The sequence below is a fragment of the Oncorhynchus gorbuscha genome, linkage group LG22 (genome assembly GCF_021184085.1).
Source record: "Oncorhynchus gorbuscha isolate QuinsamMale2020 ecotype Even-year linkage group LG22, OgorEven_v1.0, whole genome shotgun sequence".
Classification (NCBI taxonomy): domain Eukaryota; kingdom Metazoa; phylum Chordata; class Actinopteri; order Salmoniformes; family Salmonidae; genus Oncorhynchus; species Oncorhynchus gorbuscha.
In genome coordinates this window covers 9529004-9673182 of record NC_060194.1, presented here as the reverse complement: position 1 = coordinate 9673182, position 144179 = coordinate 9529004, and the positions used below count along the sequence as shown (strand labels likewise).

General features: G+C 42.9%; 1 protein-coding gene across 1 annotated transcript; it reads left to right on the top strand.

The window, feature by feature from the left end:
* Window positions 1-22985: 22985 nt before the first annotated feature.
* Window positions 22986-139244, top strand: LOC124009836 (vertebrate ancient opsin-like). Its single transcript, XM_046322023.1, has 4 exons — window positions 22986-23490; window positions 60316-60644; window positions 120966-121199; window positions 136486-139244. The coding sequence occupies exons 1-4, from the start codon at window positions 23121-23123 to the stop codon at window positions 136840-136842; spliced, it is 1290 nt and encodes a 429-aa protein (XP_046177979.1). The 5' UTR covers window positions 22986-23120; the 3' UTR covers window positions 136843-139244.
* Window positions 139245-144179: the final 4935 nt, after the last annotated feature.

The following is a 144179-nucleotide window of genomic DNA, read 5'->3' as shown; positions in this document are numbered from 1 at the left end:
TGGTGTGTAGATTGATGGGGAAATATTTTTATTTAATCAGTTTTAGAATAAGGTTGTAACGTAACAAAATGTGGAAAAAGTCAAGGGGTCTGAATACTTTCCGAATGCACTGTATTACATGGTTATAAGAGCAATGAAATTAATGGTGACCATGAAGGTGTTTTCTCTTCGTCATTATGGGGTATTGTGTGTAGATTGATGAGGAAATGTTTTTATTTAATCAGTTTTAGAATAAGGTTGTAACGTAACTAAATGTGGAAAAAGTCAAGGGGTCTGAATACTTTCCGAATGCACTGTATTACGTGGTTATAAGAGCAATGAAATTAATGGTGACCATGAATTTAATGAATACATCGCCAAATTAATGAATATATAATTATACCACAGAATTACACATATAAGGTTTCACATGTGCTCACAAAAATAATCAGATTCCACTGACAAAACTACTGTCAATTTGAATGCAGACAATTTCCTCTGAGCAAATATAGAGCCAAGATAAAAATGTATAAAAACCTATTTTCACTTTGTCATTATGGGGTGTGTAGATTGATGAGAAAAATACAGAATTTAATCAGTTTTAGAATAAGGCTGTAACATATCGAAATGTGGAAAAAGTCTAGGGGTCCAAATACTTTCTGAATGTACTGTATATGTCAAATCAAATCAAATGTTATTGGTCACATACACATGTTTAGCAGATGTTATTGCGGGTGTAGCGAAATGCTTGTGTTTCAGACCCTTTCAGAGACTTGTCCTGAAGCCACTCCTGCGTTGTCTTGGCTGTGTGCTTAGGGTTGTTTCCTGTTGGAAGGTATTGGCTCAATCGGATATTAAAAAGTATATTTCAACAAATGTCACAGAGGACTTATATACATTCAATTATACACATAAAATCAGGCTGCAATGAGCTTCAGGGTACGTTTGTTTTTACAAATCTTAAAGATTGCACAAAAAATAACAAGCTCTCTTTCAAAAACTAATAATAAGGGGGTAGTCTTCAAAGGGTTACCCTATGGGGGCAGCTGAAGAACCCTTTATGGTTCTACATAGCACTTTTTTGTCTGTAGACAAACTTTCCATTTTTGTCAGTACAATTCTTCTAAATATCAAATAAAATGTTATTGGTCACATGCGCAACAGGTGTAGACTTTATTGCCCACATGAAGCCATACACACTGTCTGCCATCTGCCCGGTACAGTTGAAACCGGGATTCACCTGTGAAGCGCACACTTCTCCAGCGTGCCAGTGACCATCGAAGGTGAGTATTTGCCCACTGAAGTCGTTTACGACGCCGAAATGCAGACAAGTCAACATCCTGGTGAGGATGACAAGCACACAGACGAGTTTCCCTGAGACAATTCCTGACAGTTTATGCAGAAATTATTTGTTTCTACAATCCCACAATCAGTTTCATCCCACAGTTTCATCCGGTGGCTGGTCTCAGACGATCCCGCAGGTAAAGAAGCCGAATTTGGAGGTCCTGGGCTGGCGTGGTTACACGTGGTCTGCGTTTGTGAGGCCGGTTGGACATACTGCCAAATTCTCTGAACATTCAATTATGGTACATAAATTAACATTCAATTATCTGGCAACAGTTCTGATGGACATTCCTGCAGTCAGCATGCCAATTGCACACTCAGTTAAAACTTGAGACAATCTGTGGCATTGTGTTGTGTGACAAAACTGAACATTTTAGAGTGGCCTTAGCACAAGGTGCACCTATATAATGATCATGCTGTAATAATCAGATTCTTGATATGCCACACCTGTCAGATGGATGAATTATTTTGGTAAAGGAGAAATGCTCACTAATAGGGTTGTAAACAAATTGTGCACAAAATCTGAGATAAAAAAGGTTTTTGTGCATATGGAACATTTCTGGGATCTTTTATTTCAGATCATGAAACATGAGACTGTGTTTATATTTTTGTTCAGTGTAGTTAATGATAGAAGTTATAGGACTACTGCGGCATTTCTCTGAGTTCCATGTGCTAATTTATTTAGCTGCCAATGGAACACAGTGTAGGCTATCAATGTGTCCATATGGCAAAGGATGGTGCTCTTGCATTAGATGCATTTTAATGAGATTTTTACCATTTAATTCTTATATGTATGATTAACCATGTGACAATAATTTTGAGAAACAAATTCCAAATATTATTTCTGAATATTAGGAAGGCCCAGGCCACTTCTATTTCTATCCATTGATCATTTTTACCGGCTTACTCAGAGGTTTCTCCCTCAAGGAACTTCCTGAACAAATGATTTAACTTCTTGAATCAGTCTCCCAAAAGCAGTAGATAGATTGCACTTTATGTTATACATTTTTATTGCGTCTATTTTACCCCAACGTGAGAGAGGGAGGTCTTTCCATCTTTCAAGGTGATCAGATGTATTTTCAATTAGAATGTTAAAGGGAGGGAACTTCATGTATTTTGGGTTTTAGTGTTACTCCAAGGTATTTAACTCCTTCTGGAGACCATTTGAATGGAAGGGAGGCAATACTGTCTTTGTGACAGTGTATTTTTAAAGGTATTGCCTCCGATTTGCCCCAATTGATCTTATAGCTAGATAGCTTGCTGGGCATTAAGTACTGTTAGCAGTATGTCATCTTCTCAGAGGCTTGGTTTGACGGTCTCTTTACCTTTATTAATTCCTTGTATCCTTTTATCATCTCTCAGTAAGCAGGCTAAGGGTTATGAAGACAGAATGAAGAGCAAAGGTGAGAGAACGCACCCTTAGTGTGTTCCTCTGTGGAGGGTGAAGGCGTCTGATATCAGACTATTAGTGCAGATTTGGGCTGTTGGTTACTTGTATAAAATTGATATATTCTTAATAATGTTTGGCCATAAACCAAACTCTGATTGTGTTCTAAACAAGTGTGACCATTCTATGTGTTCCAATGCCTTCTCCGTGTCCAAGGAAACAGCCATTGTTGGGAAATAGGACTCTGGTGTTTGGGACTCAATTCAATTTTCAATTCAAGGCCTTTATTGGCATGGGAAACATGTGTTAACATTGCCAAAGCAAGTGAGGTAGACAACATACAAAGTGAATATATAAAGTGAAAAACAACAAAAATGAACAGTAAACATTACACATACAGAAGTTTAAAAACAGTAAAGACATTACAAATGTCATATTATATATATATATACAATGTACAAATAGTTAAAGGACACAAGATAAAATGAATAAGCATAAATATGGGTTGTATTTACAATGGTGTTTGTTCTTCACTGGTTGCCCTTTTCTCGTGGCAACAGGTCACAAATCTTGCTGCTGTGATGGCACACTGTGGAATTTCACCCAAAAGATATGGGAGTTTTTCAAAATTGGATTTGTTTTCGAATTCTTTGTGGATCTGTGTAATCTGGGGGAAATATGTCTCTCTAATATGGGCATACATTGGGCAGGAGGTTAGGAAGTGCAGCTCAGTTTCCACCTCATTTTGTGGGCAGTGAGCACATAGCCTGTCTTCTCTTGAGAGCCATGTCTGCCTACGGCGGCCTTTCTCAATAGCAAGGCTATGCTCACTGAGTCTGTACATAGTCAAATCTTTCCTTAATTTTGGGTCAGTCACAGTGGTCAGGTATTCTGCCGCTGTGTACTCTCTGTGTAGGGCCAAATAGCATTCTAGTTTGCTCTGTTTTTTTGTTAATTCTTTCCAATGTGTTAAGTAATTATCTTTTTGTTTTCTCATGATTTGGTTGGGTCTAATTGTGCTGTTGTCCTGGGGCTCTATAGGGTGTGTTTGTGTTTGTGAACAGAGCCCCAGGACCAGCTTGCTTAGGGGACTCTTCTCCAGGTTCATCTCTCTGTAGGTGATGGCTTTGTTATGGAAGGTTTGTGAATCGCTTCCTTTTCGGTGGTTGTAGAATTTAACGGCTTTTTTCTTTTTAACGACTCTCTGGCATAAAAAAAGACTGTGCATGAGTTTTGCATGTTGTCTGCTTTTTGTCAATTTTTTTACAAAGTCAATTTTTACAAATTAAATTTGGTCTTTGTGGATTAGTTTGTGTAACTTATCTAAGCTAATATCTTACAAAATATTTTATTATGCACGTTGAATTGGTCTGTAATTGCTGTAATCTACCGAGTCTTTATTTTGTTTGGGCAATAAGGTTATTATCAAGTTCAATGGTTTTGGAAAGGTGCTTTGAGAATTGTTTTTAAAACATTTTAACAATTTCGATGATCGTTGCTAATCAAACACTCCAATTTGTGAAAATCACATTCTAAAGATTACAACAACTGTGATGCAGTACGTCCTGTTACCCTAACTAACCAAATTAATGCCCCAGTTCTATTGCTATTCAGGCTTTGCACTGACTGTTCATCTAATGAGATGGTTCCCTCTCTCTGTTTCACTATCTGTCTGTTATTCCATTTCTCTTTGTCTCCTTCGTTCCCTCCCTCTGTCCCTGAGGATATGATTAAAAGTGTAGGCCGTCCCAGTGGGAAATCGTTCATGTCACTGCATGGTGTGTCCATGGTGGACTGTTTTTCCTGCTCACCACATGCTAAATTACTGTGCAGACTGGGGTGGAGGAGGAGGACAGATGCTATTTTAAAGAGACTAGAGAACAGCACTAAAACCTTAACACCACTCTGTTCCATCTCTCCACCATGTCCTCTCCATGTGGCTTTTATGGAACACTTTTAACAGTGCTTCTAAACTTGAATTCCTGGAGGTCTTTGTGTGCATGTCTGTGACCGCTGTAGTACATTCCTAAGGTAAATCTTCACTCAAAGGGAAATTGGGCAGATTTATTTAGACCAATTAAAATGTTGCTCTTATTGCCAAACACCTATGAAACAGATTAGACTTAAGGCCGGGATTCAATCCGAACTGTGTTATAACTTGCTTGAAATGTAAAGGTAAATTCCAATTAAACCGTCAACTTGCTCTGTTAATGAAAGAACATTACCTGAAAGAACATGCCCATATCAAATCATTTCTGGGTAACAATTAAGTACCTTACTGTAATAGATCTCTGATAAAATTGGCAAAAATGGCTTATAAGCAAAAAACTATTTCTCAAACAAGAATTTTGCAGGGACTGTCTAGAGTGGTCTGAGCAGAGAGGAGGAAACTGAAAACCAGCTGTTATTGGCAGAGTGGTTTGGAACTCCTTTTGTTATTGTTCTATTAACTAATTTATCGCATGGTGATGTCATCATGGAAATCTGAATCTCACGCCTATGCAAACCTTATGATTAGAAGGTCCTGTGTAAATTGTATTTTCAACCAGCAACTATTAGGAAATAACACTGATCCATTGGGAAAAACATAATAGTTGGACTATTGGTCTGCCCTTACAAAAATACATTTGTTGCGGCAAACTTCCGGCAAGTTTGTGACAAATTTGCTACAAACTAAATAGTGTGGTGAATCTGCAGCAAACCTTTGGCAACAATAGCATTTATTGCCACAGGCAAACAATTCTCTCAATAGTATGTTTGAATATGTGGCAAACCTACAATACATCCCCAGAAGGTATGTGGACACCTGCTCGTCGAACATCTCATTTCAAAATCATAGGCATTAATATGGAGTTGGTCCCCCTTTGCTGCTATAACAGCCTCCACTCATCTGGGAAGGCTTTCCACTAAATGTTGGAACATTGCTGCAGGGACTTGCTTCCATTCAGCCACGAGCATTAGTGAGGTTGGGCACTGAGGTTGGACACTGATGTTGGGCATTTAGGCATAGCTCGTAGTAGATGTTCCAATTAATCCCAAAGGTGTTCGATGGGGCTGAGGTCAGGGTTCTGTGCAGGCCAGTCGAGTTCTTCCACACCGACCTCAACAAACCATTTCGGTATGGACCTTGCTTTGCGCACGGGGACATTGTCATGCTGAAACAGACTTCCACAAACTGTTGCCACAAAGTTGGAAGCACAGAATCATCTAGAATGCCATTGTATGCTGTAGAGTTAATATTTCCCGTCATTGGAACTAAGGCGGCTAGCCCGAAAAATGAAAAATAACCCCAGACCATTATTCCTCATCCACCAATCTTTACAGTTGGCACTATGCATTGGGGCAGGGTTAATCTGGGTTAATCTGCCAGATAGTGAAGCGTGATTCATCACTCCAGAGAATGCATTTCCACTGCTCCAGATCCAATGGTGGCGAGCTTTACACCACTCCAGTCAACGCTTGGCATTGACATGGTTATCTTAGGCTTGTATACGGCTGCTCGGCCATGGAACTCAATGTCATGAAGCTCCTGATGAACAGTTATTGTGCTGCCATTGCTTCCAGAGTCAGTTTGGAACTTGGTAGTAAGTGTTGCAACCGAGGACAGCACTTGGTGGTCCCATTCTGTGAGCTTGTGTGGCCTATCACTTTGAGGCGCAGCCGTTGTTGCTCCTAGACGTTTCCACTTCACAATAACAGAGCTTAGAGTTTGGGCAGCTCTAGCAGGGCAGAAATTTGATGAACTGACTTGTTGGAATTCTATGAAAAAACAAAATATCACAATGCCCCAGGGCAGTGATTGGGGACACTGCCCTGTGTAGGGTGCCGTCTTTTGGATGGGATGTTAAACAGGTGTCCTGACTCTCTGTGGTCACTAAAGATCCCATGGCACTTATCGTAACAGTAGGGGTGTTAACCCGGTGTCCTGGCTAAATTCACAAGCTGTCCCTCATACTATCACGGTCACCTAATCATCCCCAGCTTACAATTGGCTCATTCATCCCCCTCCTCTCCCCTGTAACTATTCCCCAGATTGTTGCTGTCAATGAGAATGTGTTCTCAGTCAACTTAGCTGGTAAAATAAAAATAAAAAATACAAATGAATGACGGTGCAACGTTGAAAGTCACTGAGCTCTTCAGTAAGGCCATTCTACTGCCAATGTTTGTCTATTGAGATTTTAATTGCGGGGTGCTTGATTTCATACACCGGTCAGCAACGGATGTGGCTGGAATGGCCAAATCGACTAATTTGAAGTGGTGTCCACATACTTTTGCATTCAGTATACAATATAGTGTACAGTGCATTCGGAAAGTATTCAGACCCCTTGACTTTTCCACAGTACGTTACAGACTTATTAAAAAATGTAACAGAAACCATGGATTGATGGCAGAATTCGCGCAAAACTGAAAGTGTGAAACACTGCTTTTAATCAGGGCAAGGTGACCGGAAACAAGACCGAATACAAACAGTTTAGCTATTCTCTCCGCAACGCAATCAAACAAGCTAAGCATCAGTATAGAGACAAAGTAGAGTCGCAATTCAACGGCTCAGACACGAGAGGTCTGATCAGGGAATACAGTCAATCAGGGAATACAAAAGAAAAACCAGCCCCATCGCAGACCACGATGTCTTACTCCCAGACAGACTAAACAACTTCTTTGCCCGCTTTGAGGACAATACAGTGCCACTGACATGGCCCGATAACAAAACCTGCGGGATCGTCTTCACTGCAGCCAACGTGAGTAAAGCATTTAAACGTGTTAACCCTCGCAAGGCTGCAGGCCCCAGACGGCATCCCCAGCCGCGTCCTCAGAGCATGCGCAGATCAGCTGGCTGGTGTGTTTACGGACATATTCAATCAATCCTTATACCAGTCTGCTGTTCCCACATGCTTCAAGAGGACCACCATTGTTCCTGTTCCCAAGAAAGCTAGGTAACTAAGCTAAATGGCTACCACCCCGTAGCACTCACTTCCATCATCATGGAGTACTTTGAGAGACTAGTCAAGGACCATATCACCTCCACCCTACCTGACACCCTATACCCACTCCAATTTGCTTACCGCCCCAAAAGGTCCACAGACTTCGCAATCGCAATCACACTGCACACTGCCCTAACCCACCTGGACAAGAGGAATACCTATGTAAGAATACCTTTAATCGACTACAGCTCAGCATTTAACACCATAGTACCCTCCAAACTCGGCATTATGCTCGAGACCCTGTGTCTCAAACCCGCCCTGTGCTACTGGGTCCTGGAAATCCTGAGATGGGCCACCCCAGGTGGTGAGGGTAGGTAACAACATTTCCACCCCGCTGATCCTCAACACTGGGGCCTACACAAGGGTGTGTTCTCAGGCATCTCCTGTACTCTCTGTTCACCCAGGACTGTGTGGCCATGCACGCCTCCAACTCAATCATCAATTTTGCAGACAACACTACAGTGGTCGACTTGATTACCAACAACGACAACATTTTACATTTACATTTAAGTCATTTAGCAGACGCTCTTATCCAGAGCGACTTACAAATTGGTGCATTCACCTTATGACATCCAGTGAAACAGTCACTTTACAATAGTGCATCTAAATCTTAAGGGGGGGGTGAGAGGGATTACTTATCCTATCCTAGGTATTCCTTAAAGAGGTGGGGTTTCAGGTGTCTCCGGAAGGTGGTGATTGACTCCGCTGTCCTGGCGTCGTGAGGGAGTTTGTTCCACCATTGGGGGGCCAGAGCAGCGAACAGTTTTGACTGGGCTGAGCGGGAGCTGTACTTCCTCAGTGGTAGGGAGGCGAGCAGGCCAGAGGTGGATGAACGCAGTGCCCTTGTTTGGGTGTAGGGCCTGATCAGAGCCTGGAGGTACTGAGGTGCCGTTCCCCTCACAGCTCCGTAGGCAAGCACCATGGTCTTGTAGCGGATGCGAGCTTCAACTGGAAGCCAGTGGAGAGAACGGAGGAGCGGGGTGACGTGAGAGAACTTGGGAAGGTTAAACACCAGACGGGCTGCGGCGTTCTGGATGAGTTGAAGGGGTTTAATGGCACAGGCAGGGAGCCCAGCCAACAGCGAGTTGCAGTAATCCAGACGGGAGATGACAAGTGCCTGGATTAGGACCTGCGCCGCTTCCTGTGTGAGGCAGGGTCGTACTCTGCGGATGTTGTAGAGCATGAACCTACAGGAACGGGCCACCGCCTTGATGTTGGTTGAGAACGACAGGGTGTTGTCCAGGATCACGCCAAGGTTCTTGGCGCTCTGGGAGGAGGACATAATGGAGTTGTCAACCGTGATGGCGAGATCATGGAACGGGCAGTCCTTCCCCGGGAGGAAGAGCAGCTCCGTCTTGCCGACGTTCAGCTTGAGGTGGTGATCCGTCATCCACACTGATATGTCTGCCAGACATGCAGAGATGCGATTCGCCACCTGGTCATCAGAAGGGGGAAAGGAGAAGATTAATTGTGTGTCGTCTGCATAGCAATGATAGGAGAGACCATGTGAGGTTATGACAGAGCCAAGTGACTTGGTGTATAGCGAGAATAGGAGAGGGCCAAGAACAGAGCCCTGGGGGACACCAGTGGTGAGAGCGCGTGGTGAGGAGACAGATTCTCGCCACGCCACCTGGTAGGAGCGACCTGTCAGGTAGGACGCAATCCAAGCGTGGGCCGCGCCGGAGATGCCCAACTCGGAGAGGGTGGAGAGGAGGATCTGATGGTTCACAGTATCGAAGGCAGCCGATAGATCTAGAAGGATGAGAGCAGAGGAGAGAGTGTTAGCTTTAGCAGTGCGGAGCGCCTCCGTGATACAGAGGAGAGCAGTCTCAGTTGAATGACTAGTCTTGAAACCTGACTGATTTGGATCAAGAAGGTCATTCAGAGAGAGATAGCGGGAGAGCTGGCCAAGGACGGCACGTTCAAGAGTTTTGGAGATAGGGATAGCGTCAAGCGGGCAGGTTGTTGGGCGGCCGGCCGTCACAAGACGCGAGATTTCATCTGGAGAGAGAGGGGAGAAAGAGGTCAGAGCACAGGGTAGGGCAGTGTGAGCAGAACCAGCGGTGTCGTTTGACTTAGCAAACAAGGATCGGATGTCGTCGATCTTCTTTTCAAAATGGTTGACGAAGTCATCTGCAGAGAGGGAGGAGGGGGGGGGATTCAGGAGGGAGGAGAAGGTGGCAAAGAGCTTCCTAGGGTTAGAGGCAGATGCTTGGAATTTAGCGTGGTAGAAAGTGGCTTTAGCAGCAGAGACAGAGGAGGAAAATGTAGAGAGGAGGGAGTGAAAGGATGCCAGGTCCGCAGGGAGGCGAGTTTTCCTCCATTTCCGCTCGGCTGCCCGGAGCCCTGTTCTGTGAGCTCGCAATGAGTCATCGAGCCACGGAGCGGGAGGGGAGGACCGAGCCGGCCTGGAGGATAGGGGACATAGAGAGTCAAAGGATGCAGAGAGGGAGGAGAGGAGGGTTGAGGAGGCAGAATCAGGAGATAGGTTGGAGAAGGTTTGAGCGGAGGGAAGAGATGATAGGATGGAAGAGGAGAGAGTAGCGGGGGAGAGAGTGCGAAGGTTGGGACGGCGCGATACCATCCGAGTAGGGGCAGTGTGGGAGGTGTTGGATGAGAGCGAGAGGGAAAAGGATACAAGGTAGTGGTCGGAGACTTGGAGGGGAGTTGCAATGAGGTTAGTGGAAGAACAGCATCTAGTAAAGATGAGGTCGAGCGTATTGCCTGCCTTGTGAGTAGGGGGGAAGGTGAGAGGGTGAGGTCAAAAGAGGAGAGGAGTGGAAAGAAGGAGGCAGAGAGGAAAGAGTCAAAGGTAGACGTGGGGAGGTTAAAGTCGCCCAGAACTGTGAGAGGTGAGCCGTCCTCAGGAAAGGAGCTTATCAAGGCATCAAGCTCATTGATGAACTCTCCGAGGGAACCTGGAGGGCGATAAATGATAAGGATGTTAAGCTTGAAAGGGCTGGTAACTGTGACAGCGTGGAATTCAAAGGAGGCGATAGACAGATGGGTAAGGGGAGAAAGAGAGAATGACCACTTGGGAGAGATGAGGATCCCGGTGCCACCACCCCGCTGACCAGAAGCTCTCGGGGTGTGCGAGAACACGTGGGCGGACGAAGAGAGAGCAGTAGGAGTAGCAGTGTTGTCTGTGGTGATCCATCTTTCCGTCAGTGCCAAGAAGTCGAGGGACTGGAGGGAGGCATAGGCTGAGATGAACTCTGCCTTGTTGACCGCAGATTGGCAGTTCCAGAGGCTACCGGAGACCTGGAACTCCACGTGGGTCGTGCGCGCTGGGACCACCAGAGTAGGGTGGCCACGGCCACGCGGTGTGGAGCGTTTGTATGGTCTATGCAGAGAGGAGAGAACAGGGATAAACAGACACATAGTTGACAGGCTACAGAAGAGGCTACGCTAATGCAAAGGAGATTGGAATGACAAGTGGACTACACGTCTCGAATGTTCAGAAAGTTAAGCTACGTAGCAAGAATCTTATAGACTAAAATTATTAAAATGATACAGTACTGCTGAAGTAGGCTAGCTGGCAGTGGGTGCGTTGTTGACACTACACTAATCAAGTCGTTCCGTTGAGTGTAATAGTTTCTGCAGTGTTGCTATTCGGGGGCTAGCTGGCTAGCTAGCAGTGTTGTTTACGTTACGTTGCGTTAAAAGAACGACAATAGCTGGCTAGCGAACCTAGGAAATCGCTCTAGACTACACAATTATCTTTGATACAAAGACGGCTATGTAGCTAGCTATGTAGCTAGCTACGATCAAACAAATCAAACCGTTGTACTGTAATGAAATGAAGTGAAAATGTGATACTACCTGTGAATGCGACCGGGTTGTTGAGACGGCCTACAGGGAGGAGGTGAGGGTCCTCTTACAATCGAGAGCATCCTGACGGGCTGTATCACCGCCTGGTATGGCAACTGCTCCGCCCATAACCGTAAGGCTATCCAGAGGGTTGTGAGGTCTGCACAACGCATCACCGAGGGGATAAACTACCTGCCCTCCAGGACACCTACACCACCCGATGTCACAGGAAGGCCAAAAAGATCATCAAGGACAGCAACCACCCGAGCCACTGCCTGTTCACCCCGCTATCATCCAGAAGGCGAGGTCAGTATAGGTGCATCAAAGCGGGGACCGAGAGACAGAAACTGTTTTTCAATCTCAAGGCCAAACAGCCATCACTAAAATTGAGTGGCGGCAGCCAACATACTGACTCTACTCTAGCCACTTTATTAATAATGGAAAAATTGATGTAATAAACGTATCACTAGCCACTTTATATAATGTTTACATTACTCATCTCATATGTACATACTGTACTCTATACCATCTACGATGCCATTCAGCCATCATGGCCTATGCCATTTTTTTTTAACCTTTATTTAACTAGGCAAGTCAGTTAAGAACAAATTCTTATTTTCAATGACGGCCTAGGAAGTGCGTTAACTGCCTGTTCAGGGGCAGAACGACAGATTTGTACCTTGTCAGCTTGGGGATTTGAACTTGCAACCTTCCGGTTACTAGTCGCCCCATTCCTGCCGCCCCATGCAGCCATCACTCATTCAGCCATCACTCATTCATATCCTTTTCTTTTTAAATTTTTTTTACCCCCTTTTCTCCCCAATTTCATGGTATCCAATTGTTAGTGATTACTATCTTGTCTCATTGCTACACCTCCTGTACGGGCTCGGGAGAGACGAAGGTCGAAAGCCATGCATCCTTCGAAACACAACCCAATCAAGCCGCACTGCTTCTTAACACAGCGCACCTCCAACCCAGAAGCCAGCCACACTAATGTGTCAGAGGAAACACTGTGCACCTGGCTACCGTGGCTAGCGAGCACTGTGCCCGGCATGCCACAGGAGTCGCTGGTGCATGATGTGACAAGGATATCCCTACCGGCCAAACCCTCCCTATCCCGGATGATGCGAGGCCAATTGTGCGTCGCCCCACAGACCTCCTGGTCGCGGCCGGCTGCCACCCGGGCCTCATTTATATTATTTTATGTATGTATTCTTATTCATTCCTTTACCCTTGTGTGTATCAGGTAGTTGTTGTGAAATTGTTAGGTTAGATTACTTGTTAGATATTACTGCATGGTCGGAACTAGAAGCACAAGCATTTTGCTACACTCGCATTAACATCTGCTAACCATGTGTATGTGACAAATAAAATTTGATTTGTCAGTTTATGCTACAGTAGCTACATTGTTTGTTTATATAGCATTTATACAAATCACAAACATTTAGAATGCTGGTGTCAGTGAGAAGCATATTAATTTCAAGACAACTTTGTAACAGCTGATGTTGTTTTCCCAAAACCTTACCTGCAACCAATTGATTCCAACATTACCCCAAAAATAGAGGAGGCAGGTGGCAGCAGGAGGATGCAGGGAACTGGTCTGTCTGCCTAATATAAAGGCAGAATAAAACTGGCAGAAGAATAAAATGAGCATAAATAGGAAAGCATGCCATTTTCGTTTGAGGACCAGTATGTTGACAACTGTGTCATACAGATTGCAAAATAGTTGGGATGAGATGTTGGTACCGATTCCACTGTACAGGGTGTAAGAGTTGATATATAAAACAACCCCAAATTCAAGACTTTGTGCTTTTCAGTGAATATTATTATATAGAATTCTTTCTATCAAGACAATATTGAATATTTGGTGCATAACATGATCGAAACTCTGCAGATTTTGTTGTGAGGATACAGAATCAATAGACCAATTATTTTGATACCCTCAGGTAGCCTGTTTCTGGTCTCAGGTTGGAATGGAATGGCTGAAAATGCTTAAAATGCATTTAAAATTGACCCTAGAAATAGTACTGTTAGGAGATCTGGAGAGACCGGGTCAGTAAATTACTAATATACTAATACTCTTAGTAAAAGTATTTATCTTCAACTCGCAATCTGTGGATTCTATTCGATTAGATACCATTTCAATCTATGTTAAACATCACAGCATAGTTGAAAGATATATTTTGCGTAGATATCCAGAGGGAGGCCAGCAGAGATAGATGGGATGGGCTGGGGGAAGCTCAGGGTTGGGATGTGGAATTGGAGACAAGTGGGAGTAGAGTTGCTGGGCGGGAGATAGAATGATAGTCAAAATAAAACATAATAAAAAGTATGTTTGAAGGACACTGAGGGGCAGTGTTTTTACAGCTAATGTCAGTTTGCCTGGGGCTGATACAGTGCAGGTGTTTGTACACATGCATATACACACACTTTCACTCAAATACACACATATGTAAATAGTGCCAGACATGCACTCAAACATGTACAGTTGGCCTGGCTGTTAGGATTTTAGTTGTCCTTGATGTCCTTTTGTTTTGCATTGTTGTTTTCTGTTTTCTTTTGTCTTCTTTTTTCTAATGAGTTGCAAGATATTGCTCAGTCATCACTTGGCTCATGTAAATTCTGTAGCTGCCCCTTTAAACATCCTAAGGGCAACATCCCTTTAGAGTTCACATTTCTCTCATGTAAATGTTGTAGCTACATACAAATATTACAGAAATAATGTATTTGGGAAATACAGTCTTTGCTCTTTTCTTCATTAGCACACTAATGATTTCAAGTTATATTGGATTTATTTTTGTCTGTTTAGAATATTTAGTACATTTAGTATGTTTAGTTTTCTTTGTGAGAAGCAAGTTCATTTAAAGTTAGATGTTTTATTCATGTAGATAAAACATTTCAATGTTGTTAATACAAAAAGTAACCAAAAATCGGGTCTAATTTGCATATTCATAATGAGTTTGCAGCAAACAGTAGAATGTTCGTCACAAGTTTCCCAGAATTGTTGGCCAGAAGTTCACAAGTCGCTGCAAATTTGCCACAACAGTTTGCCAAAAAACTCATTTTCGCCGCGACTTGGGAACTCGCCACAACTGTTTGCCAGAAGCCTGTTGTTTCAGTAAGAGTGAGCTGGGTCTACATGATTATACTGGGAATGGTCACAATGTTCTGTTATTTGGTCTTTTATTGGACTCACAAACATATTTAATGGGACCATCCAACATCCAGTTGGGAATGTCCTGGATAGAAGTTAAAGGTTAAGTCTTATGACCTTGTGACCCTAGTAGCGCCCTTGTAAAAGGAAAGCTCTCTGAAGTCAATCTACGGTATTAATCTAAAAAACCTTTACGAAATACCATGGAAGTCCCACTGAGCTTATTAAATGGAACAGATATTCAGCAGAATACCTAAAATGTCTTAATCCAACCCAATTAGGGCTGCATGTCTGGAAGACCTTTTTCATATTAAATGTCGCAATGCTGTTTTTAAATTGGTGATTAAGCTTGAAAAGAAAGTTTGTGTCGGAAGTACTTTCCATCCGTCTCCTATAGTGAAAGAGCAAGCATTTATGGCCATGCATGTGAATAGAGTAGTCTTACAATACAGCAATGAGTTTATAACTACCAAACCAAATGCGGCCTTCTTCCTCATAAAGGTAAAGGAGTTCATGCGTGGGTTACAATTACCTACACTGACAAATAAGGTTTGTAAAAAAAAAAATTGGACTGGAGTGGTCTGGCTGCCATCAATTTGTCTCACGCAGGCGACTGTTAGCCAGCCTGCCAACAAAGTGGAGTCTGCCACTAGCACAGTCAGTGTAGTCAGCTCAGCTATCACCATTGAGACCGTGTCTGTGCCTCGACCTAGGTTGGGCAAAACTAAACATGGTGGATTACGTCATTTCCGGTCACAACTTGCAGGCTTGTTTTCGAGTTGCTGTGCGTTTTGTTGCCAACCTATTTTGCTACCTGACAACTTTACGGTTTTCACTTTTTAATTACCGTTCATATATTTATTTATTTTTTCCTCAACTTTTTCACTCCGGACGCTTTATCTGGACACGATTCGTCAGGACCTCCAACAGCCGAAGCTAAGTAGTAACATTAACATGATGCCTTCTAATTGTAGTCGCTGTACTCGCCTTACGGCGAGGATAGCTGTGCTACAAGCCCAGCTTCAGACACAATTGTTAGGCAAGGGTAATTTCAGTGTAGGAAAGGATGAAACCGCGTCTGTGCCACCAGTAAGTACAGATAGTAGTATAAATCCCCTGGCACAGTCCCCGCAGCCGGACATCTTTCTCACGGTTTCTGGAAGGAAATGCTGTAGGAAAGCTCAACCGGTGTCGTTCATTCAGCCGACAGAAACTTTCAACCGGTTTTCCCCATTAAGCAGCAGGTCGGAGTCAGAGGCCGAGTCTTCTCTGGTCTCTACTCCTCCCGTTACGGGGTCTGAGACGCCGAAGCTTCCCACCATTAGCTCTGACAAATTGAAAACTCTAGTCATTGGCGACTCCATTACCCGCAGTATTAGACTTAAAACGAATCATCCAGCGATCATACATTGTTTACCAGGGGGGCAGGGCTACCGACGTTAAGGCTAATCTGAAGATGGTGCTGGCTAAAGCTAAAACTGGCGAGTGTAGAGAGTATAGAGATATATATTGTTATCCACGTCGGCACCAACAATGTTAGGATGAAACAGTCAGAGATCACCAAGCTTAGCTTCTGCGTGCATATCAGCTAGAAAAATGTGTCTGCATCGAGTAATTGTCTCTGGCCCCCTCCCAGTTAGGGGGAGTGATGAGCTCTACAGCAGAGTCTCACAACTCAATCGCTGGTTGAAAACTGTTTTCTGCCCCTCCAAAAAGATAGAATTTGTAGATAATTGGCCCTCTTTCTGGGACTCACCCACAAACAGGACCAAGCCTGGCCTGCTGAGGAGTGACGGACTCCATCCTAGCTGGAGGGGTGCTCTCATCTTATCAACCAACATAGACAGGGCTCTAACTCCTCTAGCTCCACAATGAAATGGGGTGCAGGCTAGGCAGCAGGCTGTTAGCCAGCCTGCCAGCATAGTGGAGTCTGCCACTAGCACAGTCAGTGTAGTCAGCTCAGCTATCACCATTGAGACCGTGTCTGTGCCTCGACCTAGGTTGGGCAAAACTAAACATGGCGGTGTTCGCCTTAGAAATCTCACTAGGATAAAGACCACCTCCATTCCAGTCATTACTGAAAGAGATCATGATACCTCACATCTCAAAATAGAGCTACTTAATGTTAGATCCCTTACTTCAAAGGCAATTATAGTCAATGAACTAATCACTGATCATAATCTTGATGTGATTGGCCTGACTGAAACATGCCTTAAGCCTGATGAATTTACTGTTTTAAATGAGGCCTCACCTCCTGGCTACACTAGTGACCATATCCCCCGTGCATCCCGCAAAGGCGGAGGTGTTGCTAACATTTACGATAGCAAATTTCAATTTACAAAAAAATAATAATAATTACGTTTTCGTCATGAAATCTATGCAGCCTACTCAATCACTTTTTATAGCTACTGTTTACAGGCCTCCTGGGCCATATACAGCGTTTCTCACTGAGTTCCCTGAATTCCTATCGGACCTTGTAGTCATAGCAGATAATATTCTAATCTTTGGTGACTTTAATATTCACATGGAAAAGTCCACAGACCCACTCCAAAAGGCTTTCGGAGCCATCGTCGACTCAGTGGGTTTTGTCCAACATGTCTCTTGACCCACTCACTGTCACAGTCATACGCTGGACCTAGTTTTGTCCCATGGAATAAATGTTGTGGATCTGAATGTTTTTCCTCATAATCCTGGACTATCGGACCACCATTTTATTACGTTTGCAATTGCAACAAATAATCTGCTCCCCCAACCAAGGACCATCAAAAGTCGTGCTATAAATTCACAGACAACACAAAGATTCCTTGATGCCCTTCCAGACTCCCTCTGCCTACCCAAGGACGCCAGAGGACAAAAATCAGTTAACCACCTAACTGAGGATCTCAATTTAATCTTGCGCAATACCCTAGATGCAGTTGCACCCCTAAAAACTAAAAACATTTCTCATAAGAAACTAGCTCCCTGGTACACAGAAAATACCCGAGCTCTGAAGCAAGCTTCCAGAAAATTGGAACGGAAATGGCGCCACACCAAACTGGAAGTCTTCCGACTAGCTTGGAAAGACGGTACCGTGCAGTACCGAAGAGCCCTTACTGCTGCTCGATCATCCTATTTTTCTAACTTAATTGAGGAAAATAAGAACAATCCGAAATTCCTTTTTGATACTGTCGCAAAGCTAACTAAAAAGCAGCATTCCCCAAGAGAGGATGACTTTCACTTTAGCAGTGATAAATTCATTAACTTCTTTGAGGAAAATATTATGATTATTAGAAAGCAAATTACGACTCCTCTTTAAACCTGCGTATTCCTCCAAACCTCAGTTGTCCTGAGTCTGCACAACTCTGCCAGGACCTAGGATCAAGGGAGACGCTCAAGTGTTTTAGTACTATATCTCTTGACACAATGATGAAAATTATCATGGCCTCTAAACCTTCAAGCTGCATACTGGACCCTATTCCAACTAAACTACTGAAAGAGCTGCTTCTTGTGCTTGGCCCTCCTATGTTGAACATAATAAATGGCTCTCTATCCACTGGATGTGTACCAAACTCACTAAAAGTGGCAGTAATAAAGCCTCTCTTGAAAAAGCCAAACCTTGACCCAGAAAATATAAAAAACTATCGGCCTATATCGAATCTTCCATTCCTCTCGAAACTTTTAGAGAAGGCTGTTGCGCAGCAACTCACTGCTTTCCTGAAGACAAACAATGTACACGAAATGCTTCAGTCTGGTTTTAGACCCCATCATAGCACTGAGACGGCACTTGTGAAGGTGGTAAATGACATTTTAATGGCATCGGACCGAGGCTCTGCATCTGTCCTCGTGCTCCTAGACCTTAGTGCTGCTTTTGATACCATCGATCACCACATTCTTTTGGAGAGATTGGAAACCCAAATTGGTCTACACGGACATGTTCTGGCCTGGTTTAGATCTTATCTGTCGGAAAGATATCAGTTTGTCTCTGTGAATGGTTTGTCCTCTGACAAATCAACTGTAAATTTCGGTGTTCCTCAAGGTTCCGTTTTAGGACCACTATTGTTTTCACTATACATTTTTCCTCTTGGGGATGTTATTCGAAAACATAATGTTAACTTTCACTGCTATGCGGATGACACACAGCTGTACATTTCAATGAAACATGGTGAAGCCCCAAAATTGCCCTCGCTAGAAGCATGTGTTTCAGACATAAGGAAGTGGATGGCTGCAAACTTTCTACTATTAAACTCGGACAAAACAGAGATGCTTGTTCTAGGTCCCAAGAAACAAAGAGATCTTCTGTTGAATCTGACAATTAATCTTAATGGTTGTACAGTCGTCTCAAATAAAACTGTGAAGGACCTCGGCGTTACTCTGGACCCTGATCTCTCTTTTGAAGAACATATCAAGACCATTTCGAGGACAACTTTTTTCCATCTACGTAATATTGCAAAAATCAGAAACTTTCTGTCCAAAAATGATGCAGAAAAATTAATCCATGCTTTTGTCACTTCTAGGTTAGACTAATGCAATGCTCTACTTTCCGGCTACCCGGATAAAGCACTAAATAAACTTCAGTTAGTGCTAAATACGGCTGCTAGAATCCTGACTAGAACCAAAAAAATTGATCATATTGCTTCCTGTCAAAGCAAGGGCTGATTTTAAGGTTTTACTGCTAACCTACAAAGCATTACATGGGCTTGCTCCTACCTATCTCTCTGATTTGGTCCTGCCGTACATACCTACACGTACGCTACGGTCACAAGACGCAGGCCTCCTAATTGTCCCTAGAATTTCTAAGCAAACAGCTGGAGGTAGGGCTTTCTCCTATAGAGCTCCATTTTTATGGAACGGTCTGCCTACCCATGTCAGAGAAGCAAACTCGGTCTCAACCTTTAAGTCTTTACTGAAGAGTCATCTCTTCAGTGGGTCATATGATTGAGTGTAGTCTGGCCCAGGAGTGGGAAGGTGAACGGAAAGGCTCTGGAGCAACGAACCGCCCTTGCTGTCTCTGCCTGGCCGGTTCCCCTCTTTCCACTGGGATTCTCTGCCTCTAACCCTATTACAGGGGCTGAGTCACTGGCTTACTGGGGCTCTCTCATGCCATCCCTGCAAGGGGTGCGTCACCTGAGTGGGTTGATTCACTGTTGTGGTCATCCTGTCTGGGTTGGCGCCCCGCCCTTGGGTTGTGCCATGGAGGAGATCGTTGTGGGCTATACTCAGCCTTGTCTCAGGATGGTAAGTTGGTGGTTGAAGATATCCCTCTTGTGGTGTGGGGGCTGTATTTGGCAAAGTGGGTGGGGTTATATCCTTCCTGTTTGGCCCTGTCCGGGGGTGTTCTCGGATGGGGCCACAGTGTCTCCTGTCCCCTCGTGTCTCAGCCTCCAGTATTTATGCTGCAGTAGTTTGTGTCGGGGGGCTAGGGTCAGTTTGTTATATCTGGAGTACTTCTCCTGTACTATTCGGTGTCCTGTGTGAATCTAAGTGTGCGTTCTCTAATTCTCTCCTTCTTTCTTTCTCTCTCTCGGAGGACCTGAGCCCTAGGACCATGCCCCAGGACTACCTGACATGATGACTCCTTGCTGTCCCCAGTCCACCTGGCCATGCTGCTGCTCCAGTTTCAACTGTTCTGCCTTACTATTATTCGACCATGCTGGTCATTTATGAACATTTGAACATCTTGGCCATGTTCTGTTATAATCTCCACCCGGCACAGCCAGAAGAGGACGGGCCACCCCACATATGCTCTCTCTAATTCTCTCTTTCTTTCTCTCTCTCGGAGGACCTGAGCCCTAGGACCGTGCCCCAGGACTACCTGACATGATGACTCCTTGCTGTCCCCGGTCCAACTGACTGTGCTGCTGCTCCAGTTTCAACTGTTCTGCCTTGTTATTATTCGACCATGCTGGTCATTTATGAACATTTGAACATCTTGGCCATGTTCTGTTATAATCTCCACCCGCACAGCCAGAAGAGGACTGGCCACCCCACATAGCCTGGTTCCTCTCTAGGTTTCTTCCTAGGTTTTGGCCTTTCTAGGGAGTTTTTCCTAGCCACCGTGCTTCTACACCTTCTACACCTGGAAAACATCCATGTCATGTGATTCGGAGTACATCAAATCAAATGTTATTGGTCACATGCACCGAATACAACTGGTGTAGACATTACAATGAAATGCTTACTTAATAGCCCATTACCAATAACGCAGAGTTAAAAACAAGTGTTTGCTAAATAAGAACAGGAAATAGTAACACAATAAAAACAATATCGAAGCTACAGTGTGTATACAGTACCAGTCAAAAGTTTGTACACGCCTACTCATTCAAGGGTTTTTCATTATTTTTGAGATGGTTTGGGATGAGTTGGACTGCAGAGTGAAATAAAAGCAGCCAACAAGTGCTCAGCATATGTGGGAATTCCTTCAAGACTGTTGGAAGGCATTCCTCAAGAAGCTGGTTGAAAGAATGCCAAGAGTGTGAAAATATGTCATCAAGGCAAAGGGCAAAAACTTTGAAGAATCTGAATTTTATTTTGTTTCACACAGTTTTGGTTACTAAATGATTTCATATGTGTAATTTCATAGTTTTGATGTCTTCACTATTACTCTCCAATGTAGAAAATATACTTTAAAAAACCTGAATGAGTAGGTGTGTCCAAACTTTTGACTAGTACTGTATGTAAAGGAGATTTCTGTATTTAATTTTCAAAGAATTTGCACATTTTCTAAAAACATGCTTTCATTTGGTCATTATGGGGTATTGTGTGTCGATGGGTAAGAGAACTAATCTATTTAATCCATTTTGCATTCAGTCAACACAGCAAAACTTGGAATAAGTCAAGGGGTATGAATACTTTCTGAAGGCATTGTAAAATGAGATATGTTGTAATGTCTAAATCAAAGACAGGAAGTTGCATGAATAAGAATCAAATCAAATAACTCAAGTGAGTATGTTTTTTTTGTACTGTACTGCTGATCATACTGCAAATTAACTTCCAGCCTTGAGTCACTCTCGTATTGTAGTGGTGAATAAAACCGACATTAATATAGAATTGTTGTTTCCGATCAACGAAACTGTTGTAATTAATGTCGACAAACAATAATCCAATGGGTTGATTAAGAAAAAACGTTCTAAAACAATTATGATTGAGGTGACAATATCCTACAAGAATGATCAAAAACCTATGGAATCTAATAGAATCATGATAGAGGTGACACAAAATCCTATAGGGTTGCAAGAATCGTATAAAGGATCCAATATAATTACTTTCGATTTCCAATAGGAAAACATTGTCCAATAGGATTCCGATAGGATCGTGAGAAACCAATATGATTATTTTAGAACAATCGCAAATTATATAGGAATATTTTTATTTTTTCTAAGGTTTCACCCGTCTTTATCCAAAACCCCACTGGCTGCGTTAAGATCAGAGCTCTGTACAGCAGCTAATCTTAACAAAAATTGTATGAAATGTCATATCTTCTCGGTCTGAAATCATCCATGACAACAATACACAGCTTGAAAATGAATAGGCTTTATTGGATTTGCAACTTCACCTTCGTTTAGACAGAAATTATAAATTACCTTAACAACGAAGAAGGCTTGATAGCAAGCACAAAACAGGCACAGACTGTCATTGTGTAGTTTATAACCGATTTACATGTGTTCTTGTCTTTTAAGGAGTGATTAAATGCTACGAATGAAAAGGCGAGTAAAACAAAAGGAACAAAAGTATTGCTCTGAAACAGAAGAGTAGCTCCTCTCTCATGGGATGCTGACATTCGTAAAGGGAACTATTTTCTACGAAACTTTTCGCACCGTTGATTGGTGGATATATTTGATGTAGTGATGTAATTCAATTGGCAAACATTTCAGGACCATGGACCGCGCCTGCACGTTGTGGTTACTAAGGTACAGAATAACAGTTTCAGTGATAGGCTACTAATCACAGCACTTAGCCTAAATTTGGTTAGATTTTAGTAAAAAGAAGTTGAGAGTCGGCTGCATATGGGTTGTGTAGCCAACTGTACCCTACTTTTTCTGTAGTGGAAGTGGCAGCAAAATAAAAGGTGGAAGTGGCAGAGTTCAGGCAGTATATTCGCTATTCGCTCGCTTTCATCTGCGTTGGCCTTTTAACCCTCACTGCATTTTCAGGTCATTTGGACCCCCTGCGAATACATTTTGCGCTCAGTTCCACGGCGCTCACGTCATCTGTGAAAGTAGTACAATAATATCAACACCGACGGAGAGAGTCTAGTTCTGCGGTGTGTGTGGATTTTAACTACCACATGGTGGAGCTCAGCCTTATCAAACTTTGTTCTGGTTTTAAACCATGAACTGGGAAACAAAGTTCTACATTTGGAAAACATATTATTCAAAACAAAATGTTTCTCTGCAATCAACCTTAATGGATTGTAACTCAGAATCCCACATTTTTCGTCTCTACTAAAAATGCCAACCACACGCTTGTGCTGAGAAAACGGATTGCGATGATTGTGCCCAACGTGAGCGTCGGAGGCTGCACAAGGACCAGTAGCGCGCTGTGTGCGGGTGCTGGAGACAGGAATCTGGAAGCGTCATACCGCACCACCCTAAGCCCGACCGGGAACCTGATAGTCGCTGTATGTTTAGGCTTTATTGGTACCTTCGGATTCCTCAACAACCTCCTAGTTCTCGTCCTTTTCTGCCGCTACAAGGTGCTGCGCTCGCCTATCAACCTGCTACTAATGAACATTTCCTTCAGCGATCTGCTTGTGTGTGTGGTGGGCACTCCGTTCAGTTTCGCGGCAAGTACGCAAGGAAGATGGCTCATAGGAAAAAGTGGATGTGTATGGTACGGCTTTGCCAATTCACTATTTGGTAAGTGTACTACAGAGTTGCTTCATTATTAGCGTTTGGTTATGTTTCAGATGTGGTTGTGAAAGAGATATAGGCTATCCTCGATGTGGTGTGCGCTTTTGGAATCTGGCCAGCACAATGCGTAGAGGGGATATGCTTGGTAGATTTTTTAAATAGTTTAATTTGAATATCACAATTGCATATCGATTGTCATCAGTTCCAACCGTAGCATGCAGGCCTAGATGAATGATGGGTTCTTTCTATTGAAACTTCCATATATCATCAATGAATATCTTGTTTCGACATACCCTTCTGAAGTCTCTGACTCATTTGTGATAGATAATGTGATATATATATCACATTATCTATATAATATATAATATATATAATATAATATATATATATATATCTTGTCATACACATTAAATCAGGCTAGTTAAACATTATCTCTGCTTGATTAAACTGCATTATGGTGTTCACTGTAGGTAGGCTACATGAAAATAGCTCTGGCATCAAAAACTAATCTTATTTACAGTGTTTGGACATTTTGTTTAGTCTTCATTAGTGTTTAAAGTGCACGCCCGACTGTGTTGTGAGTCAAATGGTTATTTAGTCTGTTAAAATATAATAGTTTTCACACGATTCATATGCGGTCTTCGAAGGATAATGAAATGCATGTGAGGGCACCAACAGGTCGGCTATCATGTCCTTTCAACGACCAGATTGTTTTAACAACAGTGTGCTGTCTGTCACATGTTTTGTTGGGAGACTGTAGCAAGAGTGCAAGATTGTAAAGTCGAAGATAGACTCACCATAGGCTTCCTCGCCAAGAATGAGAGTATAGATACAATTGTATTGCACGGGAGATGCTTCAAGAGCTTTAGTCACAATCAACTGTGGCGGTGTGTGTGGATTCATAGCTGTCTATTTACTGATAAACCATGCAGTGATATGGTCCGATGCCTCTAGTGTAAAACCATGACATCTGACACGTTTATAACCAAAACGTCAATGTTTAAAACTTAAACATTAGGCATTTAGGCACATTAGGTATTTTGATTTGCTAGTATTCTCATCTTAAACACAGGCGCTCAGAATACAGAATGAATCATGATAGTCAGCATTTTCCAGTCAGTTCCAACCAGGAGGACATCTATATCTCCTGAGTGTTTCGATTTTAAACACAAGTGTTTACTTTCCTAACATCCTGTTTTGAGTGCATCTAATCATTAGAAATGTATGTGACCTTCCATGTTTTTTTATTCAGTTCAGTGTTAGGAATGTATGTCACCTTACCTACATTTCAGCACAACTGAACATGACATTTTTTTTTTTTTTTTAATGAGTGGTGTTATTACTCCACCTTGTTAAATGTATTTCTGTTAACTCAGAGTGAAAAAGATGTAGGAGGGGTCTCATAATTTTTCCCAGTATGCTTTGTTGCAGGGAGAGTTTTAGAATAGTTTGTTTTAATATCTATTTTATTTCCTCATGCACATTGATTAATTAATGAATCTATACAAAGATAAATAACTGACATTTTTCTAAACTAATCCAATCTGTTAGCTAGTCTTGTTTATTAATTCCATCACCATAGTAGTCATTCAGGCTACAGGTTGAGTGTGATAAAATATTCAAATGATTGAATATCCTCCCTTACTTCACAAACCAGCGTATTGTGACATGCAGATCTGATGTGGCCCATGAGCCAGGATTTTCAGACCGCAATGTCGATGATAACTAGGCCTAAACTAAAGGCATTATGTAATGTATAAGATGTTGCCATAAAGGGTTTACTTTTAATTGAAACAAATTCACTAAGGCAGTCACTTGGTGAAAGCTTCAGGAGTATAATTTATGTAATGCAGCAACCAGGTCTCTGTCACTAACAAACACAGTCATTGGTGGGTATCTCTCTCATTCACTCAAAAGGCACGCTGGGAAATATGAAAATACGTATTTTTACACCCCACGGTGTAAATACAACACTCCCAGTGTTTTGTGTTTTAAACCGAAGCACATTATGAGAATAAATGTGTTAATGTGTTTATAAAGTGTTACAGCGAATAAACATGTTCTGGTGTTTACGATCTAAAACCACTATGACATGGTTTCATGGAAATTCTAAATCCCTTGACGCATTTAAAAAGTGTTCCAGAAAAGTATTTAGTTATGTGTTCAGATCATAAACACCTAGGCTTTACACTGTACCAGAGATTCAGGATACCAATGACTTAATTTCCTGTGATTTCAAACTAACTGAAATAATCATTTCAACAGTGACTCCGAGTAATTTTATCAGTCCTACTCTGTGATGCTGCTTCAGTCCCTCACAGATGTCTGGAGTTTGGAATTGTGCCATATTGGCTTCTCATGAGTTAAGTTGTCTGAGTGTTAGATCATGAAGGTTATGTAAATACTCCACTGGGGCTTATTCAGAGATATCAGTCTGCCTCTTTGTGTGGTTTTTACTGTTGTTTTTGGAGTTGGGCACCCTCCTGATCTCTCCTAATTGCCTGAAGCCCAGCTCATTTGCTGCCTTGCACATTAAACTGTCCAAAGTGCATTAGTCCATCCAACCAGGCCTCAATAGGCTGTAAAGGAAGATTCACCAATGTTCCTGTGATCTTTTTCCCGATATAAACACAAGTTTATTGAAACTGGCCATATGTGGGCTGCTCGGGTTGTTCTAGGCCAGAACCAGTGCATATCCTCTTTTTTATAACATCTCAGGCTCTCTGCTATCTTTATACAACAGCATTTAGCAGCTATAGCTATTTTTAATAGTCTCCATAAGCCTGTTTAAAACACCACTGGCAAATGTGTCCAGACCTGCATTAATACGCATTGGCACCATTTTAAAATAAAATGTAATGTATTGTACATACATGCACCCAGTATTGTACATCCAAACCAGTTTTATCTGCCCCAATCACACCCAATACCCAATACTAGTCTCTCTCATTTGACCACACATTATAAAAGCTAGAATATCAGCCCATAAGACATGTTGTCACGAAGATATATACGTGTTTTCCATCTGCCCCTTAAAAGAGATGCAGGCAGTGCAGAGACATTCAGTGGGCTAAAATCTAAAAATGGCACATCCAACTTTGTATCATGAATCCATTTTTTTCAATTGAATTTTGCTAGACAATGCATGTTCCATTACAAAGCTTTTCCACACTGGTTTGGCAGTGGCGGTGAGCCATGGCGAAATACAGAATACAACCATCATTTAGGCCTATTAAATACAGATGCATTTTTCATAAAAAAATTATGTTTAGTGATACTCCTGCATGGTTTAATTCATTCATTTTTGGGGAAATTAATTAGAAATTTACAGAATTGTTTTATTTTCTTCTCTTCAACGGCTTACTTCTAAAACAAAAAAAGGGTGCTTTTCGGTAGAGCTATCGGCAGTATCATAAAATATTTACAACTTAATTTCATACAGAAACATTGTTAGTGCATCCCTTCAGGTTATATAAGTGGAATCCTTGTGACATTGTTAAAACTTTTTATATTCACAGAACTATCTTGACTTTTTCTCTTCTAAAATATTTTTTGCCTACAACTTGAAAGGAAGCTCACATAGCATCACACCAGCTCCCGGAGTTTTGGCTGGGACATTTCATTGTGATCATTTCAAGACTCTTAGTCTTGATTTATTGCTTACTAAGTTACCCACTATATGAGACATTCAGTGGTTCCGCATTACTTATCCGAAGTGATAACAGTATGTTCCACAAGGAGCCAATTTACTAACCCTTTGACAAGTTTTGGTATCTGAATCTGAGGCATGGTGTGTGGTCGCTAGGCACGGTTGCTCCCAGACATCAACAAGGCTCGATTTTCCATTGGCTGTGGCTGAGGAATTACTCAGAGTCACCCTTGAAGTGATTATTTGTAGGATTGGTCTTATGCAGGCTTGTCAGAAAAATACTCAGTGGAAGAACAATCATAAATGTATCATAAATCATGCTTCTAAGAAATAATCACTTAGAGGGGAACAAAACAGAAAGTATACACATTTATAGTATACACACAATTTAAATGTGTTTGGTATCAAATATTTACGATAGTGTAAAGCAAGAGGCTGCAGTAGTCAGCACCCACACATATACTGTTAAGCATCTTTCCATATACACAAGCGTTCGCTAAGCTGAGCTCTGCTGCAACATGAAATCAAAATAAAATAAAATGTTATTGGTCACATACACATGTTTAGCAGATGTTATTGCGGGTGTAGCGAAACTTTCGTGTTTCTTGCTCCAACAGTGCAGTAATATCTAACAATTTCACAACAATACACACAATACACACACATCTAAGTAAAGGAATGGAATTAAGAACATATAAATATTTGAACGAGCAATGTCAGAGCGGCATTGTAACGACGTTCTTCGTTTGTCAAAAGAGAGTCGGACCAAAATGCAGCGTGGTAGTTACTCATGACTTTAATGAATGAAGAGCGTAACATGAAATAACTATAACATATACAAAAACAACAAACGGAACGAGAAACCTATTACAGCCTATCTGGTGAACACTACACAGAGACAGGAACAATCACCCACGAAATACAAAGCGAAACCAGGCTACCTAAATACGGGCCCAATCAGAGACAACGAGAATCACCTGACTCTGATTGAGAACCGCCTCAGGCAGCCAAGCCCATACAACACCCCTACTCAGCCGCAATCCCAATAATACAAAAACCCCAATACGAAATACAACAACATAAACACATGTCACACCCTGGCCTGACCAAAAATATAACGAAAACACAAAATACAATGACCAAGGCGTGACAGAACCCCCCCCCCCTAAGGTGCGGACTCCCGGATGCACCTCAAAACCATAGGGAGGGTCGGGGTGGGCGTCTGTCCATTGTGGCGGTTCCGGCTCGGGACGTGGACCCCACTCCATTAATGTCCTAGTTCCTCCCCTTCGCGTCCTGGGATAATCCACCCCCCCCCGACCATGGCCTAATAGTCCTCACCCAGAACCCCACAGAACTGAGGAGCAGCTCGTGACTGAGGGGCATCTCGGGACTGAGGGGCAGCTCGGGACTGAGGGGCTGCTCGGGACTGAGGGGCAGCTCAGGGCTGAGGGGCAGCTCGGGACTGAGGGGCAGCTCGGGACTGAGGGGCAGCCCGGAACTGAGGGGAAGCCCGGAACTGAGGGGCAGCCCGGAACTGAGGGGAAGTCCAGAACTGAGGGGAAGCCCAGTACTGAGAGGAAGCCCAGTACTGAGAGGAAGCCCAGTACTGAGAGGAAGCCCAGTACTGAGATGAAGCTCAGGCAGGTAGTAGGCTCCAGTAGATCCTGGCTGGCTGGCGGAACTGGAAGATTCTGGTTGACTAGCAGATCTGGACGATTCTGGTTGACTGGCAGATCTGGAAGAGACTGGTTGACTGGCAGATCTGGAAGAGACTGGTTGTCTGGCAGATCTAGAAAATCATGGCTGACTGGCGGATCTAGCTGCTCTATGCAGACTGACAGCTCTGGCTGCTCCATGCAGGCTGGCAGCACCTTGCAGACTGGCAGCTCCTTGCAGACTAGCAGCTCCTTGCAGACTGGCAGCTCTGGCTGCTTTATGCAGACTGACATCTCTGGCTGCTTCATGCAGACTGACAGCTCTGACTGCTCCATGCAGGCTGACAGCTCTGACTGCTCCATGCAGGCTGACAGCTCTGACTGCTCCATGCAGGCTGGCAGCACCTTGCAGACTAGCAGCTCCTTGCAGACTAGCAGCTCTGGCTGCTTCATGCAGACTGACAGCTCAGGCTGCTCCGAACAGGCAGGAGGCTCCGGCAGCGCTGTAGAGAAGGAAGGCTCTGATAGCGCTGAACAGGCGGGAGACTCCGACAGCGCAGGAGGGAAGGAAGGGTCTGATAGCGCTCAACAGACAGGAGACTCCAGTAGCGCAGGAGGGAAGGAAGGCTCTGGCTGTGCTGAACAGGCGAGAGACTCCGACAGCGCAGGAGGGAAGGAAGGCTCTGGCTGTGCTGAACAGGCGAGGCGCACAGAAGGCCTGGTGCGTGGTGCTGGAACTGGTGCTACAGGATCGAGGACACGCACAGGAAGCCTGGTGCGGGGAGCTGCTACCGGAGGACTGGTGTGTGGAGGTGGCTCTGGATAGACCGGACCGTGCAGGCGCACTGGAGCTGTTGAGCACCGAGCCTGCCCAAGCTTACCTGGCTCGATGCCCACTCGAGCCCGGCCAATAGGAAGGGCTGGTATGTGCCGCACCGGGCTTTGCACCTGCACTGGAAACACAGTGCGCTCCATAGCAAAACACAGTGTCTGCCCGGTCTCTCTAGCCCACCGGTAAGCACAGGGAGTTTGCGCAGGTCTCCTACCTGGCATTGCCATACTCCATTTAAGCCCCCGCCCCCAATAATTTTTTGGGGCTGCTTTTCGGGCTTCCATGCCAACCGTGTTCCCTCGTATCGTTGGCTCCCATCTCCGGCTGCCTCTGCTGTCCTTAGTGCCTCCACCTGTTCCCATGGGAGGCGATCTCTTCCGGCCAATATCTCCTCCCAAGTGTAACAACCTTTACCATCCAACACGTCTTCCCATGTCCATTCTCCAAATAATTCATCCTCCTTTTGCTGCTCCAGCTGTCACTGCCTGTTTATACTAGCGCCTCTCCGCCTTACCCGGTCTTTTTTTTTACTCCATTCGCCTATAGCCCTCTTCGCACTGTTCCAGCGAATCCCAGGCGGGCTCCTGCACTCTCTCTGGGTCGGCCGCCCACCTGTCGATTTCTTCCCACGTCGTATACTCCATGCCTCTGCTATCCATAACGTCCTCCTTTCGCTGTTCAAGCTGTCGCTGCCTGTTAACACGCTGCTCGGTCCGTGTGTGGTGGGTGATTCTGTAACGGCGTTCTTCGTTTGTCAAAAGAGAGTCGGACCGAAATGCAGCGTGGTAGTTACTCATGACTTTAATGAATGAAGAGCATAACATGAAATAACTATAACATATACAAAAACAACAAACAGAAAGAGAAACCTATTACAGCCTATCTGGTGAACACTACACAGAGACAGCAACAATCACCCACGAAATACAAAGCGAAACCAGGCTACCTAAATACGGTTCCCAATCAGAGACAACGAGAATCACCTGACTCTGATTGAGAACCGCCTCAGGCAGCCAAGCCCATACAACACCCCTACTCAGCCTCAATCCCAATAATACAAAAACCCCAATACGAAATACAACAACATAAACCCATGTCACACCATGGCCTGACCAAAAATATAACGAAAACACAAAATACAATGACCAAGGCGTGACAGGCATATAGTAAGATACAGTAGAATATAATCAAATCCAATTTTATTTGTCACATGTGCCAAATACAACAGGTTTAATCCTTACAGTGAAATGCTTACTTACACGCCCTTAACTAGCAATGCAGTTTTAAGAAAAAAAGTGTTAAGATAAAAATAGAAGTAAAAAATAATTAAAGAGCAGCAGTAAAATAGCAATAGCGAGGCTATATACAGAGGGTACCGGTACAGATTTAATGTGCGGGGGCACAGGTTAGTCGAGGTAAAATCTACATGTAGTTGGAGTTAAAGTGACTATGCATAGATAATAAACAGAGAGTAGCAGCAGCACAAAACAGGGGGGACACAATGGAAATAGTCTGGGTAGCCATTTGATTAGCTGTTCAGGAGTTTTATGGCTTGGGGGTAGAAGCTGTTAAGAAGTCTATTGGACCTAGACTTGGTGCTCAGGTACCGCTTGCCGTGCGGTAGCAGAGAGGGCAGTCTATGACTAGGGTGGCTGGAGTCTTTGACAATTTTTAGGGCCTTCCGCTGACACCACCTGGATGTCAGGTAGCTTAGCCCCAGTGATGTACTGGGCCGTACGCACTACCCTCTGTAGTGCCTTGCGGTCAGAGTCCGAGCAATTGCCGTACCAGGCAGTGATGTAACCAGGATGCTTTCGATGGTGCAGCTGTAGAACCTTTTGAGGATCTGAGGAACCATGCCAAATCTTTTCAGTCTCCTGAGGGGGAATAGGCGTTGTCGTGCCCTTTTCATGACTGTCTTGGTGTGTTTGGACCATGATAGTTTGTTGTTGATGTTGACACCAAGGAACTTGAAGCTCTCAACCTGTTTCACTACAGCCCAGTCGATGAGAATGGGGGCTGGCTCGGTCCTCCTTTTCCTTTAGTTCACAATCTTCTCCTTTTCTCTTTATTGCATTGAGGGAGAGGTTGTTGTCCTGGCTCCAGGTCTCTGACCTCCTCCCTATAGGCTGTCTCATCGTTGTCGGTGAACAGTCCTACCACTGTTGTGTCATCAGCAAACTTAATGATGGTGTTGGAGTCGTGCCTGGCCATGCAATCATCAGTGAACAGGAAGTACAGGAGGGGACTGAGCATGCACCCCTGAGGGGCCCCCGTGTTGAGGGTCAGGGTGGCGGATGTGTTGTTTACCTACCCTTACCACCTTGGGGCGGCCCGTCAGGAAGTCCAGGATCCAGTTGCAGAGGGAGGTGTTTAGTCCCAGGGTCCTTAGCTTGGTGATGAGTTTTGAGGGCACTATGGTGTTGAACCCGAAGCTGTAGTCAATGAATAGCATTCTCACATAAGTGTTCCTTTTGTCCAGGTGTGAAAGGGCAGTGTGGAGTGCAATAGAGATGGCATCATCTGTGGATGTATTTGGGCGGTATACCATTTGGAGTGGGTCTAGAGTTTCTGGAATAATGGTGTTGATGTGATCCATGACCAGCCTTTCAAAGCACTTCATGGCTACAGATGTGAGTACTACGGTCAGTAGTCATTTAGGCAGGTGACCTTAGTGTTCTTGGGTACATGCTTGAAAAATGTTGGTGGTATAGACTCAATCAGGGACAGGTTGAAAATGTCAGTGAAGACACTTGCCAGTTGGTCAGAGCATGCTGGGAGTACACATCCTGGTAATCCATCTGGCCCTACGACCTTGTGAATGTTGACCTGTTTAAAGGTCTTACTCACATCGGCAACAGAGAGCATGATCACACAGTCGTCTGGAACAGCTGACGCTCTCATGCATGTTTCAGTGTTACTTGCCTCGAGGCGAGCATAGAAGTAATTTAGCTCACCTAGTTGGCTCGTGTCACTGGGCAGCTCGTGGCTGTGCTTCCCTTTGTAGTCTGTAATAGTTTGCAAGCCTTGCCACATCTGACAAGCTTTGGAGCCAGTGTAGTACGATTCAATCTTAGTCCTGTATTGACACTTTGCCTGTTTGATGGTTCGTTGGAGGGCATAGCGGGATTTTTATAAACTTCCGGGTTAGAGTCCCGCGCCTTGAAGGCGTCAGCTCTAGCCTTTAGCTCAGTGCAGATGTTGCCTGTAATCCATGGCTTCTGGTTGGGATATGTACGTACAGTCACTGTGGGGACGACATAATCAATGCACTTATTGATGAAGCCAGTGACTGATGTGGTGTATTCCTCAATGCCGTCGGAAGAATCCCAGAACATTTTCCAGTCTGTTGTTAGCAAAACAGTCCTGTAGTTTAGCATCTTCTTCCTCTGACCATTTTTTTATTGACCGAGTCACTGGTGCTTCCTGCTTTAGTTTTTGCTTGTAAGCAGGAATCATGAGGGCTAGCTTTGTACGCATCTCTGTGTGTGGAGTAAAGGGGGTCTAGAGTTGTTTTCCCTCTGGTTGCATAATTAACATGCTGGTAGAAATGAGTTTCCCTGCATTAAAGTCCCCGGCCACTAAGGGCCCTGCTTCTGGATGAGCGTCTTTTTTTTTACAGCTAATTGAGTGCGATCTTAGTGCCATCATTGGTTTGTGGTGGTAAATAAGACAGCTACGAAGAATATAGATTAAAACTCTCCTGGTAAATAGTGTGGTTTACAGGTTATCATGAGATACTCTTCCACAGACGAGCAAAACCTTGAGATGTCCTTTGATTTCATGCACCAGCTGTTGTTTACAAATATACATAAAGGCTGCTGTTCTATCTTGCCGAAAACACGTAAAACCCGACAGACGACTCAGTGAAACACAAGATATTACTGTTTTTAAAGTACCGTTGGTAGGATATACGTGCTCGTAGTTAGTCTCTTTCATTATCCAATGATTGTACGTTGGCCAATAGGTACCGATAGGAAAGGCAGATTACCCACTCGCCGCCGGATCATTACAAGGCACCCAGACCTACGTCCCCGATATCTCCGTCTCTTTTTCCTGCGAAGGATGGGGATGAGGGCCTTCTCTGGTGTCTGGTGTAAATCCTTTGTGTCCAACTCGTTGAAGAAAAAATCTTCTTCCAGTACTGGGTGAATAATCGCTGTCCTGATATCTAGAAGCTCTTTTTGGTCATAAGAGACGGTGGCAGAAACATTATGGACAAAATAAGTTACAAATTGTTGAAGGAATTCTAAATTCCTCTGTTTTATTTCCCTCAGAATTAAATACTCTGTCAATGCATTCAAAAGGTTTGTAAGACCCTATATTTTTATAAGAATGGACAGAGCCCCGGTCTCAAAAGTCAGGTAACAGCGTTTAATTCAAGAGAGTACATACACATTTTCCCACAGGTTATAAACTGAAAATGACGTCAGCATTTTCTAAATGTTCTATCTCTTCATGACACTGGTAGAGAGGCCCTATAGTTCTCGAGCCTTCCCTCCTCGCCTGAAGCCAAGGTCAGTCAGTATACATAATTAGTCTAGTTGGACTCCTTTAATTTACTTATTTTAGATAACTTCCATCCGTCCCGGAATGAAGAATCCTACTTAAACATGCCAGAATACAATGTTTACCTAAATTAAATCAAACTCCAAAATTGACCATAACCAGTAAACAAATAAACAAACCACTTGTATCAGCTAAAAACAAACTATTCGAAAACTCACTACTTATAATGCTTCAGATGGCAAAATTACTCACGTTAGTTCCTCAAGAAGAAAAAAGAAAAAAACAACTTGCCCGTGTTACGGATGTCTACGTATCAGGGGAAAAGCTTGAATAACCAAATTCAACCTAGCTAACTAAAACATATGCAGTTATGTTTTTCTAAAGAGGTTGCTTTTCAAACTTTAAATACCCTAACATGGTTCCACACAATGTTACATAAACAATCAAACCTGGAATCGACAACCATCAGAATCCATTGTCACAATGTTTTACGATTCCGACAACCCGTCTCCCTCTCTCATAGTCTAATTCAATCCAAATAAACTTCACAAATCTTATGATGCCCACCTAACGTATCAGCTGCTAGTTTTTAGCATCTTTCCTGACTATCCTGGCGACTCAAATTACTTTTAAAAAATGTATTTTGTAATTTTGATCAACTTCTGAAAAGTGACTCGAAACTAATGCACCCATTTTCCTTCTAACAGACAAACAATTTTCTCCGTTACCCCCCAGTCACAACGTAATTTCCGTGGCGACCAAAAGTGCTTTGCGAGTGACGTCATCAACAAGCGCTCAACCTCGGCAATGAATTAAAATAATTGTTGTTCGATAAACCAAACCTAATTTATCACCTCTGTTCGAATCTTGAATTATAATTTACAACACACAACCAATATCTCTAAATTCGCAAATTTTATAAAACATTTAGATGGACATAAATCGTAATTGTCTTTTCGTTGTTTTTTTTAACAGGGAAATCCCCATAACCCAAACTTTTACTACAACAACGAAACCTAATAATTCTGATAATCCCTTCACATCATTTGTTTTAAATCTCTCTATGTTTTATGTAACTCATTCAGTCTATCTTCAAATTGTCGTCCCAAAATAGTTTATACACTGCCATACTCTCAAACCACTGTGATAACCGTGCACTGTCCCTTTAAGATAAATACTTTTTTTCCCGCAATAAAAACGGAAAACAGATCATGTTTAGAATACGTTACTTTTTGTTCGAATTCACTGGCGTTACCTAACCAAAAATCAATACTTGGGAAAACAATCACAACTTTTTACGATTAAACTATTCTTACCTATTTTATAGTCCAAAGCGTTGCACTATATAGCCCCTTTTGAGTGTCTAGCAATTCCGTTGTTGGCTGTAGCATCTTTTCAGAAAACGACGCCACAAATCTGCCTGCCTCTCTGAAATACTGTACCTTGGTGTCCCGCTATTAAAATGATTGTGTTTCCCCGCCAATTATTATATTATTATAATTGTCCGTAGTCGCAAAACTTCGACACCGGGAATTCCAGAAAATCGTCCTAATTTAAGACCCTTCCTGGCTATATTAGTTATATCACCTTCCATTCAGGTTCTTTGTCTGAGTCAGATTTTGGACGCCTCCCTTCCATTCTCTTTGTTCTCCTATAACGGTAATCTCCCGCTAGTTTCCGACACTTCTTTTTGTTTAACCCGATTGTCGCCTCTGACTTTCCCCACAGTTAAATTAAAACCTTGTTGACGACGTCCCGGGCGAAATGTCCAATTTAATTAAAATTAAAACATCTTATATTTTTCTTTTGACTCACCTTATCCACTTTTCTCGACTTTATTCCCTTCTCTAACTCCATTATACCTCCCTCCGCTTCAGCGGGATCCACATACTTGGGTGGTAATTTCACAGGTAGCTCCTGCAGCCGTATTCTTATAACCACTATTTCGTTGACTGGATTATCTCTGTATTGTTGGTATAATCGAGGAAGATATAGTTTGTTACCCTCACGCCCACCCAATTGGTTAACTTTTTCATCTGCGGGAGTGGAGGGCAGCGCCTCTCGAGTCTTGTCAGATTTAACCTTTTTTCCTGCGCGTCCAATTCTCTTTTTTTGCTTCCGAAAGCCAAACTCCAGCTGTGTATAACCCCTGTTTATTCTGCTTTTTCACATTATTTCCACATTCCTTATGTATCTGTTTTATAAGGGATTCCAGCTTTTCTACATTTAGACGGCCATCAAAATTGTATGTCTTTCTCCATCTTAGACCGAAATCGATGTTTCTCTTGTCTTTCTGTTCCATATAACGCTCGTCTCCCGTTAGTTCCGGGGCTTCTTTTGAGGCATTTCCACCCATTCTTAATCCTTACCGTTACTAGTAGCTATGGTATTTAATCCCTTATCTATGCCTTACTATATTTAATTTTAAATCCTATGTGTGTGTGTCTTTCTACGAATTTGCAATTTACCGTTACTCAGTTACTTTCAGTCCTTTTCTGTCTGACTATGTGTGTGTCTCTTTAAAAATAATCCGTATGTATTTTCCTTCCTGTGAACCTCGTCCATAGAAGACTTTTGATCGGACATTTACATTTCACCCATAGGATATTATTTTTGGGACTTTCAACGTTAATGTCTCATATCTCACTACTCTAGACTAAGTTAACCTCTCCTTTTTTGGTGAGTTACCGCCGCTCTGATATCCAAAATATCTTCCTGTCTGTATGTAATAACACAAAAAATATTCTGGGCTAATAATGTAAGAAATAACAAATAAAAAAACAAAATACTGCTGCCCTATCTATCTGCACCGTTTTCTTGGTTGTTTTTCTTGACAGCTGTTTGACAGCAAATACTGACAAGGATAACCTCTCACTTCATATTCTCTTTCAGGCCAATTCAGAGGTGAGGTAAGTGTACACAACTCAGACTTTCATGTAAAATCATTAATTGACGTCAATGGGTGACTTATGTGGAAATGTGTGTTAAGTGTGCAGATCTCAAGTGGTAACACCGTCTTTATTCTATGTTGTTAGTTGCCCAGCATAGGAACATCATATCGCTGAATAAGCAATCTACCTAAAGAAAAGCACACTCACTTACCCTCAAGAGGACCCTCAAGAAGCTGTGCTCATGACATTAGCATGACATTATGACATTAGCTTTGGTTTTGAGGCTGTAAAACAGTTGAATGTTGCATACATCAGTCTCGCCTTTGGACCTGAACGGCCATTATTGTAGTTAAGTGATGTCTGGAATGACTTTAGAACCTGCTGCCTCAACTTAATGGCCTGAGATGAGAACTCAGCAGGTTTAAGACCGGAAAACATTATTGCAGTCACACATCTTATTTCACATTAAAAGGGGTTGCTTAGTTAGCAGCCCTGGGCAACCATTTAACCAGTCCAACTCCTCTTTGCATTTGTATCCTTATCTCGCAGTGTCACTGTCCTCTATTATATTGAAAATCACTTCCTTCCTCTTTTTGAACGTCCTGTCCCCCATCATTGCTTCGTGATCCTGCATACGGTAATGCACTACATGACCAAAAGTATGTGGACACCTGCTTGTCGAACATCTCATTCCAAAATCATAGGCATTAATATGGAGTTGGTTCCCCCTTTGCTGCTATAACAGCCTCCACTCATCTGGGAAGGCTTTCAACGAGATATTAGAACATTGCTGCAGGGACTTGCTTCCATTCAGCCAAATTAACATTAGTGAGGTTGGGCACTGATGTTGGGCGATTAGGCCTGGCTCGCAGTCGGCATTCCAATTCATGCCAAAGGTGTTGGATGGGGTTGAGATCATGGCTTTGTGCAGGCCAGTCAAGTTCTTCCACACCAATCTCTACAAACCATTTCTGTATGGACCTCACATTGTGCACAGGGGCATTGTCATGCTGAAACAGGACAGCCTTCCCCAAACTGTTGCCACAAAGTTGGAAGCACAGAATCGTCTAGAATGTCATTGTATGCTGTAGCGTTAAGATTTCCCTTCACTGGAACTAAGGTGGCTAGCCCGAACCATAAACAATAGCCCCAGACCATTATTCCTCCTACACCAAACTTTACAGTTGGCACTATGCATTCGGACAGGTAGAGTTCTCCTGGAATCCGCCAAACCCACATTCGTCCCTCGTACTGTCAGATGGTCAGATGGTGAAGCGTGATTCATCACTCCAGAGAACACGTTTCCACTACTCCAGAGTCCAATGGCAGCGAGCTTCACTTCCGGTTCCGGTTGGAGCGAGTGGTCGCATCTGCACTTCGCTCCCACGGGTAGTATAACTTTTTCATTATATTTCATTATATCACAACGGTTTGATTTGTCTTATCTTAGCAATTTCTTCTCAGCTAGCTACATAGCCGTCTTTGTATCAAAGATAATTGCGTAATTATCGTATTTCGCCGTCCTAACGTAGTCTTCACTAGCCAGCTAGCTAACGTCCACTGATTAGCTGCACTGGAGAAACTATTACACTCAACTGAACGACTTGATTAGTTTAGTGTTAGCTAGCTACATAGCTGTCTTTGCTGTCTTCGTATCATCGTATCCAAGATAATTGTGTTGTTTAGGTTTAGAGTGTGTAGTCTTAGAGTGATTATCTTAATTTACCGAGGTTAGCTAGCCAGCTATTTGTCGTCCTTAACGTAGGTGACTCTGCTAGCTAGCCAACGCTAGCCAACGTCTTCTGTATAGAACTCAACTACCCGGTCGCATTCACAGGTAGTATCACATTTTCACTTCATTTCATTACAGTACAACGGTTTGATTTGTTTGATCGTAGCTAGCTACTTAGCTAGCTACATAGCCGTCTTTGTATCAAAGATAATTGTGTAGTCTAGAGCGATTTTCTAGGTTCGCTAGCCATCTATTGTCGTTCTTTTAACGCAACGTAACGTAAACAACACTGCTAGCTAGCCTGCTAGCCCCCGAATAGCAACACTGCAGAAACTATTACACTCAACGGAACGACTTGATTAGTGTAGTGTCAACAACGCACCCACTGCCAGCTGGCCTACTTCAGCAATACTGTATCATTTTAATCATTTTAGTCAATAAGATTCTTGCTACGTAGCTTAACTTTCTGAACATTCGAGACGTGTAGTCCACTTGTCATTCCAATCTCCTTTGCATTAGCGTAGCCTCTTCTGTAGCCTGTCAACTATGTGTCTGTTTATCCCTGTTCTCTCCTCTCTGCACAGACCATACAAACGCTCCTCACCGCGTGGCCGCGGCCACCCTACTCTGGTGGTCCCAGCGCGCACGACCCACGTGGAGTTCCAGGTCTCCGGTAGCCTCTGGAACTGCCAATCTGCGGTCAACAAGGCAGAGTTCATCTCAGCCTATGCCTCCCTCCAGTCCCTCGACTTCTTGGCACTGACGGAAACATGGATCACCACAGACAACACTGCTACTCCTACTGCTCTCTCTTCGTCCGCCCACGTGTTCTCGCACACCCCGAGAGCGTCTGGTCAGCGGGGTGGTGGCACCGGGATCCTCATCTCTCCCAAGTGGTCATTCTCTCTTTCTCCCCTTACCCATCTGTCTATCGCCTCCTTTGAATTCCATGCTGTCACAGTTACTAGCCCTTTCAAGCTTAACATCCTTATCATTTATCGCCCTCCAGGTTCCCTCGGAGAGTTCATCAATGAGCTTGATGCCTTGATAAGCTCCTTTCCTGAGGACGGCTCACCTCTCACAGTTCTGGGCGACTTTAACCTCCCCACGTCTACCTTTGACTCTTTCCTCTCTGCCTCCTTCTTTCCACTCCTCTCCTCTTTTGACCTCACCCTCTCACCTTCCCCCTACTCACAAGGCAGGCAATACGCTCGACCTCATCTTTACTAGATGCTGTTCTTCCACTAACCTCATTGCAACTCCCCTCCAAGTCTCCGACCACTGCCTTGTATCCTTTTCCCTCTCGCTCTCATCCAACACCTCCCACACTGCCCCAACTCGGATGGTATTGCGCCGTCCCAACCTTCGCTCTCTCTCCCCCGCTACTCTCTCCTCTTCCATCCTATCATCTCTTCCCTCCGCTCAAACCTTCTCCCACCTATCTCCTGATTCTGCCTCCTCAACCCTCCTCTCCTCCCTCTCTGCATCCCTTGACTCTCTATGTCCCCTATCCTCCAGGCCGGCTCGGTCCTCCCTTCCCGCTCCGTGGCTCGATGACTCATTGCGAGCTCACAGAACAGGGCTCCGGGCAGCCGAGCGGAAATGGAGGAAAACTCGCCTCCCTGCGGACCTGGCATCCTTTCACTCCCTCCTCTCTACATTTTCCTCCTCTGTCTCTGCTGCTAAAGCCACTTTCTACCACGCTAAATTCCAAGCATCTGCCTCTAACCCTAGGAAGCTCTTTGCCACCTTCTCCTCCCTCCTGAATCCTCCGCCCCCTCCCCCCTCCTCCCTCTCTGCAGATGACTTCGTCAACCATTTTGAAAAGAAGGTCGACGACATCCGATCCTCGTTTGCTAAGTCAAACGACACCGCTGGTTCTGCTCACACTGCCCTACCCTGTGCTCTGACCTCTTTCTCCCCTCTCTCTCCAGATGAAATCTCGCGTCTTGTGACGGCTGGCCGCCCAACAACCTGCCCGCTTGACCCTATCCCCTCCTCTCTTCTCCAGACCATTTCCGGAGACCTTCTCCCTTACCTCACCTCGCTCATCAACTCATCCCTGACCGCTGGCTACGTCCCTTCCGTCTTCAAGAGAGCGAGAGTTGCACCCCTTCTGAAAAAACCTACACTCGATCCCTCCGATGTCAACAATTACAGACCAGTATCCCTTCTTTCTTTTCTCTCCAAAACTCTTGAACGTGCCGTCCTTGGCCAGCTCTCCCGCTATCTCTCTCTGAATGACCTTCTTGATCCAAATCAGTCAGGTTTCAAGACTAGTCATTCAACTGAGACTGCTCTCCTCTGTATCACGGAGGCGCTCCGCACTGCTAAAGCTAACTCTCTCTCCTCTGCTCTCATCCTTCTAGATCTATCGGCTGCCTTCGATACTGTGAACCATCAGATCCTCCTCTCCACCCTCTCCGAGTTGGGCATCTCCGGCGCGGCCCACGCTTGGATTGCGTCCTACCTGACAGGTCGCTCCTACCAGGTGGCGTGGCGAGAATCTGTCTCCTCACCACGCGCTCTCACCACTGGTGTCCCCCAGGGCTCTGTTCTTGGCCCTCTCCTATTCTCGCTATACACCAAGTCACTTGGCTCTGTCATAACCTCACATGGTCTCTCTTATCATTGCTATGCAGACGACACACAATTAATCTTCTCCTTTCCCCTTCTGATGACCAGGTGGCGAATCGCATCTCTGCATGTCTGGCAGACATATCAGTGTGGATGACGGATCACCACCTCAAGCTGAACCTCGGCAAGACGGAGCTGCTCTTCCTCCCGGGGAAGGACTGCCCGTTCCATGATCTCGCCATCACGGTTGACAACTCCATTGTGTCCTCCTCCCAGAGCGCCAAGAACCTTGGCGTGATCCTGGACAACACCCTGTCGTTCTCAACCAACATCAAGGCGGTGGCCCGTTCCTGTAGGTTCATGCTCTACAACATCCGCAGAGTACGACCCTGCCTCACACAGGAAGCGGCGCAGGTCCTAATCCAGGCACTTGTCATCTCCCGTCTGGATTACTGCAACTCGCTGTTGGCTGGGCTCCCTGCCTGTGCCATTAAACCCCTTCAACTCATCCAGAACGCCGCAGCCCGTCTGGTGTTCAACCTTCCCAAGTTCTCTCACGTCACCCCGCTCCTCCGTTCTCTCCACTGGCTTCCAGTTGAAGCTCGCATCCGCTACAAGACCATGGTGCTTGCCTACGGAGCTGTGAGGGGAACGGCACCTCAGTACCTCCAGGCTCTGATCAGGCCCTACACCCAAACAAGGGCACTGCGTTCATCCACCTCTGGCCTGCTCGCCTCCCTACCACTGAGGAAGTACAGCTCCCGCTCAGCCCAGTCAAAACTGTTCGTTGCCCTGGCCCCCAATGGTGGAACAAACTCCCTCATACGACGCCAGGACAGCGGAGTCAATCACCACCTTCCGGAGACACCTGAAACCCCACCTCTTTAAGGAATACCTAGGATAGGATAAGTAATCCCTCTCACCCCACCCCCCCTAAGTTTTAGATGCACTATTGTTAAGTGACTGTCCCACTGGATGTCATAAGGTGAATGCACCAATTTGTAAGTCGCTCTGGATAAGAGCGTCTGCTAAATGACTTAAATGTAAATGTAAATGTAAATGTAATGCTTCAAACCAAGCTGACGCTTGGTATTGCACATGGTGATCTTAGGCTTGTGTTCGGCTGCTCAGCCATGGAAACCCATTTCATGAAACTGCAGATGAACAGTTCGTGCTGACGTTGCTTCCAGAGGCAGTTTGGAACTCGGTAGTGACTGTTGCAACCGAGGACAAATGATTTTAAGCGCTTCAGCACTTGGCGGTCCCGTTGTGTGAGCTTGTGTGGCCTACCACTTTGTGGCTGAGCCATTGTTGCTCTTAGACATTCCCACTTCACAATAACAGCACTTACAGTTGACCGGGGAAGCTCTAGTAGGGCGTAAATTTGACACACTTACTTGTTGAAAGGTGGCATCTTATGACAGGGCCACATGAAAGTCACTGAGCACTTCATTAAGGCCATTCTACTGCCAATGTTTGTCTATGGAGATTGCATTGCTGTGTAATATATATACACTTGTCAGCAACAGATGTGGCTGAAATATCCAAACCCACTAATTTAAAGGGGTGTCCGCATACCTTTGTATATCCAGTGGGGCAAAAAAGTATTTAGTCAGCCACCAATTGTGCAAGTTCTCCCACTTAAAAAGATAATGTAATTTTCATCATAGGTACACTTCAACTATGACAGACAACATGGAAAAAAAAACAGAAAATCACATTGTAGGATTTTTAATGAATTTATTTGCAAATTATGGTGGAAAATAAGTATTTGGTCACCTACAAACAAGCAGATTTCTGGCTCTCACAGACCTGTAACTTCTTCTTTAAGAGGCTCCTCTGTCCTCCACTCATTACCTGTATTAATGGCACCTGTTTGAACTTGTTATCAGTGTAAAAGACACCTGTCCACAACCTCAAACTGTCACACTCCAAACGCCACTATGGCCAAGACTAAAGAGCTGTCAAAGAACACCAGAAACAAAATTGTAGACCTGCACCAGGCTGGGAAGACTGAATCTGCAATAGGTAAGCAGCTTGGTTTGAAGAAATCAACTGTGGGAGCAATTATTAGGAAATGGAAGACATCAAAGACCACTGATAATCTCCCTCGATCTGGGGCTCCACGCAAGATCTCACCCCGTGGGGTCAAAATGATCACAAAAACGGCGAGCAAAAATCCCAGAACCACACGGGGGGACCAAGTGAATGACCTGCAGAGAGCTGGGTCCAAAGTAACAAAGCCTACCATCAGTAACACACTACGCTGCCAGGAACTCAAATCCTGCAGTGCCAGTCGTGTCCCCCTGCTTAAGCCAGTACATGTCCAGGCCCCTCTGAAGTTTGCTAGAGAGCATTTGGATGATCCAGAAGAAGATTGGGAGAATGTCATATGATCAGATGAAACCAAAATATAACTTTTTGGTAAAAACTCAACTCGTCGTGTTTGTAGGACAAAGAATGCTGAGTTGCATCCAAAGAACACCATACCTACTGTGAAGCATGGGGGTGGAAACATCATGTTTTGGGGCTGTTTTTCTGTAAAGGGACCAGGACGACTGATCCGTGTAAAGGAAATAATAAATGGGGTCATGTATCGTGAGATTTTGAGTGAAAACCTCCATCCATCAGCAAGGGCATTGAAGATGAAACGTGGCTGGGTCTTTCAGCATGACAATGATCCCAAACACACCGCCTGGGCAAAGAAGGAGTGGCTTCGTAAGAAGCATTTCAAGGTCCTGGAGTGGCCTAGCCAGTCTCCAGATCTCAACCCCATAGAAAATCTTTGGAGGGAGTTGAATGTCCGTGTTGCCCAGCAACAGCCCCAAAACATCACTGCTCTAGAGGAGATGTGCATGGAGCAATGGGGCAAAATACCAGCAACAGTGTGTGAAGACCTTGTGAATACTTACAGAAAACGTTTGACCTCTGTCATTGCCAACAAAGTATTGAGATAAACTTTTATTATTGACCAAATACTCATTTTCTACCATAATTTGAAAATAACTACAAATAACTACAATGTGATTTTCTGGATTTATTTTTCTCAATTTTGTCTGTCATAGTTGAAGTGTACCTATGATGAAAATTACAGGCCTCTCTCATATTTTTAAGTGGGAGAACTTGCACAATTGGTGGCTGACTAAATACTTTTTTGCCCCACTGTATATTATATCTGCCTCAGGTGTACACAGGCTTTGAATTAACCTAACCTTGTCTGTTCTTGCTGAAGTTGGACTGTATTCTGTATATGGCCTGGATTCGTCTAGTGTTTTTTTTGTCAAGGTCGGTGAGAACTCTCAACAGTAAAAGGGAAGCAAAATCACTCTAACGTAAAGGTCATGATACGATGGTAATGAGCAAGTCCAATAAATAGTGAATAAACACATCTCACAATACTCATTATGTATGATGGGAGGTGGTATTTCAGAGCATTAGTATTCCTATACAGACTTGCCTTGGGTGCCGAAAGCAAAGGCAGTCATTTGTACTTTATCCGTAACCTTTTATTCATACAAAGAAAAAAGTACACAGCTTATGTTAATTGTGTAAGCCACTTTCAGATCCTGTATCTTGTCAGTGGTGCATTCTTTGACCTTTTGTGCCTGTAATTCCTTTTAAATGTATGCACCTCCTCTGGCCTTATGAAAGATAAAGCAGAGGTTCCCAAACTTTTGCAAAGGCTTCCTTTCTCTTATCTGTATCATTCCCACATTGCAAGCCATTTAGTACTTTGACCTAGTTGAAATATTATCATATTTTTCCTTGACTGTATGTACTGTGCTGTATGTACTGTGTGTATATACTGTACTGTATGTACTGTACTGTATGTACTGTACTGTATGTATTGTTCTGTATGTACTGTACTGTATGTACTGTGTGTATATACTGTACTGTATGTACTGTACTGTATGTACTGTTCTGTATGTATTGTTCTGTATGTACTGTACTGTATGTACTGTGTGTATATGCTGTACTGTACAGCATATATTGGTCCTTCTGTAGCTCAGTGGTCCTTCTGTAGCTCAGTTGGTAGAGCATGGCACTTGTAACGCCAGGGTAGTGGGTTTGATCCCCAGGACCACCCATACGTAGAATGTATGCACACATGACTGTAAGTCGCTTTGGATAAAAGCGTCCGCTAAATGGCATATATTATTATTTATTATTTTATTATTATGTACTGTACTGTATGTACTGTGTGTATATGCTGTACTGTATGTACTGTACTGTATGTACTGTTCTGTATGTACTGTTCTGTATATACTGTACTGTATGTACTGTTCTGTATGTACTGTGTTGTATGTATTGTATGTACTGTATGTATGTACTGTTCTGTATGTATTGTGCTGTATGTACTGTGCTGTATGTACTGTGTGTATATGCTGTACATTATATACTGTACTGTATGTACTGTTCTGTATGTACTGTTCTGTATGTACTGTTCTGTATGTATTGTACTGTATGTACTGTTCTGTATGTACTGTGTTGTATGTATTGTATGTACTGTATGTATGTACTGTTCTGTATGTACTGTGCTGTATGTACTGTGCTGTATGTACTGTGTGTATGTATTGTACTGTATGTACTGTTCTGTATGTACTGTGTTGTATGTATTGTATGTACTGTATGTACTGTCTGTGCTGTATGTATGTACTGTATGTACTGTATGTATGTACTGTATGTACTGTATGTACTGTGCTGTATGTATGTGCTGTATGTATGTGCTGTATGTATGTACTGTATGTACTGTGCTGTATGTACTGTGCTGTATGTACTGTGCTGTATGTACTGTGCTGTATGTACTGTATGTGCTGTATGTACTGTATGTGCTGTATGTGCTGTATGTACTGTACTGTATGTGCTGTATGTACTGTACTGTACTGTGCTGTATGTACTGTATGTATGTGCTGTGCTGTATGTACTGTATGTACTGTGCTGTATGTACTGTATGTACTGTACTGTATGTACTGTGCTGTATGTATGTGCTGTATGTACTGTGCTGTATGTGCTGTATGTACTGTGCTGTATGTACTGTATGTGCTGTGCTGTATGTACTGTGCTGTATGTACTGTATGCATGTGCTGTATGTACTGTGCTGTATGTACTGTATGTGCTCTGGCCCCAGAATGGTGGAACAAACTCCCTCACGACGCCAGGACAGCGGAGTCAATCACCACCTTCCGGAGACACCTGAAACCCCACCTCTTTAAGGAGTACCTAGGATAGGATAAGTAATCCCTCTCACCCCCCCCCCCCTTTAAGATTTAGATGCACTATTGTAAAGTGACTGTTCCACTGGATGTCATAAGGTGAATGCACCAATTTGTAAGTCGCTCTGGATAAGAGCGTCTGCTAAATGACTACTATACAGTAATGACTACAGTACTGTATGTACTGTATGTATGTACTGTATGTACTGTATGTATTGTGCTGTATGTATGTGCTGTATGTACATTACATGTAAATGTAATTCAGAGTGGTTGTCCTCTTTCTAAATTGAATTAATTTAATCAAAGAGCCTCTTCTCCATAATAAAACAGTGTATCCATTTGAGTCCAAACTTTTAACAATGGGCCTTCATTCTTTTTCTTGCTGATTGTATTTTCCTTATGGTACAAAGGATTCTATACTGATTTTGTGAAAACATGTTTTTGGAACACTTCACTTGTTCACATGTGAAATTGGTGTGGTTTTTCCACAAGGTTGACTATGGTTGAACTACAGATAGTGTGCATGAAAACCTTTTGCAAAACATTTGTGGTGACCTCTCAACTTTATATTTGATAGGGAAACTTGCACTGATTAAACTTTTCCAGATGTTGAGTTACTGTCCGAAATGGAAATCAGAAATTACGGCAGTTCAGGATTTTTTTTCTGGCATGGTCGCACACTCACTGTGGCTGAAATGTAGAGATCATTTACTCAAAGTTCTCAATAGAGCTGCAGTTTCAAACCAAATTTCCTGTAATTCTACTCATTTTGCCATGGCTAATCCTCTGTTCTTTTGCTCAAACGTAAACACAAAATACATACCGCTAAATTCATTGTTATTGCAATTTTTAAATCTTCCTCAATGTGTAGATTATATTATAAAAAAATATATAGGACCATTATCTTTTCTACATACTTTATCTCTGGTTTAAGTTAACACTGAAAGCGCTTTTCCACACTGAAAATGTAATTCTGACAGTTTGATTTTAGGCGCCCCAAAGATTTCAATGGCAGAAAAATTGCTGCAGTCAATAATTGGGCAAATGTAGGTATCATTTCATCCTGTGATAAGAACTGTACAATAACGAAACATTTACTTGATTCGATTTTCTGTGAAAGACAAATACACGATGCACAAGGAACTAACCCAAAACGGGGGAAATTCTCAAGTGGATTTCATCTTATTTAGGTAATTTCAAAACATTTTGAAAATGCTGAGGATATTAGATTAAGCTGGCATCTCTGATGTGAGGTCCATCAAGTTGGTGTCTCACTCCATAAGGCTCTACTTTGAATAAGCAGTCCCATGTTGATTTCATGCTAGCGAGCTGGTCCAAACTTGGGCAGAGGCATCTGCTTGGCCAACTAACATAACCTCATTTCGGTGGTTGTTTCCTCCACATAATGGTGGGAATATTAGATTTCATATTCGCCGTCTTTCAAGAAAGGCTTTAATTATTTTTTAGTAATTCTATTTGATTTGAGTAATTTGTTGGCTGTATACAGCTCTCCATCAGCAGTGCAGCGCCTTTATTATACGTTTAGATGCTTGAATATGCTGGGGTCAGTGCAGATACTGGGCACTTTATTAAATGGACTACCTGGATGTCTATGTATTGAAACCATGAGATGCTGTAGTATTATGGTGTCATTTTTTGTAATATATTGCAATTTCATAACTTTCATAAAGCTACACATCTCACCAGCCCAGATAGGTCAAGAGTATCAATAAAAACGTCCATTAAGTCCATCAAGCAAGCACATGTGAATCCAGTAGCAGTGGTCGTATGAGGTAAACATGTGATTAATATCTCTGAGCTTTGCCTGCGGCTCAAACAGTCAACAGCTGTATATACAGCTGTATGCAGACACTGCTGTGAACTGGTGTGCGCACACAGATGAACGTACACTCACACCTAAACAACCTGCACTTTCAGAACCCATACAATATCTCCCATTGCCTGTGAGAGCTAAGAACTATACAGCAGCTCAGTGAAAGGTCTCTGGCCCACACTTTTAAATTAGAGGGCTGGTTGGGTCTGCTTTATTGCTGTTGGAAATCAATGGCCGTGAAGGACAGCCTCATGGATCAAATCAAATGTTATTTGTCACATGCTTCATAAACAACAGGTGTAGACTAACAGTGAAATTCTTATAAAGAAATAATAAAAAAGTAGTAACATGTAATAATTAAAGTAATAATAAATACACAATGAGTAGCGATAACATGGCTATATACACGGGGTACCAGTACCGAGTCGATGTGCAGGTGTATGAGATAATCGAGGTAGAAACAGTGTATTCAGACTCCTTTCTTTTTCCATATTTTGTTACGTTACAGCCTTATTCTAAAATGGATTAAATAAAAACAAATCCTCATCAATCTACACACAATAATGACAAAGCAAAAACAGATTTTTGAAAATGTTTGCAAATGTATAGAAAATGAAAAACAAATATCTTATTTACATAAGTATTCAGACCCTTTGACTCGAAATTGACCTCCGGTGCATCCTATTTCCATTGATCATCCTTGAGATGTTTCTACAACTTTATTGGAATCCTCCGGTGGTAAATTAAATTGATTGGACATGATTTGGAAAGGCACACACCTGCCTATATAAGGTCCCACAGTTGATAGTGCATGTCAGGGTAAAAACCAAGCCATGAGGTCGAAGGAATTGTCCGTAGAGCTCCGTGACAGGATTGTGTTGAGGCACAGATCTGGGGAAAGGTACCAAATCATTTCTGCAGCATTGAAGGTCCCCAAGAACATAGTGGCCTCCATCATTCTTAAATGGAAGAAGCTTGAAACCACCAAGACTCAATCGGGGGAGAAGGGCCGTGGTCAAGGAGGTGACCAAGAACCTGATGTTCACTCTGACAGAGCTCCAGAGTTCCTCTGTGGAGATGGGAGAACCTTCCAGAAGGACAACCCTCTCTGCAGCACACCACCAATCAGGTTATGGTAGAGTGGCCAGACATAAGCCACTCCACAGTAAAAGAAAAAGGCACTTGACAGCCCGCTTTGAGTTTGCCAAAAGGCACCTAAAGGACTATTAAACCATGAGAAACAAGATTATCTGGTCTGATGAAACCAAGATTGAACTCTTTGGCCTGAATGCCAGGCATCACATCTGGAGGAAACCTGGCACCATCCCTACGGTGAAGCATGGTGGGTGGCAGCGGCAAGGACTGGGTGACTAGTCAGGTTAGAGAGAAGGATGAATGGAGCAAAGTACAGTGAGATCCTTGATCGAAACCTGCTCCAGAGCACTCAGGAACTCAAAGAGGTTCACCTTCCAACAGGACAATGACCCTAAGCACACAGCCAAGACAACGCAGGACTGGCTTCGGGACAAGTCTCTGAATGTCCTTAAGTGGCCCAGCCAGAGCCTGGACTTGAACCCGATCTAACATCTCTGGAAAGACCTGAAAATAGCTCTGCAGCGATGGTCCCCATCAAACCTGACAGAGCTTGAGAGGATCTGCAGGGAAGAATGGGAGAAAGTCCCCAAATACAGGTATGCCGAACTTGTAGCGTCATACCCAAGACGACGCAAGGCTGTAATCGCTCCCAAAGGTGCTTCAACAAAGGTCTGAATATTTATGTAATTGTAATAAATCCGTTAAAAAAAATAAAATGTTTTTGCTTTGTCATTATGGGGTATTGTGTGTAGATTGAGGGAAAATACTATTTCAAGGGGTCTGAATACATTCAGAATGTATGTACAGTACATATAAGTAGGAATATAGTTCCTAGACAACAGGATAGATAATAAACCGTAGCAGCAGTGTATATGCTGAGTCAAAAAAGTGAGTGCAAAAACGGTTAATGCAGGTGCTATTTGTTTAAATATTTAACCAACTATTTAGCAATCTTATGGCTTTTGGGGTAGAAGCCTTTCAGGGTCCTGTTGGTTCCAGACTTGGTGCATCGGTAACGTTTGCTGTGCCTTCCTCTGACACCGCCCGGTATAGAGGTCCTGGATGGCATGGTGCTCGGCCCCCTTGCGGTCGGATGCCAAGCATTTGCCAAGCATTTGCCATAGCAAGGTGCTTTCAATGGTGCAGCTATAGAGCTTTTGGAGGATCTGAGGCCCATGCCAAATTCTTACAGCCTCCTGAGGGTGAGGAGGTGTTGTCGTCCCCTCTGCATGATTTTGTTGGTGTGTGTGGACTATGATAAATCCTTAGTGATGTGGACACCGAGGAACTTGAAGCTCTCGACCCGCTCCACTACAGCCCCATTGATGTGAATGAATGGGGGTGTGCTTGGCCCTCCATTTTCTGTAGTCCACAAACAGCTCCTTTATTTAGCTGACTTTGAGGGAGAGGTTGTTGTTCTGGTTACAACATGATTCCATATGTGTTATATCATAGTTTTGATGTCTTCACTATTATTCTACAATGTAGAAAATAGTCAAATTAAAGAAAAACCCTCGAATGAGTAGGTTAGTCCAACCTATTGACTGGTACTGTATATTATAATCAAAACAGTAGGACTATAGTACTTTTAAAACTCACCTCACTGTGATGATCAATTTGAAGAAAGAAGTCCAACAGCAGGTTAAAACCGTCCCAAACATGGTTGTTGTGGATGTTGTTTCAAAGCCTAAAATGGACAGCTCTGGATAAGAGCGTCTGCTAAATGACTTAAAATGTGTTAAATGTAAAATGGACAGCACTTACTAAGATGATGATTAATTCAAAACACCCATAAGCATAGCAGAGCTTATGCATATGCATAGACTTGAGTACAACACCCCCCCCAAAACAAAAAAAGAACAAATTGGATTGTGCCGTTATTAAATGCATAGCGTACCGCATATTATGGCAGAAAAACATTTAAAAAACTGATTAAATATGCCTTTGGTACATAATTGGTCTAGCATATACTCAGAAATTAAACAAATTCAAGTAATCACCTTTGAGTGTGAACTGTATTATGTATACTGGATGGACTGGTTATCTTATGCTAAGTTCCCAAAAATATCCATGAAGCTAGAAGAGAAAGTATAGCCCTAGGCGATGCTGTTGGTTCATTGATTGTGCAGGGCGGCTTACAGTTAGCCTACAATTACTGCATTTTGAACAGCTAAGTAATAGTGCTTTTTTTCATAAATTGGGTGACACTACCTGTAGCTATGCAGAAAATATCACCATCATGATTTCTCCTCCTCTCTCTCTCCTTTATAACTTTCTCTAGCGTGTAGACGGGCTGTCAACAGTTTAGTGAAATATGTTTAGTTGCGTAGACATGTTACTATCAATGTTCCCGAACAGATTTAACTTGGTTTCCCAAATTAAGCACTGGGGAGCTGCAGGAACAAGGTTGGAGAGGCATACAGAGTTTCAGCGGAATATCATAGTTTGGGGCAGACAGAGCATGCTCCTCAAACAGTGGTTGATGCATGGAGTGAAATAAGTGTTCTTATATGTATTTCTCAGCTGCTCATCAGCTGCACATCTCCGCTATAAAACCGAAGTAGCCTACAAAACGGAGCGGTAGGAAACCTTGCGGGCTCCATTCGCCATTCGAGTGCATACAGATGCCATGTCTTTTTTCCCCCTTCCCCGGATCCTGTCCATTTCGTAATCGGCCATTCAAAATCAAGATTAAAGACTTTAAATGGAGCATGGGTGAAAATATGACCACTTGATGAGAGAACAGCTGTGCAGCCTGAGACAAGGAACAGAGCTTTTTTGTCTACTTTCTCAAATCATCAGTAGCCTGTAGTCGCACCATGCAGCCCATTTATGTTTTAATTTATATGACATTCTATGGTTTGTATCATTCACAACTAAAGTTGCCAGATAACTCTGAATCTAGAATATAGGACCAGTTTCAAATGATCACTTATACATTCAACATAGCCACTTCATATGCAGAGTCACTCCTTAATGGGAAAAATATCCTTTCCATTTTCTTCAGCTAAATTCAATTATATTCTTCTAATTGAAAAAGAATATTTGAAATAATATAAACTACAGGACCTACAAGCATATCTTGTCAGCTAAATGAACAAGCCTATGGCATGGAGCATATCCAGATGTTTTAAGATGGCGCAGAAGAGGAAGGCAGCCGTTTTACATGCCCCTAACCAACTGTGCTATTTCGTTATTGTTTTTGCTCTGTTTGTAACTTAACTTGTTTTTTTAACTTATTTTGCTGCTACCATCTATTATGACTGAAAAATTACTTCTGGACTTCAGAACAGTGATTGCTCACCTCGAACTGGAAGAAGCTTTTTCCTTTAATGAGTCTGACAAGAGGAATATACTGCTTTCCCAGGAACAGGCCCAAATCCCCATCATTTTCATGAAGAAAAGACAAAGGAAATGGGGGCGCATGTCAGGCTGCCTTCTGAGAATCTGTAGGCGAGCGAATAAACTCCCATTCCCATCTGTTCTACTGGCTAACATGCAATCATTGGAAAATAAGATTGATGACCTACGATTATGATTATCCTACCAACGGGATATATAAAAACTGTAAAATCTAATGTTTCACCAAGTCGTGGCTGAATGACGAAACTAATAATATAGAGCTGGCAGGATTTTCCATGCACCGGCAGAAAAGAGAAGCTACGTCTGGTAAAACGAGGGGTGAGGGTGTGTGTCTATATGTCAATAATAGCGGATGCTATTTGACCATAATTCTATCCTCCTGATTCCTGCTTACAAGCAAAAATTAAAGCAGGAAGTACCAGTGACTCGCTCAATACAGAAGGGATCAGAGGAAGTAGATGCTAAATTACAGGACGATTTTGCTAACAACAGACTGGAATATGTTTCCTGGGATTCATCCAATGGTATTGAGGAGTTTACCACATCAGTCACCGGCTTGATAATTGCATCGACGACGTCGTCTCCAAAGTGACTTTTAAACAGGTTAACATTCACAAAGCTGCAGGACCAGACGGATCACCAGACGCTAGCGAAACAGTCCTGTAGCTTATCATCCGCTTCATCGGACCACTTCCATATTGAGCTGGTACTTCCTGTTTGAGTTTTTGATTGTAAGCAGGATTCAGGAGGATAGAGTTATGGTCAGCTTTGCCAAATGCAGGGTGAGAGAGAGCTTTGTATGCATTTCAGTGTGTGGAGTAAAGGTGATCTAGAGTTTTGATCCTCTAGTTGCACAGATGACAATTAGGTAAGACATATTTCAGTTTCCCTGCTTTAAAATCACCGGCCACTAGGAGCACCGCCTCTGGATGAGCATTTACTTGTTTGCTTATGGCTCTATACATCTCTTTGAGTGCGGTGTTAGTGCCAGCATCAGTTTCTGGTGGTAAATAGACAACTATAATAAATATAAATGAAAACTCTCTTGGTAAATAGTATGGTCTACAACTTATCATGAGGTATTATAACTCAGGCAAGCAGAACCCTCAAGACTTTCTTAGTATTACAGCTGTTGTTAACAAAAAGACACTCACCTCCCACATTGAGCCTACCCGACCGATTCGTCCGTTTGATACTGCCAATGCATAGAAATACCAACTAGATGTATATTATCCATGTTCTGGTTCAGCCACGACTCCGAGTAACATAGGATAGTCTTGAACGGAGCTCGTCCGGTTTGTTCTCAAGTGATTGTACGTTCGCCAATTGTACGGAGGATAGAGGTGGCTAATTTATTTGCAGACTTAGTTTTGTAAGAGTGCCCGCATGCCGGCCTCTCTTACGCCGTCTTTTCCTTTTCCGAGTATCTGGGATACATAGCTCATCTGTAAATAGCCCACCCAACTGTTTACCTCATCCTCATTGTCACGAATCTCGCTGAAGATGGTGCCTCTTCCTGTTCGGGCGGCGCTCGGCGGTCATCGTCGCCGGCCTTTTAGCTGCCATCGATTCCCTTTCCGTTTGTTTCTGTTTATTGGGTTTAATTGGGTACACCTGTTTTGAGTTAGTTTTTGTTTGTAGGCTATTTAAGGGCACTAGGCCCGCTGGGTATTTGTGCGGGCTGGTTTCCTGTTATCTATGTATGAGTGTGATCAGTATTTTTCCGGACAGGTTTTTAGTCTGGTGTATTTTTGGGACGGGTTGTTTCATGCGGCCATGCATGTCGTGGAATCACAGTCTATGGAATAAAATATCCACGTACTGAATTACCTGCTCTCTGCGCTTGACACCTCCACTCACCATCATGAGAAGTTGTAACAGAAGCCCGCACCACCGAAATGGAGTCAGCAGGAGCAGCGACCACCCTTCTCCCAACTATGGAGGAGCGCGTCCATCACCATCCATCCTCCATCGGATCGGTACAGCGATGGACCAGATGATGGAGAGGATGGAGCGATGGGAGATGAGTGGTCTACCGACGTTTACCCCAGCTCCCCCACAGACGACGCCACCTACTCCACCTACGTCGTCCTCTGGATCCAGCTCATTGCGTCTCCCCCCCCCGAGGGAGTACGATGGAGCGGCGGCTGGGTGCCAGGGATTTTTACTCCAGCTCGAGCTCTACCTGGCTACCGTGCGTCCGGCTCCCTCGGGTGAGGAGAGTGTGAGCCTCCTCGTCTCCTGTTTAACGGGTAGGGCCCTGGACTGGGCCAACGCTGTCTGGAACAGTCCAGACTCGGCTCGGGACAACTACCTGGAGTTCATCCGCCATTTTCGAGCTGTGTTCGACCACCCACCAGAGGGCAAAGCGGCGGGTGAGCGACTGTTCCACCTCAGACAGGAGACGAGGAGTGCGCAGGACTTCGCGCTGGAGTTCAGGACCCTAGCTGCTGGTGCTGGGTGGAATGAAAGGGCCCTGATGGACCATTACCGGTGCAGTCTCCGGGAGGATGTCCGCCGGGAGACTACTCTCTCCCTGGATGAACTGATAGACATGTCGATTCGATTGGACAACCTGCTAGTTGCCCGCGGGCGTTCAGAAGGGGTCCTGTTTATTCCACCCTCCAGCCCTCCCGCTCTCAATCCGATGGAGTTGGGAGGAGCTGCATCTAGGGAGACCAGAGGAGGAGGCTCCTCCTGCGCCTATTGTGGACGGACATACTTCGGACCGGTGCTGGAGGAGTTCCTTTGGGATTCGAGCTGGTCGGCGGAACACTCCTCGGCCACCCCAAGTGAGCAGGCACCACACTCACCCAGAGCTCCCTGTTGGTCACGTTTTTGTTTATTTTTTCCCCTGCGTTTTTCCCCTCTCTTCAGCATAAGGCGCTAGTTGATTCAGGCGCAGCTAGGAGTTTTATGGATCGCGGACTCGCCCGTAAATTGGGTATTCCGTTAGTGCAGATAGACCCACCTGTCCCCGCGCACTCCTTAGATAGCCGACCGTTAGGGTCAGGGCTGGTCAGGGAGGCCACGATTCCACTGGACATGGTGACGCAGGGGGATCATAGGGAGAGGATCAGTTTCTACCTTATTGATTCACCTGGGTTTCCAGTGGTGTTGGGGGTTCTCTGGCTGGCTATTCACAATCCCCTCATTTCCTGGAAACAGGGGGCTCTTCATGGGTGGTCAGACGAGTGTTCGGGTAGGTGTATAGGAGTTTCCATCGGTGCCACGACGGTGGAGAGTCCAGACCAGTTTTCCACCGTGCGCATTCCCCCAGCTTATGCCGATTTGGCTATCGCTTTTAGTAAGAAAAAAGCGACCAAATTACCACCCCATTAACGGTGGGATTGCGTGATAAACCTCCAGGAGAACGCTGCACTTCCCCGGAGTCACGTGTACCCACTGTCACAGGAGGAGACGTTGGCTATGGAGACATATGTCACGGAAGCTCTGAGACAGGGGTACATTCGGCCCTCCATGTCACCTGTCTCCTCGAGTTTCTTTTTTTGTGAGGAAAAAGGAGGGAGGTCTGCATCCGTGCATTGATTATCGAGGTCTCAATTCGATCACAGTGGGTTTTAGTTATCCGCTACCTCTCATCGCTACGGCGGTGGATCATTCCACAGAGCGTGTTTCTTCACAAAACTGGACCTCAGAAGCGGGAAAAATCTGGTGTGTATTCGGGGAGGAGACGAGTGGAAAACAGCGTTTAGTACCACATCAGGCCACTATGAGTACCTCGTCATGCCGTATGGGTTAAAATATGCTCCAGCCGTCTTTCAATCCTTTGTAGATGAGAATCTCAGGGACTTACACGGGCAGGCTGTGGTAGTCTATATTGATGACATCTTGATTTATTCTGCCACACGCGCCGCGCATGTCTCCCTGGTGCGCAAGGTTCTTGGGCGACTGCTAAAGCATGACCTATATGTCAAGGCTGAGGAATGTGTGTTCTCCAGACCAGCCGTTTCCTTCCTGGGTTATCGCATTTCCAGCTTGGGGGTGGTGATTGAGTGTGACCGCGTTAACGCCATGCGTAATTGGCCGACTCCGACCACGGTAAAGGAGGTGCAGCGGTTTTTAGGGTTTGCCAATTACTACCGTAGGTTTATCTGGGGTTTTGGCCAAGTGGCGACGCCCATTACCTCACTGCTGAAGGGGGGGGGACGGTGCGTCAACCAGTTGAAGGTGCTGTTCACTGAAGCTCCCGTGTTGGCGCATCCGGACCCTTCGTTAGCATTCATAGTGGAGGTGGATGCATCTGAGGCTGGGGTTGGAGCTGTGCTGTCTCAGCGCTCGGGCACGCCACCGAAGCTCCGTCCCTGCGCTTTCTTTTCTAAGAAGCTGGGTCCGGCAGAGCGGAACTATGACGTGGGGGACCGGGAGTTACTAGCTATGGTAAAGGCCCTGAAGGTGTGGAGACACTGGCTAGAGGGGGCTAAACACCCTTTCCTCATCTGGACTGACCAACGCAATCTGGAGTATATTCGAGCAGCGAGGAGACTGAATCCGTGTCAGGCTAGGTGGGCCATGTTCTTTACACGCTTTAGATTTACGATCTCTTATAGACCAGGTTCCCTTAACACTAAGGCCGACGCGCTATCCCGTCTCTATGACTCCGAGGATGGACGGGTCCATTGAACCCACTCCCATCCTCCCAGCCTCTCGGCTGTTGGCCCCGGTGGTATGGGAGGTGGACGCGGACATCGAGCGGACGTTGAGGGTTGAACCTGCGCCTACACAGTGTCCGACCGGTCGTAGGTACGTGCCGCTTGGTGTCCGTGATAAATTCATTTGGTGGGCTCACACCAGTGCGGAGTCTTAGGGGGAAATACTGGTGGCCCACCTTAGCTAAGGATGTGAAGCTCTATGTCTCTTCCTGTTCGGTATGCGCTCAGAGTAAGGCTCCTAGGCATCTGCCTCGAGGGAAGTTACAACCCCTCCCGGTTCCACAATGGCCATGGTCCCATCTCTCGGTAGATTTCCTTACTGATCTTCCCCCATCTCAGGGGAACACTACCGTTCTGGTCGTTGTGGATCGGTTCTCTAAGTCCTCCCGTCTCCTTCCATTGCCTGGTCTCCCTACGGTCCTGCAGAGGCTCTATTTACCCACGTCTTCCGGCACTATGGGGTTCCAGAGGATACCGTATCTGATCGGGGTCCCCAGTTCACGTCCCGGGTTTGGAAGAAGTTTATGGAGCGTCTGGGGATCTCGGTCAGCCTTACCTCTGGTTATCACCCCAAATGTAATGGGCAGGTGGAGAGAGTAAACCAGGAAGTGGGTAGGTTTCTGTGGTCGTATTGCCAGGACCGGCCAGGAGAATGGGCGAGGTACGTCCCGTGGGCAGAGTTGGCCCAGAACTCACTTCGCCATTCATCCACAAATATGTCGCCATTCGAATGCATACTGGGCTACCAGCCGGTCCTGGCTCCGTGGCATCAGAGTCAGACCGAAGCTCCTGCGGTGGAGGAGTGGGTACAGCGCTCTAGAGAGACCTGGCGGGCAGTCCAGGATTCTCTCAGGCAGGCCAGTGAACGGCAGAAGAGAGACGCTGACCGCCACTGCAGTGAGGCCCCGGTGTTCGCACCAGGGGACAGGGTCTGGCTCTCGACCCGAAACCTGCCCCTCCGCCTGCCCTGCCGGAAGCTGGGGCCGCAGTTTGTGGGTCCATTTAAAGTCCTGAGAAGGATAAACGAGGTGTGTTATAGATTGCAACTTCCCTCTTACTATCGCATTAACCCCTCGTTTCATGTGTCTCTCCTCACGCCGGTGGTAGCTGGTCCCCTACAAGATGGTGAGGTACCGGAGGTCCCTCCACCCCCTCTGGACATCGAGGGGTCCCCGGTGTACACAGTACGAGCGATTTTGGACTCGAGAGGCCGGGTGAGGGGCCTGCAGTACCTCGTGGACTGGGAGGGGTACGGTCCGGAGGAGAGGTGCTGGGTACCGGGGAGGGACATTTTAGATCCTTCCCTCTTGAGGGATTTCCACCGCCTCCACCCGGATCGCCCCGCGCGTCGTCCTCGAGGCCAGGGTTGGCGCGCTGCGAGAGCCGCGCGTCAGGGGGGGGGGGGTACTGTCACGAATCTCGCCGAAGATGGTGCCTCTTCCTGTTCGGGCGGCGCTCGGCGGTCGTTGTCGCCGGCCTATTAGCTCCCATCGATTCCCTTTCCGTTTGTTTCTGTTTATTGGGTACACCTGTTTTGAGTTAGTTTTTGTTTGTAGGCTATTTAAGGGCACTAGGCCTGCTGGGTATTTGTGCTGGCTTGTTTCCTGTTATTTATGTATGAGTGTGATCAGTATTTTTCCGGACAGGTTTTAGTCAGGTGTATTTTTGGGATGGGTTGTTTCATGCGCCCTGGTGTTTTACATGTCGTGGAATCAAGTCTATGGAATAAAATATCCACATACTGAATTACCTGCTCTCTGCGCTTGACTCCTCCACTCACCATCATTAGAAGTCGTAACACTCATATTGTTTTTATTCTACTTGCACATCATCATCTGCACATCTATCACTGCAGTGTTAATTTGCTAAATTGTAATTACTTCGCTACTATGGCCTATTTATTGCCTAACCTCCTTACTCCATTTGCACACACTGTATATAGCTTTCTCTATAGTGTTATTGACTGTACTTTTGTTTATCCCATGTGTAACTCTGTGTTGTTTTCTGCTGCACTGCTTTGCTTTATCTTGGCCAGGTCGAGGTTGTAAATGAGAACTTGTTCTTAACTGGCCTACCTGGTTAAATAAGGGTGAAATACATTGTTTTTTAAATTAGGGCCTGGTCCGGGTGAGTGGTATGTCCTGTCATTGAAGTAGAAATCCTCATCCAAATCAAGGTTAGTGATCGCTGTTCTGATGTCCTTTTCAGTCATAGGAAACGATGGCGGAAATATTACATACAAATATTACGTTTCACTTCAATGAAAAAACAAACAAGATAAAGAAGATGAGGGGTCAGGTTTCTGGGAGCAGTGGCTGGATATGAAATGCTCATTTGCAAATGCTGCAGAGCAGGAAGTATGTGCATTGAAAGGTGAGAAATTATAGAATGCTATATGGAAGCTTTTGTGGCATCTCTTCATCACTGGTATCATTGGCCCTCCTGCAGAATGTCTAAAAGCTTAATTCTGCATGCCCTATGCTACTTTGTGTGAAGCAATCACACTTACATGTACATTGGAATCTCTCTTTGCAAAGTAATAACAACCTATATGGATGCATTACTTACCCTTCCAGGGTAAAACAGTAGGAAGCCAGCATACACTCAAGTGTGATATAATTTACTTGTGTCTGTATGAGCACTCCTACTAATGTTACTGCATGCATTTTTGTTTAAACACCCCGTAGGTAAACGTTTGTTTTAAGGCTGGAGTGTTGTGTCTGTGTTGTCTTTGACCCCCCGATGAACTCCTGTATTGATCCTGTTCTACATAGTCTGAGCGAGTGTCTGTGTTCTCGTTTCTAGGCATCGTGTCCCTTATCTCCCTGGCCGTGCTCTCCTACGAGCGCTACAGCACCATGATGGGCCCAACCAAGGCCGACTCCACCAACTACCGGAAGGTAGCCTTGGGCATTGCTTTCTCCTGGTTCTACTCCTTGGTGTGGACCCTGCCGCCGCTCTTCGGCTGGAGCCGCTACGGCCCCGAGGGGCCCGGTACCACCTGTTCCGTGGACTGGAAGGCCAAGAGTGCCAACAATGTCTCGTACATCCTCTGTCTCTTTGTTTTCTGCCTCATCATCCCCTTCCTGGTCATAGTCTACTGCTATGGTAAGCTGTTGCATGCAATCAAACAGGTGAGTAGGACAACCACACTTGTTTTCCTGAATTCATACATTTATTCATGTTGATTTTGATTACAGTAGCTATTGCACACAACTCTGTTACAGTGCACACTACTAAATGCATGGCACCATGATGGGCCCAACCAAGGCCGACTCCACCAACTACCGGAAGGTAGCCTTGGGCATTGCTTTCTCCTGGTTCTAAACTACATCCTCTGTCTCTTTGTTTTCTGCCTCATCATCCCTTCCTGGTCACAGTCCCTATGAGTAACGGTACCCACTTGTTTTCCTGAATTTCCGATTTTGGACTGGAAGGCCAAGATGGACTACTGTTCCTTGGTCTCAGCAGTGCTGAATTGCAGTTACCAGAGACTCCTCCGACCTCCCCATCCTTACTAATAACAACACACACTATGGGGTATTTGTGCAGCTACTTTATTGTGGCAGTAAATAGACTAGCTGTTGTAAAAACACGTGGAAATGACTAGAGATTCACGCATTAAAATATTTTTCAGCCATTGTCCAAGTTCAGAAGTTAAATACGATACAATATATGGATTAAACCACAATTGTGTCTAGAGTGCAGCAATGATGTATGTTACGGTACTTCCAACTTGTCTCACATTTGTATGTTCTTAAGAGCATTATTACCCCAGTAAATCATCATGAACTATGGCAGCTTTTATTTTAGTTTCCACTCTCATCTCTGACGATCAGCAGACAAGCTGTAAAGGAGGCGTTGTCACACACTGAGAGAGAGACCTCCTGGGGATCTCGCCTTGCTCTGATTTCTGAAAGCCGGTCTCAGAGCAATCTTTCCAGGATTACAGCTCACTTAACTCTTTGTGCATCATGCCTTAAATGATAAACGCTCAGTGGCTCATCAACAACCATGAGGAGTGACATGAATAATGACCAAAGTTTCCATTATTTTAATAAGCAGATACCTCCTTTCTTAATTCTTTCCTTTTCTTTTTTGTCTTCTGAAGACGCATAGTAATGAAATCAGAGAAGCTGACAGCATTGAATTCCCCAATCTAATAAAGTGCTCGTCTATGGTCTGGGCCACATGAGAATAACAAAATTGATTAATCTCTTTTAAGCTGCGACAGGCTCCACCATCTGTACCTTATCAATGATAAAATTATTACTTACCTAATTTGCAATCACTGTATATAGACTTTTTGTTTTGTTTTGTTCTACTGTATTATTGACTGTATGTTTAGTTTATTCCATGTGTAACTCTGCGTTGTTGTATGTGTAGAATTGTTACGCGTTATCTTGGCCAGGTCGCAGTTGCAAATGAAAACTTGTTCTCAACTAGCCTACCTGGTTAAATAAAGGTGAAATACAAAATAAATAGCCAATCAACGTAAGGGAGGTGAGGGAGGGAAGTTTTGGATGATGCAGCTTCCCCATTGTGGGTGTTATCGTCTTTTTATTGCTGCCGCATTGTATGGAAATTGAGGGTGTTTATTAGTAGAGAGGAGTTGGTCATGGGACAGGCTCCTTCTCTCTGTCCTTGCATAGAGAAGACTTAGGGACAGTTTTGCAGGTTTAACGACAGTGCCTTGCTTAAGTATTTATCCCCCTTGCCATTTTTCAAAAATAAAATGCATTACAACCTGTAATTTAAATTTATTTTATTTGGATTTCATGTAATGGACATACACAAAATAGTCCAAATTGGTGAAGTGAAATGATTTTTTAAACTTATTTCAAAAATGTCTGAAAAACAAAACAAAAAAAGTAGTACAGATCAGGGTTGGGTAAAAATATCCTAAACATCCCACGAAGCACCATTAAATCCATTATTTAAAAAATGGATAGAATATGGCACCACAACAAACCTGCCAAGAGAGGGCCTCGCACCAAAACTCACAGACCAGGCAAGGAGGGAATTAATCAGAGAGGCAACAAAGAGACCAAAGATAACCCTGAAGGAACTGCAAAGCTTCACAGCGGAGATTGGAGTATCTGTCCATAGGACCACTTTAAGCCGTACACTCCACAGAGCTGGGCTTAATGGAAGAAAGGCCAGAAAAAAAGCCATTGCCTCTTGAAGCTAGGGGGCACTATTTTTATGTTTGGAAAAATAATGTTCCCAAAGTAAACGGCCTATTTCTCAGGACCAGATGCTAGAATATGCATATAATTAGAAAACACTCTGAAGTTTCCAAAACTGTCAAAATATTGTCTGTGAGTATAACAGAACTGATATTGCAGGTGAAACCCTGAGGAAAATCCAATCAGGAAGTGCCTCTTATTTTGAAACCCTTCTGTTCCTATGCATGCCTACCCTCCATTTAAAGGGATATCAACCAGATTCCTTTTTCTATGGCTTCCCTAAGGTGTCAACAGTCTTTAGACATAGTTTCAGGCTTTTATTTTGAAAAATGAGCGTGAAAGATCACATTGCGAAAGTGGATAGGTGGGGGTTCTCAGAGTGAGTTTTTGCGCAACTGAGTAAAGCCACCATTGTTCCTCCCGCTGTTATTGAAAAACCTACACACTCGGTTGATACATTATCGAATATACATTTTAAAAACTACCTGAGGAATGATTATAAAAAACGTTTGGCATGTTTCTGTGGACATTATGGAGACTATTTGGAATTTTCATTGCGTTGTCGTGACTGCTCTTTCCTGTGGATTTCTGAACGTAACACGACAAACAAACTGAGATATTTTGGGGTATAAACATAATCTTTATGAAACAAAAGGAACATTTGTTGTGTAACCGGGAGTCTCGTAAGTGAAAACATCCGAAGATCATCAAAGGTAAACGGTTAATTTGATTGCTTTTCTGATTTTCGTGACCAAGCTTCCTGATGCTAAGTGTACATAATGCTATGCTAGGCTATCGATAAACTTACACAAATGCTTGAAATCCTTTCGCTGTAAAGCATCATTTCAAAATCTGAGACGACAGGTGGATTAACAAAAGGCTAAGCTGTGTTTTGCAATATTGCACTTGTGATTTCATGAATATGAATATTTTTTTGTAATATTATTTGACTGTGCTATTCAGCGGTTGCTGAAGAAAATGATCCTGCGACAGGGTTGGGTAGCGTCAAGAAGTTAAAGAAAGAAATAAGCAAACACGTTTGGTGTTCGCCAAAAGGCTCGTGGGAGATTCCCCAAACATATGGAGGAAGGTACTCTGGTCAGATGAGACTAAAATCTAGCTTTTTGGCCATCAAGGAAAATGTTATGCCTGGCACAAACCCAACACCATCCCCACAGTGAAGCATGGTGGTGGCAGCATCATGCTGTGGGGATGTTTTTCATCGGCAGGGACTGGGAAACTGGTCAGTATTGAAGGAATGATGGATGGTGCTAAATATAAGGAAATTATGGAAAACTGTTTGTCTTCCAGAGATTTGAGACTGGGACAGAGGTTCACCTTCCAGCAGGATAATGACCCTAAGTATACTGCTAAAGCAAACTCGAATGGTTTAAGGGGAAACATTTAAATGTCTTGGAATGGCCTAGTCAAAGCCCAGACCTCAATCCAATTGAGAATCTGTGGTATGACTTAAGGATTGCTGTACATCAGCGGAACCCATCCAACTTGAAGGAGCTGGAGTAGTTTTGCCTTGAGGAATGGGAACAAATCCCAGTGGATAGATGTGCCAAGCTTATAGAGACTTAATTGCACAAGGTGGCTCTACAAAGTATTATCTTTGGGGGGGTGAATAGTTATGCACGCTCAAGTTTTCCGTTTTTTGTCTTATTTAAAAAAAAATATATTTTGCATCTTCAAAGTGGTAGGCATGTTGTGTAAATCAAATGATACAACCCCCCCCCCCCCAAAAAAAAAATATATATTTTAATTCCAGGTTGTAAGGCAATAAAATAGGAAAAATGCCAAGGGGGTGAATACTTTCACAAGCCACTGTATATAATTTATTCCAGCCTAGTCAAATGTTCTCATCTGATTGCATGCAGCTCCCCTATCAAGGTGTTTTGGTACCTCCCATATGCACTACGCTTTTCGGCACACTAACTATGCCACAGGTACTGTAAATGTAGCAGCCTAACGGTGTGTCCTGTCCTCTATCTATCAGGTTTCAGGTAAGACCCAAATGCAGACTGTGTTGAAGTATAATGTTTATTACAGCAACAGGGGCAGGCAAACGACAGGTCAAGGCAGGCAGGCGTCGATTATCTAGAGTCGTGGGGCAACGGTACAGGACGGCAGGCATGCTCAGGGTCAGGTCAGGCAGAGGTCGGTAATCCAGAGAAGGGGCAAAGGTACAGGACGACAGGCAGGCTCAAGGTCAGGGGCAGGTGGAGTGGTCAGGCAGACAGGTTCAGAGTCGGACAGGCAAGGGTCAAAACCAGGAGGGCGAGAAAAAGAGAGAATGGGGAAAAGCAGGAGCCGAGACAAACTGCTGGTTCACTTGACAAACAAGAGGAACTGGTAACAGAAAAACAGAGAACACTTGTATAATATACAGGGGATAAGGGGGAAGATAGGCGACAATCACAAGGACAGTTAAAATAGATCAAGGCGTGACACTATCCACCATTAATAGTGACAATAGTGGGAGGTGGATCAATTGTCCAGATCTGAAATAGGCTAACTAGCAATCTTACCACACCTCATTGTTGTGTGGTGCATTGGCACAGAAAACTGTGCCAAACCCTTCATTTTTTTCCCATACACATGCTTGTCTGTAAATACACATCTAGAGAGTATTCTTTGCATTTCAGAAACACATGGTTATCTGACTCAAACAGTTTGCATGTTTTTAAAATGCCAATTAGTGGGACCTTTGCAAGTGATCTTGAGGAAGCTCTTGTACAGTTTGTGTGTGGATCACAAGTGGCAGGTCTCGCTCCTTCACTCTCCATTTCTCTCTATTTTAGCTAATCTCTTAACCACTCTCTCTCTCTTTGTCTCTCTGTGCCTTTGCATCACAATACTATCTGCATCGTTAACCTGTAGTTACGAGGCCTTGAATCAGATTATTCCACTACTTCTTTGACTCTTGATTTTTGATTAGCAGAGGGAAAACATAGGTGGTTGATGTGCTAGGGGTTCAAATTGAAGTTTTCTAGCAAAGCTTCTGCCATTCGGAAGGAAAAGGAACAGAAAAGAGCTACGATTTGGTTAAAAATGTACCAGTAAACTACCAGAATTTTGGTAAATAGACTTTTTGTTGTTGCATGTTTAGTCATCTTTTTGGGTTCTTCAGATTATCACAGGTATCTGTAATTTTATGTAAAATATATAAGATAATACAAATAAGATGATTTAAAAAATAAAATAAAAAGCATTAAAACATTATCCTAAATATAAACCATAATATGTAATATGCTGTTTTTATATGAGGGTTTCAGCATTAAATGTGTTTTTTTTCCCCCACACTTTTACCAGATTAGCACACATTCTATAAATCTGATCTAACAAAGTGGCATAGCGGTCTAAGGCACTACATCTCAGTGCAAGAAGCATCACTACAATCCCTGATTCGAATCAAGGCTGTATCACATCCGGTTGTGATTGGGAGTCCCATAGGGTGGCGCACAATTGGCCCAGTGTCGTAAGGGTTTAGCTGGGGCTGGCCGTCATTGTAAATAAGAATTTGTTCTTAACTGACTTGCGTAGTTAAATAAAGGTTAAATAAAATAAAAAATATGGATATTTATGAAATCCGTAATGATTTATGCATTGTAACAGGCTCACATATGGTTACTTAAGTCCGATTTGGGCATATGTGGCTGTTTTGCTGGCAATATTTAGAAGTTGTCCTTTTTCAGGATTAGAAGAAGTGACTGCTAAATGCTGCAGTTCGATTAAGCTGGTTAGCATAGCTAGCATACAGAAATGGGTAGTGGTAGTCAAAGTAGTTTTTTAAAAACTGTAATGCAGTTGATTGGTGATTATGACATGAACATGTGTTGGGGTTGACATCCATACAAGCATTATATTCAGATTTTTACCTTAACATAGTGTGAAATACACATATAAACCATTGCTTTTGGCAAATTTTTCTGGGGGGCAGTGAGGAGATTTGGGATCATTCCCCCATGCATTTCTATGGCAATTCCATTGTTTTGGTTGAGTTTGATTGACCTCTTTACCACATCTATATTGGTCAGGAAGAAATCAAAACCAGTCAAATTAGAATGAATGGCAGTTGAGGCATAATTTTACTTATGCAGGAAAATAAAAGTAAGGAATGTGATATGTCAGTATTTATAAACTGAGTGGTTCGAGAGTCTGAATGCTGATTGGCATCGTACACCACAGTCGTCGTACACCACGGGTATAACAAAACATGTATTTCTATTGCTATATTGGCCATATACCACACCCCCCCGTGCCTTATTGCTTAATTGTAATAAAATTATTGTCAACCTAAAATATTGTCATAGTTTATCTTGGTTTTATACCAATTGTCTATATAAATAGCCTCTAAAATATATGTAAACAGACCATAAATGTCTCAATTTTAGTTTTTGGGGAAAGCTGTGAATGCTATTACAGTATATGATACAATATCAGTACTTGTTGCATTTACAACGTATCTAAGTCCTATTATCAACTGATTTCTGATTGTCTTTAGCTCTAGATCCAGTCCTGGCCAACAGTCTAAGCCGATCAGGCCATCTCGTCCCTCTGCTCCACTACACATGCAGCTAGTGTAGGCAGCCTAGTTTGCATTTGTGACCAACCCTGCTTTCCAGGACAACAGAAGGCCAAGGATGGGGCCGGGGACAGGGGCGAGGACGAGCCTCTCACCAGATTATAATCCTATCCAGAGCAGACCAGTTACAGTAACGAGAGTGTCTTCCTCCCACCAGATAATCCAGACCAAAGCACTAGTCTGTCTCAACATATAATCTTGACCAAAGACCATGATCAGATCACAGGGAGAGAGAGAGACAGAGAGAGAGAGAGACAAAGAGAGAGAGACAGAGAGAGAGACAGAGAGTCAGGGAGACAGCCAGCCAGCGAGTCAGGGAACCAGCCAGCCAGTTTGTTCCAATGGTGGAACAAACTCCCTCACGACGCCAGGACAGCGGAGTCAATCACCACCTTCCGGAGACACCTGAAACCCCACCTCTTTAAGGAATACCTAGGATAGGATAAGTAATCCTTCTCACCCCCCCCCCCCTTTAAGATTTAGATGCACTATTGTAAAGTGACTGTTCTACTGGATGTCATAAGGTGAATGCAACAATTTGTAAGTCGCTCTGGATAAGAGCGTCTGCTAAATGACTTAAATGTAATGTAAATGTAAAAATTTCAGCCAGTGTATGGCTGTGGATCGACTGCATTGTTTGAATGGAATGTTGGCAGTTTAATTTCACACATTTGACAAACATACAGTGCAGATAAATTCTTCAAATTCATTATTTTACACAAAACCATGGTTGACCAACTTACCAAAATGACTGACCTTTATCCCATCATAAGAAGGTTCATATCCATTCTAGTATTCTAATTCCTAATTCTATGGATTCGACCCCCTCACCCACATTCTCTCCCCTTTTGTGTGCTGAGCTTCCACCAGCTTGATAATATGGCTGTTGAAACCAGAACGGGTCCCAGGGTGTGTGTGTGCACACAAGTGTGTACATGTTTGTGTGTGTGTATGTGTGTGCCTTTGTGTTAAGGCTGGTTTACAGTCTGTCTATCGATATGTCTATAGACAATTAGAATGCGACAAGTGTTGATGGTCAAAATGCAATTTAATTTATACTCCAGTGGAATGTCTGTAGAACATCGCTGCAACTGTCAGTTTCCTTGTTGCACAGACATGAAAAAAGTTTGTCTCTGTGAATGTCGCAACATCAGTTGTCATGTTTACCAGACTGCCACAGCAACCAGACTTGTAATTATATTGTTGTGGGTTTATTTACCTGTAATGATGAATAAAAAGTAGTTAAAGTTAAGATGTTGGTCATTATTTGAACTGGCTATCTCGCCAGCTAGCTAGCTAGCAACGAACCAAATCTTTGTTGATAAAACATTTTTTAGTTGCCTGGCATGTTAAGTTGACATTTACTGAATGTAGTTTTAAGCGGATGGGTTTCTTGGTGTTAAAACAGAGAAGGTATGCTATTTGGAGCACCAGGCTGCTGATGTCATGCAGAGGCTGTCGTTTTGTGTTTATACTTTTTCATAATGACAATGATGTTGGATGACAATAGAATGTTCATAATGTCGCTACGACAATTGCCTATAGACATGTTGATAGACAGACTGTAAACCAGCCTTTAGTCCCCGTCTTAAGAGTGATAAACGAAGCAGTGAAGCAAAGCGCGTCTGTGTTTCTAGTGTACTTTTGTGCACAAGTGTGTGAAATTGTACCTGGTTTTTCGGGATTGGGCAAAGTGAGCAATTTGCAGAGCCAGCCGTGTGTTATTGGAAAATCATACCTAATTTTGGACTTTACTATTTTGTATTAGCTGAGGCATAAGTAATGGGGAAATTGTCCATGCCCTATGCCATTTGCAAGCTGTGTGGTTGGAAGAGCTGTCTTAGTTTCCTGTGAATGTAAATTATTACACACGGTAGTCATTACACATGCACATACACATGTGATAGTCGATGTATAGTAATTGTTTCAATTGGAGACCTTGGCTTATTGCTGGCTCTAAAATTACATTATACAATCTACTGAATACTGTACATGTACAGCATCACTGTAATTGTATAGGATCGACTACTAATTTAATCTTTACATTACGAAACCACATGACATCAGTGACCCATTCAATTGCTGTGGAACTGGAGACTGAGGATTTTCATTATTTTGCACCTTCAAATGAGAAAATAGCAAAATGTCAGTTATTTTTCTTTTTTTTTACTTCGAAAAGGAAGGGGGGGGGTTCTACTTTATAACATATGAAATATTGGATACAATATTGAATTTGGCCTTTACTACTATAGCCCTTAAAACGCATTGAATAAGAAAATCCTAAATGGCAAAAAGACAATCAAAAATATAAGATATAAGACAGCTCAGAAAATGCTTCATTTAACCCCTTATTTTTGTTGGCACAAAACTACCTCCATACTTCCATTCATTTGTATGGGGTACCTTCAGAAGAGTTCTGTGACAATTGTAGCGGAAACGGTTCTGACGCTACAGACAGCAGTTGGCACATCAGCATGACTGACTTCAGACGAGTCCCGTGGGGCTTGTGAGGGTCGTAGAGGAAAATGGAGACCACCATCGTGAGAGTCTTATCTTTTCATAGAGTGGTCCAAGTAGTTTGTGAGAAGACCGATTTTCGGGATGTCCCATGGTCTGACAAACACCACTGTAGCTTGGCCACCTTCCACCGTAGATGAGGAAGGCCGACAGTGGATTGAGGCGGATGCGGTGGATTGAGAAGCTGCCCATGTAAAAAATCAGATACCCTATACATTCAAAAGTATGTGGACAACTCAAAATGAGTGGGTTCGGCCATTTCAGCCTCACCCGTTGCTTACAGGTGAATAAAATCAACCAAACAGCCATTCAATCTCCATAGACAAACATTGGCAGTAGAATGGTCTTACTGATGAACTCAGTGACTTTCAACGTGGCACCATCATAGTATGCCACCTTTCCAACAAGTCAGTTCATCAAGTTTCTGCCCTGCTAGAGGAGCTGCCCCAGTCAACTGTAGGTGCTGTTATTGTGAAGTAGATATGTCTAGGAGCAACAGCGGCTCAGCCGCAAAGTGGTAAGCCACACAAGCTCACAGAACCGGACGACAGAGTGCTGAAGTGCATAGCGAGCCTACGATCACCATGCGCAATGCCAAGCATTGGCTGGAGGGGTGTAAAGCTCCCCTCCATTGAACCCTGGAGCAGTGGAAGCGCGTTCGCTGGAGTGATGAATCACGCTTCACCATCTGGCAGTCCGATGGACGAATGCCAGGAGAAACGGTACATGCGCCAATACATAGTGCCAACTGTAACTGCTAGGCCCGTTAGTTTCAGTGAAGGGAAATCTTAATGCTACAGCATACAATAACATTCGAGACGAGTATGTGCTTCCAACTTTGTAGCGACCGTTTGGGGAAGGATCTTTATTGTTTCAGCATGACAATGTGTGAGCTCGATGCGCAGTTTCTCTAAAAATAAATCAGATCAAGCCTGAACTGTGCGATGTACTAGGGAGTTGTAGTTTCCACCAGACCAATAATCTACATAGTTTACCACAGAAAACATGGTAATTAACTTCAATGACCATAATCCATTGCATGCACACCTACTTGTCCCATCTATGTGGATCACATATGGAGATAGAGAGAATAGAGAACGCGTAATCAAGATGGATAGAAAGCAGTTGCTTGACAAGGTATCTCTACCTGAAAATACATGATCTAAGTGATTGATAGTTGGTATTCAGCAGTCATAAATTATGACTTATTTACTTTGAAGAACTACTAAAATAATGATTTTGTAAGACAGCACAGGCAGCAGCTCTATAGAGTCATCAAATAAAACAAATACACAACAACTGAAATATTATATGTTTTTTCTTCTGGTGAAAGAGAGGCGGATCAAAATGCGGCGTGGTGGTTATTCATGTTTAATTTATAAAGACACTATACATGAATAAACTAACAAAACCAATAAACGTGCAAAAACTTAAACAGCCCTATCTGGTGCAAACACAGAGACAGGAACAATCACCCACAAAACCCAACACAAAACAGGCTACCTAAATATGGTTCCCAATCAGAGACAATGACTAACACCTGCCTCTGATTAAGAACCATATCAGGCCAAACATAGAAATAGACAAACCAGACACACAACATAGAATGCCCACCCAGCTCACGTCCTGACCAACACTAAAACAAGGAAAACACATACGAACTATGGTCAGAACGTGACAATATATTTATTAAAGTAAAGTAATGTGAATAAATGATGGTTAATAAGGAATAAGCAAAAATGGGCAGTCACTACCATCATTGGATTTGTATTAATTGTTGTATTCTGTGTTACAGTATTCAGCCCACATAATGCATAGTGCATTTCATGTAATAATAATCAAAACTGAAATAAAAAAAATGGTTATGTTTTAATAATCTAACTGAAACCGAACCAAACTCAAAAAGCACTAATCGATTAGTACTACTTTCCATTGAACTTTTTAAAATTGTAGACTAAACTATTGGGAACGAAAAGCAAACAAACGACTACTTCCATGGCAACGTACCAGGCCATAATCATAGATGTCATTTCCTTCCATTCTGCCGTGGCAGTGTATGACTGACACCAACCACTGAAAAATGAATCGCTCACCTCTTAGGGATGTCTTTGTTCCTGAGTGTGGAACCACCTGACATTTAACTGCCTGCGCTGCCGACCTGACATCTTATATATTTCAATTTGGCAACCCTGCAACTTTGTGACAATTATCATGTTTCCAAAGAACGTCCGTTACTAGCCTATCACAGTAATGAAATTGGGTGTTCCATACCTGAAAAATCTAATTTAATTATCTTTTTTCTTAGCTCTATATTTGCTCAGAGGAAATTGCCCGCATTCAAATTGACACAGGCCATCGGTTCAGTAATTTTGTCAGTGGTTTCTGATTATTTTTGTGAGCACATCTGAAATCTTATATGTGGAATTCTTTGGTATAATGAACTAATTAATTTGTTGATGTATTCATTAGAGATTAGAGATACCTTCATGTTCACCATTAATTTCATTACTCTTATAACCACATAATATATAATCCATTTGATGTTTTGATCAATGGAACTTTGTACCTCCATGATCCCCAATTGAAGAAAGTCAGAACCACTCTAAAGCTTATTGTGCCACAAGTTTGACAACAAATAAGCTCGGTTCATTGGATATTCCACATTTTTGGACTGAGGTTTCCTATGTCCTGTGAGTTTACAAAATTTGATTTCTGTAAAGCTGCCCTAATAGATTGGGAGAAACTTCAGCGGACAATTGGATTTAGAGAATGTGCTGATGATTTAAGTTTTTAATAGGATAAACCTTTATCTGGTGAAACTAAGTGAAACTGCAGGTTAAGAAATTCAAACCTTTTGATTATCACAATCCATGGCTATGTTCCAAAGTTAGCATGCATACCCAATACATCTCTTCATTCTGACATTTTGGAACTGAGCCAATATTCCTGATCCATATGTTCATTCTCTGAAACTCCCTTTTGGTATTTTCTCTTCTATTTTTGATCATCACTCTCTATCTGAGTCTTTCACTGTCCTTCATTCGCAATGAAAGCTGTTCTCCTCTCCGTAATTGCCATTCCAACACACACTTCAGACATGTCTCATCTCCTGTCCAATTTTTGATGGCTTGGGCAACCGTTTTCTGTCGATAGGAGGCATGAAACAGTTTCACTGCTGTCAAGATGATACCACACAGCAGTTGCATTGAAATAGAGGAACATTTGACATAGACACCATACAGTAGTAGTCTTTTTTATTTTAATGATACATTTGGTGTCCAATGTTCTGAGTTGAGACAACTATTGCTATTTATTGGGCATGTCTTTGTAGTTATTTGAAGTCATTTTAACAACGACACCACCCCCTTAATTGAACTTTTAAGGTGTCAATGTGATGTGTGTGTTTGATACATGTCAGTTTAATTCTTTGTTTGTGTGTGACATGTTCCCTGTGTACTACATTTCATGATTGTCATGTTTTGTCTTATATTGTCTTGTCATTTTGCTTTTCCTTCTGTTCGTTTTCCCCCTGCTGGTCTTTTTAGGTTCGTTCCCTTTTTTCTCTCTCCCTCCCTCTCTCTCTTCTCTCTATCGTTCCGTTCCTGCTCCCAGCTGTTCCTATTCCCCTAATCAATCATTTAGTCTTTCCACTCCTGTTCCCTAACTTTTCCCCTGATTAGAGACTGTGATTCTTACGGTTGTCGATAGGTTCTCTAAGGCGGCACATTTCATTCCCCTCGCTAAACTTCCTTCCGCTAAGGAGACGGCACAAATCATCATCGAGAATGTGTTCAGAATTCATGGCCTCCCGTTAGACGCCGTTTCAGACAGAGGCCCGCAATTCACGTCACAGTTTTGGAGGGAGTTCTGTCGTTTGATTGGTGCGTCCGTCAGTCTCTCTTCCGGGTTTCATCCCCAGTCTAACGGTCAAGCAGAGAGGGCCAATCAGACGATTGGTCGCATACTACGCAGCCTTTCTTTCAGAAACCCTGCGTCTTGGGCAGAACAGCTCCCCTGGGCAGAATACGCTCACAACTCGCTTCCTTCGTCTGCTACCGGGTTATCTCCGTTTCAGAGTAGTCTGGGTTACCAGCCTCCTCTGTTCTCATCCCAGCTTGCCGAGTCCAGCGTTCCCTCCGCTCAAGCGTTTGTCCAACGTTGTGAGCGCACCTGGAGGAGGGTGAGGTCTGCACTTTGCCGTTACAGGGCACAGACTGTGAGAGCCGCCAATAAACGTAGGATTAAGAGTCCAAGGTATTGTTGCGGCCAGAGAGTGTGGCTTTCCACTCGCAACCTTCCTCTTACGACAGCTTCTCGTAAGTTGACTCCGCGGTTCATTGGTCCGTTCCGTGTCTCCCAGGTCGTCAATCCTGTCGCTGTGCGACTGCTTCTTCCGCGACATCTTCGTCGCGTCCATCCTGTCTTCCATGTCTCCTGTGTCAAGCCCTTTCTTCGCACCCCCATTCGTCTTCCCTCCCCCCTCCCGTCCTTGTCGAGAGCGCACCTATTTACAAGGTACGTAGGATCATGGACATGCGTTCTCGGGGACGGGGTCACCAATACTTAGTGGATTGGGAGGGTTACGGTCCTGAGGAGAGGAGTTGGGTTCCGTCTCGGGACGTGCTGGACCGTTCACTGATTGATGATTTCCTCCCTTGCCGCCAGGATTCCTCCTCGAGTGCGCCAGGAGGCGCTCGGTGAGTGGGGGGGTACTGTCATGTTTTGTCTTATATTGTCTTGTCATTTTGCTTTTCCTTCTGTTCGTTTTCCCCCTGCTGGTCTTTTTAGGTTCGTTCCCTTTTTCTCTCTCCCTCCCTCTCTCTCTTCTCTCTATCGTTCCGTTCCTGCTCCCAGCTGTTCCTATTCCCCTAATCAATCATTTAGTCTTTCCACTCCTGTTCCCTATCTTTTCCCCTGATTAGAGTCCCTATTTCTCCCCTTGTTTTCCGTTTCTGTCCTGTCGGATCCTTGTATATTGTTCACCGTGCTGTGTCTTTGTATCGCCCTGTCGTGTCGTGTTTCCCTCAGATGCTGCGTGGTGAGCAGGTGTCTGAGTCTGCTACGGTCAAGTGCCTTCCCGAGGCAACCTACAGTTTATGATCGAGTCTCCAGTCTGTTCTCGTCATTACGAGTGGAATTGTTTTTTATGCTTTATTTACCGCTCCGATTTGTCTAGGAGTATTGCATATTTCCTTTACTGGATTAAAGACTCTGTTTTTGCCAAGTCGCTTTTGGGTCCTCATTCACCTGCATAACAATGATGGTAAAACATTTTTGTAATAATCACCTCTTTCCTCCCTCTACATTGGTGATGACACACTCGACAGGCAAAAAAACGGCAATTATGTGTTCACTTTATTGAAATACAGTTAGAGTGAATAGTGTAGAGTAAATGAGAGCACCTTTGCAGCAATAGATTGACAGACATTTATCCCTTGGCGGTGAATACCTGTCGGATTTAGTCATTTTTCCTCAATCTCTTGGTTTTTAGGTGATTATCTCTGCTTTGACACATCCAAATTGTCTGTGGCCATGGGATAGCTAAAAAGAAGTCTGGCTACAAAATGCTGTCCTAACTAGTGCTGTGGCGGTGACTATCACCGCCACACCGGCAGTCATGAGTCATGACAGCAAGTAAAATTCCATGTGACCGTTGACTCAAGGTAATCTCCTTTTATGCATTTTGGACATTCTTTGGTCAACTTGCTAATAACCATCAGGTCCTAATGGCCTGGCACTCAGGGCTATATTGTCCCTCTAACTCTGATATCAATGCAAATGTATTTGAAAATCAGATGAAACAGTTATCATCAAAACAGTATACTGCTTTTAAACTCACCTCAATGTGATGATCATTTTGAAGAAAGAAGCCTGGTCCTGGGCTGTGTCGCAGCTGGCCACGACCGGGAGGCCCATGAGGCGACACACAAATGGCCCAGTGTTGTCCGGGTTATGGGGAGGGTTTGGCCGGGGTAGGCCATCATTGTAAATAAGAATTTGCTTTGAACTGACTTTCCTAGTTAAATAAAGGTTAAATAAAATAAATAAATAAAATTGTACCAGTGGTGTAGTGGTGCCTGAAGAAGTAGGTATACTAGGCCCTCCCAGGCGAAGGAAAGGCTGTGTAAAAAATTATATTACAAACAGTGACATACACTTTGAATGACTTATATGATAAATCCCATATTGGTCTTTCAGTCAGGCCAAACCAAGTTGCAATGTGCAGTAGGCTAATGGTAGGCCTACTATTGAAACATATAAGTCTGAAATTCACAGGTTTCAGATTTTCAAAAATAATTTCTTCAGGTTTTCATTCTCAGTCATACTTTTTTTTTAACAGAATATGACAAAAATGTATGTTCTAATTCCATAACAATGCTTAATCCACATCAGGAGACCACTTTTGAGAGTATTTACCCTTTAATTCAAATGTGTAGGCACCTGGCACTGTTGTTTGATTGAAGGTGTTTCTGAATTGATGCAAATAAACATGATATCATTCTGACAGGTAGGCATAGTCTACTTTGTATGTACAGTAGTTATCATTTAATAGAGAAGAATTTTGGAAAAGCCTTTCCATCTACCAGAAGACTGTTAGGCCAATCATTAGCATCGCTATATTTTTTCCTGTTCCTAAATTGTTTGAAACCTTGATGTTTTGCTTCATTTTATGAGCCATGTGTTAACGTACTACAAAGTAGCCTTTAGAAAAAATCCCACCATAGAATCTTGGAGACAATTATTATAATAAAGACTTACTCATATGCGTTCTCTTGTTCTATTAGTTTTCTTTCAACTTTCTTTATTGTCTAGCAACCAAATGGCATTATCCTATTCATATTAACAGCCCATGATAGTTGTTGCTTCTTTAAATCCCCCCTCTTCCTAACTGGTATTTCCATCTCTGTCCATGAAACCGCTTGATTTTAGAAAGGTGTTTTCCAGCAAAAAGCATTTTGGAACATTCACGTGTAGGCCTACCTCAGTGTGTACATTTCTGCCCCTAAAATGTGAAGAAATAATAGTTTGTCAACATTTTAAGCTAAACATCACTATCTGTTCCATCAGCCCTATTAATTGATACGGCATATACTTCCACTACACTACTTTGATACTTATCAGTGAGTATAGGCAATACCCACTTAAAAATAAGTGCGTAGCCTACAGGGCTTACCTACAGTATGTATACCCTCCACTACTCCACTGATTGTGTCTTATACAATACATAGCCTACCGCATTTTGCACATTACGCATGGCAGAAAAACATACAATAAAACTGACTTAAAATGCCTTTGGTACACAGACTAATTGGTCTATATCACTTGCTTTCCCAAATTTAGTATGGGGTAGCTGCAGAAACAGGGTTCGAGAGCCCATGTCTTACAGAGTTTTAGCGAAATAAGTGTTCTTATATTTATTTTTTCAGCTGCTCATGTTAAGCATAGCTCTGCTATAAAATCGAAGTAGCCTCCAGGCAAAATTGAAGAAAAAAAACGGAGTGGAGGGAAAGCATGCCTCCATTCGCTATTCGAGTGCATACAGGTGATGTCTTTTTCCCCTGCCCCTGATCCTGCCCATTTGATAATAGAAACTCATTTCATATACGCTACATTAATAAACGTATGTGGGCACCTGCTCGTCATTCCCACCCTTTGCTGCTATAACAACCTCCACTCTTCTGGGAAGGCTTTCCATTTGATGTTGGAACATTAGTGAGGTTGGGTGTTTAGGCCTGGCTCGCTGTTGGAGTTCATCCCAAAGATGTTAGATGGGGTTGAGGTCAGGGCTCTGTGTAGGCCAGTCAAGTTCTTCCACACAGATCTCAACAAACCATATCTATATGGATCTTGCTTCATGCACATGTGCAATGTTATGCTGAAACAAGAAAGGACCTTCCCCAAACTGTTACCACAAAGTTGGAAACATTGAATTGTCTAGAATGTTATTGTATGCTGTTATTGTATGCTGCAGCGTTAAGATTTCCCTTCACTGGAACTGAGGGTCCTAGCCCGGACCATGAAAACAGCCCCAGGCCATTATTCCTCTTCCACCAAACTTTACAGTTTACAATATTTATTGGTGCAGGTAGCATTCTCCTGGCATGTGCCAAACTCAGATTCGTCCTTCGAACTGCCAGATGGTGAAGTGTGATTCATTACTACAGAGAACGCGTTTCCACTACTCCAGAGTCTAATGGAGGCGAGCTGTACACCACTCCAGCCGACACTCGGCATTGTGCATGGTGATCTTAGGCTTGTGTGTAACTGTGTGTAACATGGAAACCCATTTCATGAAGCCCCCGACGAAGAGTTATTGTGCTGACATTGCTTCCAGAGGCAGTTTTGGAACTCGGTAGTGAGTGTTGCAACCGAGGACATACGATTTTTACGCTCTACCCGTCTCAGCACTGCGTGGCCTACCACTTTGCAGTTGTGCTGTTATTGCTCCTAGATTTTCGACTTCACAATAACAGGACTTACAGTTGATCAGGGCAGCTCTAGTAGGGCAGAAATTTGATGAACTGACTGGTTGGAAAGGTGGCATCCTATGACAGTGCCACGTCGAAAGACACTGAGCTCTTCAGTGAGGCCATTCTACTGTCAATGTTTGTTTATGGAGATTGCATGGCTGTGTGGTCAATTTTGTATACCTATCAGCAACGGGTGTGGCTGAAATAACCCAATCCACTCATTTGAAGGAGTGTCATACTTTGGATATATAGTGTATAAGTAAAGACAATATTTAATTGAGAATAGTCTGATGGGTGAAAGTAGGATCACTTGATGAGAGAACAGCTGTGCAGCCTGAGGCAAGGAACAGAGCGCAAGCTTTTTTGTGACTTTCTCAAAATTATCAATAGCCTGTAGTCGCATCATGCAACCCATATATGTTTGATTTCTAAGACATTATAAGGTTTGTATAATTCACAACTAAAGTTGCCAAATAACTCTTATCTAGGGTACAGGGCCTATTTCAAATAATCACTTTCAGCTCAACATAGCCACTTCATATGCGTACTCGCTCTGGAATGTGAAAAACTTATCAAGCTAAATTCAATTATATTCTTTTTACCATAAAATAAAATCATTTTAAATAATGGCACCGTACTTATCTTGTCAGCTAAATGAACAAGCAGCATTGAGCATAGCCAGATAACATACAGTAGGCCAACTCATATTCTGTTCTTCAGAAATACATTTTCTTCATATCATAATGTTTCTTTAGACATGACTAAAATGAACAATGGATTTATTGTGATGGTGTATGTTAAATTGATTTATTAGACTTTTTTGAATGTAGCTGTTCCAAAGGTGCACCTCAGTGGCTTGTATGCAGCTTGTATGCGTGGAGGCCTGGAGATGCTAAACGTATTTATGTTAATTAACCCTCAACTGCCGAGAGACCAGCAGACTTTTGCATGACAATAGCCGGCTGACAAAATATAGTGGCTGCCACAGCCCTAGTCCTAACATTCAAACATGTTACCAAGGTGACATCATCCATTGAACCCCCCATCATCCTCAAAACAGTCAGAGTTAATCTTATCAAAAACTATAAACCTGTAGCTAATATTGATGTATTTTCTTAATGAGCAAGACTTCACTACTTAATTCTGCATCTAGCGAATGTGTTTTGTGGTGGTAGAATCAGTATTTATGACATTTGAAAAGTGTGCACGGACATTTGCTAGTTAAGGAGTAAGTGTCTGCTTGCTGGCTGAACCAGTCTCAAATCAATCCATATTAAATGAAAGGCTGAGATGCTAACAACACCAGTGCACACACTCAATGCTGAATACTCTCTCTAGTTAGCTAACTAGCTAGTGTAGTCAAGTTCTAGCTAATGTACAAATTTGTTTTCTTGACATCTGTTCTTCCATGATTAGTGCTGCGAGTTCTACAGCGCAGCTGACAGCTCTCTGCATAGTTATCACTTTGACCAATTGTTACAAAGTAGCCAGCTGGCACCGTGTTAACTTTTCAGAATCAGATACATGCTGATTTCTGAGAACAGTCCCATAACTTTGATGCTTTACCACATTGGTGACTTTGGGAGTATCTCCCAAAGCTAAAGAGGTGAATGAGCTTTGGGTTAAGGTGACAGTTCTGAGGCAGGATAAGGAGGAGCTGAGAGAGAAACTGGCAACGGTCGAGAGCATCATAAGGAGAGAGGTAGCTGACATCAGGGAAGATCTACAAAGGGAGTTGTCACAGAATTGCTACAACACAGACATCACCATCCATACTCTAAGAAAACAACTGGCGCAACCCTCACTACCACACCCTCACATCCCCTCATGAACAGTACCACTGCTTCTCATAGTGAACCTCCGGAACTCACACACTCAGCCCAAGAGGTAAGTAGCTAGACCCAGTACAACTCCTTCTCCCACACCAGCACATTCCCCTCGTCAGATAGGTCTGGCCAGAACTGCCCAAGATCATCCCAGCCCCCCAGAGCACCAGTGCTAGCGGAGCCATGCTGGGACCCTCAGGAGAGAGGAAGATAACGAAAGGCCACCTGTGTTTCCCATCCCAGTCCATCCAAAGAACATCACAGCAGACACCACAGCCCAGAACAGCAGCACACAGGCAGAGGACCCTATGGCCTTCATTTTATATGTCCAATAGGACATTTCTCATAGAGAAACTGCCAGACCTTGGCATGTCAGTCAGAAAGCTATGGTGCCCAACAACAGCAAGTGTCTTGAAAAGTCTGTCAAGCAACAAATGAAATTGGGCCAAACATATTATAATTCACACAGGTACTAATGATTTGATGGTAATGATAAGACATGGAGCTCCTGCAATGCAGCAAGTGGCAGCTAGAGTTGTAGAGAGATTTCCTAACACCAAAATCATTATGTCTACCCTGTTACCACATTGTGATGTGCCCTTTCACATTATTCAAGGCAAATACTGCTGAGATGTCTAGAGTTCTGTGCACTCTTGGACAATATTTACCTAGCGTACCACCATAACATTTACCACCCGCTGATGTGCAACCTAGTACACTTGAACAAACAGGGTTTCAAGGTGTTTGCTAGGAAACTGAATGAAACTCTGCCATACATCCTCCAAGATCACAACCACCAGCTCCCACCTAGAGAGATCAGCTCCACCCTGCACCATCAGGCCCCTTTCAGGCCCCTTCCCCCCTGTACCATCAGGCCCCTTCCACCCTGCACAATCAGGCCCCTTCCCCTTCCCACCCCACTACCCCCCCATGCTTACAGGACAACACCCCAATCAGAATAGACCAACAGTCCAGCAACACAGCGATGGAGAAGTGGCACAAAGAATAGAGCACCCTGCTGCAGCCGAGCTAACAAGGCTTGAAATGTACTATTTGGTCCACCAGCCACTTAGACCAACTTTTCTGCCTGTGCACAGCGCTTCTAAAAAGTAATTTTTCACCCAGCTCTTCACATGCCAGGCAGTGCTACAGCACAAGGTGGGATAGGATTCATAGTTATTTTACTTTGTGTGATTAATTTACCAGCTATGAAAGAAAATGGCAGAAATACTTTGAAAACAGCTACTGCAGCATTTATTTTACTATAAATGTGATCATACTTGACCATTTTTATTCACAACTGCGAGTGAAATGCTTACACTGTGCAGCCCAGCTGTCCACCCGCCAATATGTATGGTGAAATAGGCATCTTTACCCGCCAATGCCAAAATCTACCTGCATTTGGCAGGCGGCGATTGTAAATTTTAGGCCATGCGAGTTAAAATCCATGAATTCCTTATTTTGTATTATAAGAAATATAATTATTAGAAATACAACCTATTATCATTATGAGTTCAGTTTTATATAAGCCCAAGAAAGAGTTAACGTTAGCTCATATAAATATATGTAGCCTCAGAAACAAGTTCATGAGATTAGTAATTTGCTAATCTTAGATAATATTTTAATATATTATCACTTTCGGAGACTCTTGATGATACAGCAGTAGGAATAAAACGATATAACATCTATAGAAAAGAAGGGAATGCTTACGGGGAGGTGTTTCTGTATTATTCGGAGCCTTATTCCTGTAAAGCTCAGAGAGCATCTCATGACAAATGAAGTAGAAGTGCTGTAGTTGCAGGTTTACCTGCCTCATCTGAAGCCTCTTCTTTTAGAGTGCTGCTATAGACCACCAAGTGCAAACTGTCAGTATCTGGAGAATACGTGTGTTATGTTAGATAAGGTCTCTGATGCTAACAGAGAAATGTATTTTATTGGTGACCTGAACATTGACTGGTTCTCATCTAGTTGTCCTCTCAAGAGGAAGCTTCTTACTGTGACTAATTCCTGTAACATGACCCAGGTTATCACTCAACCAACTAGAGTGTATACCAATAGTGTTGGATCTGTGACATCCACTTGTATTGATCATGCCTTCACCAATGCTGCAGAGCTTTGCTCCAAAACAATACCCGTTCTCATTGCCTGTAGTGACCATAACATTGTGGCAATAACAAGGAAAGCCAAAGTACCAATGGCAGGAGCTAAAGTTATTTAGTTATTTAAGAGATCATACAACAATAATTCTCAAGACTCTTTTGTTGAAGATGTAAAAAATGTATGTTGTCCTGATGTGTATGAGGAGAATCCAGATACAGCACTTGGGAGTATTAGTACAATTATTCTTGCAAATTGTTGACAAACATGCACCTGTTAAGAAACTGTGGGAACTGTTATTGTATGAAGCAAAAAAGGTGGCAAACAAGTCAGGCTGCTCAGCTGATTGGTTGACATACTGTCAATTGAGATTTTAAAAAAAGAAAAGAAATTGTATTGCCAAAACAAGATATTACATAACAAACTAGGGGGAAAAGACTTAAATGCACCTTAAATTATATTATGGGCAGAAAAGCCAATTCATCGTTCATTGAAGTTGATGGGTAATTTATAACAAAACCTTATGATATAGCCAATCATTTCAATTACTTTTTCTCAGGTAAAGTAGACAAACTGAGATGTGAAATGACATTGAACAGTGAACCATCATATTTGTGTATTGAACATCTTGTTTTGAATTTGGTGAGTTTGTGTGGAAGAGGTGGAAAAATAGTTGGTATTCAACCACCAGGTATAGACAACCTAGATGGGAAACTATTGAGAATGGTAGCAGACTGTATTTCTTTATTTGCCATGTCTTTAACCAAAACCTAAAGGAGTGTGTGTCTCTACAGGCCTGAAAGGAAGTTAAGGTAATTCCACTACCTAAAAATAGTAAAGCACCCTTTGCTGCCTCTAACAGACACCCAATCAGTTTACTGCCTGTTCTTAGTAAACAGATGGAGAGAATTGAGTTTGAACAAATACAATGCTATTTTTTAAAGATCACGTTAAATACTGACTTTCAGCATGTGTATGGGGAAGGGTATTCAACTTGACTCGGATGACTGATGATAGGCTAAAGTAAATAGATAATACAATGATAGTTGGGGCTTTATTGTTAGATTTCAGTACAGCCTTCGATGTTATTGATCATAATTTCTTATTGAAAAAACAAACTTGTTATGGCTTTACATCACATGCCATCACATTGTTGGAGAGTTACTTATCCAATAGAACTCAGAGAGTATGCTTCAATATAAGCTTCTCTAACATCAGATATGTACAGTGCGGTATCCCTCAGGGCATTTGCCTTGGGCCGTTACTCTTCTCTATTTTTACAAATTATATGCCACTTGTCTTACAAGAAGCTAAAATGACTATCTATGCTGATGTTTGCAGACTCTACACATTAGCACATACAGCCAGTGAGTTCACTGAGACTCTTAGCAAGGAGTTGCAGTCAGTGCGAACAAAGTGTGGGCAAAACTGTCGTCAAGGCTACTTTGAAGAATCTAAAATGTAAAATATATTTTGATTTGTTTAACTCTTTTTTTGTTGCTACATGATTCCACGTGTTTTATTTCATTTTTTTATTTTATAGTGATGATGTCTTCACTATAAGAAAATAGTACAAATAAAGAAAAGACCTTGAATGAGTAGGTGTGCCCAAACGTTTGACTAGTAGTGTACATAAAAAACAGATTAAAAAAACATATTGCATCACAGCGCCTCTCCTCTTTCTGATCTAATTTAACTGTACTGTATATAAGAATATGAATATGTATATATGAATAGTGTAAATAGTATTTTTGTTGTCTATTGGTGTCTTTCATATGTATAACTCTTATTTATTTAAAACACATGGAATTTAATGTAATATCTTATGTTGTTCTTGTCTAAAACTGTTGTGTACTTTGTCATGTATTTGTATGTTTTATGTGGACCCCAGGAAGAATTGCTGCTGCATGTGGAGTAGCTAATGGGGATCCTAATAAACTAAACAACTTAATCAACAAGCTGGCAATGTAGCTACCTTATGGGCATTCAAACAAGCTTGCACTAGGCTGCTAGCTGGAACATGGTTTGGTTTGCCGCAGTACAGTGCATTCGTATAGTATTCATACCCCTTGACTTTTTCACATATTGTTACGTTACATTTCTTTCTTCATCAATTTTTACACAATACCCCATAATGACAAAGTGAAAACAGGTTTTTAGAAATTTTAGCAAATGTATTACAAATAAAAAACAGAAATACATGACTTACATAAGTATTCAGACCCATTGCTATGAGACTTGAAATTGAGCTCAGATGCATCCTGTTTCCATTGCTCATCCACAGGTGGACTCCAATACAACTTGAATGGAGTCCACCTGTGGTAAATTCAATTGATTGGACATGATTTGGAAAGGCACACACCTGTCTATATAAAGTCCCACAATTGACAGTGCATGTCAGAGCAAAAAAACAATCCATTACGTCCAAAAATGTATTTGAACCAATTGGCTAGGTGGCTGTACTACAGATACACCGCTAACAAAACAACAGTGATAGGAGGCTGTACTACAGAAACACAGCTAACCAAACAACAGTCCCAGGTGGCTGTACTACAGAAACACTGGTCGTCGTCGTGGGAAAGACACATTGTTAAAAACTTTTGTAAATAACTGGTTGCAGTAAAGAGCCAACCTGGATACTAATAGATCCTGAGGGAAATTGACGAGTACCAACGGTTTTATTCGATGGAGGAACAACATACTCCACCATGAAAAGACTTGGCTACCTCACAAAAGTATCTCTAACCCTACAAAAAAGAAAGACGGATTAATCTACAGACACAGACGATTTCCTTAACGTTGAAGTAGAGGCTAGTGCTCTGCCTGGAATCCATGCAACACTGGAAAAGTTGTGTGAGGAGGTAGTAGGGCTGAGGGGGGAGTTTGGAGTTTAGCCATGGTGAAATTCTCACGTTCCAAGGAGAGAACAAGGCACTCATAGCCAAGGTAAAATTCACAATTCCAACATGGATTGTCTACTCAGGGAAACCAGGGTGGTGAGGGAGTCGCTACTAGACATAGAAAGCCGTAGCATGCGTGAAAATCTAATATTTTCTGGGATTCCTGAGAATGCATCCAATAATCCAGAGGGTGCGATCAGAGAATTTATGCAATCTGCCTTGAAACTTCCTCTAGAGACTGTAAACAAGGTGGCTTTTCACTGAGTATACAGACTTGGAGCTCGGAGCGACAAGACCAAGGGTCCCCGACCTATCATTACAAAATTTGAACACTACCAACAAAAGAGGTTGATCAAAAGCAGGGGAAGGGAGCTTAAAGGCACCAAATTTGGTCTCAATTACCAATTTCCACGGGAGATAAACAAACATCGCAAGAGATTGTATCCTGTACAGAGGCAACAGAGGGAAAGGGGTAAGCGTGTTTTTCTCATTGTGGACAAAGTCTTTACAGATGGACAGCTATTCCGAGACAGCTCCATAACATCATGGCTGTACCTAAATTCTACAGGGTCTTCAGGTTACGAAAAAAAGAAACTTAGGAAATATCTGAACACTATGAAGTGGATATGAACACATTACATGCTCGCTTACACATACAGACTTATACATACACACTTGATCTCGCTCTCTTCTCCCACTCTCTTTCTCTCTTTTCTCTTCTCTCCCTCCCTCCACTCTCTATTGTCGAGAACTGTTCTATAGTTCTGTCTATCTTTTCTATGTCTACATGTTCATACAGTTGAAGTCGGAAGTTTACATACACCTTAGCCAAATACATTTAAACTCAGTTTTTCACAATTCTTGGTCAGTTAGGATCACCACTTTATTTTAAGAATGTGAAATGTCAGAATAATAGTAGAGAGAATGATTTATTTCAGCTTTTATTTCTTTCATCACATTCCCAGTGGGTCAGAAGTTTACATACACTCAATTAGTATTTGGTAGCATTGCCTTTAAATTGTTTAACTTGGGTCAAATGTTTCGGGTAGCCTTCCACAAGCTTCCCACAATAAGTTGTGTGAATTTTGGCCCATTCTTCCTGACAGAGCTGGTATAACTGAGTCAGGTTTTTAGGCCTCCTTGCTCACACACGCTTTTTCAGTTCCGCCCACACATTTTCTCCAAGGATTGAGGTCAGGGCTTTGTGATGGCCACTCCAATACCTTAACTTTGTTGTCCTTAAGCCGTTTTGCCACAACTTTGGAAGTATGCTTGGGGTCATTGTCCATTTGGAATTTTTCTTCCTCAGGATGCCGTCTATTTTGTGAAGTGCACCAGTCTCTCCTGCAGCAAAGCATCCCCACAACATGATGCTGCCACCCCCGTGCTTTACGGTTGGGATGGTATTCTTCGGCTTGCAAGCCTCCCCCTTTTTCCTCCAAACATAACGATGGTCATTATTGACAAATAGTTATATTTTTGTTTCATGAGACCAGAGGACATTTTTCCAGAAAATTCTATCTTTGTCCCCACGTGCAGTTGCAAACTGTAGTCTGGCTTTTTTATGACGATTTTGGAGCAGTAGCTTCTTCCTGTCACACCTTGGTCATTGTATTTTGTGTTTTTGTTATATGTTTGGGTAGGCCAGGGTGTGACATGGGTTTATATGTTGTTTTTCGTATTGGGGTTTGTAGTATTTGGGATCGCGGCTAATTAGGGGTGTTGTATAGGCTTGGCTGCCTGAGGCGATTCTCAATTGGAGTCAGGTGCTTATCGTTGTCTCTGATTGGGAATCGTATTTAGGCAGCCTGAGTTTCGCTTTGTATTTTGTGGGTGTTTGTACCTGTCTCTGTGTAGTGTTCACCAGATAGGCTGTAATAGGTTTCACGTTCCGTTTGTTGTTATTGTATTTATGAGTTATTTCATGTATCGTTCCATTACATTACATTTAAGTCATTTAGCAGACGCTCTTATCCAGAGCGACTTACCTTCATTAAAGTCATGAGTAACCACTACGCTGCATTTCGGTCCGACTCTCTTCCTTCAACAGACGAACGCCGTTACAGAAACACCCACCAAAAACGGACCGAGCAGCGTGTAAATTGGCTACGACAGCGACAGTTTCAGGAGCGAAAGGAGGACGTTATGGACAGCAGAGGCATGGAGTATACGACGTGGGAAGAAATCGACAGGTGGGCGGCCGACCCAGAGAGAGTGCAGGCGCCCGCCTGGGATTCGCTTCAGCAGTGCGAAGAGGGCTATAGACGAATGGAGTCTAAAAGGAAAACACGGCGACGCAGAGCGCAAAACGAAAGTAACCCCCAAATATTTATTTGGGGAGAGCGCAGAGAGAGAGTGGCTGAGTCAGGAGTCAGACCTGAGCCTACTCTCCCTGTTACTTGTGAGGAGCAGCAATATAAGGACTTCTGGTCTTGGGAGATGATATTAGACGGAAAAGGACCCTGGGCGCAGCCGGGAGAATATCGCCGACCCAAGGAAGAAATAGATGCGACTAAAGCGGAGAGGCACTGGTATGAGGAGGCAGCACGGCAACACGGTTGGAAGCCGGAAAAGCAGCCCCAAACAATTATTGGGGTGGGGCTAGAAGGGAGAATAGTTAAGCCAGGTAGGAGACCTGCGCAAACTCCCTGTGCTCACCGTTGGGCTAGAGAGACCGGGCAGGCACCGTGTTATGCTATGGAGCGCACGGTGTTTCCAGTGCGGGTGCAGAGCCAGGTGCGGCACATACCAGCCCTTCCTATTGGCCGGGCTAGAGTGGACATCGAGCCAGGTAAGCTTGGGCAGGCTCGGTGCTCAAGAGCTCCAGTGCGCCTGCACGGTCCGGTCTATCCAGAGCCATCTCTACACACCAGTCCTCCAGTAGCAGCTCCCCGCACCAGGCTTCCTGTGCGTGTCCTCGATCCAGTACCACCAGTTCCAGCACCACGCACCAGGCCTCCAGTGCGCCTCGCCTGTTCAGCGCAGCCAGCGCTTTTCTCCTCTCCTGCGCTGTCCGAGTCTCCCGCCTGTTTAGCACAGCCAGAGCCTTTCTCCTCTCCTGCGCTGCCGGAGTCTCCAGTCTGCCCAGCGCCGCCAGTGCTCCCAGTCTGCCCAGCGCGGCCAGTGCTCCCAGTCTGCCCAGCGCGGCCAGTGCTCCCAGTTTGCCCAGCACAGCCAGTGCTCCCAGTCTGCCCAGCGCGGCCAGTGCTCCCAGTCTGCCCAGCGCGGCCAGTGCTCCCAGTCTGCCCAGCGCCGCCAGTCTGCCAGGATCCGCCAGAAGTGCCAGTCTGCCAAGATCCGCCAGAAGTGCCAGTCAGCCATGATCTTCTAGATCGGCCAGACAACCTGAATCTTCCAGTTCCGCCAGCCAGCCAGGAATTACCGGAGCCTACTACCTGCCTGAGCTTCATCTCAGTACTGGGCTTCCTCTCAGTACTGGGCTTCCTCTCAGTACTGGGCTTCCTCTCAGTACTGGGCTTCCTCTCAGTACCGGGCTTCCCCTCAGTACCGGGCTGCCCCTCAGTACCGGGCTTGCCCCTCAGTCCCGGGCTGCCCCTCAGTCCCAGGCTGCTTCTGTCCCGAGCTGCCCCTCTGTCCCGAGCTGCCCCTCTGTCCCGGGCTGCCCCTCTGTCCCGAGCTGCCCCTCTGTCCTGAGATGCCCCTCTGTCCCGAGCTGCCCCTCTGTCCCGAGCTGCCCCTCAGTTATGTGGGGATCTGGGTGAGGACATTTAGGCCATGGTCGGTGGAGAAGGTGGATTATCCCAGGACGCGAAGGGGAGGTAATAGGACATTAATGGAGTGGGGTCCACGTCCCGAGCCAGAACCGCCACCATGGACAGACGCCCACCCGGACCCTCCCTATGCTCTTGAGGTGCGTCCGGGAGTCCGCACCTTAAGGGGGGGGGGGGTTCTGTCACGCCTTGGTCATTATATTTTGTGTTTTTGTTATATGTTTGGGTAGGCCAGGGTGTGACATGGGTTTATATGTTGTTTTTCGTATTGGGGTTTGTAGTATTTGGGATCGCGGCTAATTAGGGGTGTTGTATAGGCTTGGCTGCCTGAGGCGATTCTCAATTGGAGTCAGGTGCTTATCGTTGTCTCTGATTGGGAACCGTATTTAGGCAGCCTGAGTTTCGCTTTGTATTTTGTGGGTGTTTGTTCCTGTCTCTGTGTAGTGTTCACCAGATAGGCTGTAATAGGTTTCACGTTCCGTTTGTTGTTTTTGTATTTATGAGTTATTTCATGTATCGTTCCGTTTTCCTTCATTAAAGTCATGAGTAACCACTACGCTGCATTTCGGTCCGACTCTCTTCCTTCAACAGATGAACGCCGTTACACTTCCTTGCTGAGCGGCCTTTCAGGTTATGTCGATGTAGGACTCATTTTACTGTGGATATAGATACTTTTGTACCCTTTTCCTCCAACATCTTCACAAGGTCCTTTGCTGTTGTTCTGGAATTTATTTGCACTTTTCACACCAAAGTATGTTCATCTATAGGAGACAGAACGCATCTCCTTCCTGAGCTTTATGACAGCTGCGTGGTCCCATGGTGTTTATACTTGCGTACTATTGTTTGTACAGATGAACGCGGTACCTTTATGCATTTGCAAATTGCTCCCAAGTATGAACCAGACTTATGGAGGTCTGCAATTTTTTTTCTGAGGTGGTCTCTTGGCTGATTTCTTTTGATATTCTAATGATGTCAAGCAAAGAGGCACTGAGTTTGAAGGTAGGCCTTGAAATACATCCACAGGTATACCTCCAATTGACTCAAATTATGTCAATTAGCCTATCAGAAGCTTCTAAAGCCATGCCATCATTTTCTGGAATTTTCCAATCTGTTTAAAGGCACAGTCAACTTAGTGTATGTAAACTTCTGACCCACTGGAATTGCGATAAAGTGAATTATAAGTGAAATAATACGTCTGTAAACAATTGTTGGAAAAATTACTTGTTTCATGCACGAAGTAGATGTCCTAACCGACTTGCCAAAACTATAGTTAGGTAACAAGAAATTTGTGGAGTGGTTGAAAAACAAGTTTTAATGACTACAACCTAAGTGTATGTAAACTTCCGACTTCAACTGTATGTGTTTACAACAAGCAAAGGTAAGATATCAGAAAAGGGACATAACATTGTACAGAATAGGGAATAATAACATATTGTACGGGATACATTTGTACTGTAGTGAAGTCGTCTCTATAGTAATGGAGGGTCTCTTTCGTGATCATGTGAAACGTCAATTTCTATGGAAATGCTGGGATGTGTTTTTCAATGATGTTAAAGGTAATTATGATGCAACTATGATGGTGATACGATATGGATTCAAATTATCATCCTGAATATTAAGGCTATACGCACTACATGTTACACACATAGACACTCAACCATGCAAATTGGCGGGGTTATTCTTTATTTGGACATCACACATTATAGTCTTACTCTTATACAGTTATTGTACACAGTCTCACTAAATCACATCCAATATCATACACATCATCCGACTCAGATTGACTACACACATAATATCTTATCTCAACTTTCTAACATCTGTGGCATTGGCTCACAGTCAAACAGGCAAGGGAATAAAACAAATATTGCTGAAACCTATTTCTTGAATTCTAAATATTAGACATTTGAAAGCTCTAATTTTGATCGTCATTGATACCTCTTATGTCAGTAACTTTACAAGCACTAATTATGGTCAATTTAGACTGAGAATAGTATATAACTATGGTAAGGGGTGAAATAAGTATAGCCAGTTATATTTGTAATGGTTTAGTATATTATAAGAAGATCCATCTTTACTGGGCTAAAAGGAAAGGAATATAACATATACTGTTTACAGGAAAGTCACTCTACATCCTTAGATGAAGTTGCATGAAAAAAGGAATGGGTGGTGAAATAATTTTCTGTCATGGACAAGGAACTCAAAAGGTGTGATATGAATTAACACAAATTTCGATCTGAATGAGCAAATAGTCAGGAATGATTCGCAAGGAAGGTGGCTCTTTCTGAAAATGAAAGTGGATGAAAAAAGATCATGCTCAGTAATCTATATGGTCCAAATCAGGATGATCCATAATTCTTTGAAAATATTTATAACAATTCATTAAATTTACAGGCAACAAATGATCAAATCACTATGGTGGGAGACTATAGCACAGTGTTAAGTACCTCAATGGACCATAAAGGTAATCACTCCACAAACTATCATCACCGTGTGATGGAAATCACAAATATTATGGACACATTAGAAATAATGGATATTTGGAGACTAAAAAACCCAGACCTAGTTAGATATACATGAAGGAGGCTTCAAGCTAGTCATCTTGACTACTTTCTTGTCTCTTTCAAATCCAAATCAAATCAAATGTATTTGTCACATACACATGGTTAGCAGATGTTAATGCGAGTGTAGCAAAATGCTTGTGCTTCTAGTTCCGACAATGCAGTAATAACCAACAAGTAATCTAACTAACAATTCCAAAACTACTGTCTTATGCACAGTGTAAGGGGATAAGAATATGTACATAAAGATATATGAATGAGTGATGGTACAGAGCAGCATAGGCAAGATACAGTAGATGGTATCGAGTACAGTATATACATATGAGATGAGTATGTAAACAAAGTGGCATAGTTAGTGGCTAGTGATACATGTAATTACATAAGGATGCAGTAGATGATAGTGTACAGTATATACGTATACATATTGCATCAAAGGTTAAAAAAGTTTTAATTGGAGACAGAATGTGATTGGATCATCATCTAATTGGCCTTCACATAACTCTTATAGAATTTCACATGGACGGGGATATTGGAAATTTAATCAATGTGTGCTTATTTTTAACTAAGACAAAATCATTTATAACTGAATTTTTCCAGTATAATATAGGTTCGGCGAAACCCCTTGTTTTTGGGATACCTTTAAATGTACCTTCAGCGGTTATTCAATTAAATATTAATCAAAAACATTTTTAAAGCAGCTTCTGGCTTAATGACTCCCCATCCCGCATGAGGGAGCGTAATCATCTACTGACACTAACTAGCATAACGCAACGGACATAAATATTCCTAGAAAATATTCCTATTCATGGAAATCACAAGTGAAATATATTGACACACAGCTTAGCCTTTTGTTAATCACCCTGTCATCTCAGATTTTCAAAATATGCTTTACAGCCAAAGCTAGACAAGCATTTGTCTAAGTTTATCGATAGCATAGCATAGCATTTTGTCCAGCTAGCAGCAGGTAACTTGGTTACGGAAATCAGAAAAGCAATCAAATGAAATCGTTTACCTTTGATGAGCTTCAGATGTTTTCACTCACGAGACTCCCAGTTAGATAGCCAATGTTCCTTTTTTCCAAAATATTATTTTTGTAGGCGAAATAGCTCCGTTTGTTCTTCATGTTTGGCTGAGAAATCACCCGGAAATTGCAGTCACGAAAACGGCGAAAAATATTCAAAATTAGCTCCATAATATCGACAGAAACATGGCAAACGTTGTTTATAATCAATCCTCACGGTGTTTTTCAAATATATATTCGATAATATATCCAACGGGACAATTGTTTTTTCAGTAGGACCGATTGGAATAATGGCTACCTGTAGCTGCTTACGGGTATTCTTCAACATAAATGCGTAAAACTACGTCACAATGCTGTAGACACCTTGGGGAATACAGAGAAAAAGAAAAGTAATCTGGTTGATAGGCCATTCACTGCTCAATAGGGACGCATTGGAACGCAACGCTTTCAAAACATGAGGCACTTTCCGGATTGGATTTTTCTCAGGCTTTCACCTGCAATATCAGTTCTGTTATACTCACAGACAATATCTTTACAGTTTTGGAAACTTTAGAGTGTTGTCTATACTAAGCCGTCAATTATATACATATTCTAGCATCTTGTCCTGACAAAATATCTGCCCGCTAGTCACAGAAGTTTAAGAGACCAGACTAACAAGGGAAATACATGAATTAATAGTACAGGTAGATAGCAATAAAAACAATACTACAGAGATACAAAATAAGTTAGAGGAAAAACAAAAACAACTCGAGGAACTTATTCAAGAAAGATCTAATGTAATCTATTACAAAAAACACAGGAAGGCTAATAAACATAATTTGCAGAAACTCGTTATTGAAGACGGAGTCATCTATGATTCTCTGAAATATATATCAAAATACGAAGCTAAATATTTTAAGCAGATGTTCTCTTTTCCATTTCATCCTCTCCCACTGAATGAAGATTACAGTAAGGAATTCTTTCCAAATAATAAAAAAATGGAAAATTAACATTTGTACAGAAAGATCAGTGCAAAGGCCAAATTACAGAGGAAGAACTTTGAGGCTATTAAAAGCCTTTCTGTCTGGAAAAAGCTCCATTAGGTTGTTTTAACTACTCCTATAGATATGGTAGTCTGTCAGGTACTCAGCAGGAAGGTTTGATTTCACTAGTATTAAAACAAGACCTAGATCCAATTTGTAAGTCGCTCTGGATAAGAGCGTCTGCTAAATGACTTAAATGTAAATGTAATGGCAAATATAATGTTCCAGTCTATCAAAAAAACTGGAGGCCCCTTACACTTCAATGTTTTAATGCTAAAATACTAGCGAAGTGCATAGCACTCAGAATTTAAATGGTTTTACCAGGTATTGTTCATCCTGATCAGACAGGTTGGAGATAATAGATGACAACTATTAGAAATAATAGAACATCATGAAACATCTAAGAAGCCAGGCCTGGTATTTATAGCTGATTTTGAAAAGGCCTTTGATAAAGTAAGACTGGATTTTATTTATAAATTCCTGGATTTTTTCAATTTCGGTGATTCTCTTATGAAATGGGTAAAGTAAGGTAACCAATAATGCAGTTTTAAGAAAATGCAAAAAAGAGATAAGAATAACAAATAATTCAAGCAGGAGTAAATAACAATAGCAGGGGGTACCGGTACAGAGTCAATGTGCGGGGGCACCGGTGTCAAGGTCGAATACGACAGGTGTAGACCTTACAGTGAAATGCTTACTTACAGGCTCTAACCAATAGTGTAAAAAAGGTATTAGGTGAACAATAGGTAAGTAAAGAAATAAAACAACAGTAAAAAGACAGGCTATAAAAGTAGCAAGGTTAAATACAGACACGGGTTAGTCAGGCTGATTGAGGTAGTATGTACATGTAGATATGGTTAAAAAGACTATGCATATGTGATGAACAGAGAGTAGCAGTAGCGTAAAAGATGGGTTGGCGGGTGGTGGCTGGCGGAACACAATGCAGATAGCCTGGTTAATCAATGTGCGGGGAGCACTGGTTGGTCGGCCCAATTGAGGTAGTATGTACATGAATGTATAGTAAAGTGACTATGCATATATGATAATAATATAATAATAATAATAAACAGAGAGTAGCAGCAGCATGAAAAAGAGGGGTTGAGGGGGGGTCACACAATGCATATAGTCCTGGTAACCATTTGATTGACCTGTGCAGGAGTCTTATGGCTTGGGGGTAAAAACCTTTTGGTCCCTAGACTTGGCACTCCGGTACAGCTTGCCATGCGGTAGTAGAGAGAACATTCTATGACTGGGGTGGCTGGGGTCTTTGACAATTTTTAGGGCCTTCCTCTGACACCACCTGGTGTGAGGTCTTGGATGGCAGGCAGCTTAGCCCCAGTGATGTACTGGGCCGTACGCATTACCCTCTGTAGAGCCTTGCGGTCAGAGTCCGAGCAATTGCCGTGCCAAACAGTGATGCAACCAGTCAGGATGCTTTTGATGTTGCAGCTGTAGAACCTTTTGAGGATCTCAGGACCCATGCCAAATCTTTTTAGATTCCTGAGGGGGAATATGATTCGTCGTGCCCTCTTCACGACTGGGCCGTACGCACTACCCTCTGTTCGGACCATTCTAGTTTGTTGTTGATGTGGACACCAAGGAACCTGAAGCTCTCAACCTGCTCCACTACAGCCCCGTCGATGAGAATGGGGGTGTGCTCGGTCCTCCTTTTGCTGTAGTCCACAATCATCTCCTTAGACTTGGTTACGTTGAGGGATAGGTTGTTATTCTGGCACCACGCGGCCCAGTCTCTGACCTCCTCCCTATAGGCTGTCTCGTCGTCGTCAGTGATCACTGTTGTGACACTGTTGTGTCGTCTGCAAACGTAATGATGGTGAACAGGGAGTATAGGAGAGGACTGAGCATGCAGTTTTGAAGATCAGCGTGGCAGATGTGTTGCTACCTACCCTCACCACCTGGGGGCGGCCCATCAGGAAGTCCAGGATCCAATTGCAGAGGGAGGTGTTTAATCCCAGGATCCTTAGCTTAGTGATGAGCTTTAAGGGTACTATGGTGTTGAACGCTGAGCTCTAGTCAATGAATATCATTCTCACATGCGTGTTCCTGTTGTCCAGGTGGGAAAGGGCAGTGTGGAGTGCAATAGAGATTGCATCATCTGTGGATCTGATTGGGCAGTATGCAAATTGGAGTGGGTCTAGGCTTTCTGGGATAATGGTGTTGATGTGAGCCATTACCAACCTTTCAAAGCACTTCATGGCTACGGATGTGAGTGCTACGGGTCTGTAGTCATTTAGGCAGTTTGCCTTTGTGTTCTTGGGCACATGGACTATGGTGGTCTGCTTAAAACATGCTGATATTACGGACTTAATCAAGGACATGTTGAAAATGTCAGTGAAGACACCTGCCTGTTGGTCAGCACATGCCCGGAGCACACGTCCTGGTAATCCGTCTGGCCCCGCAACCTTGTGTATGTTGACCTGTTTAAAGGTCTTACTTACGTCGGCTACAGAGAGTGTGATCACACAGTCGCCCGGAACAGCTGATGCTCTCATGCATGCCTCAGTGTTTCTTGCCTCGAAGCGAGCATAGAAGTGACTTAGCTCGTCTGGTAGGCTCGTGTCACTGGGCAGCTCTTGGCTGTGCTTCCCTTTGTAGTCTGCCACATACGACGAGTGTCAGAGCAGGTGTAGTGTGATTCAATCTTAGCCCTGTATTGACGCTTTGCCTGTATGATGGTCCATCGCAGGGCATAGCAGGATTTCTTGTAAGCTTCCGAGCCCCGCACCTTGAAAGCGGAAGTTCTACCCTTTAGCTCAGTGCGAATGTTGCCTTTAATCCATGGCTTCTGGTTGGGTATGTATGTACAGTCACTGTGGGGACGACGTCCTCGATGCACTTATTGATAAAGCCAGTGACTGATGTGGTGTACTCCTCAATGCCATCGGAAGAATCCCGGATCATGTTCCAGTCTGTGATAGCAAAACAGTCCTGTAGTTTAGCATCTGTTTCATCTGACCACTTTTTTATAGACCGAGTCACTGGTACCTCCTGCTTTAATTTTTGCTTGTAAGCAGGAATCAGGAGGATAGAGTTGTGGTCGGATTTACCAAATGGAGGGCGAGGGAGAGCTTTGTACGCCTCTCTGTGTGTGGAGTACAGGTGATCTAGAATTGTTTTCCCTCTGGTTGCACATTTAACATTGATGGAAATTTGGTAGAACTGATTTAAGTTTCCCTGCATTAAAGTCTCCGGCCACCAGGAGCACTCTGGGTGAGTGTTTTCCTTTTTTGCTTATTCCTTATACAGCTGACTGAGTGCAGTCTTAGTGCCAGCATCTGTCTGTGGTGGTAAATAAACAGCCACGAAAAGTATAGCTGAAAACTCTCTAGGCAAGTAGTGTGGCCTGTAATTTATCACAATATACTCTACTTCAGGTGAGCAAAATCTAGAGACTTCCTTAGATTTCATGCACCAGCTGTTGTTTACAAATATGCACAGACCCCCCCCCCCCCCCCTTATCTTGTGCTGTTCTATCTTGCCAGTGCAGCGTGTATCCCGCTAGCTGAATATCCATGTCGCCATTCCGCCATGATTCCGTGAAACACAGGATATTACCGTTTTTGAATAATGCCCCATTATTCCAGGTAATTCAATGCCAACACCCAATTTCTGTTTTAAAATTGAGAAAGAGGCGCAGTTGGACAATTTTTTGTGCCCAAAGTCCACCTTTAAGAATGACCAGAAAGCATAGCCATGGAAATTAGACGTGCTGAGAGTCCCCCTGAAAAATCTGAATTATTATAGTTTTTTACCAAAGTAATACACTGGGCCTTTACTAGACCTGTATTAGTGGACCGATATAGCTGTCTCACTCATGTTTACTGCAGCTCAAAAACACATGAGTCATTTGGGTGACAAACCTTTTGGTCTGAGCTAAATCCTGTAGACACTGAGGCTCATCAGCACCATCGTACCCCTGCATTATCACACTACATATATAAGACAAGTATTACTTAATTAATTGGCCTTTACCATGAGTTTTTGTTGTTCCTGTTTGGCCGTCTTTATAAATAAGAATTTGTTCTTTAACTGACTTGCCTAGTTAAATAAAGGTTCAAGGTTTCAAGGCAGTACATGAAAACGTTGGCGAAATCTGTAGAATGTCAGTGTCCCAGATTTTACTCCCCCTTCTTGTTTTTATACTGGTGTTTGCTGGAGCCGGAGCCATTTGTTGACGGTCTCAGATGCTCCGTGTGTCAAATATAACTTCTGCTTTTTCATTATATTTATTTTTATTTGCGAGAGCTCTTGGTGCCCAAATATATCTAAGCACTCCTCCAAGCAGGAGCAGGATATCATCCAGTTTGTCATTCCTGTTTTGGACTCAACAAAGCCACTTCAAAATCAATCCCTTCTTAGAGCTCGATTTGATCCATATCGTTCAAGTTCAGCACAATATCGCACAATTTAATTTCAGATTTAGCTGACAGACATTGCATTCGGAAAGTATTCAGACCCCTTTACTTTTTCCACATTTTGTTACGTTAGAGTTATTCTAAAATGGATTAAATAAATATTTTTCCTCTTCAATCTACACACAATACTTCACAATGACAAAGTGAAAACAGGTTTTTAGAAATGTTTGCAAATGTATTAAAAATAAAAAGCAGAAGTACCTTATTTACATAAGTATTCATACCCTTTGCTATGAGACTCGAGACTCAAGTACATCCTGTTTCTATTGATCATCCTTGAGATACTTCTACAACTTGATTGGAGTCCACCTGTGGTAAAGTCAATTGGTTGGACATGAAAGGCACACACCTGTCTATATAAAGTCCCACAGTTGACAGTGAATATCAGAGCAAACACCAAGCCATGAGATCGAAGGAATTGACCGTAGAGCTCCGAGACAGGATTGTGTCAAGGCACAGATCTGGGGAAGGGTACCAAAGAATTTCTGCAGCATTGAAGGTCCCTAAGAACAGTGTCCTCCATCATTCTTAAATGGAAAAAGTTTGGAACCACCAAGACTCTTTTTAAAGCTGGCCGCTCGTCCAAACTGAGCAATCGGGGGAGAAGGGCCTTGGTCAAGGAGGTGACCAAGAAACCAATGGTCACTCTGACTACCATTTCTGCAGCAATCCACCAATCAGGCCTTTGTGGTAGAGTTGCCAGACAAGAAGCCCCTCCTCAGTAAAAGGCACATGACAGCCAGCTTGGAGTTTGCCAAAAGGCACCCAAAGACTCTCAGATCATGAGAAACAAGATTATCTGGTCTGAAGATTTGTGACCTGAGCCTTTTAAACAAAATATCACAGTTGAGACACAAATGTTCAGCTGCCCCTTGAAGGGTGGTAGGTTAATGTGGTAACAGGCCTAGAGTTTGTTGCTTTCATTGTGCAGGTGATAACTGATGCATAGTCACCCTTACCTACATGTTCAAATTATCTCGACTAAACCTGTGTAAAACGGTTTTCTTCTGGGGAAAGAGAGGCGGACCAAAATGCAGCGTGGTTAATTTTGTACATCTTTAATAAAGATTAAAGTACAACAATTTACAAAACAAGAAACGTGAAAAAACCAAAACAGTCCTATCTGGTGCCACAAACACAAAGACAGGAACAATCACCCACAAAACCCAACACAAATACAGGCTACCTAAATATGGTTCCCAATCAGAGACAATGACTAACACCTGCCTCTGATTGAGAACCATATCAGGCCAAACATAGAAATAGACAAACCAGACACACAACATAGAATGCCCACCCAGCTCACGTCCTGACCAACACTAAAACAAGGAAAAAACACACGAACGATGGTCAGAACGTGACAACCTGTACCCCCGCTCATTGACTCGGTACCGGTACCCCCTGTATATCGCCTGATTATTGTTATTTTATTGTGTTACATTTTATTATTTTTTACTTTAGTTTATTTAGTAACTTCTTTCTTGAACTGCACTGTTGGTTAAGGGCTTGGAAGTAAGCAATGTCACGGTAAGGTCTACACATGTTGTAATTGATTGTTGTGACAAATAAAGTTTGATTTGATTTGTCCTGGCCAAACTAACAAAAATTCTGAGAAACTGGACATTATTGTGAATGCTGCTAAAGGATTATTTGATCTGCAAGACCTCATAACCAAAGCATTGCACACAATTTTGTCGCAAGATGTGCACCCCTCAGGCTCCTGAGCCTGATGGGATCTGAGTAAACATTTCACTTTGAATGTAGGAATGTATAGATTTTTGTTTATTATGGGATTTATTTTTCAACCTTTCTCCAATTCCCCTTTTCTATGTTAAAATTGGAACTATTCACCCCACCCAATAGGTGGCGGCAATACACAATTTTGGGATATAAGTCCACCCTAAAATCCTGAAGAAGAAGGAGAAGCGGTAAGTGCCACCCTCAAGTCAAGTGCCTGTGAGATTGAGAGAATTGAGAGTAGTAGCCGACGACCGTTGAAGCAAACTGAAACATTGAAAAATAACCTAGTTTGTGAGCAAAATAATGTAATTAACCAAGAACATGAGGACAAAGTCTCACTTTAGTAGACTTTTGAGTAAATTTCACCAACTGTTATGCATGTGCACAGCGCTTCACTCACAGTGTGAGTGAAATGCTCACACTGTGGAGCCCTGACCACCCACCAACGTGGCTGGTGAAATATACAGAAGACTGAAATATAACAAAATAATTTGACAAAGAAAAACTGGATTCTTTGGCAGTTTAAAAATATATTTTAATTCTGAAAAATATGAATAATATTCCACCCATGAGGCCACTATAGGGTGATTTGGTCATTTGACTTCAGGAAAGGGCTTCTGTTACTGGACGGTGTCTGTTTATTTATTACATCACTTCCTCATAGCTTTGATAAAGAGACGGGTTGGGTGGTTGTTATATCTGTTACATCTGCTATCCAACCCATCAACATATTACACCTCAATTTTAATCTAAAACATTGAACATTAATGAAGCTTAAACTAAAAACTGATAATACTTTTAATTCCCTTTTGACACACATTTTAATCGCATAGACCAGTGGTTCCCAAACTTTTTACAGTCCTGTAGCCCTTCAAACATTCTATCTCCAGCTGCGTAACCCCTCTAGCACCAGGGTCAGCGCACACTCAATTTTTTTTGTTGTTGCCATCATTGTAAGCCTGCCACACACACTATACGATACATTTATTAAACATAAGAATGCGTGTGAGTTTTTGTCACGACCCTGCTTGTAAGAAGTGACAAAGAGCTCTTATAGGACCAGGGCACAAATAATAATAATCAATAATTTTGCTCTTTATTTAACCATCTTAATATTATTATTATATATATATATATTATAAAACCTTATTTGTTCATCAAAAATTGTGAATAACTCACCACAGGTTAATGAGAAAGATGTGCTTGAAAGGATGCACATAACATACATGTTTGGTTGTATTGGAGAGAGTCTCAGTCCTAAATTATTTTCTAGTGAAGGCCGAGAATCCACTCTTACATAGTTACGTGGTTGCAAAGGGCATCAGTGTCTTAACAGTGCGATTTTCCAAGGCAGGATACTCCAGAAATCTGGCAGTGGCTTCTGATTAAATTAAATTTTGCAACCGCTTGTTGCAATTTCAATGACGCTCTCTTGATCAGATATCGGTAAGTGTGGGGCGGCAGGGTAGCCTAGTGGTTAGAGTGTTGGGCTAGTAACCGGAAGGTTGCAAGTTCAAACCCCCGAGCTAACAAGGTACAAATCTGTCATTCTGCCCCTGAACAGGCCGTCAATAAGAATTTATTCTTAACTGACTTGCCTAGTTAAATAATGGTAGGAAAAAAATGTGGAGGGCATGAACGGGTTAACGAATGCAGTTGTTTGTGTCATCCGTTTCTGGAAAGTAATTGCGCACCCAACTCACTCAGGTGATTTGCTATATCACATTTGACATTGTCCGAAAGCTTGAGTTAATTTGCACACAAAAATTCATGCAATGATGGGGCAAAAAAGTATTTAGTCAGCCACCAATTGTGCAAGTTCTCCCACTTAAAAAGATGAGAGAGGCCTGTAATTTTCATCAACTATGACAGAAAATCACATTGTAGGATTTTTAATGAATTTATTTGCAAATTATGGTGGAAAATAAGTATTTGGTCACCTACAAACAAGCAAGATGTCTGGCTCTCACAGCCCTGTAACTTCTTCCTTAAAAGGCTCCTCTGTCCTCCACTCGTTACCTGTATTAATGGCACCTGTTTGAACTTGTTATCAGTATAAAAGACACCTGTCCACAACCTCAAACAGTCACACTCCAAACTCCACCATGGCCAAGACCAAAGAGCTGTCAAAGGACACCAGAAACAAAATTGTAGACCTGCACCAGGCTGGGAAGACTGAATCTGCAATAGGTTAGCAGCTTGGTTTGAAGAAATCAACTGTGGGAGCAATTATTAGGAAATGGAAGACATACAAGACCACTGATAATCTCCCTCGATCTGGGGCTCCACGCAAGATCTCACCCCGTGGGGTCAAAATGATCACAAGAATAGTGAGCAAAAAACCCAGAACCACACGGGGGGACCTAGTGAATGGCCTGCAGAGAGCTGGGACCAAGAGTAATAAAGCCTACCATCAGTAACACACTATGCCGCCAGGGACTCAAATCCTGCAGTGCCAGACGTGTCCCCTTACTTAAGCCAGTACATGTCCAGGCCTGTCTGAAGTTTGCTAGAGAGCATTTGGATGATCCAGAAGAAGATTGGGAGAATGTCATATGGTCAGATGAAACCAAAATTTAAAAAATGGTAAAAACTCAACTCGTCGTGTTTGGAGGACAAAGAATGCTGAGTTGCATCCAAAGAACACATACCTACTGTGAAGAATGGGGGTGGAAACATCATGCTTTGGGGCTGTTTTTCTCCAAAGGGACCAGGACGACTGATCCATGTAAAGGAAAGAATGAATGGGTCCATGTATTGTGAGATTTTGAGTGAAAACCTTCCATCAGCAAGGGCATTGAAGATGAAACGTGGCTGGGTCTTTCATTATGACAATGATCCCAAACACACCGCTCAGGCAACGAAGGAGTGGCTTCGTAAGAAGCATTTCAAGGTCCTGGAGTGACCTAGCCAGACTCCAGATCTCAACCCCATAGAAAATCTTTGGAGGGAGTTGAAAGTCTGTGTTGCCAAGCAACACCCCCAAAACATCACTGCTCTAGAGGATATCTGCATGGAGGAATGGACCAAAATTCCAGCAACAGTGTGTGAAAACCTTGTGAAGACTTACAGAAAACGTTTGACCTGTGTCATTGCCAACAAAGGGTATATAACAAAGTATTGAGATAAACTTTTGTTATTGACCAAATACTTATTTTCCACCATAATTTGCAAATAAATTCATAAAAAATCCTACAATGTGTTTTTCTAGATTTTTTTTCCAATTTTGTCTGTCATAGTTGAAGTGTACCTTATGATGCAAATTACAGGCCTCACTCATCTTTTTAAGTGGGAGAACTTGCACAATTGGTGGCTGACTAAATACTTTTTTGCCCCACTGTATGTGTTGACCTTGTTAATGCAGACAAGGAAGAGTTCCAACTTCTTAATCATAGCCTCAATTTTGTCCTGCACATTGAATATAGAGAGAGAGTCCCTGTAATCCTATATTCAGATCATTCAGGCGAGATAAAAAAACATCACCCAGATAGCCCAGTCGTGTGAGAGACTCGTCATCATGCAAGCGGTCAGACAAGTCAAACTTATGGTCAGTAAATATAACTTTAAACTCGTCTCTCAATTTAAAAAAAATAACCAGCGCACTTCTGTATGTTGTAAAAGTGTTACATGGTCGCTGTCCCTATCACTGCATAGTGCAGAAAATACACAAGAGTTAAGGGGCCTTGCTTTAACAAAGTGAACCATTTTCACTGTAGTGTCCAAAACATCTTTCAAGCTGTCAGGCATTCCCTTGGCAGTGAGAGCCTCTCGGTGGACGCTGCAGTGTACCCAAGTGGCGTCGGGAGCAACTGCTTGCACACCCGTTACCAATCCACTATGTCTCCCTGTCATGGCTTTTGCGCCATCCGTACAGATACCAACATGAGGAGCAGCTACATTTGGCTACATACAGACTGTTCGTGGAATTCCTTCGAGAGAGTAACGGTTAATGTGATTGGATGTTAATTATTTGACGAGGCTACCTGTATTTGTCACTGTGTTGTTATTTTGCTGAACACTAGATGGTTTAATTTCATTTCTGGCAGTGAAACGAGGCTACTCAGGCAAGAAATAAACATCACCCAAATGTATAACCCCGATGGAAAATATAAATGGACCATTTGAAAATGTGAAGAAAATACATTTATATATTTTTTTAAAGTGAATCACATTTTTATTTGACGTACCATGACGGCATTGCGCGTACCCCTGGGTGTAAGCATACCCAAGTTTGGGAAAACCTGGCCTAGACAATCATGAGAAATCCAGTATTTTAAAAGTGTCACTTGAACACTTGCATGAACCAATGGGATGCTAGAGGGGGTGGGGCGTTTGGAATCCACTATCTTTTGGAATTGTGGGCTGCAGTCACACACAATTGCCTCTAGACTTCCAACCTTGCAAGCTTTGCCTTGCCTTAACATAATACTTTAATATCAGCTGGTGATTTTTATTCCCCAGCCTTACTTTTTTCTCTTTCTTTCAGTAAAAGCAACAATCATTCCCCGTGTCTGACCTCGCAGAGTGGAAACACCTTGATGGTGTGACAGAGAGGGAAGGAGGGATTGTTGGAGCCAAAGCACAGAAGGAGAATCTGGCTGCACATTTTAATTCACGAGCAATAAAGAAAAAACACCAGGTAAAAAACCTATAGTGCCTTCAGAAAGTATTCACACCCCTTGACTTTTTCCACATTTTGTTGCTGTTACAGCCTAAATTTAGAAAGTATTACATTTAGATTTGTTGTCACTGGCCTACACACAATACCCCATAATGTTAAAGTGGAATTATGTTTTGGGGAATTTTTACAAATTCATAAAAGATTAAAAGCTGAAATGTATTCAACCCCTCCCTTATGGCAAGCTTAAATACATTCAGGGGTAAGCATGTGCTTAACAAGTCACATAATAATTGCATGGACTCACTCTGAGTGCAATAATAGTGTTTAACATGATTTCTTGAATGACTACTACTCTGTACCCCACACATACAATTATCTGTAAGGTACCTCAGTCGAGCATTGCATTTCAAACACAGATTAAACCACAAAGACCAAGGATTTGGTTCTATTGCCTCCCAAATAAGGGCACCTGTTGGTAAAAAAAAACAGACATTGAATATCCCTTTGAGCATGGTGAAGTTATTAATTACACTTTGGATGGCGTGTCAGTACAGCCAGTCATTACAAAGAAACAGGCGTCCATCCTAACTCAGTTGTCAGAGAGGAAAGAAAAGCTCAGGGATTTCACCATGAGGCCAATGGTAACTTTAAAACAGTTACCGAGTTTAATGACTGTGATAGGAGAAAACTGAGAATGGATCAAAAACATTGTTCTTACTTCACAATAGATAGAGAGTAAAGAAGGAAGCCTGTACATAATACAAATATTCCAAAACATACATCCTGTTTGCAACAAGGCACTAAAAAAATGTGGCAAAGCAATTAACTTTTTGTCCTGAATACACAAAGTGTTATGTTTGGGGCGAATCCAATGCAACACATAACTGAGTACCACTATCCATATTTTCAAGCATAGTGGTGGCTGCATCATGTTATGGAGAGGCTTGTAATCGTTAAGGGCTGGAGAGTTTTTCACGATAAAAAAGAAACGGAATGGAGCTAAGCACAGGCAAAATCCTAAAAGAAAACCTGGTTCAGTCTGCTTTCAACCAGAATTTATTCACTTTTCAGCAGGAGTATAACCTAAAACACAAGGCTAAATCTACACTGGAGTTGCTTACCAAGAATGTTGCACAATCCAGGTGTGGAAAGCTCTTAGAGGCTTACCCAGAAAGACTCACAGCTGTAATCACGGCCAAAGGTGCTTCTACAAAGTATGAATACTGTGAATACTTACATTAAGGGAAAAAAGTATTTGATCCCCTGCTGATTTTGTACGTTTGCACACTGACAAAGAAATTATGTCAAAAATGCGCATGTCAAAAATGTTATGAATTGATTTGCATTTCAATGAGGGAAATAAGTATTTGACCCCTCTGCAAAACATGACTTAGTACTTGGTGGCAAAACTCTTGTTGACAATCACAGATGTCAGACGCTTCTTGGAGTTGGCCACCAGGTTTGCACACATCTCAGGAGGGATTTTGTCCCACTCCTCTTTGCAGATCTTCTCCAAGTCATTAAGGTTTCGAGGCTGACGTTGGCAACTTGAACCTTCAGCTCCGTCCACAGATTTTCTATGTGATTAAGGTCTGGAGACTGGCTTGGCCACTCCGGGACCTTAATGTGCTTCTTCTTGAGCCACTCCTTTGTTGCCTTGGCCGTGTGTTTTGGGTCATTGTCATGCTGGAATACCCATCCACGACCCATTTTCAATGCCCTGGCTGAGGGAAGGAGGTTCTCAACCAAGATTTGATGGTGCATGGCCCCGTCCATCGTCCCTTTTGGTGCGGTGAAGTTGTCCTGTCCCCTTAGCAGAAAAACACCCCCAAAGCATAATGATTCCACCTCCATGTTTGAGGGGATGGTGTTCTTGTGGTCATAGGCAGCATTCCACCTCCTCCAAGCACGGTGAGTTGAGTTGATACCAAAGAGCTCCATTTTGGTCTCATCTGACCACAACACTTTCACCCAGTTGTCCTCTAAATCATTCAGATGTTCATTGGCAAACTTCAGAAGGGCATGTATATGTGCTCTCTTGAGCCGGGGGACCTTGCAGGCGCTGCAGGATTTCAGTCCTTCACAGCGTAGTGTGTTACCAATTGTTTTCTTGGTGACTATGGTCCCAGCAGCCTTGAGATCATTGACAAGATCCTCCCGTATAGTTCTGGGCTGATTCCTCACCGTTCTCATGATCATTTTAACTTCACGATGTGAGATCTTGCATGGAGCCCCAGGCCGAGGGAGATTGGCAGTTATTTTGTGTTTCTTCCATTTGCGAATAATCGCACCAACTGTTGTCACCTTCTCATCAAGCTGCTTGGCGATGATCTTGTAGCCCATTCCCTCATTAAAATGCAAATCAATTCATAACATTTTTGACATGCGTTTTTCTGGATTTTGTTGTCATTCTATCTTATTTTTTTGTCTTACTTATTTTCCACCATAATTTGCAAATAAATCCATTAAAAATCCTACAGTGTGATTTTCTGCATTTTCTTTCTCTCATTTTGTCTGTCATAGTTGAAGTGTACCTATGATGAAAATTACAGGCCTCGCTCATCATTTTAAGTGGAACAACTTGCACAATTGGTGGCTGACTAAATATTTTTTTGCCCCACTGTATATACATACACATACCTATATAGACATACATACTTTAAAAAAGAATATACCATTATTATTATTCCCCGCAAACCCTACAGCCGATCCCCCAATTGGAGTATACGAATAAACACTTTTACCTTCAATTTCTACATGTTTTTCACATTTTACAGACACAGTCTACTTTACAATCATTCTCTCTTGTTTGTTCTTAGTCCTTCCTCTATTTCTGATGTCCATCCAGTTTGATTTCTATTTGTAACTATGCTATTTCACAAAAGTTCTGAACCTATATACAATTTACAGATCCCGTATGCTTGTTTATCTTGTTATTAGTCCCACCTTTCAGCTCCTCCCACCTTTCAACCCCTCCCATCTATCTCTCAACATCAGCCATTTCTATTTGCCATATATTTTTCAACTGTGCTGTGATGCTTCACAAAATAATTGGACCTTCCTATTCTCATAGCTTCTACAGATTGTAAATGACAAATAAACACGTTTGCTAAAATAATTATTATATTATTAATTGATTGACTGTGGCTTTTCAAATCACCCAGTATTGCTATCTGTAGCGTTAGTTCTAGGCAAATGTTGCAATTCTTCAGCCATTCCTGGACCTGTGACCAAAAACGAGCTACATATGGACAATACCAAAATAAATGATCTAATGACTCTGCCTCCTCACAGCAGAATCTGCCGAGCTGGGAAGATTGTATCTCCCATATATTTAAATATATAACATTCTATTAGTTGCAATAATTTTATATAGTAATTTATATTGAAAAAGTTTTGAATCCGGTGTTGTTTTGCGTATCAATTCATAAATCATGTGCCATGGAATGAATACATCGAAAATCTCTTCCCAACTATTTTGCAATTGTTTTTTTGGTCCTTAAATGAAATTTGTATATGTTTTTATTCATCACACTTTTCTTTAACCATTTATGTTCTTTAATACAGGGCCGACCTACAAGTTCCTTACTTTTTTCCCCTTCTACTTGCCTCTTCCATTTGTGTGGTAATGCTGCAATTAATTGGTTGTAATTTTGGGTAGAGCAGACATTTCCATATGTCTGTGTTAGCTGCATGTGTGACATAACTCCACCAGTCCTATTTATGATATCATTCACTATAATTATACCTTTAAAAAAAAAACTTCGATAAATAGTTTTTAAAAAATCAATTAGTATATTTGAATTTAACCACAATATTTGTTGTACTATTTGTTCCGTCCTTTCAGGTGGATTAAACTGAAATTGCAACCAACTTTCTAAGGCTTGTTTAAAAAATAAAGATATTTTGGAGATTTCCTTTTCAAACAACCGAAAATGAGCAGGTGTAATCTGAATAAAGGGGAAAAGGCCCTTCTTGAATATAGGATGAGACATTTGTACCAATTGACTAGAGAACCAGTTTGGATTTAAATATAACTTTTGTATGACTGATGCCTTTAGTGAGAGGTCTAATGCTTTAATATTTAATAATTTCTGCACAACTAATTCATATTCGTTATATAAATAGGCCATTTTAATTCAAATAAAATTGAATATTTTTTGTTTGTATAATTTAAAAAGCAGGTCACTGGGTGTAGGCAAAACCATAAGCAAATAGGTAAACTGTGATATAACTAAAGAGTATTTTCCTTTCCATGGTAGCAAGATCATATCTATTTTTGCTAACTTTCTATAAAGTTACGACTGGAACTAACTACAAAAATCTCTGAAACTGGAAACACTTATCTCCCTCACTAGCTTTAAGCACCAACTGTCAGAGCAGCTCACAGATTACTGCACCTGTACATAGCCCACCTATAATTTAGCCCAAACAACTACCTCTTTCCCAACTGTATTTTATTTATTTATTTATTTTGCTCCTTTGCACCCCATTATTTGTATTTCTACTTTGCACATTCTTCCATTGCAAAACTACCATTCCAGTGTTTTACTTTATATGGTATTTACTTTGCCACCATGGCCTTTTTGGCCTTTACCTCCCTTCTCACCTCATTTGCTCACATTGTATATAGACATGTTTATACTGTATTATTGACTGTATGTTTGTTTTACTCCATGTGTAACTCTGTGTCGTTGTATCTGTCGAACTGCTTTGCTTTATCTTGGTCAGGTCGCAATTGTAAATGAGAACTTGTTCTCAAGTTGCCTACCTGGTTAAATAAAGGTGAAAAAAAGTATTGGAGTGAGATCATTTCTTTCTTTTGGGATTTGTATACCGAGTATGTCCACATCTCCATCAGACCATTTAATTGGTAAACTACATGGTAATGTAAAATGTGCATTTTTTAGTAATCCAATACGTAATATGGTACATTTATCATAATTTGGTTTTAATCCAGAGAGGATAGCTAAAGTATCTAGATCCTCTAAGAGGCCATGGAGAGACTCTAATTGTGGTTTTAAAAGAAAACATGTTTCATCAGCGTACAATGACACCTTAGTTTTTAAGCCACGGATTTCTAATCCCTTAATATTATTGTTTGATCTAATCTTAGCAGCTAACATTTCGATGGCAATAATAAATAGATATGCCGATAGTGGACAACCTTGTTTTACTCCTCTAGATAGTTTAAAACTTTCTGAGATGTAGCCATTATTTACTATTTTACATCTAGGTTTACTGTACATAACCTTAACCCATTTTATAAGAGATTCCCCAAAATTGAAATGTTCTAGGCATTTATATATAAACTCCAGTCATACTTTATCAAAAGCCTTTTCAAAATCAGGTATGAAAACCAGCCCTGGTGTCCCCGATATTTCATAGTGTTCTATTGTTTCCAGTACTTGTCTTACATTATCTCAAATATACCGTCCATGTAAAAAACTTGTCTGATTAGGTTGAATAATATCCGACAATACTTATTTATTTCTATGTGCCAAGCATTTTGCTAAGATTTTTGCATCACAACACTGAAGTGTAAGAGGTCTCCAATTTTTTAAATGGACGGGATCTTTATATATACCACTTGGGTCCTGTTTCAGTAATAATGATATCAGACCTTCTTGTTGCGTGTCTGATAATCTACCATTTATATAAGAGTGGTTAAAACAAGCCAATAATGGTCCTTTGAGTATACCCAAAAAAGTTTGCATACTTCCACTGGTATGCCATCCAGGCCTGGAGTTTTCCCATCCTTAAAACCTTTTGGTGTTAGGGGGCGCTATTTTAATTTTAATTTTTTTAATTATTTAATTTGGTTGCTTTTCTTATTTTCGTTAAAATGTTGCCTGCTCCAGCAGAGCCTAGCATAGCATTATGCCATGATAAACTCACACAAATGCTTGTCTAGCATTGGCTGTAATGCATATTTTGAAAATCTGAGATGACAGTGTGATTAACAAAAGGTTAAGCTTGTGTTTGAATATATTTCATTGGCGATTGTCATGAATAGGAAAAGTTTCTAGGGGTATTTATGTCTGCTGCGTTATGCTAATTCGTTTGAGGCTATGATTACGCTCCCGGATCCGGGATTGCTAGTCACAATAATCAAGCAGTTCCTCCTCTGTAATTTGGCCTTCACATGAGTTTTTCTGTACAGATATTAATTTTACATTATTATTAGGAAAGAAATCCATACAATTAGTTTCAGTTAGTGGAGATGGAGGAGCCTGAAATGAAAACATATTCTTAAAGTACTTTACTTCCTCTTTCAAAACATAATTTTTTGAATCATGCATGACTCCATCATTTGTAATAATAAGAATTTGGTAGCATTTATATATTTAAGATTGAAAAATAATTTGGTGCATTTTTCCCAATATTCCATCCAGTTCGCTTTATTATTATAATATATTGCACTAGATCTTTCTTGAAAAAGTTCCTCCATTTCTTTTTGTTTTTCCTCTTACTTATTCTGTGCCTCTATAGTACCGTTTTTATTGCTACATAACTGTACTGTTAGTCCTTCAATTTAATTTGTTAATATGGACTCTTTTGATCTAAATTGCTTTTGTTTTATAGATAAGTCAATCACCACCTTCCGGAGACACCTGAAACCCCACCTCTTTAAGGAATACCTAGGATAGGATAAGTAATCCCTCTCACCCCCCCTCCCTTTAAGATTTAGATGCACTATTGTAAAGTGACTGTTCCACTGGATGTCATAAGGTGAATGCACCAATTTGTAAGTCGCTCTGGATAAGAGCGTCTGCTAAATGACTTAAATGTAAATGTAAATGTACTGAATTGCATTGCCTCTAAAGGCACATTTAAAAGTGTCCCATACAGTAAGGGGGTCTGCTGTACCTATGTTATGTCTGAAAAAGTCAGTTATAAATTATTCTGTCCTAGTTCTAAACAATTTATCATCTAGTTGGCTTTGATTAAATTTCCAATATCCTCGTCCACGTGGAAATTCTGTAAGAGTAATATATATGCCAATTATGTGATAATCCGACTGCATTCTGTCCCCTATCAACACTTTTTAAACTTTTGGCGCCAGAGAGAATGGTATAAGAATATAGTCAAGGCAACTAGCTTGATTAAGTCTCCATATATCCACTAATTCCAATATATCCATGACATTCATGATTTCCTTATTAAGTGCCTGAGGGTGATAGTTTGTAGTGTGATTTCCTTTCCGGTCCATAGAGGTATTTAAGACCGTATTAAAATCTCCCACCATAATAATAGAGTCTCGTGTTGCTTGTAGAGTTGATAAATTCTTATATATATTTTCAAAGAAGCCTGGATCATCATTATTCGGACCGTATAGGTTAATAAGCCATATCTGTTTACTGTCCAATAACATATTTAAAATAATCCATCTATCTTGAGGATCTGTTTGGAAAATTTGCACATTTGGATCAAAATTATTGTTAATTAAAACCATCACCCCTTTTGAATTTCTTTGCCCATGGGAGAAGTATATTTCGCCCCCCAGTTCTTTTCCCACAAAACTTCATCGATAACTGTTGAATGGGTTTCCTGTAAACAATAGATATGATATTCCTTCTCTTTTAGCCAGGTAAATACTGATTGTCTTTTCTTATTATCTGCTAGGCCATTACAATTGTAACTGGCTATACTTATCTCACCACCTTTCATAATGAGACACAGCTTTAAATCATTTTTATCAAAATATATGTTTGTAAACGTACCATTAAAAAGTAACATGACGATTGAGTGTCTATATAGCTGTACCATGATCTTTGCATTTCTATTAAGTTGGTCCCTACTATTCCACCCGCTAAAAGCCCTCCTCATCCCGAGCTGGGTTGTCATCCCAATGCCCGGCAGACCACCCTCGACACCCTGTATCCCAAAACCCATACCCGACTGAGATCCATCCTTTGAAAAGAGCATATAGTACCATTTACCGAATTTAAGTAGATTAACTGCCAAATGCATTTCCATCGCCCTCACTTCGATTTGTATTATATATAGCTGTGTTTCATAGTTTTTTATTAGTTATTTTTCTTGTGAAGCACATTGCGTTGCATCCATGTCTGAAATGGGCTATATAAATAAAGCTTGATTTGATTTGATTTGGAAAGGATTGTGAGCTTTCGTGGCAAGGCGCAGTCAAGCGTTCAGGCTTCTTGCTGAGAAAGCCCTTTACCGGCGACAAGTGAATCTTGGCAGGCCACAGGAGCCTCATGTAGGGTAATGCAAGAGACACAAAGAGTGTGATCAATCACATTTAACGGCTCGAGCAGGACTGGCAGGAAGTCCTTGTGGATTTAGGAATTGGAATGCTGAAGCGAAACATGCAGTCAAAAGTGCTGTGTGTGTGTGTCTTTGTGGGGTATGTGTGTGTCTCTGGTGTGTATGGGCATACAAATGTACTATCTTAATTTGATCACTCTGTTTCCTGCTCAGCAGGAAATGCAGATTGTAGTGTATTCAAGGTTTAAAAAGGCTTCTAAAGTTGATCTTTTCCACGTGAAAATGTCAGACTTGATTTATCCTACCAAAGAAATGATCAGCCTCTACAAAAATGTTCATTCATTATAATCCACACAATAATTCACAGTTCCTGTTGTTGCAGGAATAATATAGCACAAATTAAGATAGCACATTTGTATAAGTGAGTGTGGCTGTCTGATTTGGAATACCATAGTGTGTGAATAATCGTGTGTGTGTTTGTGTTTTTTGGGAGGTGTGGGTAAAGTCTTATATGTGTGATAAGCTTAAAGAGTGTAGCCCCCTCCCTCCCCGTCGCCTCTAATGCTTCACAACATACTGTAGAAAGACACTTTGGGTAAATACATTTTGAGGTGTGAAGATGTATTTCGTATGACACTCGGCATTAGTGGAATTAATTATTTCTCAGACTTTTAGCTTTCCCCTGGGGTATGGAGAGAAGATGAGGAGAATAATGTTAGATCTGATTGGTGAGGATGTAGCTTTCTGAGGCATTTATGTCCTAGTGGGAGATGTCGACTTTACTTTGTTATCATACACAGCTGCAGCTGTCAAACCCTGCTAAGAAGAAATCACCAAAATACTATATTAATAATATTATATACTGTAATATTATCCAAGTGAAAGCTACAAGGAACTACTTCCTTTATTCTCTGAAATGTATTTTCTTTAATGATAGCTGCACACAATCATTCGTCAGAGTTTAATGTCAGAATAGTAAATCGATACATTTATCTCTGTGTTTTGCTCAATAAGTAACACCAGTCTATCTTTCAGGTTTTGATTTTACTCTGTAATTTTCCAGAAGTGTGACCATTTACTCTGGAATCGAGCTGACATAGTCATATATAATAAATGAACATATAAAGTTGATTGTTAATCATTTGAACTTCAAGGTGGCCCGATTGATTCCCTTACAATTCCACAGATTCTTCCTCATTATATAGATTTATTTGGTCCTTGCCTTGATTCAACAGCCCCTGAGATGAACCAGTCCAGTTTTGTTCTGAGGATTAAGTTGGATGCAACTGGAAATTTAAAAAAGCAATAGAAGATAGGAAATTCAGTCGTCACTCAGAAAGATGATTTAATCTTTCGCAAACCATTCCATTCTTGCTCATCTCTCCCAAGAGTTTGAGGCATAGATGATACTCTCTATACTCTATACTCTCCAGAACTAATTTGTTTGGCAGAGCTTCTCTGAGGGAAGCCATGTGGTGGTGTGGGTGGCAGGTTTGTGTTGTTTGGCGGGGCATGCAACCAGGTCCCTAAAGGTGGAAGAGGCCTGTTTCTCTTCCCTCTGCAAACAGTGCAGGGTCATTTTGCTTTCGCTTCACTGCCCAGGCGACACAGAGGCTCACCTATTCCAAGGCTGGCAAGCCACCGATGCTAATCGCCTCATTCTGCAAGATGGAGAAGGTGGGAGTCGTAGGAACGTGCCATTTATCACCCCAATTCTCCGCTGATGGGACACACACTGGACATAGATTGGACATCAAATGGCCATGAAAGGACACACATTTCGTGCTCTCCCAGCCACTCCCGCACTTCCAGCAATAGGTGATTTTCACTGACCGGGCCAGAGTCGGTTGCAGTCGGTTAATCCAGGTTTAGGTTGTCTACTACTTTAAATTGACTGATTATGTGGATTAATTAAGCACATTAAGGTGCTCTAATATATGGCCTAGTGCCGGTGCTCTTTCTGAGAAGAAAGTGTCTTCTCGCAGAGTTGTTGGCTCGTTTTAAGGAGACACTCCAAGGGGAGGGAGGAGGGGGGGATTGATCATTGGCCATGTTGTAAGGCCGTCGCCTGGATGTAGTGTAAACATGCCACCTTGAGTTATCCTGTGCCCTGTAGAGCCAATGGCGCCTCAAAGGAGATGGGTACATTTCCCTTTGCTAATGTGCAATATATTTCAGGCAAAACATTTTATACAGGTGATTCTCCCTTGCCTTTCACTGATGTCACGTTATTTGATGTATGAATGCCATTTCAATTTAACATCCTTAACAACCCGCCATGTTTTGTTTACAGCACTATAGTGTAAATGGTTAGCCAGACACATTACGTTACATGCTTCACAGGGTGGCAAAGCCGGGCATGGACCCCCCAGACCTCCCCCCTACAGTTTTGTTTCCCCATAAACATAACAAATGGTATATGAATTACCTGCCAGGCCGGGCCTTCCAGTAGCGCAGACCGGGAAAGAGCCTATATGCAGGCTGTTAACTCTTGATCTGAAGAGGGGTGAGTGAGAGGGAGAGGGAATGTATTGATGTAATATTTAGTAGTTAAAATCCCCAAAATTAATTCTGATAAGGTACCGCTTCATTACATTGTTTAGGAAGCTCATTGGCTTTTTTTCTCAAAGTTGTTCACATTTGCAGATAGCTACAGTTAGTTATAGCTAGTAGCTACTAGCTTCATTAAGTTCTGGTAGCAGTGTGCTGAATAATTATAGCTAGTTGACTAAGCTTTGATCAGCATGAATATCTGAAAATGGCTATGCACCATGTCGATAGTGATGCCAAGCTCCCCGACCAGCATGCAGGCCCGACCACCGAGGCTGAGGAGCCTAGCAGCAAATGTAATCCCCCATACCAACAAGATCGAGAAAAGCAATGGCCTAGCACCAGCAGCAACAGGGTAACGTCACAACAAGCACCCGCACCTCCGTTAACCACAGCCACATGCACGTGACAACCTATTGAATCGAACCAAAACTGAACCAGTGGAAGAAGTTTATTGAGTTTATTGTGGCTGGCACATTCTTGCAAAGTGAAATCGCAACCACAGCCAGCAAACAAGAAATGGACCCCACTCAGTGTTTGTTCTACAAAGATACAGCATGTCTTTGTCAGCAATGGCGACTGTGCTGTTCACACTGAAACCTGATAAAAACATTTTGGGAATCTACAGCAATGTGCAAAAATGTGTTCTCCACCTTGAAGAATGTATTCAGTGAACGCAGTGAACGCAGACTCAACACAGAGCATCAATGAAAAGCCCAGCTTGTCCAGCTGGCATTTGAGAGGGACCTGACAGGTACATTTTCACCAGGAAGGAGAATGGAATCAGAAACTTCTCATGAGGTTGAACACAGCATCGAGGAGGCTGCAACTCTTCTAAATGGTAAGCTACAAATCAAATCAAATTGTATTAGTTACATGCGCTGAATACAGTGAAATGCTTACTTATGAGTCCCTAACCAACAATGCAATTTATAAAAATAAGAATAAGAAATAAAAGTAACAAGTAATTAAAGTGCAGCAAGTTCTTTTTGGTCATAAGAGACGGTAGCGGCAACATTATGTACAAAATATGTAACAAAAATAAGTTGCAAAGACACGTAAAACATCTGCCTTCTTCTCCAGCGTCATTTTTACAACCTTTTCACTCAGTAATTTTAGACCTTTGCTTTTTACTTAAATGCAGCTTTTAGAATTATCTGTGATTCTTAATGTTATTGCTTGTGGGTCAAATTGCTATTGATAGATATAAAGCTTTGCGTTATTTGATGGGTATAGGGACAATGACCCATGTAGCCTCATGTGCTCTGAGGTGAACCCTGGTGCAATGCTCCTGTTCTCCTGGCTGTCCACTCCAGTGGTGCTGAAATTGGCTGACTGGCGGTAGCTTTCTGTCCATGGTTCTGAATCGATGTTACGGTGTGTGATGTTGTAATGAGCACATCTTGGGCTACCAGTCTTCGTGGGGCTTTACTTCAACATTGTGTGCTTTCTTGTGTGCAAAGTTATAGTTGTTGTGTATATGGCTGCATTTCAGATAGGCCTACATTTCTTTTTACATTTTGTATGTTGCAGTAGTAGGGCCAATATCGTGTGTAGCCTACTGAAAGAAGTAGGCAAACGTTCACTCTGTTTTCATTAATTCTCATTACACACGGTCATTGTGTGATATGCTACAGTAAAGGAGATGTCAGTACTATGAAAATTACACAGCCTGCTTTTTCGCCCCCCTACCTGCTCTCTCACTATAGCTTATGTGTGTGTGAAACTCTCCCACACGTAAAATATTGCGCACCTGGAAAAGTTGCGACTTGGTTACGCTCATTGCGTAGTGTCACAAATTTGACAGCAATGAAGCCTATAGCTCTAATTATTGACTTAAGTTATGATGCCTGTAAGAAACTTTGATAGCTTAGTTTTGCACATTCTGTCAAGTTGATCTGTGTGTTGGTAGGCTCTTACAGTACTGGGCATTGGCAGCCCACAGTTACATACAATTCAACACTTAAAAGAAGTGCATTTGTGAGGTGGTGTCCCCATGTTTCCCCTTGCCTAATGTTTTTTACACCAAGTCCTCATAAACACTGTTTTGTGTTTAGCTTGTGAGGGCAATGGAGGTAAAACCTAAGCATGTATGTAGACCGCAATCACATTCAGACCTGAGGGTCTGAGGGTCCATCACAGATATGGAAATTCTGTGTCAATATGACACAGAAGACATCTTTCAGTGGTTTTTGTTCCCAGGAAGGGACACTCGTTTAGCACATACTATTTATTCTACTTTATTGTCATTTCAGTCTCAGCCAGAGTGAAAAGGACCCCCTATAATTGGCACGCACATACACAGCACCCACAGACACAGCATCTGGATTAAAGTTAACACCACAATCTGTGATTGTCCCCACCTTGCTGTCCCCAGTCCACCTGACTGTGCTGCTGCTCCAGTTTCAACTGTTCTGCCTTATTATTATTTGACCATGCTGGTCATTTATGAACATTTGAACATCTTGGTCATGTTCTGTTATAATCTCTACCCGGCACAGCCAGAAGAGGACTGGCCACCCCACATAGCCCGGTTCCTCTCTAGGTTTCTTCCTAGGTTTTGGCCTTTCTAGGGAGTTTTTCCTAGCCACCGTGCTTTTACACCTGCATTGTTTGCTGTTTGGGGTTTTAGGCTGGGTTTCTGTACAGCACTTTGAGATATCAGCTGATGTACGAAGGGCTATATAAATACATTTGATTTGATTTGATTTGATCTGTTGGCATAGATTTGTATTAATTTTATAATTGAACAGCACAACATAAAAGGATTTCAAAAGATGTGTTTATTAATTTATGTTTTTGCCACGTTTAAATTCTATTACAGACAGAGTAATGTATATTTTAAAATTCTTTATGTGAGCTAAACTATATACGTATTATTTAAAAACATTTTTCCTTCAAGTATAATTTTTCGAGATGACTAATATTACTACAACCACAGAAAAATACTTAAATACATGTCATTTTGTTCTTGAAACTTTTAATTGAAATACTGTAGAATTCCATTCATTCCTATGGAGGACTGATCCTACTGGGGAGTGCCAATAAACCGCCCGGTGGCTTCAAAGCCTGTTCGATGCAACATCATCTCGCTGAGTCTACCTTTAAAGGTACAAACTTTAGTAAGACAACTAGTTCCCACATTTTCACTAACATTTCACCCTTTAGTTTTGTGGGATAATGGAATTGCTGAACATTGGTAACTATACCTAACGAATACTGCTCGCTGACAGTGGTTTCAGGCAGTTAGCTCTTAGCCTTTTGGTGAAATCGGTCTCTGCCCCTAGGCAAAGCTGAAAAATATTGCTTATAATGCAAAAGGGTCAACAACAGAATGAATAGTCCCAAGCAGTCATTACTTTAACCGATGGGCCAAATTACTGGAAATTCCCACTGCAAACAGAATAATTATGGTCATGTTCAGGAACAATTTGTATAAAAATACTTTGAAATGTGATAGTACTACCCTGCTCGCTAGTGCCTAGTTCTCCCACACGCATAACCCATAATACAAAGGGGAGCTGGAAGAGGCCTCCAACATTTACCAAATCATCACAGTGTTGTCTTTAGAGAGACTGATCAACTTATCGACTGAGCAACCTGGTCTCAGGGTATTACGTATTATTCTGTATGTATATCCAAGACACTCCCTTTAATAAGATATGTTACTTTTCGTATGGTATTTATTAATTTGTGGATGACCATAACCCATTTTGTATTTATGTTTAATTTTTAAATGTAACCTTTATTTAACAAGGCAAGTCAGTCAAATTCTTATTTACAATGACGGCCTACACCGGCCAAAGCCGGACGACACCGGGCCAAATCGACGCCGACCTATGGGACTCTCAATCACGGCCGGTTGTGATACAGTCTGGATTCGAACCAGTGTGATGCCTCTACACTGAGATACAGTGCCTTAGACCACTGCGCCACTCGGGAGCCCCCCGAGTGGCGTATGATACACTATATATACAAAAGCATGTGGACACCCCTTCAAATTAGTGGATTCTGCTATTTCAGCCATACCCGTTGCTGACAGGTTTATAATATCAAGCATACAGCCATGCAATGTCCATAGAAAAACATTGGCAGTAGAATGGCCTTAATGAAGAGCTCAGTGACTTTCAACGTGGCACCATCATAGGATGCCACCTTTCCAACAAGTCAGTTCGTCAAGTTTCTGCCCTGTTAGAGCTCCCGCTGTCAACTGTAAGTGCTCTTATTGTGAAGTGGAAACGTCTAGGAGCATCAACGGCCCAGCCGCAAAGCGCTAGGCCACACAAGCGCACGGAATGGGACCGCCAATAGTGCATAAAAATCGTCTGTCCTCAGTTGCAACACTCACTACCGAGTTCCAAACTGCCTCTGTAAGCAACGTCAGCACAATAAATATTCATTAGGAGCTTCATGAAATGGGTTTTCATGGCCAAGCAGCCACACACAAGCCTAAGATCACCATGCACAATGCCATGCGTCGGCTGGGGTGGTGTAAAGCTCGCCGCCATTGGACTCTGAAGCAGTGGAAATGTGTCCTCTGGAGTGATCACGCTTCACCTTCTGGCAGTAAGATGAACATATCTGGGTTTGGAGGGTGCCAGGAGAACGCTACCTGCCCTCAATGCATAGTGGCAACTGTAAAGTTTGGTGGAGAAGGAATAATGGTCTGGGGCTGTTTTTCATGGTTTGGGCTAGGCCCCTGTTCCAGTGAAGGGAAATCTTAAATGCTACAGCATACAATGACAATCTAGACAATTTTGGAATGAGATGTTCGACGAGCAGGTGGCCACATTCTTTAGGTTATGTATGTTATGAATTACAATTCATATTATATATTATGAATTTGCAAAACATGCAATATGTTATGAAATTTCAAAACGTATGATATGTTATGAATTCTAACGTTAGCTAGGCTGGGGCTTAGGGGTTAGGGTTAAGTTTAGGAGTTAGGTTAAAAAGTTAGGTAAAGGGTTAGCTAATAAGGTGAAGATCACGGTCAGGGGAAGGGTTAGCTAACATGCTAAAAATGCTAAAAAGTAGTAAGTAGTGGAAAGTTGCTAATTAGCTAAAATTCTAAAGTTGTTCCTGATGGAATTCGAACACGCAACCCGCCGTTCATTTTTGCCATAAGTAACAATCTGTCTTTTGTAACCATACCAAATGTAACATATACTATATGTAGCTTCACAGATTTACAGAATAATACGAAATGCTCTTAGACCAGGTTGTACTGAGAGTGAATCTCGCTACCATGATTAGCTGCCATGAGAATAGGGATTAATGGCTGAGACCCAACAGTTGTTTTATGTTTTAGTAATGTTTTTGTTGTTGTTTGGGTGGGTGAAAACACTCCTATTCCTTAAATCATGTCAGCACTGCAGCCTTTTGAAACCGGGGTCCTGCCGAAGTGTCTGTCTCCGTGGCAACTTGAGTGACAGGGGATGATGGACGGTCATCGGGGAAACAGTGCAGATAGTCAAATATAAACAGCTCATGTTTGTGCAGAGCAAGAGGCCCGGCGGGCTTTGTGTGTGTGTATTTCTATAGCCATGACAAGATGGGTGACATTTAGCCCTGATGTCTCAGTGTGCCTCCCAATGGAGATGCCATGATTTACATTTGGGGAAAAATGTTAAGAAATTAGGATTCCTGTCGCACACCAGTACCTAAATAGACAATGCACTCTGTCAGAACATGCATGTCTGGGAAAAGTGGCCGATGGTGGGCCAATCGATCTCATTCCTTTCGCTTTGTTTCTCTGATTCCACTGTCAGTGCATTCCCTGTGTCTGATGAGCAAGAGTGACATTCCAGACGTTGCTCTCTCTCACTCATTGTCTTCCTCTCCCTCTGTTACCCCTTTTCCTCTGGTCTCTTTCATCGACTGCACATTCCTTCCTCTAACCTCCTTCCTTGCATCTTCTCTACTTCCCTGCTTATTGCCTCCCCAGGTTAGCGGCATCAACACAGCTATGAGCAGGAAGAGGGAACACCGTGTTCTTGTCATGGTAGTTGCCATGGTGCTAGTGTACCTGATGTGCTGGATGCCCTACGGGGTCATGGCCTTGCTGGCCACCTTTGGACGCCCCAGCCTGGTCACCCCTGAGGCCAGCATCGTGCCCTCGGTCTTGGCCAAAACCAGCACGTTCATCAACCCCGTTATCTATATCTTCATGAACAAGCAGGTAAGATATATAATCATGGTCATAATGTAATAATCATACTTTAAAAAATCCCAGGTTTTCCAGAAAAGGATGGCTAATTTGAACACTTTTTTGGTTACTACATGATTCCATAGTTTGATGTTTTCACTATTATTATGCAATGTAGAAAATAGTAAAACTAAAGACAACTTTTGAATGAGTAGGTGTGTTCAAACTTTTGACTGGCACTGTACATTACCTGACTCTCATAATGCAACATTTGACCGAGGTCAACTACATCTTCACAAACAGGTGAGAGAAACTTTGTAATCATCCACACAAATTATGCAGATAATTTACAAAATAACTATCTAAAGTGGGTGAATCCTCACTACAGAAACAATGAGAAAGAAAAGAAAAGTGAGAGAAATAGGGTTCACTGGTAAACAGCTGTGAGCTGTGGGCATAACATTGTGTTGGATAGAGGGTCAAAATCCACAAAGGAATGGTTAATTGACCACATAATTAATATTTTGCAATAGCCATCCGTCTCCGGACTGGAACCCCATTGAAAATGTGTGGTTTGAATTAAAGAGGGCAGTCCATAAGCGCAGACGAAGGATATCAAGGAAAGATTATGTTTGGAGGAAGGGTCAAGATCCCCAGCATTGCTTTCTCCCATCTCATAAAACATTTTATAAATGGCACAGTTTTATTTTCCTCGCAAGTGGAGGGTGCTGGAGTTTTGAAAACAGGGGAGGCAATAATTGAGATGTTAATGACTTGTTCAACAAAATATTTTTCTCTGGCATTTGTATTAGTATAAAATACACTGAACAAAAATATAAACGCAACATGCAACAATTTCAAAGATTTTACTGAATCAGTATATTGAAATAAATTCATTAGGCTCTAATCTATGGATTCCACATGACTGGGAATACAGATATGCCTCTGTTGGTCACAGATACCCCAAAAAGAAAGGTATGGGCGTGGATCAGAAAAACAGTCAGTATCTGGTGTGACCCGATTTTCCTCATGCAGCGCGACACATCTTCTTCACGTAGAGTTTATCAGGCTGTTGATTGTGGCCTGTGGAATCTTGTCCCACTCCACCTCAATGGCTGTGTGAAGATCCTGGATATTGGAAAGAATTGGAACATGCTGTTGTACACATCGATCCAGTGCATCCCAAACATGCTCAATGGGTGACATGTCTGGTGAGCATACAGGCCATGGAATAACTGGGACATTTTCAGCTTCCAGGAATTGTGTACAGATCCTTGCGACATGAGGTGCACTATCATTCAAGCTTCTACTTTTAAAAATCCAACTTTCCAGAAATAAGTCTGTCACTGCTGCCGCTTGTCATAGACCCCCCCCAGCCCCCAGCTGTGCCCAGGAAACTATATGTGAATTTATTGCCCCCCATCTATCTTCAGAGTTCGAACTGTTAGGTGACCTAAATTGGGATATGTTTAGCACCCCGGCCATCCTACAATCTAAGCTAGATGCCCTCAATCTCACACAAATGATCAAGGAACCTACCAGGTACAACCCTAAATCCATAAACATGGGCACCCTCATAGATACCATCCTGACCAACTTGCCCTCTAAATACACATCTGCTGTCTTCAACCAGGATCTCAGCGTTCACTGCCTCATTGCCTGCGTTCGTAATGGGCCCGCGGTCAAATGACCACCCCTCATCACTGTCAAACCCTCTCTAAAATACTTCAGCGAGCATGCCTTTCTAGTCGACCAGGGCCGGGTATCCTGGAAGGATATTAACCTCATACCATCATATTAACATATTTATAGGAGGTCATCTGGGTCATTTAGTAGAATTATTAAGAGGAGACATGGCATCCTCCTCACCAAAGACTCAACCTAGAAATGCAGTAATGACCAACTCTCTGCCTTGACAGGGGATTTCACCTTCACAGTCCTTCTCTCTGGAAATCGGTCATACACCCGGTTCAAACATTTATTTTGACCAGCTTACCCTTATGTTTGCTATGAAGAAGTTATGATGATTGCATATAGGTAAATTAATGACTGATCTGTTTCGCTTGTCTCCACCCCCACCAGGTGTCTCCCATTTGTCCCCATTATCTCCTGTGTATTTATATCTGCATTTTCTGTTTGCCTGTTGCCAGTTCGTCTTGGCCTGTCAAGTCCTACCAGCATGTTCCCGTGTTTCCTGTGCTCTAGTTTCTCCCAGTTCTGCCCTTTCTGCCTGTCCTGTACCTGCCTGATTCTGATTTAGATTACGACTCTTTGCCTGCCTTGACATTCCGATTGCCTGCAATCCTGTACCTGCCTGAATCTGATTTGGATTACGACCCTTTGCCTGCCTTGACTACCCTTTTGCCTGCCCCTTGTACTGTAATAAACTCTGAGATTCGTACTATTCACCTCCTGTGTTTGCATCTGGGTCTTAGTCTTTGTTTTCTCTTTGTCAATGAGACATAATTTCTCTCTCAACAAGACCAATGGTCAAAGATAAATGGTTGATCTTGTATCTTTACCAACTTGTGAAACTTCCTGCACCTTCAGCATCTGGTGTGGGACAGAATAATTAACAACCCACCTAGTGCTTGTCCACTATTTCTGATAAGATCGCTCTAATCAAATATATTGGCTACACTTTCATGTGATGTTATCCGATTGGTAGTGTTCCATTATCAGCTTGTCAAACTAACTCAGATGATCAGCTGGTCTTACTGTGGGCATAGTGGATGAAGAAGGTAAAAAATAGGGTATTTCTGAATGCAGCTGTTGTTAGGGACTTTATTACATTACATTACATTTAAGTCATTTAGCAGACGCTCTTATCCAGAGCGACTTACAAATTGGTGCATTCACCTTATGACATCCAGTGGAACAGCCACTTTACAATAGTGCATCTAAATATTTTAAGGGGGGGGAGGGGGGGTGAGAAGGATTACTTTATCCTATCCTAAGTATTCCTTAAAGAGGTGGTTATTATACCCAGAAACACCAAGGCAGTGCCAACTTAGAGGAGGGAAACTTCTGTAACTCAATCACAAGTACTGTCACATCGTACTTTGTGTGTGCGTGTATACAAAGCACATTTGAGAACAAGGCTACCTAAATTTTATCAGCATATTGATTGCATTACGTGCAGGGGTAATATACTCGATCACTGCTACTCTAACTTCGGCGATGCATACAAAGCCCTCCTCCTCCCTCCATTCGGCAAATTTGACCCCGACGCCATCTTGCTCCTCCAATCTTATAGGCAGAAACTCAAACAGGATGTACCAGTGACTAGAACCATTCAACCCTGGTCTGACCAATCAAAATCCACACTTCAAGATTGTTTTGATCACGCAGACTGGAATATGTTCCGGTCAGCCTCAGAGAACATCATCGACCTATACGCTGACTATGTGAGAGAGTTTATAAAGAAGTGCATTCGACATGTTGTACCCACTGTGACTATTAAAACCTACCCTAACCAGAAACCGTGGATGGATGGTGGCATTCACGCAAAACTGAAAGCACGAACCATCGCATTTAACCATGGAAAGAGGTCTGGGAATACAGCTGAATATAAACAGTGGAGTTATTCCCTCCACAAGGCAATCAAACAAGCAAAATGCAGATACAGAGACAAAGTGGAGTCGCAATTCAACGACTCAGACATGAGACGTATGTGGCAGGGTCTACAGGAAATCACGGACTACATGAGTAAAACATTTAAACGTGTTAACCCTCGCAAGGCTGCTGGCCCAGACGGCATACCTAGCTGCGCAGACCAGCTGGCTGGTGTGTTTACGGACATATTCAATTGCTCCCTATCCCAGGCTGTTGTCCCCACATGCTTCAAGATGGCCACTGTTGTTCCTGTACCCAAGAAGACAAAGAAAACTGAACTAAATGACTACCGCCCCATAGTACTCACTTCTGTCATCATGAAGTGCTTAGAGAGACTAGTCAAGGATCATATCACCTCCACCTTACCGGCCACCCTAGACCCACTTCCGTTTGTATACCGCCCCAACAGGTCCACAGTCGACGCAATCGCCAGTACACTGCACACTGTCCTATCCTATCTGGACAATTGGAATACCTATGTAAGAATGCTGTTCATTGACTACAGCTCAGCATTCAACAACATAGTATCTTCCAAGCTCATCATCAAGCTGGAGGCCCAGGGTCTCAACCCCGCCCTGTGTAATTGAGTCCTGGACTTTCTGACGGGCTGCCCCCAGATGGTGAAGGTAGGAAACAACATTTCCACTTCACTGACCCTCAACACTGGGGCCCCACAAGGGTGCATGCTCAGCACACCTCCAACTCAATCATCAAGTTTGCAGACGACAGAACAGTAGTGGGCTTGATTACCAACAACGACGAAACAACCTAAATGGAGGAGGTGAGGGAACTCGGAGTGTGGTGTCAAGAAAACAACCTCTCACGCAACATCAACAAAACAAAGGAGATGATTGTGGACTTCAAGAAACAGCAGTGGGAGCACCCCCCTATCCACATCGAAGGGACAGGAGTGGAGAAGGTGAAAAGTTAAGTTCCTCGGCATACACATCACAGACAAACAGAAATGGTCCACCCACATAGACAGTGTGGTGAAGAAGGTGCAACAGCACATCTTCAACCTCAGGAGGCTGAAGAAATTTGGCTTGTCACCCAAACCCTGACATACTCTTACAGATGCACAATCGAGATCGTCCTGTCGGGCTGTATCACAGCCTAGTAAGGCAACTGCACCGCCCTCAACCGCAAGGCTCTCCAGAGGGTGGTGCGGTCTGCACAACGCATCACCGGGGGCAAGCTACCTGTCCTCCATGACACCTAGAGCAACCAATGTCACAGGAAGGCCAAAAAGATTATCAAGGACAACAACCACCCAAGGCGCTGCCTGTTCACACCGTTACCATCCAGAAGGCGAGGTCAGTACAGACATTACCCAAATAATTTATCAGGTATAGACACGGGTAAATATTGTGATATACAGTATAGTAGTCCTCTGCTCCCTTGTTTGTGTTATTGTTACCTCACGGACAGATAAAACAGAGTGTATTTTTGTTGAATTATTCAGAAGGTTTTATTTGTGATAGTGGGAGATTGGCCGTGAGCTCCATAAAAAAAGTGTGATGAAATGTTTGACTTTTCGGAAATAAAAGTTCAAACATGAATGCCTTTTGTTTTTGTTGTACAACAAAGAACAAAGTTTCCGAAGTTAAGGTTATTCAAAAGAGTATTGTTTTGCAGGTGACAAATTATTGAATCCCCTCAGGGATGTAAAACCTTGCCATTATGTCTTATTAATGGCCTTGGCACATCTTGGTGTCCCTTTCAAAGATATTAATTGCGGTAAAGCCTCATTTACATGCATTTGCTTTCCTTCTGTCTTAATGATGAAGGGCTGGATCGTGGCTGCATTAGTTCTGAGTATGATTAATCACATCGCTTTTTACTGATGTGTTCTGATTCGCACTGTTTCACGCAGTCATCTCTTTTCATCCCCTGGAGATGGGAGAATCCCAGGGCGGGATGACGTTGTCTAGAGGACACAGGCATGTCATGAGTTTTGACTGGAAACACAATACATAGTTTAAACTTTGTTTAGTGAACTGGAACATGTCATCTTGTATGAAACTCATAAATGAAAGAAAACCTCAATATAACTTGAAGTATTCAGTAAAATAATATGTAGGCGGTAGCCCAGAGGTTAGAGAGCCGAGCCAGCAACAAGATAATTGCCCATTCGCGATCCCAGGTCAGATGAGAAAAATCTGGTGGGAAATGAGCCGACCACCAGAGGGTTGGCATCAGTATGTATACTAGCTGCCATCTTCAGCCTTTGTGCCCTGGAGTAAGGCACTTAACTGCTCACTGGGCACAGTGTGTGTGTGTTTGTTATAGACATTGTTATAGTTCATTTGGCTCTGTTCATGTAAAAGAGCAGGCTCATTTGGCTCCCAAAGTCATGCCCCCCTTTCATCATGGGGGAACATGGCTCTCAAACGGTTCTTAGTTCAAAATGCTTAGAAATTCACCTAGAACCATGAAAAAAATGCACATCTCCAATGTAAAGCCCCAAAGGTAAGCTACCATTATGTCAGATTGTGAAATGTGTGTTCAAATATATTTTTAACTGGCCAAATTATTAGATGGCCTGCAAAGATTGTTTTTACACTGATGAGCGCTCCCCACTATTTACTGTTTCTGTAGTGAGGATGCACCCACTTCAGATAATTATTTTGTAACTTATCTGCAGAAAAATGTTGTTTTGAGCTCAATAAGCAGTAGTAGCAGTATGCAAATCAGGGAGCCACTGATGCGATTCGGTCCCTGACATTCGCCAAAATGATCCAGTCAAAAAGAGCCGTTCGTTTGCGAAAGACAATCACTTGTTTGTGTGTGTGTGTGGTTGGGTGGAAAACAATGACAAAACAAATGTCTTCTTCTTGTAATACCAATAGTGGTTATACTTGTATGGTATCCCCAGGACTAAGTTTGGGAAACGCTGCCATAAGATATGAGAGAGAGAGAAACCTTGACTTCTTGTAAACTATTTCCTTTACCAGTCCAACATTATGTGTATCAAGTGAAACCTTTACTCAACAGTAAAACACTGGTGTTCCAAGTTGAATAGCCTCTATGTTTTCACTGAAGGTGTATTGCTCACAAGTTTAATATTAATGCAAGATATATTGAGATTTAATGGTATGTAATGACAGTACGAATGCTCCACTGTCCCTTCCTGGCACTTTCAATTATACATTCTCCTCCCTGTGTATCCCACCAATGGCTGACCTTTCAGGAAGATTTGAGCCCACTCATCTACTCAACGGAGACACGAATTGCTGTATGTCATTTTCAGTCTTCAATTCCTCCCAGCCCGTTACTATGGAAACTGTGAGTTGAGGCGAGTTGAAGACTAAAAATGCTGTACAGATACAAGTAGCGGTATGTGTTTGTCCCATGAAGTCCTGTGGTAACAATTATCAGAGAAGACAGATCATTGCCCTCTAGACGGGGGTACTGGCACTTTGCTTATGGTGAGTACAATTTTCTACTTCTCTTCCTCTCAGTACAGTGGAAGTGGCCATGGATGTTGCAGATGGGTATGGTTAAAATTGCAAAAGAAAACAAGCATAGACTGAGAGGAAAAGATTGGAACAAATAAACCATCAACTCCACCATAATGTTGATTTTGGTTTCGCCGCCCAGAACTTTACAGTTTCTACATTTCTAACTACCACTGGAGGCATAAAGTGTATTGGAGTTTGGCCCTTAACTTATAAAGTCTATGGTTCAGACATATCCCCAATTTAACTTGCCTTAACTTGTTTAATTACATTTGAAAAATGAGTGTGCCTTAAAGATCCACTCATTCCCCAATTGAGTCCAGGTGACTCAAGTTTACCAGAGAATGAAGGATGTGTACTGTGTCCTAATCACAAAGTTCACTAGTGAGACCCTGGAGGGCTACCAACTGTCAAATGTCCCTTGAGAGCAACAAGTGTTCATTCTTGAATGTAGAGAGCAATTTGCAATGTTGCGTCTACTAAGCACCCCCCTCCTGCTTGTCTCGCCTTGTGTATTCAGACCTTTTATCCAAATGATGACTAATTAAACACACATTGAAAAGAAAAGCAGCTGACTCTGCATCTCTGCCTCCCCTGAGGAGCATTGAAAGGCATTACATTATGAAGGCCTAATGAATGTGTAGATGGGTACATGTAATGTAAAATATGTGCTCACTGGCTTAGAGCTTGGGTTTATTATCGACTGCAAATGTATGACCCCATCCAGAAACAACCGTGTGCTTGTACCACAAGCCCCCATAGGCACATGTGTAGACCCGAGACAACTGCTGTTAGAGTTATGGCAAACAGTCCAGCAAGTTTATCAGAGAAAAAGATGGCGGTACTTACAGTGCCTTCAGAATACAAATATTCCATGTTTGCAATAAGGCACTAAAGTAAAACTGTGAAAAATGTGGCAAAGAAATTAACTTTATGTCCTAAATACAAAGCGTTATGTTAGGTGGAAATCCTACATCACTGAGTACCACACTTCATATTTCCAAGTATGGTGGTAGCTGCATCATGTTATGGGTATGCTTGCCAAGGAGCAAGAAGCTTTTTAGGATAAAAAGAAACAGAATAGAGCAAAGCACAGGCAAAATCCTAGAGGAAAATCTGGTTCAGTCTGCTTTCCAACAGACACTGGGAGACAAATTCACCTTTCAGTAGGTCAATAAACACAATACCAAATATACACTGGAGTTGCACACCAAGATGACATTGAATGTTCCTGATTGGCCTAGTTACAGTTTTGACTTAAATCTGCATGAAAATCTATGGCAAGACATGAAAATGTCTGTCTTGATCAACAACTATCTTGACAGAGCTTGAAATAAAGCTTGAAATAAAAACAAGCTACTACTTTTCATTTGGTCTGGCTGGTTTCACCTTGCCAAATTTCAAACAAACTAAAATGCCTAAGCAAAACCATATGTTAATGCAAGTCATTTGTTTAAATCCATCTATGATTATCAAGAAGCATAACCTGTCCCAAACGTCATATTACTTTTGCTTTGGTCTTCCAACAACATGCGGGAGAAATCTGCTCAATAGCCGCTCTAATTGCGACTTGAATAGCCTTTATTCAATAGCCTATTGCAACGAGTGCGCTGAGTCAGGAAGGAAGTACAGGGAGTGTGTGTTTTAATTAATAAATAAACAAAACAATAAACACAAAACACAAACAACGCACCGACATCAGAGTCAATAACACCTGAGGAAAGAACCAGGGGGAGTGACAGATATAGGGAAGATAATCAAGGAGGTGATTATCCAGGTGAGTGTCATGAGACGCTGGTGCGCTTGACGATGGTGACAGGTGTGCAGGATAATCAGCAGCCTGGTGACCTAGAGACCGGAGAGGGAGTATATGCGTGACACCTATATCCCGTATAGCCCCCATCTCCCTTAATCTGCATCCGATGCGCTCATGAATGCATTGCTACTCATATAATGTTTCAGATATATCAAGTTATGGTACTGAGTGCATTTTATTAAATGCTTGCAGTCAAACAACCAATAATACTGGGCCTCCGCTTATTTTCCTGTGTTTGGTCCAGACTGCTTTCTCACTGCCTTCTCACCTGCAGCGAACAGCACCATGATAGAAATGGAATCGAGACCATCCTTTTTGAGCCAAACATGGTGCGTTGTTTAGTGCGCTTCAGAGTGCGTATAGAGTATTCCCACCAGTCCAAACTAATCGAACTAAGGAGAAAACACATGCCAGAGTTCGGGAAAAATGCTATAGCGCGCTTGACCTTTAAAGGTAATTTTCAATTGAGCCAACAGCCTTTACCTTAAATCGAGATAGCAGATGTTCTGAAAGAGCTGCAAAACCTGGACCCGTATAAATCAGCTGGGCTTGACAATCTGGACCCTCTATTTCTCAAACTATCCGCCGCCATTGTCGCAACCCCTATTACCAGCCTGTTCAACCTCTCTTTCATATCGTCTGAGATCCCCAAGGATTGGAAAGCTGCCGCAGTCATCCCCCTCTTCAAAGGGGGAGACGCCCTGGACCCAAACTGTTACAGACCTATATCCATTCTGCCCTGCATATCTAAGGTCTTCAAAAGCCAAGTCAACAAACAGGTCACTGACCATCTCGAATCCCACCGTACCTAATCCCACCGTTTCCGAGCCGGTCACGGGTGCACCTCAGCCACACTCAAGGTACTAAACGACATCATAACCGCCATCGATAAAAGACAGTACTGTGCAGCCGTCTTCATCGACCTTGCCAAGGCTTTCGACTCTGTCAATCACCATATTCTTATCGGCAGACTCAGTAGCCTCGGTTTTTCGGATGACTGCCTTGCCTGGTTCACCAATTACTTTGCAGACAGAGTTCAGTGTGTCAAATCGGAGGGCATGCTTTCCGGTCCTCTGGCAGTGTCTATGTGGGTGCCACAGGGTTCAATTCCCGGGCCGACTCTTTTCTCTGTATATATCAATGATGTTGCTCTTGCTGCAGGCGATTCCCTGATCCACCTCTACGCAGATGACACCATTCTATATACTTTCGGCCCGTCATTGGACACTGTGCTATCTAACCTCCAAACGAGCTTCAATGCCATACAACACTCCTTCCGTGGCCTCCAACTGCTCTTAAACGCTAGTAAAACCAAATGCATGCTTTTCAACCGATCGCTGCCTGCACCCGCATGCCCGACTAGCATCACCACACTGGATGGTTCCGACCTTGAATATGTGGACACCTATAAGTACCTAGGTGTCTGGCTAGACTGCAAACTCTCCTTCCAGACCCATATCAAACATCTCCAATCGAAAATCAAATTAAGAGTCGGCTTTCCATTCCGCAACAAAGCCTCCTTCACTCACGCTGCCAAGCTTACCCTAGTAAAACTGACTATCCTACCGATCCTCGACTTCGGCGATGTCATCTACAAAATTGCTTCCAACACTCTACTCAGCAAACTGGATGCAGTTTATCACAGTGCTATCCGTTTTGTCACTAAAGCACCTTATACTACCCACCACTGCGACTTGTATGCTCTAGTCGGCTGGCCCTCGCTACATATTCGTCGCCAGACCCACTGGCTCCAGGTCATCTACAAGGCCATGCTAGGTAAAGCTCCGCCTTATCTCAGTTCACTGGTCACGATGGCAACACCCATCCGTAGCGCGCGCTCCAGCAGGTGTATCTCACTGATCATCCCTAAAGCCAACACCTCATTCGGCCGCCTTTCGTTCCAGTACTCTGCTGCCTGTGACTGGAACGAATTGCAAAAATCGCTGAAGTTGGAGACTTTTATCTCCCTCACCAACTTCAAACATCAAGCTATCTGAGCATCTAACAGATCGCTGCAGCTGTACATAATCTATTGGTAAATAGCCCACCCATTTTCACCTACCTCATCCCCACAGTTTTTATTTATTTACTTTTCTGCTCTTTTGCACACCAATATCTCTACCTGTACATGATCATCTGATCATTTATCACTCCAGTGTTAATCTGCAATATTGTAATTATTCGCCTACCTCCTCATGCCTTTTGCACACATTGTATATAGACTCCCCTTTTTTTCTACTGTGTTATTGACTTGTTAATTGTTTACTCCATGTGTAACTCTGTTCACACTGCTATGCTTTATCTTGGCCAGGTCGCAGTTGAAAATGAGAACTTGTTCTCAACGAGCCTACCTGGTTAAATAAAGATGAAATTTAAAATAAATAAAAAATAAAATAAAAAATGCCATCTCTGCGAATGCGGTAGCATTGCCTTTAAAAGCTGCACTGTCGACTAGAGCGCACAGATTGAATTCTGGTCTTATATAAACCCTTGTGTTTGCTGAGCTAGCTTCAGAGCTCACTAACTCTTCTACCCCTCTTTGTGATATCTAGGTTGTATGTTTTCATCCAGACGTCTAGATTCAGCTTCACTGTCACAAACATGACCAGAATAGTCAAAATCCATGAAAAACTCAAACTTCCTGGTCATAGACCCGCTTTTGAAGTTTACATATTTCACCCATATATGACCTTATACTGTGTCTGCTGCTCTGCTTTCCATAACTCACTCATCTATCCAATCCTCTCAGTGCCCCAGTAGGGTTTGTGTTTTGACAGCTGAAAAAATCAGGGTATGCTCAACAAGATCCTAGAGTTTCTATACTTTATACACCAGTCTTTAGTCTCTCCAATTTGACATTATGAAATGGGGATTGTGTTTACTTTGCCAATGCATGCAATGTGGTTCAACACAAGGTGGATCTGTGTTACTGTATCTTTGTTTTGTCTGGATGATCTTTTCTGTGTGTGTGTCTATTTGTCTTTGTGTATTCCCTCTGAAGAGGCAGCAGTGCTGTAGGACACTGTTCCTTTTTTACGTCTCTTGAGAAAATGTAGTAGACTATAAGTATACATGAAACTCGCAGAGTATACTAAGTACACTACGTTTTCTCAAGGGAGGTGACGTCAGAGCCCTTAAGATGACGGTATGGGACGGGAGTGTTGTTAAAGTTCAGCCTGGGAAGTAGGCCTTTTCAACCAAGATCTCTGTCTCCATCTGTATGTGTGTATGCCTGGAATAAAAATGAACCAAATACCCTCATTGCATTGTTATGCTTTTAAAAAATTAACTCTGTCTGTCTGCCTCCAGAAAGAGCTAAATTCAATATCTGTACTATGAGCTCTTGTCTTTGAGCTTTGTTGACTTAGCGAAAAGTGATATCAGTGTGAAACACAGCACCTGTGGTTTCCTGATCAGTTTGTAGATTTTAAATATGGATGGCATGTTCATGCAGATTTCCTTCTATAACTTTCCCCCCCAAAAAATATTTCCATGCTCATCTTCTGCAGGCAGCTCCTGACTCTTCTTTTCCCCCAAAAAATCCGATATGTTTATATAATGTTGTGGTATGACTTTTACAAACACTTTATAAAATCATATAAGTATATACAAGTTACTTTGTTGGTGGATTAAGGGGATAGTGGAGTCACTGCGAATGTGAGTTGCTTTTCAAGTTATGAGTTATAACAGCTATTAGGACCTCACTCCTTCCTTTACCATGCAGTGTGTCTTGAGACCAGCTATCTAGTCCATTTTGTAATCATTACTCATTTGTATGGGAGTATGATGTATGGGAGTATGATGTAGTGGTTAGGATAGGTATGAGTAAAATCAGTCTCTGTTGTCCTCTTATTTGATCAGGCTTTTTATATAGCCAGTCAAGGTTTCCTGCGCCTCACATTATCAAATACTCATTCTTGAATGAGAGCCTAATTAGTTCAGCATTTAATACCATTTGGGAAATGTACAAATAATGAGTGTCTTTCAGCATCGTTCTATGTGAAAAGGCAAGGTGAGACAACAAGCTCGACGAACGATAAGGAGAGAGAGAAGAGAGAAGAGGAAAAGGAGGTTTCCAACCAGACGGTTCTGGATTACTCATAATTATTCACCATTACACTTCTCAGAGATAGAGGGAACAAGAGAAAGGGAGAATTAATTTCCCTGGTGAGAAAGGTGCAACTTGTATGGACCCTTTGTTTGTAGGAGAGTTTAGGAGGTTGTGACTGCGGAGGTGGGATGGGGAAACATCCTCAAGTAGGTACATACGCATCGATATGTGATCTTTGTGGAGTTGGGGTAGGAAACAACTTGAAGTCGGTACATTGGTATAATGGTCCTTAAACCTTAATCCTGCTGTTTGTGACGGAGAAAGAGTAACAGCAGCACATACATTATTTGTTTCCCCCTTTTTAAGGAAGGCAATGTGTAACGGATCTCTTCGTGTATGACATATCGGACCAATGCGCAGCGTGGTAAGTGTCCATGTTATTTTATTAACTGAACACACAAAACAAAATAACGAAGTTAATGGAAGAAAACGAAACAGTTCTGCAAGGTGACATACACTAAACAGAAAACAACCCCCCCCCCCCCCAAAGGTGCGGACTCCGGCCGCAAAACCTAACCCCATAGGGGAGGGTCTGGGTGGGCATCTGTCCTCGGTGGTGGCTCTGGCGTGGGACGTGGACCCCGGTCCACCATAGTCTTGGCCCACTTAAGTTGCGCCTTTGGAGCGGCGACCCTCGCCTCCAACCTCGGACTGGAGAACCTTACAGCGGGCCCCGAAAAGACGGGACATTCTGGCAGCGCCGGACAGGCAGGAGACTCCAGCAGCGCCGGAGTGAAGGGCGGCTCCGGCGGCGCCTGAATGAAGGGCAATTCCGGAAGTGCCGGAGTGAAGGGCGATTCCGGCAGCGCCGGAGTGAAGGGCGGTTCCGGAAGTCCCGGAGTGAAGGGCGGCTCTGGCAGCTCCTGACTGACGGGCGGCTCTGGCAGTTCCTGGCTGACGGGCGGCTCTGGCAGCTTCTGACTGAGGGGCAGCTCTGGCAGCGCTGGACAGGAGGGAGACTCTGGCAGCGCTGGACAGGAGGGAGCCTCTGGAAGCGCTGGACAGGAGGGAGCATCTGGAGGGAGAGAGAGAGACAGCCTGGTGCGTGGGGCTGCCACAGGAGGCTTGGTGCCTGGAGGAGGCACTGGATGGACCGGACCGTGGAGGCGCACTGGAGGTCTCGAGCACCGAGCCTGCACAACCTGTGCTGGCTGGATACTCCCCGTAGCCCGGCAAGTGCGGCGGGGTGGAACAGACCGCACTGGGCTGTGCTGGCGAACCGGGGACATCGTGCGTAGGGCTGGTGCCATATACCCCGGACTGAGGAGACGCACTGGAGACCAGATGCGCTGAGACGGCTTCCTTTCTCCTGGCTCGATGCCCACTCTAGCCCGGCCGATACGATGCGCTGCGATGTAGCACACCAGGCTATGCCTGCGCACTGGGGACACCGTGCGCCTCACAGCATGACACTGTGCCTGCCTGATCCACCTCTCTCCACGGTAAGCACGGGGAGTTGGCTCAGGTCTCCTACCTGACTTAGCCACACTCCCCGTGTGAACCCCTCCCCCCCTCAAGAAATATTTGGGGCTGCCTCTCGGGCTTCCTTTCCAGCCGTGTTCCCTCAAAGCGCTGGTTCCCTTTTACCGGCTGCCTCCAACTGTTCCCATGGGAGGTGATCCCTTCCAACCAGGATCTTCTCCCATGTGTAGGAATCCTTCCCGTCCAGAACGTCCTCCCATGTCCATGAGTCCATTCCACACTGCTCCTGGTTACCACGCTGCTTGGTCCTTTTTTGTTGGGTGGTTCTGTAACGGATCTCTTCGTCGTCTAGCGACGAGTATGAAATATCGGACCAATGCGCAGCATGGTAAGTGTCCATGTTAATTTATTAACTGAACACACAAAACAAAATAATGAAGTGAATGGAAGAAAACGAAACAGTTCTGCAAGGTGACATACACGAAACAGAAAACAACCACCCACAAACAAGAGTGGGAAAACAGGCTTTCTAAGTATGGTTCTCAATCAGAGACAACGATTGACAGCTGCCTCTGATTGGGAACCAAACCAGGCCAAACACATAGAAATGCCAAACATAGAACAAAAACATTGAATGCCCACCCCAACTCACACCCTGACCAACCTAAAATAGAAACATACAAAAGGAACTAAGGTCAGGACGTGACACAATGACTGGTTGGGTTGGAGTTTTGTAGCCTCACCATTCATTATAGTTCATTTTTCTGATATTTCAGCATTCGAGCAAACAGATGTTGTACAGTTTGTCCAACTTGACTCATCTCTTTCTGTCTCCCCATCTTTTTTTCTGTTTGTCCGTCTGTATGTTGGGGATGTGTTTGTTCACTGGTATGCCAGTTCTACAGGTGCTTCCGAGCCCTGCTGAGGTGCCAAGAGCCGCAGAGGGGTTCCAGCATCAGGAGCTCTTCCAAGGCGCCGACCAAAGCTGTCCGTGGTGGCACCCACAAAACCAACGACAACAACTTCACCTTCGAGGTGGCCTCCCTTGGGCAGCCCACCAGCATGGTCCCCCAGCTGGGGAACGCAACTGTGCACACAGCCATCCCCGCTTCCTTTGACATGGTCAAGCCCAACATGGTTTTGCTAGTGGCCCACTACAACGGCGAAGGTCTGGGGCCGTCAGGGGTTACGACCTCTAGGAACCAATTACAGGGAGGGGAGGTGGATCCAGAGGGGCGGTTAAAGTGGATTTAGTGCTGTTATGAAGCTTGCGTCTTGCCAGTATGATGGACAGGAGGCATAGAGGGAAATCTTTGAAAGCCTCCTGACTCTTCGGCAGTGGAGCCATAGGAGCTACTAGTCCATCTTGAGGAAGGACATCAATCTGTCTGGCTCTGCACAATGTTATACATATTTTCGCCATTTACTATCTCAAATACGCCTATGGAGTGAGAGTGGGGAGAAAAGGGTGTGAAGAAACCCTGTATTTTTTACAATTTCTAATGTTTTGTCGAATATATTAGTTCTATGAAATGTCATGATGCGATTTCACTGTCTGTACCTTTACAGTACAAAGATAAAGAGCGATGAAGAGTGCGTTTTTGTATTGATCAGAGATTGGAATCACAGATTGAGGAAACTCTATTATTGTATTCAAGTATTTTCAGGAGAGTTTTCAAAAGTGTCAAGATGACAAAGCGCTAATGACAACAACAACAAAAAACCCACTAAAGGTAATGATGGGATTGTACTGTTAATGATTTTTTTGATTGCTGAACCCAGTTCCATCACTCAAACGTATTCAATTGTAGCTAGTCACGTATATACTTTGTGTCATAAACATAGGTAGCATGTGTCTGGCATGTATATTTCTTTAAAAAAAAATTTATGTAAATATTTTTTTAAAGTCCAAAAGGCTGCAGATGTGGGGTATGAATCTGGAGGTCCAGGGAACTGTTGGTTTTCTTTTCTCCCTGGTGGTTAATTGATTGATTTATGTAACTTATTGGCCAGAGATTCCACTCACTGTGTTAAGTCGCATCAGTCCTTGACTATTTCTGGCCTTGCGTTCTGGATCTGAGAAAAGAAGATCTGGCCTGTTCTGACGAAAATGTTGTAATTTTTTTTATGTTGGGTCTGTAGGCACTGCAATCCTCAAGTGACTTAAATAGAGCCCTGCTATGTAATATAAACTAGTTTGAACAACTTTACAGCATAATGTACAATAGTTTGTTCCTTTTCTTGTGAAATATGATGGCCCGTGTTGCGATTAAGGGCCTACAAATAGCTAGGTGTCCAGCGAAAATGCATGGCTTACTGTAGGTATGGTTAGATATCACCTATCATACTAAATTAGGCTTGCTAGCGTTAGCATGTGCGACACTCACCGCCCATCATCTTGATTGGTATTCAGCATTTACCCATTTTATTAATACCACTACATCCCTGGCTCTATGTCTAGCCAGTTTGTGTGACCCCCCATTTAGTCAACATAAGGGACATCCCGATTAAGCCTAAAATTATGTGAAATTATTGTAAATTGCTTCAAACGGCAGAGGCCTCATCTATATAGAAAGCACGTTGAAGGTATCAAGAAGGAGCTGTGACTGTATTGACAGAGAAATTACCTGGGAATTACACAGTAATTACAGAATTCATTACTGCTACCTAGTTACTTCTACTACTAGATAGGTTGTTTACTTTGGCTAATCGGTCCAATTTGAATATCAATGAAGTACTTTGGGACATAAAACCATGACAATAATCACATTTGCATCATACCCAATTGGGTCTGACTGCATGACTTGTTATGACATGATACTAAAGTGAAAGTAGAGGACTGGTAGAGCATGTGCTCTTGAGATATTGTATTATAGCCTTAAGTCTTACAAAATGTACTGTATACATTGGTCCTCAACCTTTGAGGCTATGCTCAGTGCTTCAGGTGGAATACAAAATGTGTATTGGTGCACCAGTGAGTCGGCCTAATGGCCCACTTCATGTACAGTGTGTGCAGTATGAACAAAGGGCACTTTCTGTTTGTTTTTGTTTTTAAGTGGAGCACATTTTTTTCAAATCTGAATTATAGGAGACATGAGTTTGCATAAATATTGTTTAGATTTTTGTTAACACTACAATTGTTATGTAGGCGTTATAAAAGTCTTGAATTGACCATGCTGAATAAGAGTAACCATTGGTAGTGTAATGTTATCTCGCTGGGAAAATGTACATGTTTAAGATTATATATTGATGTGTGTTTAATTGAATGTTAAAGCGGCAATCAGCAGCTGAAACAATAACAAAGCATCACTGTTTCGCTAAAAAGCTGAGGTATGGGGCTGGAGAACATGTAGCACTCACAAATTCATAGACAGAGCTTTGGATGCAAGGACAAAATGATAGTTCTTACCATTTACTTTGTTTACAAACACTGGAGTAAAACAAGCTTAATATTTTGGTTCTGGTGGGGTACGACAGTTGAACTAAGGTCATGAGGCATTTATAAGTTGTTCTTCAAGAATCAATGGGTACATATACATTTATATGTCCAAAAATGTGTGTAGCTGCTGCAGATTGCCCCTTCAACTATGGACAGACCAGACAGACATGCCACATGTAAATAATATTATACCAAAGCAATAGGAATTTCATACTGTATTGAGTGTTGCAGTTTAATAAAGACTTTCTGAAAACAATGTATTAAGTCTTCTGTTGTTGATGTATTATGTAAAGAGCTGCTGTACACACTAGGCCCATTGAAAGTGAAAACAAGAATCTGGTAACTGTGAAGTGATGTTGTGGTGTTACACAATATGCAGATGCATCCGAGCCAGAACATACCTGTTTCTGTAACGTGACGCAGCTTGATATAAAGTACACCACCTTGACAGGTCTAGTGTATCGCAGGGCCTCACCCCCAATCCATCTCCTCAATGCTGAGTAGTGTCAACCTACTTTTGAATGAGACAGATATGTTACAGTAGGAGAGGACACAACATTCAGACACCTGGTTTCACATCACCTCCCTTTCATGTATGATTGACTGACAACCAAGGAGGCCATTTTATTAGCTTTATAGGTAAGGGTTGAGGTATGGTCAAGTAACAGGCAATATAACTTACCCTATATTTGGCTGTAAAAGCTTAACCACAAGCCTAAACCACAAGCTTTTCTGGCAAAATGCCACATATTGATGTGACCCTCAAGCTATCAACATAAATCACATAAGCAAAGGGTGGCAGAAGAGTATGCCACAATAGGCAAAGCACCAGATTGTCACGCCTTGGTCATTGTATCTTGTGTTTTTGTTATATGTTTGGGTAGGCCAGGGTGTGACATGGGTTTATATGTTGTATTTCGTATTGGGGTTTGTATTAATTGGGAGTGTGTATTAGTAGGGGTGTGTCTAGTTAGGCTTGGCTGCCTGAGGCGATTCCTAATTGGAGTCAGCTGATTCTAGTTGTCTCGGATTGGGAACCGTATTTAGGTAGCTTGAGTGCGCGTTGTATTTCGTGGGTGATTGTACCTGTCTCTGTGTTAGTCACCAGATAGGCTGTAATTAGTTTCACTCGTTTGTTGTTTTCGTATTTTCAGTTATTTCATGTACCGTATTTTCTTCATTAAAAGTCATGAGTAATCTACACGCTGCATTTCGGTCTGACTCTCTACAAACAGCAGACGATCAACATTACAGAATCACCCACCACCATTCTCAGACCGAGCAGCGTGTTAACTGGCAGGACCAGGTGGACGTTATGGACAACAGAAGCAAGGAGTATACTACCTGGGAAGAAATCGACAGGTGGGCGGCCGACCCAGAGCGAGTGCAGGAGCCCGCCTGGGATTCCCTACAGCAATGCGAAGAGGGCTATACACGTATGGAATCGAGAAGGAAAGCATTGCTATACAGAGCGAAAACCGAAGGTAACAGGGGAAAGCGCAGAGAGAGAGTGGCTGAGTCAGGAAACAGACCTGAGCCTACTCTCCCTGTTAATCGTGAAGAGCAGTTGCAATGGGAGAGACTGCATCATTTGGAGATTTGGACATGGGAGGAGGAATTAGACGGTCAAGGACCCTGGGAGCAGCCGGGAGAATATCGCCGTCCCAAGGAGGAAATAGAGGCAGCTAAAGCGGAGAGGCGCATGTATGAGGAGGCAGCACGGCGACGCGGTTGGAAACCGGAAAGTCACCCCAAAAAATATATTGGGGGGGGCTAAAAGGGGGAATAGTTATGCCAGGTAGGAAACCTGCGCATACTCCCTGTGCTCACCGTTGGGCTAGAGAGACCGGGCAGGCACCGTGTTATGCTATGGAGCGCACAGTGTTTCCAGTGCGGGTGCAGAGCCAGCTGCGACACATACCAGCCCTTCCTATTGGCCGGGCTAGAGTGGGCATCGAGCCAGGTAAGCTTGGGCAGGCTCGGTGCTCAAGAGCTCCAGTGCGCCTGCACGGTCCGGTCTATCCAGAGCCACCTCTACACACCAGTCCTCCGGTAGGAGCTACCCGCACCAGGCTTCCTGTGCGTGTCCTCGCGCCAGTACCACCAGTTCCAGCACCACGCACCAGGCCTCCAGTGCGCCTCGCCTGTTCAGCGCAGCCAGTGCTTTTCTCCCCTCCTGCGCTGCCGGAGTCTCCCGCTTGTTTAGCGCAACCAGAGCTGTTCTCTTCTCCTGCGCTATCGGAGTCTCCCGCCTGTTTAGCGCAGCCAGATCCTTTCTCCTCTCTTGCGCTGCCGGAGACTCCTGTCTGTCCAGCGCCACCAGTGCTCCCAGTCGGCACAGCGCGTCCAGTGCGCATCGCCTGTTCAGCGCAGCCAGTGCTTTTCTCCCCTCCTGCGCTGCCGGAGTCTCCCGCTTGTTTAGCGCAACCAGAGCTGTTCTCTTCTCCTGCGCTATCGGAGTCTCCCGCCTGTTTAGCGCAGCCAGATCCTTTCTCCTCTCTTGCGCTGCCGGAGTCTCCTGTCTGTCCAGCGCCACCAGTGCTACCAGTCGGCCCAGCGCGTCCAGTGCGCCTCGCCTGTTCAGCGCAGCCAGAGCTTTTCTCCTCTCCTGCACTGAGGGAGTCTCCCGCCTGTTCAGCTCAGCCAGAGCCTTTCTCCTCTCCTGCGCTGCCGGAGTCTCCTTGTCTGCCCAGCGCCGCCAGTCGGCCCAGCGTCACCAGTCTGCCAGGATCCGCCAGAAGTGCCAGTCTGCCAAGATCTTCTAGATCGGCCAGACAACCTGAATCATCCAGGTCCACCAGCCAGCCAGGATTTACCGGAGCCTACTACCTGCCTGAGCTTCCTCTCAGTACTGAGCTTCCTTTCAGTACTAGGCTTCCTCTCTGTACTGGGCTCCCTCTCAGTACTGGGCTTCTCCTCAGTACTGGGCTGCTTCGGTCCCGGGCTGCCCCTCTGTCCCGGGCTGCCCCTCTGTCCCGAGATGCCCCTCTGTCCTGAGCTGCCCTGCTGTCCTGAGCTGCCCTGCTGTCCTGAGCTGCCCCTCTGTCCCGAGCTGCCCATCTGTCCCGAGCTGCCCCTCTGTCCCGAGCTGCCCCTCTGTCCCGAGCTGCCCCTCTGTCCCGAGCGGCCCCTCGGTCCCGAGCTGCCCCTCAGTTATGTGGGGATCAGGGTGAGGACTATTAGGCCATGGTCGGCGGAGAAGGTGGATTATCCTAGGACGCGAAGGGGAGGTAATAGGACATTTATGGAGTGGGGTCCACGTCCCGAGCCAGAACCGCCACCATGGACAGACGCCCACCGGGACCCTCCCTATGCTCTTGAGGTGCGTCCCGGAGTCCGCACCTTAGGGGGGGGGGTTCTGTCACGCCTTGGTCATTGTATCTTGTGTTTTTGTTATATGTTTGGGTAGGCCAGGGTGTGACATGGGTTTATATGTTGAGCGTCTGCTAAATGACTTAAATGTAAATGTAATGTAAATGTATTTCGTATTGGGGTTTGTATTAATTGGGAGTGTGTATTAGTAGGGGTGTGTGTAGTTAGGCTTGGCTGCCTGAGGCGATTCCTAATTGGAGTCAGCTGATTCTAGTTGTCTCGGATTGGGAACCGTATTTAGGTAGCTTGAGTGCGCGTTGTATTTCGTGGGTGATTGTACCTGTCTCTGTGTTAGTCACCAGATAGGCTGTAATTAGTTTCACTCGTTTGTTGTTTTCGTATTTTCAGTTATTTCATGTACCGTATATTCTTCATTAAAAGTCATGAGTAACCTACACGCTGCATTTCGGTCTGACTCTCTACAAACAGCAGACGATCAACATTACACAGATATAACATGTATATCCTCCTGTTGCCTTGTAAAGTGCTTTTCTCCTTAGAGCTACCGTAATAGAGTGTTTATAAAGGCTTCATTAATTAAGAAATCATAAAATGTATTTAGTAAAGTGTATCTCAATTGTCCCTTCGCTAACCCCCGCTCCCCTTGGTTACTTTTGCAGCCTCGGACAACATTTTCCCAGGAAACCCAATTCCCCCCTTCTGACCCCTGGCAAAATCCCCTCACAATGATCTAAAACAACCCCTTGCTAATCACAACAATATGTTGTGGTGGACTTGTATTACAATTGCTTCACAGGAGCCTGGTAAAATGGTTGTAGTGAGGCTATCCACTGGATGGCTCTGAATGCACTGTCAGCATGCAGCCAAAGTTACTCAACACTTTTGGGGCTATCTAAGTTGTCACGCCTTGGTCATTGTATTTTGTGTTTTTGTTATATGTTTGGGTGTGACATGGGTTTATATACTGTTTTTCGTATTGGGGTTTGTAGTATTTGGGATTGCGGCTGATTAGGGGTGTTGTATAGGCTTGGCTGCCTGAGGCGATTCTCAATCAGTCAGGTGATTCTCGTTGTCTCTGATTGGGAACCGTATTTAGGCAGCCTGTGTTTCGCTTTGTTTTTCGTGGGTGATTGTTCCTGTCTTTGTGTAGTTTCACCAGATAGGCTGTAATTGGTTTCACGTTCCGTTTGTTGTTTTTGTAATTCAGTTATTTCATGTATCGTTTTGTTTTCTTCATTAAAGTTCATGAGTAACAAACACGCTGCATTTCGGTCCGACTCTCTTCCTTCAACAGACGAACGCCGTTACATAAGTGCTCTCTCAAATTGTATCCTGATGCCGATTAGAGTTGTATTCATAACATGGTTAACTAAGCTAAATAAGATTAATTTGAAAATAAAATAGTTATATTACAACGTTGGGTGGTTAATAAGACAGAACTAGTTAGCTAGCTAACTGCTTGTAATATTCATATGTGTAAACATACTGAATTCTAATTGGATGCATTTTACCACCATATCGTACTGTGCTATGATTGGTTAAGACCACCCAAATGGTTAGGCCATGGTCAGTTTTGATCCTGGTTGGCCATACGTGAACACGCCAGTTATGGCTAGCTAATAAAGAGCTACGTTAAGAAATATCCTGTAGTACTGCATTTTATTATTGTGTACAAAGCGTGCAAAACAAGACACTGCTGAGCTAGCAAACAATGTGAGAAATGTAATTTCGGGTTTAAAAAATACTCCCAACAGGCGCTGCATTTCAGGGATCACAGTAGCAAGTACCCTTGGTTGACTATTCAATTATTTAGCCATTT

Coding starts and splice junctions, on each gene's coding strand:
- LOC124009836 (XM_046322023.1), top strand. CDS start 23,121: ATGATTGTGCCCAACGTGAGCGTCGGAGGCTGCACAAGGACCAGTAGC. Junction 23,491..60,315: donor CTTTGCCAATTCACTATTTG/GTAAGTGTACTA, acceptor TCTCGTTTCTAG/GCATCGTGTCCCTTATCTCC. Junction 121,200..136,485: donor ATATCTTCATGAACAAGCAG/GTAAGATATATA, acceptor CTGGTATGCCAG/TTCTACAGGTGCTTCCGAGC.